The sequence below is a fragment of the Pelecanus crispus genome, chromosome 5, assembly GCF_030463565.1.
Source record: "Pelecanus crispus isolate bPelCri1 chromosome 5, bPelCri1.pri, whole genome shotgun sequence".
NCBI classification, from domain to species: Eukaryota; Metazoa; Chordata; class Aves; order Pelecaniformes; family Pelecanidae; genus Pelecanus; species Pelecanus crispus.
In genome coordinates this window covers 76,855,699-76,997,154 of record NC_134647.1, presented here as the reverse complement: position 1 = coordinate 76,997,154, position 141,456 = coordinate 76,855,699, and the positions used below count along the sequence as shown (strand labels likewise).

At 43.1% G+C, this 141,456-nt stretch overlaps 5 protein-coding genes across 11 annotated transcripts in view; 4 read left to right on the top strand and 1 right to left on the bottom strand.

The window, feature by feature from the left end:
* Window positions 1-1,081, top strand: part of C5H1orf52 (chromosome 5 C1orf52 homolog) — a 2,749-nt gene extending 1,668 nt beyond the window's left edge. Inside the window, exon 3 of the mRNA XM_075711176.1 lies at window positions 520-1,081. Coding sequence (XP_075567291.1) covers window positions 520-602 — 83 coding nt within the window. The 3' untranslated portion in view covers window positions 603-1,081. The remainder of the gene's footprint in view (window positions 1-519) is intronic.
* Window positions 1,082-23,096: 22,015 nt separating this feature from the next.
* On the top strand, window positions 23,097-52,651 carry SYDE2 (synapse defective Rho GTPase homolog 2). Its single transcript, XM_075711325.1, has 7 exons — window positions 23,097-23,205; window positions 27,569-28,306; window positions 37,855-38,951; window positions 41,487-41,613; window positions 46,092-46,273; window positions 47,161-47,392; window positions 52,149-52,651. The coding sequence occupies exons 1-7, from the start codon at window positions 23,097-23,099 to the stop codon at window positions 52,649-52,651; spliced, it is 2,988 nt and encodes a 995-aa protein (XP_075567440.1).
* Window positions 52,652-58,719: 6,068 nt separating this feature from the next.
* DNAI3 (dynein axonemal intermediate chain 3) lies at window positions 58,720-86,729 on the bottom strand. Of its 6 annotated transcripts, XM_075711397.1 has the most exons (23): window positions 85,729-86,729; window positions 81,243-81,374; window positions 79,853-79,891; window positions 77,082-77,263; window positions 76,414-76,518; window positions 75,392-75,553; window positions 73,699-73,898; window positions 73,298-73,414; window positions 72,437-72,627; window positions 71,390-71,514; window positions 71,201-71,290; window positions 70,671-70,760; window positions 69,845-69,973; window positions 67,769-67,842; window positions 66,230-66,377; window positions 65,380-65,467; window positions 64,241-64,371; window positions 63,414-63,477; window positions 62,862-62,992; window positions 61,988-62,192; window positions 60,893-60,984; window positions 59,343-59,476; window positions 58,720-58,758 (listed from the first exon to the last, which is right to left on the bottom strand). In XM_075711397.1, exons 2-23 carry the CDS (start codon window positions 81,358-81,360, stop codon window positions 58,752-58,754), a joined length of 2,622 nt encoding a protein of 873 aa, XP_075567512.1. In that variant the 5' UTR covers window positions 81,361-81,374; window positions 85,729-86,729; the 3' UTR covers window positions 58,720-58,751. The 6 variants fall into 6 exon arrangements, with proteins under 6 accessions (XP_075567512.1, XP_075567514.1, XP_075567516.1 ...); XM_075711399.1 differs by lacking the exon at window positions 65,380-65,467 and having other exon boundaries at window positions 64,241-64,366; XM_075711401.1 differs by lacking the exon at window positions 69,845-69,973.
* A 4,147-nt stretch (window positions 86,730-90,876) lies between these two features.
* Window positions 90,877-105,727, top strand: MCOLN3 (mucolipin TRP cation channel 3). Its single transcript, XM_009477633.2, has 14 exons — window positions 90,877-90,896; window positions 91,932-92,161; window positions 95,487-95,654; window positions 96,184-96,337; window positions 96,820-96,904; window positions 96,985-97,081; window positions 97,696-97,795; window positions 99,818-99,930; window positions 100,012-100,161; window positions 102,121-102,222; window positions 102,334-102,456; window positions 103,024-103,230; window positions 103,600-103,729; window positions 105,408-105,727. The coding sequence occupies exons 2-14, from the start codon at window positions 91,934-91,936 to the stop codon at window positions 105,425-105,427; spliced, it is 1,677 nt and encodes a 558-aa protein (XP_009475908.2). The 5' UTR covers window positions 90,877-90,896; window positions 91,932-91,933; the 3' UTR covers window positions 105,428-105,727.
* A 5,619-nt stretch (window positions 105,728-111,346) lies between these two features.
* Window positions 111,347-133,504, top strand: MCOLN2 (mucolipin TRP cation channel 2). 2 transcript variants are annotated; one of them, XM_075711718.1, is made up of 13 exons: window positions 111,347-111,469; window positions 113,383-113,542; window positions 118,003-118,176; window positions 121,753-121,897; window positions 122,441-122,528; window positions 122,686-122,782; window positions 123,246-123,345; window positions 123,943-124,058; window positions 125,473-125,622; window positions 127,037-127,138; window positions 127,251-127,373; window positions 129,968-130,174; window positions 131,141-131,276. In XM_075711718.1, the coding sequence occupies exons 2-13, from the start codon at window positions 113,387-113,389 to the stop codon at window positions 131,165-131,167; spliced, it is 1,485 nt and encodes a 494-aa protein (XP_075567833.1). In that variant the 5' UTR covers window positions 111,347-111,469; window positions 113,383-113,386; the 3' UTR covers window positions 131,168-131,276. The 2 variants fall into 2 exon arrangements, with proteins under 2 accessions (XP_075567833.1, XP_009490823.1); XM_009492548.2 differs by lacking the exons at window positions 111,347-111,469; window positions 131,141-131,276 and adding exons at window positions 131,553-131,668; window positions 132,991-133,504.
* Window positions 133,505-141,456: the final 7,952 nt, after the last annotated feature.

Sequence of the window (141,456 nt, the reverse complement as noted above, 5' to 3'; positions counted from 1 at the left end):
TAAACCTTCTCCAAACTCCAAAGGAAGTTTTTTTGCTCCTTTTTTTTGTTGTGGGTGTTCCTTCCCCAGTGGCAGTTTTTCTGGCTCTGTCTTGCTCCATTTGTTCTGTGTGTTTGCCCCTGCCCTTCACATTTCTCTTAGTCAACCTTCATCCAAAGGCTAAGATAAACTGTTAATTGACCTTGATGTTACTTCCTGCTTCTAAAATGTCTTTTTCTAGCTTTTTGTCTTATCTATTCAAATAATAAGTTTTTTTAGAATAGGTACTGTACAGTAGCATAAAAAGGCCTCTTCTTAGTTATCCTCAATGGTCTGTGGTAGTTATAACAAGTTATCATTCCTATTCTGTCCACATACTGTCCGCATTCCAAAAATGAGGATGTTGTCAGTTAATACTACTGTGTCTTTTTTCCAGGCACCTCAGATGTGGTTAAGTCAGTTGTTCTGAGACAAGGAGGGTGTTTTAAGACAAAAATACTGGCTTTGCTGACTTTGATTAACTCTGTCTTTTATTTAAAGATGGTGAAAAAGATGATGAACCAGCTTCTGCTAAGAAACGTAAACTAGACTCTGGGGAGCAGACAAAGAAGAAGAAGTTATAAGCAGGGCGTGCTGGATTTAGCCATAATGAGAATTTCAATGAACTTGGATTCCTCTGCTGGAATGGGAAACAAATACACGTTTACTGCATTTCTCTCTCCTATTGGGTAGGAAACTTTATTTCTGAGTATGCTTGCCTTTTGGAAAGCACAAAACGAAATGAACAGTGTCATGATAGAAACTCATCTACTGAACAAAATTTAAACCTGTTTATTTAAAAGAGGGACTTAGAAGAGGGATCCGTTGTGATGGATGCTTGTGCTCACGCAGGTTGCAGGACTTCATGGTATTTTGTTTATCAAGAAACCTGGTAACATGAGCTTTTCTGGACTGATGTTTCCATTGTGTCAAAACCTTTTATAAAGGAGTATATACTAAAGATTCTTTAAGTACTGTCCTGTGATATGTTTGCATAATGTTGTTTTGAAATGTATGTAAGGACTGCAAATAGGTCACTGGAATAAAACTACATTTGAAAACATATGCGGTATAAATATTGCATTGCATGCTTGGTGAATAGGAGGGATGAATTCTGTACTGTATGCGTTTCAGTGATGTATTTCTTATGACACCACAGATTCCTCAGGGTTTTGTTTATAATAAATATACAAATGCAAACTGAAAAAAACCATGGACCTAATAATGGAGTTGAATATTTGGTAATTAGTTTTGACGTTATGTGGTCTGCATCAGTGCAACATGAGACTAACTGATGCAGGAAGAATTGAAGCATTTAACATATTCTTCCTAAAACTGAAAATAGAATCTAGGTATTTATGTGGAAAAAATTATGACAAAGCTGTGATAGAGTTTTTGCTGCCAAATTGTATTTATTTCAGTACAAACAGTTGGTAATCTTCTCAAAGTGCTAGTCAGCATACGTTGCATTTGTGATGTGCTGCTGCATGGATTTTTGGGTCTGTATATGAAAAAGTACCAGCGAAACTGGGCTGGAGGGAGGATTGCTCTAGGTTTATTTTCAAATAAAGCTGCTGTGCCTTAAGAAATCTGCAATGAGATTAGGCCTACTAATAGAAGTTTATTTAATTAAACTATTAATGTAAAAATTTGTAATTTTTACTTTCCTTCTGTCTTGGACTAGCTTTAATTTGGCAGAACAGATTATCCATATATGCTAATATGATGTTAGTATTTTAAAAAGTGATTTTTAAAAAAATTCTTTTGAACCTCAATATATAGAAAAATGTATTCATTTTTAGTGAGTATATAAAGTTAGCAACAAGTTACGCAGTTCTAGCCTTAGCAGTGTGGTACTGCTTTTTCTGGATCCTTCTCTACCTGCAGACTCCGCAACTACTCCATGCCAATTTCGCAGGCTGTTGGGACAAATCCGTGATCTGTTCCACCCCTTCTGTGCTGCCAGTCTGGAAACCATCAAAAAAAAATGGTACTTGTATGCAGCTGAGGGTTCCCCGTGGCCCAGCTCTCCTAGCACAACCCCAAATATCCGACGCTGTCGTAGCAAGCTCCAAGGTGAGGGGCGGTGTCGTAGGCAAAGCTGATGTAGCGCCAGATGTGCGTACGGCTTCTCAAAATACTCCTGCATCTCGGGCTGCGACGGCTGGGCTAGAGCAGGGACTAGGCTAGCAGGGAGCAGAGCAGAGCTGGCCTCCGGCTCGCAAGGGGAAACCTCCCACGCCCTTCATGATGACCCTGCTGAGTTCCAGCTGGGGTGAAGACCCCTTCGCAGCAGTCGCATTTATCCCTTGCTGAAATGGGGCCTTCGCGAGGTGGACAGCCAGTGGAGCGTGACAGTCGAAGAGCTGTGGATATCTGCATTTTGTGGAGTTGAGAGACTATAAATGCCCACGTGTTGCTTTGTCTAGAATGCTAATGTAAATTCTCCCTCATTCTAGTAATGGCACGTGAAACTTCCGCTAACAATTGCCATGTAATGCAGACCGGTTCTCCTTCAGGAACAGCTGGCTCAGTGCAAGTATTGCAGCCTTGCATCACCCACTTCAGGATGTGGATTGTCACAAGCTACTTACGTAGCGGGTCTCTAGGTCCTGTTCATCTGGGATCAAACAGTTTCTGTGAGCTTCGCTTACGAAGAAATGAAGGGTGTTTTTCTTGAAGTGCTGAACGTGAAGTCTCTGAATGAAAAGGCTCACTCTAATCTTTTTTTTTTTTTTTTTTATCCCCCTCTAGCTGCTGTCCTAATATTGCTAGGTTGAAGGTGCTGATCTTCAGCGAATGTGGTAGAAAAAAAAGGCTGCTAATGCTCCTTTTTTAACAGGGACGTGTTTATACTATAGCTGGCATAGGGACCTGAGGGTAGGGGCTAGCAGCAAGCTCCTGTTCAGATATGCAGATTGGATGTTGGCTCAGTTTCCCAAAGGTTCAGTTTGTGTCCAGGCAGCGAGCTGCAGATCACGGTATGTCTAGCAAGACACTTTTTGAGAAATCTGCCTCCCCTATCCTGTATGTACAGAATTTATTCCAGGGTTATGTGGGATGAACGGTACCATTTCTCGAAATTTGAGGGATTTGCCATGAAGTACAGTGTTCGATGGACTGCCTAATTCTCAAGTCTTACAATAGTTCTGTTTGCTACTGAAGTGCTCCTTGAAGAGCGTTATAGCTGAAGGTTAATGTCACCAGCTCTGGAAATAGGATGCATTCCCACGACTGCCATGACCAAGGAGGCTTTTGTCCTTGTATTGTTTGCTCCGCTATTCTGCGGGGCAGCTCAGGAAGTTACCATGCTAATCACTCCTTTTGTTTTCAGATAATATGATATACGTGGTATCCAGTTGTCTTGAAGTTAACACCATCTGATACTCAGTTTCCAAGGAGAAAACCAGCGTGGCTAATCTGGGAGAAGAATGATTAATTGTATTATTTACAGGTTGAGGAAATCTTCATTGTAAGCAGTGGTCACCGTGGCAGCTTCCCTATTCAGGAGAAATGGCAAAAGCAGCTATGCTGCTTTTTCTTTAGTAAGACATCTGAAACAAGGCTGTGAGAAAGGCTGTCTGAAGCCGAGTTATCTGGGTGGACTGGTTCTGCCGCTGGAAGTTTTTTGGTAGAGATGCTTCAGTGCATCATCTTCAGGAGAAGATGATGAGAGAAGTGCTAGTGCTGCAGCTTCTGAAGCAAGTCAGGATTCTTAACATACAGGGCATACAAAAAAGCCCAGAGCAGGGAGGGGACTGGCCTTTCTGAGTTCAGAGATGACAGACAGCGTGTCCATTTTATTGTAAGTAAACGAGATTGCATAAAAGAAATGTTAATGCTTGCATCATCAGTCACTTGTAATGCAACCAACTACAGAACTCCCCATAGCAGAAAAAAAATTCTAGAGTCCTAACTGTGGTGAGAAAATGGCTGGAAAGGCACAAAATGTTTCCAGTGATAGGCTTTGATAGTATGATACTAAGCAGTACTTGCGTCTGTGGGGAAAAAACCACCGGTGTCTATAGGTGGTACAAAGAGGCTGTTAGGAAATGGCTGGATTGAGCTAGACAGAATGTAGCTACTAGCCAGGAGAGGAAGAAAAGGAGAGCAGTCCCGCTGATTTTGCTGAGGATCTGTAAGGTCTTGCTCAGATACCATAAAAAGCTCCTAAGAAAAATGGGCAATAGGCTAAATTATAAATGCTCCTCTGGAGTTGGGCTTCCAGATCAAGATTACTGATAATGCATCCATGGCATTCATAGCTCCGAAGCTGTAAAATTACCAGCCATGGTTCAAGTTCCTCAGTAAGTCACTAGACAGAGCACAACCGGGAAAGATGCGGTCACGATAAGCCTTGCAGTTACAGGAGTGCATCCGACAGTCCCCCAAAAGGGGATCCAAGTCTTCTCCGACCCCTTTTTGCATGATTAGAAGTGACACAGATTTACAAAACAAGAAAAATTAATAATGATACAGTGCTTAAAGGAAGCAGATCAGGTAAGTGTGAAGAAATGAGCAACAAGAAGATTTTTTCTCATTTGTTTTGAAAGTAGAAGAGGGAAAGATTCTGAAGAAGCTGAAGGACAAAGCTTGGTGGAACTAGAAACTTACTTGCAGGTTTGCTTCAGGTTTGGGCAGCTAATCAGGAAAAATTTGCTACTTTGTGCATCAGGATCAGTGAAATGCGTGAGTGAACACTTACTAAACTTAAACTGATAGCTCAGATGTTCAAAAAATCTCAAACTAGAGTACAGTTTATCCTGGATTGTCTTTCAAGAGGAGACAGTGACAGCGAACATACGCCCCCACTGCCAAATGAGGAAGACTGGCTCTGAAAATGAGCCCTCTATTGACTCATCGTTGCACTGTTTTTATGATGAATCAAATGTGATGATGATCATTATATATAATGGGAAAAAAGGCAGTAAAAATGCGTACAAGCTTGATCTGAGAAAATTCTCTCAAAAATTTGTCAAGATTAGGAAAACGGTGGCTGGAAGGCAATTAATTTGCAGTGAACACATTGTGTTGCCTCCGGATGCTGGCACAATAGCAGCTACGTTACTTGGATTTCCAAGAAAGTCAGGATGATCTGGAAAAGAAGGACTCACATCAGTACAGAAGTACAGCTGTTGAGGATAATGGCTTTCATGGCAGGCAGCGCTTCCTCCCAGAAATGCTAATGGAGAGGTTGTTGCAAGGCATCCCTCCGTTAGCCTGCTATTGCTATGCGGCAGCTCGGGGCATCCGAACGCTTTTGAAGAACTGATTCATTTACAAATGGCTTGTGATAAGCTTAAGGCTGCCAATTTGAAATTGAATCCGGGGACATGCAGTGTGTTCCACAAAGGGTAATTTATTGTGAACCTGTAATCAGGGCAGGAGGAGGATTTTTTTATCAACGGAGAGAAACAGAAGCTGTGCAGCGCTGGCTGGCTCGCTCTTCCTCTGGTGACAAGGAGCTCATTTGCCAGTTGTTAATCTTGCAAAATCATGGCAGAATTTGGATGAAAAGATGTAATGCTTTCACCTCCTAGCAAGATGTGATTTGGGTTTTCTTTTCAGGCTTGAAAGGCCCTTGTGCCTGTTTCTGTCTTAGCTTGCTGATTCTTTCCAAGCCCCTTTGACGGCTGGTCACAGATGTTTGTGCTTTTGCTTTGGGTGTGGGTTTGATATGAGAATGACGCGGGACCGTCTTAAAAGCGTGGAAGCTGATTACAGCGGACGTGTGCGTTCTTCCAGGATAAATGGCTGTACCAGTTGAAAGGGACCCCTGGCGATGGCTACAGCTGTGCAGCATTTCCATTTTGGGAGAAAATGTATAAGGACACCCACAATTACACGGTAGACAGGAAAATATGGGAAGGTTGGTTTCCAAACAGCTGGAAAACCCCCAGCACTGTCAGGCCTGGGCACAAGCATTGTTGTACCAGTGCCCTGCAGAGGTGAGCTTGTTGAGAGGCTAATTGCTGTGCAAGAGTGGAAGTGGCTGCCCAGGTGTGCTCAGGAGGAGATGCCAAGGAAATGCCGACTCCTCTCTCTCTAATTCAAAGGAGGGTGAACGTTACAGTGGAAGAAACTTCTCAAAAAGATGACCAGCACGGGATGTGTTTAGAAAACCCTTGAGCAAATGGAGGCACCTTGCTAAGAAATCGGATTCCATTACTGCCAAAGGCATTTTCTGGGTGTATTGACTACGGTGAAGTTTCTAGGAGGATGCAACAAGAGGGGGCAATTAGCGAGGCAGTCTGCGGCTGTCTCAAAATGTCAAGACTGAAACAAAAGCAGGATTTCTGTAGAGTAAAAGGTTGGCAAAATACAGAAAATTGCTGAAAGAGAGACAGTGTTTTCATTCCACAGGAGGCTTCCTGTGGGACGTAGGAATCTCAGGGAATGGTTCTGTTCCTGAGACAAACCTGTTGGTAGCAGTGGACTGCTTTCTAAAAGCTTGTAAGTCATATAATTGAGAACCAAAAAATAGTGGGACTAGCAGGGGGACAGAGATTCTTGTGAACTAGTTCTTCGTGTGGAGAGTATCAGACCGAAGGGAGCAACCTCCTATTCAGAGGAGTCCGCAGAATTTGTGTCCTCGATAGAAATGTGCAAAGATCAGTTGGACCTGGAAGGCGGAGTCGCACCAGAGATTGGAATGGGTTTGTGCTGCTGGTTCCTTTGAACTGTTTTCTTCAGGGCACTTCTGAAAAAAGCAGGAATTTTCAGGGAAGCCAGGACCTGTGGAGTTGGATTGACAGAAGAATGCAATGAATTCAATGAATGGAGATAAGCATTTTTGGTCCTTATCAAATAATTTTATCAGTGCTTTTCATTTAGAAGGTGAAGTGCTCTTCATCTTTAGAATGCTTTTGTCTTGGTAGCTTCAAAAGATAAATCACATCTTTGCTTCACTGTAGCTGTGAGCAATAATGCAAGTACTCTGTGTTTTGCTTCCTTCTAACGGGGTGAACCTATTCTTTGGAGCAAACATTGATTTCCCATCCCTTTGCTTAACTACTCCCACCATCTGTTTCTTGCTGTAGATGGACTGATATGAAAACAAATACAGAGTTAATACAGGGTAACCCCAGAAAAGTGTCACAGGGAGTTAAACCTAAACCACAGGGTTTAACAGGTGAGGATTAACATACTCTCCTCAAACCAACCAAGCAACACCCCCCCAGCAGCAGGCTCCCAGCAAAAGTAATTGGGGAGCCTTTCTGTTGGGAAGCAGAACACGGTCCAGTTTTGTTTAAATAAGTAACTTCTCTGACACAGGGTGGTAAGGGATGCCGTGAGGAACCAGAGCAGGTAATGCGAGAGACTAATTTCACTTCTTTCATAGGCAGGATCACAACTACTTACTGAAGACCTAAAGGAAGGTTTACAAAAAAAATCCCGTTTCTCTGTTAGGCTTCTGGTCTAGAAAAAGTGTCACTTTCTGCTGTAATTAGAAGATGCTTAAGAGAAATGCACAAATCCCTTCCTTAGGACTGATAAAATGGCATTTTGTGAGACTAAGAACTTGTATATTGTCTGAAATGTTTCAAAGAGTTGCATTTTTTAATGTAGTTATAAGACTGGCAATGGTAAAGGCTGGTTTGAAAACATACTGCTTTAATAGTTAGGAATACTGATTTTTATACAAGATCTAAGGTTTTGCTTGTTCAAAAAACGGGTAGATGTGGCACTTCGGGACATGGTTTAATCTAGTCTACCCTTGATTGGCTTAGAGTAGACTTGGTAGTGTAGGTTAATGGTTGGACTGGATGATCTTAAAGGTCTTTTCCAACCTAAACGATTCTATGATTCTATGATTCTACCATTAGTGACTTGTCAAACGACTTGTTCTCACAGGAACCTTTGTGCGTGCCTCTTGCATAGTTGTAAATAAGCTCTATCTCTCTGACAGTTTAAATAAGCCATGTCACCATGATCTTTGACATGGTAATGAAATACTGCTTACATCTTACAAACTTAAATTTTTCAAAGTATCTGTATAAAGCAGTACATAGACTTATATAAGACAACACAGAGTTATATGCTATAGAATTATATTATATTATATTATTATATTTTATATATATATAATATAATATTATATTATATTATTATAACATTAACAGATTCCTTGTATTATTTAGTGCTTCCAATGCTGATGAAACAGGGAGACTTACCTGACAGATCGTATGTATCTAAACTCAGGGCTCCTTGAATGGTCGAGAGCCAGTGGCAAATAAATTCTGGTCCCCACCCTCCTGCTGGGGATTTCCCTGCCTTTTCTCAGCCTTTTTGGGACAGCCGCAGCACACAGGAGCTGTTGAGTCAGTAAAGTATCGCACAGCTGGCAGCAACATGCGCTGCTCCATCAGCAAAGTTATCCAACAGACCACTGGACAAATGAAGCCCTGCAATAATTTAGCTCTTCTATTTTACATTTGCTGGCTTTTCAGCTGGGCTATTCCAGTAGAGGGTGCTTTTGGTAGCTGCTGGCATAACGCATGTTTGATTTTGTACTACTTTGAACTATAGACCCTGATTTTCTTTGATTCAGCCTAATACCTGATTAAGTGACTCTTGAAACAGTGCACATCTATTTTGGTTGCTATCTTGCTCTAGATTTTCTCAGTACTACAAACACTTTTTGAACTGTTTTTGCACTGTAAATTTCAAATAGTTTTTGAATGCTGTCTGGGGAGAGTTACCATAATCTTTTCTCTTTCAAAAGTAATTCTTACCTTCTGCAAAAGTCCCATAGATTTTAATAGCATTCTGCGGATATTAATCTGAAAAACTATCATATTTAGTAACAGCACTAATTCCTGGGAAACTCTATAGGATTTTCCATCAGTGCTGTGTTTATATCCCAGATTGTGGATATACACTTGAACGTTAAGAACCAAAGATAGGAGCTGTTGGGAAATTGGCTCTCTCGGTGCTTGGGAAATAATCCTCTTCAGAAGGTCAGTTCCATCTTGAACATTTGTTTGTTTTTCTCAGTCGTATTGTATATGGGTTTTATTCGTTAAATAAGTGCTCTTCTGTTTTTACTGCAGAATAAGCAGGTTTACTGACCCTCCTGGTTAATGCTATAGGGTTGTTGGGAAGCTGTATGAGATATAACCGCTCCAATTGTATTTCTCATCTCGTGCTAAAGGAGGCTTTTTAATCTGCGGCTACACTTACATTAGTAAGTCGTTTGGCACAAATAGGAGAGCGCCTGTAACGTGGAGCGGTCAGTGCTGTGGGCTAGCTCTGCTTTGCTCCCGTAGATTCAATGCCCAGCAGCAGTGCAAGTGCCCTAAATGCACTCCTGGAGTGCATCTCCTGGTCTGATTTTCATCTGAAAGGAATCCAGTTGGTGCACTCTGAAAAGCAAAGCAGAGTCTGCCAGGCTGATAGGGAGAGTCCCTTCAAAAGCAGCTTCCTGATCCAAACCGAAATACTTCTGCGGTCACACCCTGCCTGTGCAAGGAGCACTGTGCATGCAGAACCAGAGTGTCTCCGGGACACGCCTTTGCGCCCAAAAAACGCCTTGCTGGGAAAAACATGACTGTATGCAAATTGGATTCAAGGTCTGTGCTCTTGGTAGCATGCCAATATTGCCTTCTAAATGTAGCTTTTTCATCACCTTTTTTTTTTTTTCCTATTAATTGATTCACTGGTTCTTATATTAAGTACAAGGGGTGGTGGAGAATGACAGCGAGAGTAAATTGCAGCACTGATCATCGCTTATCCACTGTTCCCAGACCAGCGATATTTCTCCTTAGAGAGGCCGCGTTCATTCCTGCAAGAATCTGTATGTGCGTATGAAGCTCAGCTATGTATGAATCCCACTACAGGCAATGGAAAGTCTGTTGTATATCAAGCCAATCACACACGTGAATTTACACTGCCACGGGCCATAGCATTGAGCCTCTGATTCTTGCTAGGGGTTGAAGCCTTGTTGTGCACCTAGCAGTAAAATAAGGAAAGTGATTTGTGGGGTGGTTTTACTCCTAGAAAGAATGGATCCCTTTCCCCTCCCTACACTTTCTTCTAAGGAAAACTTAACGAGCATCTGAATTCATCAAGCTTACAAAACCATTTTTTTATTTCAATATAGTTGTCTTAAAAGATTAATTTCTCCCTGAGGACATTTGGGCAAGGTGGAGAGAGAGATCGATCATTTCCAGATACTCTTTGCTGACAGGCAAAGAAAAATTCTGCTTCAGCTTAACATTCGTGATTGTATTCAAAAAATATGTATTTTTGTACGCAAATCTGACAGGGAGAGCGCAAGCCAGTATGACAGGCATCTTAAAAGTGCCTGAGATGCATTGACTTGCATTGTCACAGCCGCATTAATAAGATGGGGCTCTCCTGAGCTGACTGGGCTAAAAGCCTTTGGAGCTTCCCTCTCTGCATCTCCTACGGACAAGCAGAGGAGATGGGTGTATTTTTCAGACAGAAATACAGAGGCCATGTTCAGTGTGCTTTGCAGTAGACAAACGACTCGGCAGTGCTTGCTGATTCAGACAGATAAAAAGAAATAATTCGCCTTTTATTTGATGCTTTGGGTACGTTTCCTGATGGGATTCCTAAATACTGCTTGCTAACTGCTGGCGAGACTTGGCACAGGGAATGACAAGTGGCTTGAGTTTGGGTTTCTGGAGAGTACCCCAAATTACAGAAGCAGGGAGAGCTGATGTCTTACATGTTACCTGAGAAGAGAGCTGGTCGGAAAGAGCAATTGCACGCTCGCATCCTGCTCGCCATGCACTCTGTCTGCCTTCCCCGCAGAGCACGAGCAGCACTCCAGTATCGGCAGCTGCAGTCACCGCTGCTCTTGCTTCTGCACAAGAAATCGATGCTTACTTTGATACTGGCTCTCTTGCCTGGCAGTAGTCTCTAATGACTACAACATGAGGACTTCTTAATGGTGAAAGCTGAGACTCAACCACTTCTGCAGGAGACCCTGATACCTGGGGAGAGCAGATTCTTCTTCAGTTGGTGCCGATCTCTAAGGCAACAACAGCCGCGGTGCTGAGCGCGGGGACTAACGGGGCTCACGCCTGTCAGCGGCAAAGGAAACGCCTCCTTGGGAAGCGGTCCTTCCTAACATCCATCTGCAACAACTGTTGTCCTTCTCAAATGATGTGTGGAACCAGAAACGCCACTGGATGCTTTTGTGAGTCACAAGCTGGTTTTCACGGGGTGGGCAGAGGAGGTGGGGGCGGTCAGTGGGGCAACCATGCGGGTTGCATGCTGGTGCACATTGAATCCTGGAGACACAGGTTTCTGTCAAAATGATCAGTAAACTGTCTCCGATCAGAGGTTGCTGAGTATTAAAACTGTTTTAACTGACTGTCAAAAGGGAAGTGTTTGTCCCCCTGTACTCGGCGCTGGTGAGGCTGCACCTGGAATACTGTGTCCAGTTTTGGGCCCCTCTACAAGAAGGACATTGAGGTGCTGGAGCGTGTCCAGAGAAGGGCAACGAAGCTGGTGAAGGGTCTGGAGCACAGGGCTGATGAGGAGCGGCTGAGGGAACTGGGGTTGTTTAGTCTGGAGAAGAGGAGGCTGAGGGGAGCCCTTATCGCTCTCTACAACTACCTGAAAGGAGGGTGTAGTGAGGTGGGGGTTGGTCTCTTCTCCCAGGTAGTTAGCGATAGGATGAGAGGAAATGGCCTCAAGCTGCATCAGAGGAGATTTAGATTGGATATTAGGAAAAATTTCTTCACAGAAAGAGTGGTCAAGCGTCGGATCAGACTGCCCAGAGAGGTGGTGGAGTCACCATCCCTGGAGGTGGACATGGTTGTGTTGGGTTGACGGTTGGATTGATGATCTTAGAGATCCTTTCCAACCTTAATGATTCCTAGTTTTACTTTCATTAAAAACTAATCCAGCCACCACGCCAGGAAACGTGAAATTATTTATTACTCTCCCCTTAATTGGTTTAGTGGTGGGCTTGGTAGTGTTAGGTTAATGGTTGGACTGGATGATCTTAAAGGTCTTTTCCAACTTAAACGATTCTATGATTCTAAAAAGACTGATAAACAGATTTTAGCTACCTAGAGAGGGCTCTGCTCCTCTGCATGGCAAAGCTCCGGGCCCTGCGAGCGTCACGGGCAAAGCCCTTCCAAGGCCAAAGAGAGAGGTGTGCGAGGGCTGCAGTGGATGTGAGGTCTGGAGATGGTAAAGTCCCACTTGAGGAAATGAATCTTTGATGGAGCTGTGCCATGGCACTTGCCCCAAAACCCTGCAGTAAGCTCAGCTGTGATGGACTAAGTGAGGGTAAGGAGGGGAAGAGAGGAGGTAAAACCAGGGCATCGTTCTCTGGGGTTGTTCAGGTAAGGCAGGTGAATACCTAAGGGTCTTCATTAAGCCCATTTGCTGTTTAGAAAAGAAGAAAATGCTGGGTTAGAGCATTAATTCATTTGTTGTGTTTCAGGAGTGGACAAAGTAGAGGGGGAAGATGACTCTGAGTCAAATTTTTGGAGCATTTTCTGTGAGAGCAGGACAGGGGAAGAAAATGAACACTACAGTTCTTGTCCTTGAAGGAAAACGTGCTGTGCAAAAGACGGCTCTGAATCCTAAGACAAAGTACTAATGATTTCTAGGTGTTAAAGCCCTCAGACTTGATAGTGTCAGTAACAAAGCACCAGCTTTACTGCATCGGTAGCGTTGCTGAAATGAACTGTCAGGTTTGGGTTTTTTTTATAGAGCAATGTAGGAGGTAGTCTTTGGTGTTTTCTTAGGGGTTTTTTTTTCCCCCTTCCAAATACTTAGTAGTGAACATGTATGAAGATCTGAAGAAACACATTCTCTGTGTGTGTGTCCCCCAGGTTTTCCTGTCACAGCCTGCAGACGTTGACCTGCCATGGGTTGCCCAGGCAGGGTCCTGTCTGTCACAGAAGTGTGCAACGCGTGAGCTCAGAAAGGCTGCAAAATTACAACAGGGCCTTCATGCATAATTTAGCCTGTGATACCTGATGAACTGTATGCCTAATTAGAATGTGCTATTTGGGGATACGACTTCCAAAGGGATGCTAAAATTGGCAGCTTTACAATTTGACCTGGTTTTTCTTTGTTCTTGGTCATAAAGATAGAAGCCACTACGTGGTTGAAATCTGTTGTGATGTGCTTCGTTGGTTGAGTTTTATTTAGAGATGGATAATTTTAGTTCTTCCGAACTAAAAATTATATCAAGATCCTGGCAACTGTTCAAGATAAATGAGCAATGTTGCAATAAAGGGGTTTCTGTCACCTTGGAAACACAGTTTCAAAAAGCCAGTTGGAGTAATTTTAGTTTCAGACTTCCCTCTGCCCTTGTCCCTCCCATGAAAATTCTGTTTTTGCACTCGGTATATCCTGTTTAGCTGTGTTTCTTTTCTATGTAAACAACAGGGGAATTTGCCAGACAAAAGTGGATGAACACTGAAAATGACCTTGTGCATGATGTTTTAGAGCAGAAACTGGTGTTTGGAAACACACAAACCCATCCAAAAATAGATTTAAAAAAAAAAAAAAAATCAGTCATTTTAGATCTTACAGCTCAATGTAAAAACACCAGAAGTTGAACTTTAAACACTTGTTTTTTACATGCTGTTGAGTCTTTTTATTCTGGAGAAGAATATGGCATTCAGGAAACAAGTTTTAGGAAGGTTGGCGGGGGTTAAACAAGGAAAAATCTACTTTGAAAAATGGATATAATCTAGCAGATATACATAGTCTTTCAGAATCCCCACCATTGTGATATCCGTCCGAAACGTGTTGTATTAAAGCGCTGTGGGCTGTTGTTGTGGGCATTACGCAGATTACGCCGTGGCATGGCTGGAAATTCAAGTAATTAGAGAAGAGATTAGGCTGAAGTAGTGCTTCTATCCGCTAAAGAACGTAAATATTTTGAATGTTTTCAATAGCTCACACTTCTCAATAACAGATCTCACCTGAAGAGCGCCCTTACTGTGAGGGCCCGCTAGAGAAAACACAGAAGCCTTTGTAGCCTTTCCTGTCTACTTGAAATCAGCTGAGATACACGGGCTTTCCACTCCCACTCAGAAAATATTTCGAAGTGAAAAGCAAATCGATTTTCAATTATTTGAAGGATTTAATTGCATTTAAATATATATTTTATTGTCCAGGTAATATTACTGGAAATTCAGAGGAACCCGTGCAGGGCTGGCTGACAGCCCCTGTGCCGGCGTCCGGTGTCACCGCTGCCTGCCGGTGCGACCGGCTGTGCGGGAAGAGATGCCGCCTAGGACCACGTGCCATAGTCTGAGCAGCCACGGAAGACCAGCAGGACAGTGCACGAACAGGTCACATGAGATGTGGCTAGATAGAATAGCTGACTAACATTTGGGTTAAATATTTGGAAATGCTTCCTAACCGCATGACCAGTTAGGCTGTTGGGATAATAGTAGGACCATATAACTTGAGATATTTACACCGAGATTGGTCTGAATAGGAGCGAAGGAGGAGATGTGTGATTAAGGGAGCGCAAATGAGATTATAAATCTATTTTTTCACTTCCGTTTTCTCAGATTCTGTTGTGTCTCCTAGGGGTGACTGAATATTATGATGGACATTAATAATTAAAAGAAGCTTGACCATGCCACCTTCCCATCAGCTGCTGCGCTTTTGTCATTCCTTGTTCTCACAGGAGTGAGTGAGTGTTGGGAGCAAGCTGGCAGCAGATGGTAGGCAGCAACCCTGGCGAGCTTGCAAATGAGGGACTTTCCCTGCCAGAGCCAGCAGGATCAAGTACTAGTCTTCTCCTTGCCGCGTTGTTCATTACAAGTCAAGAAAACTCATCAGGTCAAAACATGTGCTCCATAGTGCCTGGCCTAAACAGGAAAACGTCTTTCTCTGCTGTGAAACACAGTTTTATTCTGTTCTACTTGATAGGTGCACTCCAGGAGATGGAAAAGAAACTCCGGGGTTCATCTCTGTAGCTATACAAAAATGCTCTTCTATTTTTCAGTCACAGTGCTGAAGCGGTGTTGTTCAGACTCTGCAAACAAGCTAAGTATGAGCACGCTAATGCATGCACAGACTTCATTGCCATAGTTTCTTACTATTAACTTCTCTGATCACTCCCTTTGACGCACACACAACGGAGAGAAAGAGGAGAATATTTCATATATGAAATTCCACAGCGCTCTCAGCAGCCTGAGGTGATATGCCGGGTTTCTCTAGGTTTTTTGGTTTTTTTTTTTTTTTTTCATTTTTTTGGCTTTATAACATACAGGATGACTATAACGAAATTATCATATATGCACATGTATAAAGTTGTTTGAGTAATAAAATTATTTAGCTTACATAAAAGAGAAAAACAGACTAGATCCTTTCAACATGTGAAAGTCATCGGCAGATTTTTGCCTACAGAAACAACATCTGTTGCTCAAAAATTTAAGATTATAAGAATACATCTTTAAGGCATCCTTGTGATTACCTTAAGTACTTTGAGCACAGCAGACTGTATACAATTCTTAAAAAGGATCAGTCTTCCAATTTAAGGACATTTCACTTCTCTTTTTTAAATATTGTCCTTCCTTTTACAGCATTTATAAGTCCTCTATAGTTTGCTCTGATTTGAAACTCAGAGTTTTGAGACTGATGATTAAAAAATAATTTGCTATTTCTAACGATAGAAGTGGAAGAAATGAACTTGAAGAAAGTGGATTCCCCTAAGAACATGTTCATTAAGTGTGTTCCCCCATTCTGGCATTTTGTCGACTGTTAATAGGCAATCAGAAGCCATTCAAGATATTCTTCTTACAGTGTTTAAGTTTTGCAGGATTTTTAATAAAGAAATTTTGCATTTGCAGCAGGTTTTAGGACCCTGTGCATAATGGGATGTATGGTGGATGTACCTTGCAACATCTCCCGGACTGTTGTGTGGAGAGGCAGACCCTTGGCTCCGCTAAGGCTCTGTCAGTGGGCACAGCATTAACAGGGACTGCTACAGGACACAGCCCAAAAATCTGACAGCTCTGGCTAGTTAGGGGATGAGATTCACAAATGTTGCATTTAATCAAAGTTTGGATTAATAGCCCAGCACTGTGGGAGACTGAATGACGGCAGAGACTTTGTGAAGGCACGAAGCCGAGGAGAAAGCCGGACCGCAGGCAGAAACGGGTGAGAGCTCTGCTTCTTCCCTGCCTTCCTGGGGCAGAAACGGCAGGACCACAGATGTGGTCCTGGCCTAAAGAGATAGGATGAACTAGACAGCAAAATGCTTATTTAGTGATTTCAGTTCCTTCATAGACGATCTCCTAATGTTCTGAGCATAAACTTGAATCTGTTTTTCCTTTGCTTGTACTTATTACACTTCATAGAATCATAGAATCATAGAATGCTTTGGGTTGGAAGGGACCTTGAGAGATCATCGAGCCCAACCCCCCCTGCAGTAAGCAGGGATTGAACCTGTGAACTTGGCGTTATTAGCACCGTGTTCAAACCAACTTCGTTGGTGTTTACTTTCACTTCAACCAAGGTGGAGTGTCACCAATCTGCTGGTTTTGTCTCCATGTTAGGAGAAGGTAATGGTGATGATAGTCATGATACCAACTATTTTTACTGTATGGGTAATGCTTTGGCTTCTTCGTATCCAAAATACTTTGGTATTTTTAGCATATCTTCAGTGAGACTGGCGTCCTACCACAGCACTGGCATGCTCTAAGATTGCAGTCAGAGGTGGTAATGACAGCCCTGAACTTCAATGACATGTTTTGAAAAGCTCATAGGGATGTTAGCTTGCATTCTCTAAAAAGACAAATACCAACTTAAAAAAATAAGTGCAAGATAGATACTAAAAAGAGCATGAATTACTGTCTTATTTCTGTTTAAACAAAGCACAGGCAGAGCCGTGAAAGCTCCTGCTGCTTAACTTAGCTGATAGCTATGAACAGAAGTATTTCCATCGCACTGGTCATTTGAATCTAGGTTAACCATACATGGTTCTTAAAATCCTCTCCTGTTTAATTTTAATTACAGCTTAACAGGACAAGTGGACCATGCCACTGGGAGCAATGGGCTCAGCACTTCGCAGCCAGCCAGGGTAGCAACCATCAACTTGTGCTACAAGTCGTATCGCCAGAGCCCAGCAGGCCCATGCCACAGGAGTCCGAGAGGAACCCGTGGTGGCAGTGGCTTCTCAGAGGTGCGTTACCTCTTTGTGAGAAGGCACCAAGTTCGGTTGGCCATGGCCAAGCAACAGCAATGCAGGTGTGGTGCACTGGGTATAAGATTTCGACAGCGGTGCCTCTTAAAGGAGTTTTGGATTAAGGGGGTTTCTGGCAAGGATGCGCTCTAGAAGGCAGTCGGTGGTCTCAGCCAAACACTTGACTGCTCTTGGAGTTTCTACAATTTGCTTTTAAAAAGTGCAGCCCCAACTGCAAATGGTTCTGGAGACCAGGGAACAGATGGTGGAGCCGTTTGGGTAATGAACACCTTCAGCTTTGTCCTGCCTGTTGTCTGGCTACCTCCTCAGGTTTAGAATACAAATGGTTTATTCTCCCCTTGGTTTGTCCTCCTAAGAAGATAACCAGCTGTATCCTGGACACTCTGGGCCTCTGGGGTGCCTCGGCTGGCCAGTTCAAAATAGGGTCTGGGGGTAACAAAGGTATGGATGACTGTAGTGGTGTCTGCATCTGAGAGAGATCAGGCGTTTGGCAGGCTGGGGATAATGCACACGGCTATTAGCTGCCTGATAGAGTTTCACGGGACTCTTATTTCAGTCCATTTCGATGTCAGGAAGGCAGACGCTTTCAATAAAAAGACTGCTCATAGATTTTATTGGGGCATTCAAATGCTTCCAGTTCCCAGCTGTCATCAGCTCCGCTTTACTCACATAGTTGTCACTTTATCCCCCTGTCTACGACACGTCTTGAGAGAAGAAAGATACCGATTTGGTAAGCTTTAATGAAAAGGAGACTCACTCACGTTTCCAGACACTTTTAGTTTTACTCACATGAATGAAACCCACTGAAGAAAAATAAAGTATATCTTTACACAGTTACATCCTAAATTAATACATAACTTTTATTTCAGGCACAGGAGCGGGTCTTAGATGCTATGAGGGATGGAATTTTCCAAAATCAGACCAGAGCAGTTCAAAACCAGTTGCTGAGTTTGTACAGAAACAAAAGCCTGTGCACTTAGGAAAGCACAGCTTCCTCACGGTATCTGCTGAGGCAGAGCTGACCTCTGAAACTGTCAGCAAGGCTGTAAAGGTTATTTGTCAGTCTTTTATTAGGAACTATTTCTCTGCGTAATTTCGTCATTCAGCTTTAACGGTGCCCAAACATTGCTACCTATGCCTCAGCTTCTTCAGCAGGCATATCCGTCTCATCAATGCTTTTTTTTTTCCAACTTAAGTTTGACTTTTTTGTTTGTGCCGTCATTTACAGTTCTCATGTCATCAACTCAGAAAAGATTAAGTCATTGGTGAAATCTCAGTCTGTTAATGAAAAAACTTTTTAAAACATTTCTCTTTGTACCTTCAGAAGAATATTGTTTTCTATTTGTTTAAAGTCACACTGTTTAACTGGTCCTAAATATTTGCCGGTCGCCTAATAAGCAGCCTCTTCAAGTTGACGCAAGCTCTAGTCCCATCCTCTTGAAGTAGCTTTTACTTTTTGTAGAAGGCAGAGCAAAAGGACTCAGGCTCTGCACTGCGTGCTTTGCAGCTCCTGAACAAAACAGGCTGAGCTGAAAACAAAAGCTCAGCTTTGACTCTTACTCCACTGGCTCAAGTTAGTTCCAGCCAGATCCTTAATGTTATTTTATCTGCAGGTTTTTGGGGTTTGGGTTTTTTTTTGTGATCAATGCCAACTCTGTTGGGCAAATACAGGATGCATAGGGATTTAAAAAAAATCCAGCTGCCAACAAGAGAAAGTGCTTTGTAGCCGCAGTTTGGAATGGAAACAATTTTCTTAGATACAGATCAAACTGTGTTTATAGACTCGACTATTGGCAGCTTTTCACCGAGCTATTTCCTGCGTGCCTATTGCATAGAGGAATAATCTAAATGCTTAAACTAACATTTAAAACCATACAGAACAGGAAGAAAATACTGTGCGAAGCAGCACAGAACACACAATGATGTTGAATTTTCTTTTGTTTCCATAGCCAATACTCATGGGAGCAGGCAGTGCTGCACACCAAATGTCAGCCCTCCAGTTCTGCGCAGGATTTGGTCCTTACTCTGGCTAGTACCTACTTTCCACTGACATTGTTTTAATTGCTGAAAGAACATATCCAAGTAACAAAATTGCCAAAAACGCCACCTAAATAAAAGGAACTTGCTAAAAAAGAGGAACTTGCTAAAAATTGCATGCAGTTACTTTAAGTGCAGTAAGTTGTTATTCACTAGGGAGCTAAAGCAGACAATCTAAGGCATGGGTAGGCAGGAGGAATCTGATTTCCCATTAGAACAGGTAGGAAATCTGCAGGTGTGACGATGACAGTCAAGGTAGGAGTAGACTTCCTTTGTTTGCTCAGTTTGAAATGGTTGCAACAACTTTTTCTTGCAGAAAAGGCCTGGAGTTCATCTGGCTGTCCTGAATCTTTTCAGTGCTTTTTAACAGGGCACATCCCCTCTTCCAGACTTCAAACATATGCCCTTTGCTTTAGGCACGCATTTGCTGGTGGCACAGCTGACCTCCTGACAGCATCAGTAAGGGCAGTGCCGTCGAGCTGTGGTGCCCATGCAGAATTTTACCGCTGGTAAATTTTATCGCTGGTGTTCTGCTCGGCTGGAGTTCATTCCTTCTATCCACGCCATGTCTCAGCTAGGGAGGACGGCAGCTCTGATACGAGGAAAGGTTTCGAGTCAGGAGAGTAATTTAGGCTGGACAGGACCTCTGGAGGTCCTCTGCTCAGCCCCAAGGCAGAGCAGGAGCCACGTAGCTGAGCCTGCCCTAAGCCAGCCGAGTTTTCAGTGTCCCCAAGGTGGAAGTTTCCACAGATTTTCTGGGCAACCTGTTTCAACACCCAACTATGAGATGAACAAAAAAAGTGCCATCAAATATGTTTATAACCTTCCTTCTTTGACCGTATCCTTGCAGATCAGGATCACAGTTCTGGAAGGTGTCGTAAAAGGCTTAGCTTTACATGCTGATTCCAGCCTGAAAATCAATGTTTTTGTTGGGGATGAAAGCTTAACCACTCATACAAAGTAAGATTGGTTTAGAGGAGGTGGCACCAGGCTTTTCCTTTACTTGGTGGGCCCATAGGTAACGCAGATAATGCACTGTCAGAGAAGTACTGATAGTTTTGTTTTTATGTGGTTCTTGCATGCTACTTTGCCCGAGACGCTGGTCCTCGCCCAGCCCGCGGGTGCTGCGACGCGGCTGTCTGAGGGGCAGGATCTGATGCCGGCAGGGACAGAGGCCGGGCAGACCCCTCGGCACTCGCAGCTCCTCACCTGCGCAGCAGCGAGCATCGGATCGTCCCAGCCGCTGCTGTCCGCTCTGCCGTTTTTCCCAACCAAAAGCATCCTGGAATGGTTTTACATCTTGCTCTGAAATTCGTATGCAGACATTTCCCAATATGTGTATTTAAAGGAATGCAAATGGTTTCAAAAGACAGGATGGCAAAATGGCATTCCAAGTTGTTGCAATGTGACATGTGACAACTATCATGAACTTTATTTTAGGTTAAGAGAAACCATAACCACTGGTGGTTTTTTTTTTTTAGATTACAGCTATTACTGTGTTACTACCATTGGTGCTTCACATATAAAGATTCAAAAACTTAATCTAATTTTGTGCTTCAAAAATCTTTAGTTTCGAATGATGAAATACTTAAATCCCCGTCAAAATTTGATGAAAGAGGGAATCTGTGAACACGTGCTATGTTTACGAGCTGCAGTTGTTTTCTGCAGAACCGAAGGAGCGCTTGCTGCAGCCCGGTATTTGGGGGTTCGGCAGGCACCGAGGCAGCGCAGCGCTTGGCATGTGGAACGTGGGGAATGCCTGCCTGCTCCCGGCTGCCTTCGGCGGGGAGGTGACATCCAAGCCACCCCCGAACACGATGGCTCCTTTGCTCTCGCCCACCACAGGATAGGTGCACCGCAGGTCGTTCGTAAGATGTGTCATATAGAAAGCTGCAAAATAGATTCCTGAAGTTGTTGGTAAGGAAATACAGACCCATGTAGATGTTAACGAATGAACGTCACCTCGGTATTTTGTCTTGGTAAAAAAAAAATCAATGTCATACCACTTCCCAGGGTCGGTTTTGAAGGGCTGGGTGCTTGCTAATGGAACTAATGCGCGACGTAGCTGAGCAATGCATACACCGAAATCAAGTTTTTGCACACTTCAGCAGCCTCAGTACATTACTTGCTCTGCCCTAAGGCCATTTGTCTTTTACCTACGTGGTATTTTTGCCTGGAATAGTAAAGGCTACTAACAGCAAGGCCAAGTTCATCCCTGCTTCGCTGGCGTTACTCCGCTGAGGAGCGTGCAAAGGCTTTTCGAGGGAGCGAGTCGCCGTTCCCTGTGCTGCCGGGAAACTGTCTAAAAACCTGTCGGGAAGCAAGAACTGCCACATGCACAGACCAAGCCCAGGGGGGAGAAGTAACTTTGCAGCCTATAGATGTGTTTTTAAAAAAAGAAAAAAAACAACAAAAAACAAACGAAAGGAATAACTTTAAGGGAAAAGAAGTGGATGGAGTCCCCATGCCTGAGGAGTTCAAAAAAGGGGTAGATGTGGCACTTTGGGACATGGTTTAGTGGGCATGGGGGTGTCGGGTTGATGGTTGGACTGATGATCTTAGAGGTCCTTTCCAATTTTAATGACTCCTAGTTTTTAGTTTCATTATTAATGTTCCAGCCACCAAGCCAGGAAACATGAAATTGCTGCTCTCCCCTGTCGTGGTTTAGCCCCAGCCAGCAACTAAGCACCACGCAGCTGCTCGCTCAATCCCCCTGCCCCGATGGGATGGGGGAGAGAATCGGAGGAGTAAGAGTGAGAAACACTCCTGGGTTGAGATAAGAACGGTTTAATAATTGAAATAAAGTAAAATAGTAATGCTAATAGTAACAGTATAATAATGATAATAATAATAATGATACACGAAGCAAGTGATGCACAATGCAATTGCTCACCACCCGCCGACCGATACCCAGACAGTTCCCGAGCAGCAGTCGCTGCTCCCCGGCCACCCCCCCCCAGTTTCTATACTGAGCACGACGCCGTATGGTATGGAATAGCCCTTTGGGCAGTTTGGATCAGCTATTCTGGCTGTGCCCCCTCCCAGTTTCTTGTGCGCCTGGCAGAGCATGGGAAGCTGAAAAAGTCCTTGACTAGCATAAGCAGTACTCAGCAACAACTAAAAACATCAGCATGTTATCAACATTCTTCTCCTACTAAATCCAAAACACAGCACTATGCCTGCTGCTAGGAAGAAAATTAACTCTATCCCAGCCGAAACCAGGACATCCCCTTAACTGGTTTAGTGGTGGACTGGGTAGTGTAGGTTAATGGTTGGACTGGATGATCTTAAAGGTCCTTTCCAGCCTAAAGGATTGTAGCAAGTGTTTAAAATACGCCGCCAATGACTTGGTCTTTGGCAGGAGACGCTCGCAGGGCTGACGGGGCGGGCGGCGGGCCGAGCTGCAGGGGGAAGCCTCGGGGCGCAGCCGAGGGCGCGGACGGGCCGCCTGTGCCCAGCGCCCCGGAGCCCGGGAGGCGGGCTGGGCCCCGCCCGCCACAGCCCCCGAGCCCGGGCCGGCGGCGGCGGGCACAGGCGGTCGGTCCCGCTCGCCCCGCACCGCGGGGCCGGGGCCGGGGCCGGGGCCGGGCCGGCGGCGGCCCCGGTGGGGAGCGGCGGGCGCGGCCCCTCGGGCGGGGCGCCGTGCGCGCATGCGCAGCGCGGGGCGGCCTCTCACCCCGCTCAGCTATGCCAAGTATGTGCGCGGCGGAGCCGGGGCCGGGCCCGCGGAGCCAGGCCGCCATGGGGCAGCGCGGCCCAGGGCTGCCGCCGCCGCCGCCACCGCCGCCGCGCAGGGGGGCCGCCGCCGGCTCCCGCGGGCCGGGCCGCAGCGGCCGCTGAAGGCGGCGGGCAGGCAGGCAGGCAGCAGCAGGCAGGCATGGCCGAGCCGCTCCGCAGGACGCTCTCCAAGCTGCGGGGCAGGAGGTCCCAGCGAGGGGCGGCGGCGGGCGCCGGGCACCGCCACAGCGGGGTCTGCGCCCCGCAGGGTGAGTCGGTGCCTGCCGGCGGGGAGGGCCGGGCCGGGGCTGGGCCGCCGGGCCCCCGCCTGCCCGCGGCCGCCCCTTCCACCTGCCGGGCGCGGCGGCGGGAGGCGGGCTCCCCGCGGGGCGAGGGCTCCCGTGGGCGCCGGGGCCGCGCCGCGCCCGCTCCGCCGGGGGAGCCGCGGGTGGGGGCCGGGGGTGGGCGCCGGGGCCGGGGCCGGGGCTGAGCTTTCCCCGTCGGAGCGGCTTTGGCGTGCCCCGGCAGCGGCTCCGCTCCCCGAGGATAACTTCTTATTCCCCGTAGAGGTGGGAGAGAAAGCTCCGCGAGTCAGCGGAACGGCGCTTTGGGGGGGGGGGAGGGGGGAAAAAATTGTTACCGTAAAAGCCGGTTGCAAAAACTCTCTTAAGACTCATTTTTGGAGTTCTAGAAAGCAGGCATTCTTTATTACGGCGCCCGGCGTCCGAGTTTGGCCATGTTGTTCCACGGGAGGGGGATCATTCGCTTTTCTCAAGCTCGGTATCAAAATAAGTGATCGTTTTTCCACGTTTCTGAAGGATCCGCGTTCTCTCTCGCAGCTCGCGCTTCATGTTTTCACGTAGCCGAATAAACCGGGATGGAGCAGAGTTGGTGAGCTGGAGCGAAGAGCGGCTGTCGCGGGAGCGCGGGCGGCATCGCGGCTCCGCCAGCGCCAGGCAGCTGCAGGGAGAAGGGCTCGGTGCTGGCTTATTCCTTATGGAGTGTTACAAGCCCGTCATCCATGTTTAAAAGCTAATGTTATTTTCATTGGTCGGTGCCAGCTTATATAAACTGTAAGTAAACGAAAACAGAGCCCTAAAACCGACCGGGCTTCAGATGGAGCTGCCGGTATGCCGTGAAACTAAATAAGTTATTTACTCGCGTTTGGAAAAGTTTCTGTATTTTTTCCAGATCTAGCGTAACCTTCAAATTCGTTGTGAGCAGAGATCAGGCGCTTCAGCAAATCTAAATTTAGGTCTTGAATCAATCCTCAACAGCAGCATCCTTGCATCTGTAATTGCTCTTCTTCTTGGGAATAATAATTCCTCGTTAAAACAAGAGGTTCTTGAGTTTAGACCACTACTTTATGTGAATCCCCGCGTGTTTTCTTATCATATGACTGTCAGTCTTTGGCTTTTGTTTGCTGCTTGTTTGGGTTTTGGTTTGGTTTGTTTTTTTAAAGGTGCTCTTGAAGGCTTACAAATCAATTTTTAGTCTTGCTGTTGTTCCATTTAAATACAGAATTATTATATTTTATAGTTTAACTAGGAAACTTACTGAAAGAAAATGTGTTCAAATAGCTGCTGTTAAAACCAGAAGAACTATGACTTGTTGTGATCCATATATGGAGAGGCTGGAGAAAGCTGTTCCTCTCTTCATTACAATCTGAAAAGCAGAGCGCAGGATCACGTTGAAATATTTTCTATGCCAACATAATAGGCAGAATATAAATTTTGACCTCAGTTGAGCTGAAACATTGAGGCTCTGGTTCTGAGAATACACGTGTTGTTGCCATAATATTTTAACTTTAAATAGGGATTTATTTAATTTTTTGTCAATGGAGTGGAAGGTGAAGGGAGCACCTGACTTTTTTTTTTTTTTAATGCAACACCATATTGAAGCCTTTTGGGAAGGAACCATTGTCTTGTTCTGTGTTTGTGTGGAGGCCTAATGAGTGAAGGTTTAATATATATTTTAATATATTAAATATATGAGAGTACTAATAGAGAGTAGGCAGTGTTCTTCTGAGTGAACCTTTGCTCTGGGACAAAAAGTATGTGCCTGACCTGTAGATCTCTGAAAGCTTTGTATTTACTTAAATTTGGCTTGTTACTATAACAGCTAACGACATTTAAAACTTGCCATGTTGCATTGAACCAGTGGCTGTGCAGATACTTGCATCTGAAACAGTTTGTTACTAAAATAAACACAGGCACCAGGGCTTTCAGGATCGGGGCCAAATGCGAATAAAGGGGAAGCAGCGCTTGCAAATACTGCTATCAATTACAAAAACTGCAGCTGGAAGATGTAAGCGTATCGTTCGGATGAGATTCGGCAAACATTTACAGTCATGGCAGCGTGTCGGCTAACTCGGAGACGGCGAAGGGGCAGGCGGCGTGTGTCCGCAAGCTGCAGGGTTGTGGGAGTGCGCTGGAGGTGCTCGATTATTAACGTTTCTGCAGTAAGCTTTTGCAGAAGGTTTGCTGTTGGGATACCCGGATGGATGTCGAAAAGAACGTTGAGTTTGCTCCGTGCGTTTGCTGCTGCTGGGAGCGAAGGGCAGCTGACGCCAGATGTGACACCGGGTGTATATTTAGGCGCGCTGTACTTAGGAGCCCGCTGTTTTGGGAATTGTAGGCTGTCTTAACCAGTGCGGGAGGGCCTGCGTTTCTACAGTGAAGCAGGAAGGAGCAGATATTTTTGTTGGTGGAAATACAGCTCTCGGATGCTCCGTCTATTTATGCCGCTGGAGCAGGGACCGCTCCTTGGCTGTCCGTGCAGAAGTGGAGGGCTTTGAGGTCGTCATCACGGCCGGAGGACGCCCGCCCAAGAAGTCCCCGAAGCGAAACGACCTTCTTGGAAACGTAGGCGTAGCCCCGTGCCCGCTGCAGATTAGTTCCCCATCCATTTAGTTAGTTCTTACTTGAAATAGTAGTGAAATTGTGTAAAGGGGAACCTTTACAATGGCGGGCTTACATTTCCAGGCTACAGGTGGGGGAAGGAATACGGGCGCTGCCAAATCACTGAAACTTTGCCAGAGATCTGCGTCCTCAGCCCTGGTTTCACATTTTCCTCACATTCTCTTAATTGACCGACTTAGGCCCCAGTGTAGCAAAGCACTTCAATGGAGGTGCACACAGGCTTCAAAATGAGCATGGTTAATTTTGTTAATTCTTCAAATTACAAACAGTATTCATAGCTAAAAAACTATACCTCACTTTTTAAAAAAAAAAAAATCACCAAATGATGAATCTTTCATCAAACAAAATGGTGGTGTTTCAGATCTTGTCAAGGATCTCTTCTGTCATTAATGTACAAACCTAAAGAGAGGGTTGAAGGGAAGGTGTTCAAGTGGCAGGTTTTTGTCCTGTCTCCCTGTCTGCAGTGAACTTAGCTGGATTTACAGAGCTGCTCCTTGAGTCCTCCAGAGAGGTGTCTGTATTTTAGCATCCGTTACTGGTGTGTAAATAATTTTTTTTTGCTGAGAATAATGTTCAAGCAGTATCAAGTAGCTGCACCCATCAGGAATTTCCAATTGCAGAGGGCTCCGCATGAAAACAAGTTGTCTGGTTTATGAGAACCCAGTGATCCCCACGCAGCTGTAGTGGCTGAGCAAACCCTGTCCGGGTTGTCCTCCTCCGCAGAGGAGCGTGAGGGTTATCTGCCCTCCGTTCCCTGTTTTTAATTTGGATGTATTTGCAGCTTTTCTTACAGCCCTAGCGAAGGGGCGGGTGCTTGCTCGGGGGTGAGGGGCTCGCTCCTTTCGTGGTCCCACGTCTCCGGAGGGGATGCGTTGCTGCGGTGCCCTGCAGCGTGCCGGGGGTCCGGCACTGCTGCCGACTGGGCTGCTTGGACACGCGCTGACGAGGGGCTCAAGTGCAGGTGGCTTTTTTGATGCATAATTGAACGCTTGGCCATTGCTTTAGAGGAATTGTGTCAAGGTTTTGGAGCAGTCAGTGGAATTTGTTTAGGTGTTGCATGAAATTTTTGTTGTGTAACAGGGTATTTAAAAAACTTTTCTACATTTCTTCTTCCTCCTTCCTTCCTTTTGTGATGGTGTGTTTCGGTTTATTCCCCACAAATCAGGGGATGCTTCTGTCTTAATTGTAGGATGAAGCTGGTAAGTATGGTCCTTTCTGGAAGTTTTTTGTGCAAGACATATCCTCACCTTTATTTTCTATCTAAATCTAGAAGTGAATCTGTGGGTTTTTTGTAGCCATTTAAGTTATACATTACAGTAAAACCAGGGGCTATTTCTTCATTGGCATAAGTAAACTGTGGAAATACTACATAGCAACTTTCCAAACCAATTGTATGTGAACTTAGCCGAATGAAAAGCAGCCATTTCTGTCTAACTATGCGTGACCTTTCAGCAGGGCTATCTCACTGCCATTTCTGTAAATTACATGGTGTTAAAAGTACAGCCAAAAAAGCCTGACTCTTTATTATGTGCACATTCTGCTTTGACAGGCTGAAATCTGATTTTATGATCACATCAACTTACCTTTTGTTCTTTCGGATGAAGTCTAATGCAAATGTCATACGATGGCATATGTGCTCATCTGTCAAAAGGAAAACAATGTTCTAAACATTTGTCTTTCCTTCTCTTTTTGCCTTTCTTCCTGGGAACAGATTTCATAGAAAATGTTTACATAGCTTCGAGAAGCAGGAAGGAGCCCAAGTTCCCCCAGGCCAGCGAGGTCCCCGAGCACAGGCCGCAGGCGAACAGCATTACTGTTTCTAAGAAACGCAGCTGGCTGCAGCAGAGCACGCACCGACCTCCTCCTCCTCCTCTTCTGGAAGAAGAATACACCTGTAAGGAAACGCAGGGGGCTGTTATCCCGGTACCCAAATCTCCCATCCTGCTGCCTGAACCTGCTGTGCCGCGGGCTCCTTCCACGTCACCGGTGGGGCGGGAGCGCCCCGTGCGAAGCTGTGCTCCTGCGGGTGCCCTGCCAAGCACCACCAGCCCTGCCGCGCCGAGGACCGCTGCTTTGGACTTCGGTGAGGATAACGATGCAGATGATGAAGGAGAAATATGGTACAACCCGATCCCTGAAGATGATGAGCCCGACTTGCCGAGGGTCCGCCCTTCTGCTGTGAATAGCCCTGTTGCTGTGGTCTCCCCCGCGGTTCGGTACAAACCCCTCCCTGGGGGTGACTTGGGGATGGCCATGGGTCCACATGAGGGTCTCCCACGCTCCATGGAGAGCGCAGGGGACAGCGGGATGGCTCAGCCCAGCGAAACGAGTCAGGCCGATGCCGTGCATCCTGGGGAGCACGTGCAGCAGCACCGGCAGAGGTTTGTCTGCAAGGCTCCCAGTATGCCAGCAGTAGAAGACAATCCCGCCTTTAAGTACCCGTCAACAGGTAAGAGGGGTCAGGAACATAGAATCATAGAATCGTTTGGGTTGGAAAAGACCTTTAAGATCATCAAGTCCAACCATTGACCTAGTACCGCCAAGCCCACCACTAAACCATGTCCCTAAGCACCACAGCTACGCGTCTTTTAAATACCTCCAGGGATGGGGACTCAACCGCTTCCCTGGGCAGCCTGTTCCAATGCTTGACAACCCTTTTGGTGAAGAAATTTTTCCTAATATCCAACCTAAACCTCCCCTGGCACAACTTGAGGCCATTTCCTCTCGTCCTATCACTTGTTACTTGGGAGAAGAGACCCACCCCTGCCTCGCTACACCCTCCTGTCAGGTAGTTGTAGGGAGCGATAAGGTCTCCCCTCAGCCTCCTTTTCTGCAGGCTAAACAACCCCAGTCCCCTCAGCTGTTCCTCAAAGGACATAACATAAAAGTGTTATGTCCTCGATTTTCTTTTAGTGGAACAATAAACCCTTCTTATATGTCTCCCTTCTCTTTCTCCTCCTCTTATCTTTCTCAAGCAAATTTCTGGTGGAAATGCGTGTCAAGTTCATGAAAAATGACTCAGATTGTGAGACTGATGTCTACTAAACATAGAGCTGCACGGTGGTTTCTCAGTCAGTTTGTTCATGGCATGTCCAGGTGCGGTTGTCCTCTGTGCTCTTCGGCCCCCACCTCGCTGAAGACAAAGGTTTGACAGAGCGAGCTCGCTGAAGCCTGGTAATGCTGGGTTTCCTTTGTTAGCCGGTGTCTAACCCTGGCCTTGGATTCCAGCCTCAAAGCTACTTAATGTCTGCAGAGGTTTCTTTAACTTGCTGTCTGGGACTTTTTTAATAAAGACTTTTTGGAAGACCATATAAATGCTATTCATCACGTTGCTTTCTGTAATTGCTGTCTTGTTGACTGTCTCAGGCTAATCTAATAGACTGGAGAGGAGTGGTTTTTACTTTCAGAAGCCAGCCTCTTTGTTCCTTGTTATCTTTGGCTGAGTGTTTGATAGACTCATTTCCATAATTCCATTAGTGTGTGAATTCAGCATCTTATTAAAGGTTTTTCCCAGTCTATTAAAAAAAAAACAAACAAAACCCAAACAAAAATAAAACCACACCAAACAAAAGTAGGCAGAAACCCTCCCTGCCCCAGCCCTTTCCAAAAAGTATTATTTTTAATTGCTGATGTGTCTTACATTATCTTGACCTTAACTCTAGTATCCTGTTGAGAGTTAGAAACTTAGCGTAAAGTTCAGGAGACAGAGAATTCCAGGTTCCCCTCTTTGGAGAAAGTTCACGCTTTCTTTGCACTGACATTTAAGAGCCTGTATTTCTGCCCAGCTCAGCAGAGAGGACCTGAAACACCGGCATCGGAGCCCAGGTGTGCGTTGCCCTCCGGAGGAGACCCCAATCCGGGTTGCCCCTGCCCAGCCTTGCCATCCCGGCAGGCTTCTGTCCCTTGGTGCCCGGAGCCGCTGTGCCTGGATTCCCAGTGCGGAGATTGCTTCTGGGAACGGGGCTTGTTTTCAAAGGCACCAAAGCAACAGCTGTAAACAGCGGAACTAAAAACAGCCGGTCTTCTGGGAGCGCACATTTTGTTCTTTTTTGTGGAAATGCTGCAGATACAAGCGTATTTTTAGTTGCAAAGTGTGTTAAAGTTATCGGGCATTTATTTAGCAATAGCTCACTTTATAGCTGCTTTAAATACTTAGACCAGTTATATTTGCTTGCAAGATAGATGAAATATCACATTTCTTAGGTAGATTTTTGTCATTGTTGGAGCTCTAGGTGCTTTGGAGAGGTCAGTAAGCATGGTTATTTAGGAAAGCCGTGTGTGCATCCTGCAAACTGTTTGACCCACATTTAGGCGGTTAATCTCTCAATATTTAGGTGACTATTTCTTTTTTAAAAAAATAAATCCCTTTATGTAAGAAGAAAAAAGTCAAAATTGTTTTCATACTGAAGAAACATTTATTTCTGCAAGCAGATTTGCCCAGTTGAAGTGTCTCGTGAAACCAGGATAGAAGTGTTATAAATTTCCCCTGATTGGTTTGTTATGCATTGAGTTAATTAAGGTTCTTTTAAATGCATCTCTCCTTTTGCATGTATTGAATAGTGATCACATTGACTAGATTATTTGATGATGAAGTGGATCCCTGCTGCTCAGTAATTGGCTTTATTATGGAGAAGTGGCTTAGTTCTTCTTTTTAATCCAGTTAAGGTATCTACAGTTATTTTCAGTCAAATTTAAAATGACAGCTCATCCATACAAAATTACTGCATGAAGGGCAACACGGCCAATTTAACTTTATTTGTGTTAGGACCTTATTTGAATTACACGACTGCTATGAAATAGATGTCTGTATTCGTAGAGAGCTGGGTACATTAAGCAGTAACTCCTGACAAATAAGCAATTACTGCTTTGGAGAAAAGTCTGCTTACCTTTCTTATTGATATGATTTTATATATGTCAGTATTGGTTAGCACTAGAGTCTAAAGTATTAGATTTTGAGAAGTATAGACAGAATAAAGTGGGGCACTATAAAAGCTGACAAAATATATAGTTGTTCATTTTGCCATTTGCTGTTTTCTTCTTTGGATAATGGAATCAATTTTACCTTTAAAACTTTAAACATTGCTGCTTTATTTGGATTTTCAACTCTGTGGAGACAAAATGGTCATGGATTTTTTTTCTTTTTGTTATTTTTTTGGGACAGTCTCCATTAGACAGATTAAGGAAAAGTAAATGATAGAATTCAGTTATCGGAAGTCTTTCCAAACACAGCAGCAAATAGGTATTTCCTGTAAGTTATCAATAAAATGGATTGTAGTTGTGGAGGTGCTAATTTGTTCCATAGTCTTAATTTACACCGTTAGTTCCTGGTGTTGATCTGGTTACTTTCTACAGTAAATGCCATTTACGTTAATAGGATTTGTCAGGTAATTCCTTAGTGAATAATTCCAGCCACGCTGGCTTTTAAAAAGCAACTGATTATAAATAAGGCACCCCTGTAGCAGAGCTCGGGAAAATAATTCATGTATTTTGTTTATAACAAGTACACAAAAGGTAAGAATAACAAGATAACTGGCTTCCAAGTTAGTAATGTAGAAACATAGCGCCAGCTTGCGCTCTTAGGTCTGTGGGAGAAGAGTTTAAGTTGAAAGGACCCTGGATATTGTTTTTAATTTGATGTCTCCTTGTGCAGGCAAAATGGTTATGATTGGAAAATAGGAATATTTTTTGTTATAAATGCAATATGAAAAATTATATATATAGGTTTTTGCATATATAAATGTTAAAGTAAATTTTCTTTGCAACTGTTTAGGATTGAACTCTATAACTGCATGTTTTTGTAGATGTGTTTGTCACCTGCAAAATGTTGAAGAAAACTGCCCCTTTATAATGTTGGCTCCTGCAATAGATTTACATTGTGGAGCTCTGAATAGTGCCTTCTGAAGAATTTGTAATATTTTTGCTTTTGGGGAGGATTACTGTTGGGGTTAGTGTCCACCCAGGCAGTGGAGTCATCTCTCATGTGTCTGCATCTCAGAGACATCCTGGTAGGGCTTGCGCATTGTAGGGTGCCAGGATCCGGACTCTGCTTTTGCTACTGAAAATGTACGTGTGTTAGCTGTCTGGATGGAAAATCCTGGTAGGAATCGCTGTAAACAGATTTCTTTTCAATGTTGCAGGAAGTGAAGGTTGATACCGTATTCCCACTTAACCCCCATACACGCTAGCTGGAGCTTGGCTTAAATCACCTTAAAAGTACAGTGCTCTTTCTCCTCTTAGACAGTGTGACCACTACCCTGGTTTCCAAACACATCTTTTGGGGCCAATGCAGGCAAATATTTTGCATGCTTAGACATTGCAAATAAGCTTCCAGCAGTATACATCAAGTATATTGGGCAGCAAATCCTATCTACCGATTTCCTTCCACATGTTGCAAATACTATTTGCTTAATTGTTCTTTTTTTTTTTTTTTTTCCCAGATGGAAGATGCTTTGTGATTTAGATGTTTTCCGAGTACAAGGAGCTTTGGTTTCATGAAGCAGAAAAGCATTCATGTGAAATACTTGTGTAATGTTTGAGATACCAAAATGGTTTGGTACGTGGTAGAAAGGGCCTTCTGCTCCTTCGTTCTCCTGCAGAGCTGAAGCCAATTTGTTGGTGGGCTTTTGGGGAGTTTGTGCGCACGCTTTTGAAGGTCGAGGGCTTATTCGTGCATGTGTCTTTGATCCGTGGGATGACGATCCCATAAAGACCTGCTGGCAAAAGAGGCAAAAGGACGTAGCGGCTGTGGAGCGGAAGCAGTTCGTTTAAAATAGCTATTGCCTTTTTCAGCTTCTGATTCGCACCGAGTAAGTGTTTAAATCCTCTGACTGGGGAAACGGGGGCAAAGCTGCCTTCCATGCCGTGAAAGACGGAGTGAGGGGAGGAAATCTCGGTGAGAGCAGCCCAAAGGGACAGGGCTTGGCGTCGGCCGCGGTGCTGCCGCTCGCGTCTTGGTGCGACGCCAGCGTCTGAATAGAGCCGGCGGTGGTTTACGTGCATCGCAGGGTCATCAATGTTTAAAATATCTGCAACGAACTCGTGCTTGTTTGTAGATACTGAACTCTTTGAGTCTGGTCAGAGATCTGAAGTGCCGTTGCATGTGCCTTTTCCTCTCTCTAATGCGGTACGGCTGTCGAGGATGCTCTGAGGATTGCCGCGGTGATGAAGAGCAGGCAGTGGTCGGCCCCTTCACCCCTCGGTGTACGTGCAGCCTCGGGAGGTTACTCCGTGATCGCTTCCCATTTTAATTAATGGGCTAAAGCAATTAATTTTACATCTTGTGCTCCCATAAAGGTGATGCCTGGGTTGATATGTTTGTCACAGGTTAATTAATGTCAGCGTGCATAGTATTTGAAGAAAACAAACTACTGTTACAGAGTTCTTAAGAGATTTTTTTGGTGGTGGTTTTTTTTTTTTTAACCCTGTTACCAATTTCTCCATTCCTTGACTCTGAACCATTATGTGGAATGGAAGTCAGAGGCTACATTGGTAAAAACAGTAATTTTTATAGGGGTAAAAAAAGACTTTTTTTTTTTTTTTAGAGGTTAAGAGGAGATTTTTCCATTTATTTAGGTAATTAAGATGTTACATAGAAGTAATTCCATTCTATCCCAATTTTTAAAAGGTCTTTTTAGGTTTTTTTAAGGATTTTTTTTTTTTCCCCCCAGTTGCTGATGTGGATAGAGGTGATGCTTTCCTTATATTTTAATTGAAGTTGTTTGAATTTCTATAGCATGAGTTCTTCTCTTAATGGCACTTGCAGTTCTACTCTGAAGTTTTCTATCGGACCAGGTCTGGAACTGTCTGAGGATGAAAAAGCGTAATGGGCCTGCGCCTGAGTAAGTTCACAGCCTCTGAGATCAGCAGAGCTGTCCCGTTTCTGTCAGCTGAGGATCCAGATCAGTATTTCTTGTGGCATCTAGCACAGAGCAACAATAGCCCTTTTTCACTCGCCCATCATTTGCTACAAGAACAATTTTGTGATATTTTGGCTTTTCTGTTTTGACTTGCTGTTTTTTCATTTTTAATGTATTTTCCCAATAAGTCATTGGGTTGATTTAAAAATAATAAAAGGAAAAGAATGAAAAATCTAGGCAGAAGGGAGACTTTGGTTTTGAAAGTTATCACCCCTCAGTGTAAGCTGTATTTTTTTTTTTCCTCTTTAAAATGAAATGGCTTAGAGTTTCAACAGTACTGTCATTATTCTAGAGATATGCTTTCAGTGTTAGATGTAGTGTACTTATTAAGTATGTCGGAAGAATGGTAGGAAAAATTAAATTACCTATCAGCTTTAATTTGGTCAGAACTCAGCATTGCCATTAGCTATGAGAGTGGCCATTTGATACTTCAATAGCTTGCTGTAATAAGGAACTGGTAGTTTTCTGACTTATTCACCTCAACTTGTCGTCCCAAAAATAAATTACAGGTTTTCTGATGAACGTCAAAATAACTCAGAAACCCTACCTTAAGCGATGAGGAATGTTACGTATAGAATAAGGTAATCAAATAAGCCTGTAAAACAGCATGCGCTGCTGGCAGTCGGTATGACTGATATATGTGCCCAAGCACATGTAAACAGTGTTAAGCAGGGTCAGACAAGCATTTTTACGATGCTAAATCATTGCCTATGTCTGGCAGGGGCTGCGTTGTAAGTGCTTAAGATAGTTTTGAGTCCTCTCTTGCCTTGGGGCAGCGTTGCGTAGGCGTGCGGTCTGTCCGCAGCCCCTTGCTCGACCGAGGGGACGGTGGCGATCGCCCCGTGGACAGCTGGCCGGGTGGGGTGGGAGAGGGGGGTCTGGGTTTGTGGAGCACTGTATTCCCGTGGGCTGTTCGCGTCTCTCCAGTTGCATCTTTTTGGTCATGAAAAGGCTTTATCCTTTCAGGCAGCTGTATCGCTGAGCAATAAAAGGCGGCTTTACTAGTCAAGCTGAACAAATAGCTGATGGAAGCAGCCACTTAGGATGTCAAGTCACTTTGACTTGGATTGTGTTGTCCTTCAGAAGCTTTTTTTTTTTTTTTTTCCTTTTTTGTCTTACTCATACTGCTAAAGCTTCTGGCAAGCATAAGTATATCATAGAACAGCCCAGGTTGGAAAGAACCTCGAAAGATCATCTGGTCCACCCTTTGGTGGGAAAGGGAGCCTGGATGAGGCTACCTAGCACCCTGTCCAGTTCCATCTTGAAAACCTCCAGTGATGGGGACTCTACCATGTCCCTGGGGAGGTTGTTCCAGTCATTGATTGTTCTCACTGTAAAAAAGAAATAAATGTTTTATATATATACACATATATGGTCAGCTGCATCACATCAAACTGATCATCCCCTTGCTGCCTTGGTAGTCGTTTATGCAACAGGTGCCTCTTATGTTTCATCTCCTCCTCCCATCCTTCTGTAAGGGTATTTTTAAAGTTTAACCTGTCAGATGGGATGTGTGGTGGCAGAGTGAGTGGGGACAGGGGCAGTCAGGAGCCTGTGTGCAGCCCAGCCGTGTAACTTGGTAAAAGGAGCGAGGTGCAGCTCAGTTCCTCTGGCGCCCTCGAGAGAAAGCTCTATCAGGTGGGTAGGCTGGGAAGTGAAGTGTTACCGGACTGCGCTACAACTCCCTTTGCAGCTTGTTCAGAGCTGTGTCATGTACGCTCTTTAAAATTGCATGCATACCTCAGCATATTGCTGACTTTAGTGGAACAACATGTGGCTCGATGCTGATGGGAATACCATCCTGCATAATACTCCACTGTTAACGTTTCTTCCAGCCACATACTTCATTTTAACTGTTTGGTGCTGAATGCAGCAGAAGTTGGACACATAAAAGTCAGAGTGTTAGATTGACTCTTCAGTTTTAATGAGCTGGGGGGAGGTTTAATTTGCTGGCCTGCTTTTCCAAGCCTGTGCCAGAGACTTTTGACAGAAAGGGAAGATTAATGTTAGCGGGCTGAAGTATGGCACTGATTGCTATAGAGCGCTCCAGGCCAGCCCACCAGTGGGACCGTGCTGTGATTTGCAGTACAAGGGAAGGCTTTGTCCGCTTTTATCAAACACCACATTTCTAACTAGCTGCTTGCCAGAAAAGCACAGCAGGAGTGCTAGAAATAGCCCTTCCCCTGCGAGGGAACTACTTCCATGAGACGCAGGGCTAAATGAATTTTCCTCTGTTGCTCTGGAAAACAGATTCTATGCGTTATTCTTCATAACTGAGGCTTCTTTTATAAAGATACTCTTTTAAGCAACTATCTGCAAAAATTATTGAAGTCAAACTTCTGTTGGGACTAGAACTAGTCTTTGTAGGGTTTTTTTGGGGGGGGAAACCCAAAACCACAACAAATCACTTCGGTCAAAGACCAGATTGCCTAATTTAGCTGTTTAAGCTAAGTGAAGTATAAAAAGTAAGTTATACTTAAATGGTGAAAATTAATTTGGATGAACGGGGGACTTGTAAAAATCACTAGCTGTATGGTAATCTGGACTTGAAGTGATTAGTTTAGAATTAAAGCAGTAAGCCTTTGAGAAATCTGTAAGAGAAACCTTTGTAAAGTATGATTTGCTGAGTATCTCGTGAAAACAACGCTTCTTTCTTTCTTTTTATATGCTGTAAATAGACTGACCCTTTCCCTGGTTAGCAAGGGGGGATGACAGATGGATATAGGTGTTCGGGTCTCTGTGAGCTGCTTGGGCTAATTGCGCCTCACAGGGTCAGCATGGTGAGGGGCTCCGTAGTACCCCAGCCTGCACAGGCAAGGCTGTTGGGAGCTGCTAAAATTTGCAAAGTGATGGGTGAATGGGGTGGTTATTGCTAGCACGAACCACTGTTGGTTTCTCAAGAAATAGAAAAGTGACTCTAACTGAAAGTACTTATGTAATTTTATTATTATCTATCATTCTGTCCTCTTGCATGCTTCATTAATTCGCTTAAGTTCATTGCCTTTCCTACAGTCATTACTGCCTCATGCTGGTGAAAGTGTGAAGAGCTTGAGCTATAACTTGGTATTTGGATTTCCTCGAGCATTGGAGCATGAGGTGAACCGCAGATTCCTGACTGCAGTACTGCTTATATCTGATCATGTTCCTTAATTAGTTGTCTTTTACTGCTAAATTGAGGGAGTGTTGGGTTTTTATTTTTCCCCCCTCTTTAGCATCAGTGCCTGCTGTTACGATTTTTTATTTATTTATTTATTTATTTATTTTCCTTGAAAGGTGGGTGATTTCCCACGAGGATGTCACTTTGGAACCGCATAACTTTAAGCCCTGTCATGGGATGGTTGTGCCAGGAAAGATGGAAAGTTGCTGGCAGGAATGAGGCGGTGCAGGATGCAGCTTTTGGAAGGAATAAATCCCTGTTGTGTTCCTCCTCCTCCATCCTGCGGCGGAAAGGAGGAGCTGAGAGAAATGGAAGAAAAGATCTGAGAAACTGCCTGCGACTGCACAGGAGGGGTTTAGGGCTCTTTGGGGTAATGGAGGGACATGCACAAGAGTGTAGCCATATTCTTCATAGAGACAAGTGTCTTTCCTCTAGACCTAAGAGGAGTGGGCAACGCTGATGTGTTGGCTACGTAGCTAACTGCTCTGTAGGCAAGGGTGCCTTTGCCATATTCCAGTGTTCTCCTGTTTAAGACTGGTTTCATTGCACCTGTGCCCTAGGAATGCAGCCGTGTCTGCTTGCATGGGGGATCCAGCACAAATGGATCGAGCTGAATGCAGCGGGTGAGATAGCTCGTTTGTTTATATGGAGTTTCTGGCCCTTTCATCTCCATAAAGCAGAACAAATCTGGCTTTTGACTATGAACTGCCAGATTTGGCTGAACAAGTCGGCAGAGCACAGCTTTCTGAATGCTCACGAACATCTGACTGATGAATGAATGATGGTTGTCTGAATGAATTGCATTTATCAAGTTATGACAAATCAACATGTTTTCCCCTAGTTCAAGATTTATTTTTTCATTGCTGCGAACTGCAGTTACTGAGTGGTTTGAAAATGATTATTCCTTCTTTTTTTCTTCTAAAGGGTCTGGAGTTGTACTTGCACACAAGGCTGATGTACCCTCAACAGAGGTTTCTCCTCCAAGTCCCAGTCCTCTGAAAAAAAGCGGATCAATCAACTGGCCTTTCCCTGATAGAATTAAATCTCCCAGGACTGTGAGGAAGCTTTCCATGAAAATGAAAAAGCTGCCAGAGCTGAGCAGGAAACTGAGCGTCAAGGGAACTTCAAGCCATACTAGTTCAGATAATCCTTCCCTGCTGAAAGGTAGCTGCCGGGATACAAGCCATACAGTGTCTTTGCCGTCTTCTGGAAACTCAACCACAGCTGCCAGCAGGAATGTGATAAGCCGTTACCATCTTGACAGCAGCGTGTCGTCGCAACACACCTACAAAAAGAAAAGCTCGAGAAGCTCCAAGTCCTTCAACAAAGGTGGTTACCTCAGTGATGGCGACTCTCCCGAACTTATAACAAAATCAGGTAAACATGGGCATGAAACCAAGTGTGGGAAAGGAAAGGAGAGCCTTCCAAGTAACAGTGGTAAAACTGAGATAGATATTGATGCTTTCAGACACTATAACTTTTCTGATCAACCCAAGTGCTCTCAGTACATCTCTGGACTCATGAGCATTCACTTTTATGGTGCTGAAGACTTAAAACCACCAAGAATAGACTCAAAAGATGTCTTTTGTGCAATACAGGTTGACTCGGTAAACAAAGCAAGAACAGCCCTGCTTACATGTAGAACGACATTTCTAGATATGGACCACACGTTCAACATAGAAATTGAAAACGCTCAGCACTTAAAGCTGGTGGTGTTCAGCTGGGAACCCACTCCGCGGAAAAATCGGGTGTGTTGTCATGGTACCGTGGCTCTTCCCACTCTCTTCCGAGTGACAAAGACACATCAGCTGGCTGTCAAACTGGAACCGAGGGGGCTTATTTACGTCAAGCTGTCGCTCATGGAGCAGTGGGAGAACTCTCTTGATGGTCTCGATGCAGATCGGGAGCCTGTGATGTTCGGGGTAGATGCTCGAAAAGTTGTAGAGAAGGAAAATGCAGGCTTGATGGTGCCACTTTTGATGCAGAAATGCATTCTGGAGATTGAAAAGAGAGGCTGTCAGGTACCGTGCATATTTTAATCTGTTTTGTTGGTATTTCTGTGTTGGGATAGCTGTTGTTGCAGAGTGTGAGCAGTGAGTGGGAAAGGGGAAATTAAAAAAACCTTTACATGTCACTTTTTTTGCTTTGCTGCTCCTGTTGTTGGGTGAACACTAGTCATTGTAATGTGGGAAGAATAACAGGACTGTGCGAAATCAACGCTTCCAACTTGGCCTTTGTAGAGGAGATGCTTGCTCGCAGGAGATGCTCACGGTAGTGCTTCAGGACTGGGGGTGGTTAAATGAACCTGCAGCCCCCAGCATGTAGTCACACTCAAAAAGCAGAGCTGAGATGAGAACTTGAAAATGCCCGGTTCCTGAGACGCAGATCACTCCCTAAGGACATACTGTATTTAAATGCAAAAATGAGAATAATGTCCCCTCCTGCCTGAAACCGAGGCATTGTGTGCAGTGAAACAAAGGCGATGAGTACAGGTCTTTTGACAAAACTTTACTTACATGTGTGCAGTCTCAAGCCAACATGCCAAAGGCTCGTCTCTGCCATCACTTTGTGCACGGCATTAAGATGAGGAGGGGACCCTGAGGGGCTGAATTAGTTGTTTCCCCATGCTACTGCTCCTTGCCTTTCTTCAGGTTGTTTTCAAAATTAGGATGGGAGATGAATGCTGTAAGGCAGCAGTGCCCAGTGTCTTCTCTTCATCCTGATACAGTTTATCGGTTGATGGAACCTAATGGGCAAAAATATGTATGAGAAACGAGGTATAGAAATGAATCCCCAGTTATGGATGCTAGACAAGAAGACTGTTAGGAAGGAAGATGCAGAGTCCTAAGGACAGGTGTCCCCCTTGGCAATTAATTTGAAACTGGTGGGAGGACTCTTGTGTGCTGTTCCACAGCATGTGGGAGCCCTCAGTTTCTTTTATACCTGTTCTTGCTCAGGTGAAATTGAGAAGTAATCACACCTACCACTGTTACTGTTTTAAATTGCTGACAGGTTGGATGTAGTTCCAGGTGTTATGAGGTTATTCTGCTATTTATAACCTAGGTCATAAAATATAGACAGAAATGGTATTTCTATTTAATTACTCTGCTGGAAGTCAGCTGCTTAACAACTGTGTGATTCTTGCTGTGAATGCTTCTCCTAATATTACGCAAATCAGTGGAAAAGAGAAGTTTTATTCTTTCCAATGTATGTGTCCCATGGTTTCAGCATTTTATTTTGGGCTTATTAGCACCTAGTCATGCAAATGATATTGGGTAATCAAGGCAATGCTGGTAATGAAGCGATTGGGATCTGAATTGTCTGAATGCACCTTGTGCTTTTGAGCATGAAATCTGATTTGTATATTTGCACAGGGAGGACCAAAAATGCAAAATATATACTGTTAACTTCTTGTTTTAACCACGTGCTTGTCTGACATTTTTGACTTTCCTATAGACTGCAGACTGCTGTCAGAGTGTGTCACCCCCACCTGAGTTTCAGACGTGGTATTAGACAACTTTAGAGTTTAAAAGACATTGTCTTGGGCAAATATTAGATCATACTCAGTCTTGGGAAAGAGGGAGTACAAATTCCACTGGGTAACTTTCCATTTATTTAAACAGGTATTAATATATGGCCAGGCAAATACTCTTCTTTGCAAACCTGGATTTGCATGTTCTAAGTCAGTACAGTCTAAGGGGGGTCTTGGGGGTTTTTTGTCTTTTGAGTCCATGGTAATTTTGGACTAGGTATTTACTGCTCAGTGTACCTGCCTATAAAGTTCATTAAAATAAAGTAAAATTAATATATTTAAGATTTAGTTCCTTAATATCATAGGAGTGCTTTGTGTAAATGAAAACTAAATAATGATAAAATGCAAAATTTGAGTGCATGAAAGCACATGACTGAATTAGTAGCTTGGTCCAAGGGTGGTGTGGGTTTCATTTCTATCATCTTGAGCATGTTAGATAACCCCTGCTTTGCATAGAACTTTTAATATAATTTGAAACATGTGCAAGCTGGCATCTTGTCATCTTTAAAGCAGCATCTTATAGATAGGATAATGAAGCATCCATAACTCTTTTGAATCCCTGGTATCAAATGTAATTTAAATTTTCTTTACTATCTAGCTGATTCTGTATTTCGTTGTTTCCTAAGTTTGCATTAAAGCGAAGCACTAAATGATTCCAATTTACAAGTCATGTTCTGTCAATAAAACGCTGCTCAGCGTGTTCAGCGTTATGGAAAATGTTAGTGGTGTTAGCTCACCGCGTAACAGTCGCAACTCTCTCTCTTGCGTAGTGTTTGATAACACGGACATTATCGTTTGATAACACGGACATTATCGTTTGATAACACGGACATTATCGTTTGATAACACGGACATTATCATTTGGTGTTAACAGCTTGTGCTGTTTGAGTTTCCTTCAAGTTTGTTTCCAAACAGTTGCCTGAAGGTGTTTGCCGCGCTTTCCGGATGAAACAAAGCACGATGTCATTTATTAGTCCCCTCTGCAGGAACATAACTGATGCGAGGACGTTGTTTTTGCTCCTAGGTGGTCGGCCTGTATCGGTTGTGTGGCTCAGCAGCGGTTAAGAAGGAGCTTCGAGAGGCGTTTGAGAGGGACAGCAAGGCTGTTACCCTCTGTGAAAGCCAGTACCCAGATATTAATGTCATAACAGGTAATACATTCGCTTGCTTTTCTTTTAATATAGAGTTGTGCCATGTTCCTAACATCCCTTCTACAAGGTGAAGTTGTGCTCTGAACTAGTTTGCTGTCGTCTAACAAGCTGTTAACTGCTGCTTTGTATTGCCAAAGGTTGGGTGGGGAGGAGTGCGGTGGCCTTGGGGATGTGTAAATCATAGAATCGTTTAGGTTGGAAAAGACCTTGAAGATCATTCAGTCCAACCATTAACCTACACTACCAAGTCTACTCCAAGCCAATCAAGGGTAGACTAGACTAAACCATGTCCCCAAGTGCCACATCTACCCGTTTTTTGAACACTTCCAGGGATGGGGACTCCACCACCTCTCTGGGCAGCCAAGCAGCAGTGATTTGGAGGGAGGAGGACGTGGAAAGAGCCGCTTTCAGTAGCTGCTTTACCACTTCCAGGGGGAGGTGGAAGTCTGAAGGGAGCCGAGGTCCCCAGAGCAGCTACCTCTGCTGTTGGTTTGTATTGGAGCGGATCTGGAAAGACTGGGTTGCGATCCGACACGTGCACTGTGCTGGGTGCACTTCCAGCCATGATCCAAGGGCCATCTCGGATCGACCCATTGTCCTCCCTTTGTGTTGGAGATCGCGGGATTTTTGGAAACAGATTTCCCATCCTCTTGTGCAGGCTAGTTAGAGCTGCAGGAAAGCGCCTTCCTTTGATCATATGCTTCTTTTAAGATGTAACTAAATAGCAGCTTTCTCCTGCTCGCCGGAGTGGCCCTTGCTTGCTGTCAGGCAGCAAGCTCCTGGCAAAGGTGGGAAGGGCTGGGAGTACAGGAGCAGGAGGTCGTAGGAAGCCTCTCTGCATCCGCGTCGGATCTTTGCGTGAGTGCGTACGCAGGAGTTGCGCTGCACTACTGAAGCAAGTTTTTGATTTTTTTTTTTTGTTTGCTTAAAAGTGGAATGGTTTTATAACTATTGATACTTGTTATGTAAACCAAAGTTGATCTAATTTCAGGCATCACCGAGTAAACCGATTGCTCTAGGAAATTAGGCAGGATGGGATGTGCCCTTTATAAAGAGGGGGAGTAGGGTAAAAGTAAATAGTATAAAAGATCTTTGAAACTGGATAATTTTCTTCTCTTTACAAATAAATTAATGAGAACAAGTGGTGGTAATTTCTAAGAGCAGATTGTTCCATAAAATTATTGAAGACCTGTTTTCTTCCCAGTTTTGTGAATCAGCTCAGAAAAGGGGGGAAAAAAACCCCTCTGTTGCCTTCTGCCAAACAGCAGAAACTGCCTGATACTGACTTGTAAGCAGACAAATGGAAAACTGCTATTTGGTGAATGTAAACTTTTGGCTAATGGAAAACTTTGGTTGGTTGGTTGTTTTTTTGGTTGTTTTTTTTTTTTTTACTTTTGCAATAATAAAAATGGCATTGCACTCCCATGCTACAAGTAATCGTTACAATAAAAGAATATTTGCAGAAACAGTTCAGGGGCATCATGGGAAAGGGTGTAGGAACTTAAGTCTCATCCATATACAAAAGAACCTGCAACATTTCATAAGCATTTTGATTTTCCCGAGTACACTGTACACTCAGAACCAACCAGAACTGGCTGAAGCCAAAGTCTGAGCTGCGGGAGAACTTGCTACTGATGCAAAGCCCTGGAAGGGCAGCGGCACAGTCTGACTGATCTTTCCATCACGAGTTTATGGTGCGGTGGTTAAATAGAAAAGTGTACTTCAATTTTTTGATATGTGTTACTGCAAACCTCATTGGTGATGGTGAATTTTTGGTGCCTGTGTGGGTCCTGCTGGACTCTTGGTCCTTTTTTGGTTTGTACTACTGAAGGATAAGTTTTTGCATCCAGAATTTGTATTCTAAGAATGAAAAGACTACATCCTTGGGGTCCGTCTTATGGAAAGACTGCTGGGTATGCTCTTGTGTGTGTTATATTGCAAGAGCTGACTTACATGCTGCTTTCCTTACAAGGAAAAAATAGTTTTAAGAAATTACATTTTAAAAAAAAAAAATTTCTTTCCCCTGGTTCCCTGCAGAGTTGTGTTGAAAGGACTGAACTGAGTGCAGGGGTCCTGTGTGAGTCGGGGGGAGCGGGGAGGGAAGGGGAGTTTGCACCCATAGCAGCCGCTGGCTAAACTGCAGCCCGCGCTCTAATTAATTGTAAACAGCGTGGTCTGGGCTGAAATGGGAACCTGCCATTTTTGCTGACAGACCCGAGGCACCCACCGTGCTTAGTGCTAGGAATAAAAGAGCCCACAAAACCTCTCTCGCATATGCGTAGGGAGCTGGGTTCAGGAGGAATGTTTCCCCTGATGTCTTACTGCTGGATTTGCAGCGCTGAGGCTGATGCACATGATTCATACTTTTATAAGCCAAAACATGTGTTCCATAAAATATGAATCCTCAGCATAAATCCTGGCTCATTTGGAGAGAAGTGCTGCCTTGTGTCCTTTTTGAAATTTGAGTAGCGCTGCTTTTCCAAAAGATTAAAAAGACATTTTTTTTGACAGCTCTCCAAAGACTAAAGAATGAACATTTAATGATACTAGGTGAGAAATGCGCTTGGGCTTGGCACAGGCTTACACACAACTAAGTGTGCTTGTGGCCCAAACCGAAGGGTGCAGCTGTTTTTTGGGACTGACCAGCAGTCGTGTTGCTGCCCCATGTCTGCCCGCGTCCACGTGAATTCGTATCTGCATAAAGCATGCAATACTGTTAACAGTTCACTGGGTCAGAAAAATGAGGAATTATTGAAGTGGATGGCAATTTCTGCTCGCTGTCTAAATTTGTTGTGTGTGGTTGTGTCAAGGGGAATGTGCTAGTGGGCTGGCAGCAGCAGAAAGCATAAATTCATGGAAAAAAAATAACAGCAGCCTCTTAACAGGGCTAATTTAGCTGAGTGAATAGCAAAAGGGTTTAGACAGGTCAAGGGGCATTCATGGCTCCCAAACTATCCTGTTATTCAGGGTTAAACAGGAGAAAGTCCTTTGGCAGGTGGTAGTCCTATGACTCTGGATGCTATTACAGGATTTCCTACTAAATGATTATTAATAGACGGTTGTGAGTGTTTCAGCAGCATAAGCTCATTTGATTATGATATACCACTTCCTACTGTAAGCTGATTATGATTTCAGCCTCCCCCTCAAAAAAAAAAAGCACAGCTGAAACAAAGATCCTGATAAAAGCATCTCTTGCTAGTGTTTTGCTTTCAGAAAAAGGAAAACATCCCAAACCATGATGTACAGCACCAGCTTCTGCCACATTCATCTTAGAAATATTGTAAGCAGCTAATCCACGCATGGAATGTGGGCCTCTCAAATGTGGGGAAGAAGAGAAATTTTCTGGGGAGGGGGGAAATATGAGTAAGTTATTCAACAAAAACTAGCCACTTAAGTGGTGCAGTAAAAAAAAAAGCGGCATATTCTTTGTAAAACAGACAAACAAGAAACCCCAAACCGCTGGAGGGAATATGTTTTCAGGAAAATATGTGGATGGTTGTTTGCTTTTTTTTTTTTTTTAAATATTCCTGATGGGAGGTTCCCATCTGAAGCAGAGGGCGAGCTGTTAGGTGCTGTGGGGTGGTCTGCAGAGACTGAAGCTTTGCCTGGCTGCCCCATGCTGACGCTGCGGAGGGAGATGCTCTGGCAGCTCCAGGGGGTGATGCTGCTTCAGTTAGCGCTGCTCGTGCAACATGCCTTGAAGAGCTGCTAGGTGCAGTATTCTTCTTAAAATAAAAATATTTATGTGGGTAGAAGCCAACTTTTACTTGCATTCTGCATGTGAACGTGGCTATGAAGAGGAAAATGTTACCTTTCGTTCCCTGTGTTTTTTTAGAAATGACCTCATAACAAAGCCCGCTGCTATACAGTTTGCAGCTGGGTTATAAAGATTGAGTTTATAAAAACTGTTGCTTTGTTAAATAGCATGGTGTGGTGCTATTAGCTGATGGGCCTGGCCTTGGCCAGTGGTGGATCCGTCTTGGAGCCGGCTGGCATCGGCTCTGTTGGACATAGGGAAGCTTCCAGCAGCTTCTCACAGAAGCCACCCCTGTAGCACCCCCCGCTACCAAAACCTGAACCACGCGAACCCAGTACAACACTGAACAGAAAAATTAATTGCCAGTCGTATATAAAGGAGGAGGTGTCATCAGGCTGTGAGGACTTTGGTGTTCGCAGTAGCTCCTGTCCTTGGACAGGAGGTGGACTGCGAAGAGCCCTTTCCTTGGCTCTCCCTCACCCTAATCAGGAGAACCCCAGGCAGAGCTGCTCCTGGGGTGCCTGCATGCACCCCTCTTCTCTGGATGTGGTGCACCTTCCTCCCCTGGTTTCAGTCCTTAGTTGGCCACAAGCCACCTTGCATGGGCTTGGAGAAGCTGTCAGAACTGCGAGGACAGGGGTGCTGGTGCTCCTGACCTCCCAAAAACTCGGGAAAGTGAATCTGCTTATGAAAGGCAGCTGTTCTTGTGTCTCTTGTGAAGGTGTCCTAAAGGATTACCTGCGAGAGCTGCCCTCTCCCCTGATAACCAAGCAGCTCTACGAAGCAGTGTTGGATGCCATGGTGAAAAATCCTTTGAAAATGACGGCAAGCGGTTGCGAAAATGACCCGAGTGACTCTGAGCACACAGCAGCCCTCCTGGATTGCCTGCCAGATGTTGAGAAGGTGAGCCGTGTTAGCAGGTTCAAGTAAATTACATGCTTCAGAAAATAAAGGAACATTTTCACACTGGATATAAAATGTGTCAAAATATGTACACCTGTTTCCTGACTTAATGGTCCACTTGGATTTTTGATGCTCTGCGTCTTTGAAAATACTTCCACGCTGTGATTAATTGGAGGGTCTGCGTTGCTGGATTTATTCTACTTTGCATTTTATATTGTCTCTATAAAACTGAATGAAAAGCTGTGATCGCTACTTTTACATTGTTAGATGGGAGGTTATTCCTGTGTGGTGTCCTGCTCCGTTTCTGTGGAGTTCTTTGGTCTGTATGGCGTAATTATGTGGGCAAATGCTTTTCTCTTTCCTAAGCATATGCAATTAAGCTTTAGCTTCCCATACTGCGCGGTGTAATAGTGCTGTGCACTGTTACCTGCCAAATTCACCTCTGTAGAAAACCACAGTTAGCCTGTGGGAGAGAGTGAGCGAGTAGCCTGCACAGGACCTGCAAGTTACCTGGAAGCTTGTTCCGATGCTGAGGTTGTGCTGAGGGTTTCTTTATTTTCTAATGTACCTGGATCATCTGTACTGCTTCTGCAGCTCCTCTCTCCTCCCTGATGCATCTTTTCCACTGTGAGAAAACCCAGCCATGTAAAACTGAGATCAGGTGAGAAACAAGCTGAATTTTACCAGAAAGTCTGTCTTGACTAGTCTGCTCTGTGCTGGTCTAACACAGCTTTTCTAATTCAGCCCTTAGGTGTTCCATTGATGGACGTTGGTAGAAAAACCATAGCTATCAACCTTGATCTTGTCCCTCTAGAGCGGCGGCGTTAGGATGTCAGCACCACCTTCGTCTAGCCTTTCGGTTCCTGAGCAGTATTTTGTTCTTTTAGGCTACCCTGAAGATGCTGTTGGATCACCTGAAACTGGTGGCCTCTTACCACGAAGTAAACAAGATGACGTGCCAGAATTTAGCTGTGTGTTTTGGGCCCGTGTTACTGAGCCAGAGACAGGAGACCACCAACCATAACAACAGAGTATTCACAGACTCGGAAGAGCTTGCTAGTGCCCTGGACTTCAAAAAACACATAGAGGTTCTTCACTATTTACTCCAGCTGTGGCCAGGTACTGTTTCACGAATCCGATCAAGGGAAAATGTCAAACCGTTGCTATATGTTTTTACTGTGTGAGAGTGAACGTTAATTCACAGGATGACTGAGCAGCATCAGAATTCTTAAAACACGAGGTACTATGGCATCACCTATTAATCTAAAGAAATCATGACAATTTTATAATCTACTCTTTATATTTGGTCACTTTGTTTAATGGGAAGTTTGTTGTTTTAATTGCTTTCTTACCAGATGGCAGAGTTTGAGTATAATGTAAGAAGCGGTGAAGAATGCTTTATGTGAGTAAAGACACTAGAAAAAACAAACCCATTGACAGTAAGGTTTCCAGATCGGAATTAGGGGGTTTTGGGGGTGTTTTGGGTTTGGTTTGGGGTTTTTTTTGTTGTTGTTGTTTTTTTCCTTCTTCTTTCCTGCTTTGACCATTCAGGATTATCTGTGTATGGAATTCATTAGTTGTTCAGTCTCTGAGATACCCGGAGGGTTACTTTATTTCTGCCCTTGTAATTTGGCAGAGTTGGGAACATCCTTACAGTAAGAGCTGTGCAACTTCTAGTTGTTTTTGCAGAGCTTTGCATAAGCAGGAATGTTTTTAAAACAAAACACAACAAAAACCCCAAACCAAACAAACAACAAAACCGAAACCAAAACACCCTAAGTACCTTTCAGCTCCCACTTCCAAACTTAAGAGGTCATATGCTTTCGCACAATTCGGGGTCAATTCTCAGTAAGAAGGGAGGTGAAATTCTGATCTTCCTAATAAACTACCAAAGTAGACGTGAAGGTCGCTATTTCTGCTAAGATCTGCCTTTCAAATGGGAAATGATTACACAGTGTTCGCGTTTCCCCTGGTATTCAGAGAGGCACAAGCCAGTGGAAATAGTCAGGATGACATCTGGAGCCCTGGGCTTCAGCCTGCGGTGAATTCCTGTGCCTTGCTGCTGAACCCGCAGCCTTCCCTTGCGCAAGCACTGCCTGAAGTCAGGAGCGGACAAAGGTGAAGCTTTTCAGTTAAACAGGGAGAGTTTGAGGGTAATACTGTGAAACAACTTAACTTTGGATCTGACGGATTTAGGTTTGTTTTCAGATGGTCTTTGGCCAAGCGGTTGCTGAAAGCTACCTAACTGTGCAGAAGATGGGTCCGTTGTGCTGCGCTGTAGTATCTCCCTTTTTCACAGTGGTTTGGCTAACGGTGTGGAGAACTGTTCTGTTTGGTAACCTGCATAATTTAATATCCACTTCTCATATTTGAGCAGTGTAAACCCTTTAATTCTCAAGGTGAAGAGAAGATTCAGCTCATCTAAACAGCTTCTTAATTGTTCCCTTTTAGAACACAAGAATTGCTCTTGGGAAACTGCTGAATTTCTGCACCTGTTGAAACATGCAATGGAATTACAGTTAATCCAAATGAATAATATGTCTGGGTTTGTTTTTAAATTTATTTTATTTTTACTTGAAGAGGAGGAGGTCTGCTTTTTATGGGAGACTTGGGGTCACCTGGGAAATGTGGAGGGTCACGAAGGGCCTGACTTGGCAATACTGAATTACAGATGCTGTGGCTGCATTTGAGCCAGCCAGGTGGACTCTGCTGCTCTGTCTTCAGGATACAAAATGTTCCCCAATACAAAGAGTGTTTGGGAAAAGGCTTCCCGCCCTGGCCCGTCATCTCCGCCCATTGCAAACATTATAAAGAGAAATTGCCATTCCTAGCTCGGTGGTTCTTGAAGCATTTTATTTTGGAGGGCCCAGGAAGGGCTCCTGACATGTAAGCATGGGTTGGCAAAGACCTATATCTGGCAGATTCTATACAATAATTGAAAAAAAAAAAGTGTCTGGATTTGTTGTCTATTCCTAGACATGAGGTATAAATGAATGTGTGGTAGCAGAAAAAGTGCAGGATAGGCACGTGAACGTGTAGTCTTTGTCATAGTAGTTCATAATCAAACTATGTAAGAGATATGATCTTGCTGTTAATTAAAGGGATTTTATGATTACAAAAAAAGTATAGGAATCTACACTGTATTGTTATTATGCAGGTCATCTTAAACGGTCTGTGTCCTACTTAGCCAGTAATACTTGTTAAGTTTTTATCTAGAGATTTATTTTAAATTTTTAAGGTGGGGTTTTTTTTTGGGGGGGGGGGGTGTCTCTTTTGTTTTTTATTTTAATTATGGGAGAAAGAATTTTCAGGGAAGGTTTAATCCTTTCTTGGGTAGAACATGAAGTATCAGCACAAGAGAAGCAAATGCAAGAGAAGAGAGGTGGCTGTAAGCTCACTTCACCAGCGCAGCGTAATTGCCAGGTTTGTGGATGGCCCGCTCAGGTCTTTCAAGTGCTCGAACGTTTCTTGTAGTGTATCAGGTACTGATTAGTATAAAGAATATTCGGGGTCAGACAGTGATTTCTGCCATCGTGGGCTACTTCTTCATTCCTCTCACAACAGTTGCCACCCGGGGAGTATCGCTGAGCTCCTTCCTTCTGCCACAAACCTTGTTGGCGAGAGCCGCTGTGAATCGGGGCGTGCTGCTGCTGTGCGGGCTGCAGCGGTCAGCGAGCCCCTGCGCCTGCCTTTATCTCTTAGCAATGGGAAAGATGAGTTTGGGGAAAAAGTCAGTGTAGACAACTAATGTACTGGAGGGGAAAAAACCCGAACAAGTATAGTCTCAGTCCCCCTGTAAGTCTGATTTATAATAGTCTGCTTGCATTAGACATTGCTGGCCGCTCTGCTCCGATTTTCAGCTGAGCGGGTGAGTTGCTTTCCAGCCGCTCAGGCGCTGAAAGGATGTCACTGGCTGGGCAGCTTGAAGAGCTGCTTGTGGACGTTGTAAATGGCTTTTTGCGTTTTTTCCATACTCTGCTGACCTGATAGCGGCCGTGCCCTGGAGTCCCCTCCGGCGACAGCTGACCCTGCGGCTGTAACAAGCACACGCTGACCACGCTCTGGGTCAGCGCCGCCGCAAAGCTGCCGGCTGTTGGCTCTGCTCACTGCAGCCTCGCAGAAACCTTCTCTGCCTGAAAATAAGAGCAAGAGGAGAGGTGGTTTGACATACGGTGCAGCTTGAGGTGATTGAGGACACTTCTGCTCCCTTGTTAGCTGCAGCTGGGCAGCCCCAAGGCTGCTGGCCACCAGAAATGAAAAGAAGCTTTCAGTCAGGTTAGTGAGCCAGCACAGGAGAGATGGGAAATGTGGGTGGAGGAAGAGGGAGATGACCAAGACAGGACCAAGAGCTGTTTGGGCAGCAAATACTGTGCAGGAGCTCATCATGAAACCCTGGGGATAGCTTACAGCATGGCTGCTGTGGGAAACAAAAGCAGGTAGGTATAGCGCTGCCCGTAGGAGTGTGCATTGCTGTAAGGGGGGCAGGAGGAGGGCAAGTAGTAGAGTTTTCCTTCACCTTGAAGAGAACGCTGAACGCTATCCCTCGGCTTGCAAGAAGTGTGCAGGATGTTGTGCTAAAAGGGAGGTAAAACACAAATGCAGAGACGTGAGCAGGCAAACATACAGTGTAAACAGAACAGTTGGACCTGACGGAAGGATCGCAGTCTGGTCCCTTACATTTAATCTTCTGTGGATTGAGCCAGCTTGATAATCAACATGTTGTGCAATACTTCAATTTCCGTATTTTTCCAACCGAAAACAAACAGTCCTTGTTCGGTTAGACCATGTAATACTGGCAAGTTATTGTTAACCCATGGCCCTTCATCTTAATGGAGCGTAGTCGAAACAGAAGGGCTTTTGTTACAGTAAGGGGCGAGGGGGGAAAGCAATGATAGTTATTGCATGTTGCCGTGCAAGACGTAAAGTAAGACTAAAATCCCTTGGAGAGACCTGTAATGCGGACCCAGAAGGAGAAGCGTTGGGCGCATCTCAGGACTGAGCCTTTGTGCTTGCGTGTGAGGAGTCTGACGAGGGGTGCGTGAGATCGTGGTGCCCACGAACCCGCGCAGTTCACGTTTTCAGCGGCGAATGGGAACAGAAAGTTTCTGCTTCCAATTACAAGAGGTAATGGTCTGTTTAAAACAAAAAGTAAGTTTTGCAGCTCAGACATTTAATAGGCCCAGGTCAGTAAAAATATTTGTGCTGTTTACCATAGGAAGCCGGTAGCAGTGGAGGAGACTGTTAGTAACTTATGCTGTATAATCATGAGCTCAGGTAACATGACCATCAAACCTGTTTGAGTGTACGTCTGACATGGGGTTGTGGCTGCTTAGAAAAATAATGCATAACGCAAATGAGCTTCTTTTAATAGCGCAGAACCCTAGGGCAAAAGAGAAACACAAGAGTTCAACTCTTGGTGCGTCTTGAGCTTCTCTAGGTGTTTCTCGTGGTGGTATTTTTGTTGTGTTTTAACCTCTTTTGCTGTGCCTGCTTTCTGTTACTCTTTTAGCCTGGACGAAGCGTGTGAGCTGAGCTGTTTGCTTTTCTTTGTCCCAGAGCCAGCTGGTGATTAACTCACGCAGTGAATTTAATCGGTGCTCTGGGAGTTTTTACTTTTAGATAGGCTTTTCTCCATTGCAGTTTGAATCTGGCATGAATCTTCAAAACGGAGCTTTTACAGTAGTTTTTCTAATTATTTTATATCAAACAGCAGCAGAAAACATAGTAGTGGAATGTCTTGGCTGTAAGCTTGCATGTATTCATGCATGCTGTTAGCGTGCGATGTCGAAGGAGGAGAGTGGGCATCTGTCGTGGACTTTTCTTGTTGCAGTACGGATTCAGCCCTGACTCTGGTTTAACTTCTCTTCTCTTCTAGTACATCACTCGCCTGCCAAAGAACCAGCACATCTGAATGCATTTCCTGAGCACCCATCCTCCCTGAATTACCTGAGACCCAAGAGGCAGAGACCTCAGATGCTCAATCTGAGCGGTACCGAGATGTCTGGGGTACTCAGACCAAGGCCCGCAGGTCTAGACAGCCCGTCGAGCAACCGCTACGCTGGAGACTGGAGTAGCTGCGGGGAGAACTACTTCCTAAGCCCAAAAGACTGCCTGAGTGAAGCAGACTACGATGACGTCCCTTCGGAAGACACAGAGAGCGGGGATGACGGCAGCAAAGCCGAGGAGTCGGATGCCCCGGTCGGACACCCGCAGCCCATCCCCAGGGAGCACACCTTTCAGAGCTATTTGACGATGCAAGCGATGGACTCCGCGGTGGATCACAGAGCAAACCTCAAAGACCTGCAGGAAAGTATTGATACTCTGATAGGAAACCTGGAAAGGGAACTCAACAAAAACAAGTTAAATATGAGTTATTAAATCCTGTCCTGCCTGACGCCTCCTCCTAGTGCCTCCGTGCCCTTCACCGGGCTTCCCACAGCCGTGTGAGAAGCGATGGTGCCCTTGAATGCTTTGAGTAAGGCCACGGCCCACCTTGCGTTGACAGACTTCAAGCCATTCCGTTACGTTTCTGCCTTTTTGTTAGAAGGTGTCGGCCTGATTCTGGTGTTGGAGATGACCTTAGAGACCGCGAGGTGACACCACATAGTGGCGTTTCTCCCTAAAAATACTATGCGCTTAGGCGGTCTGGGCAATACCTGGCAGAAGATAAAGCAACATCTCTGCTGTCGGCAGCAGCAGAACTCCTTGTTCCTGAAACCCTCGCTCCGGTACAGATGTTCCTCTCGGAAGAGGATGAATGCTGCTTGGCCTGAGTCTTGCAGCATGGACTTCCGATAGACTCATTTTACTATATATGCAATGGCTGCTATGAAAAATGCTTTATATATATATAATATTTATATATAAAGTTTTAATTGTACAAATATTAATGTATTCCTGTATTAACGCTTTTCAGTAATTATTTAAACGAGCAAAAATTAAATATTTTTCTAACCTTGTTTGTATATATCTATGTACAAATGTGCATGTGTCTGTAGCCACCTTTGGAAAGGAGAGGTCTCTCGGAATTATGGCACGTCCCCGTTTCTAGGAAGACGTGTTCGGTGGTGCCAGGATGAAGTTACCCCTTGGGTAACACAGCATTTGGTTTATGCACAGAACCATGGCCAGAGACAAGGCAGGGTGAATGATTAATATAAGTGACCTTGTGTGGTGCAGGTGCATCGGTTTGCAGGTGTTGAGTATTAACACTCTCTCACACCCCCCACCCTTTCTCTATTTTTTTTTTTCCCCCTTCTTTGTTTGTTTGTTTTTTCCTCCATGTTGTTTTCATATATAAAGGAGGTCTGGAAGGTACTTACTTTTCAAAAAACACTTCTGGTTTGTCCTTGTAACCTGTTGCTTATTCTTGACGTTTCAATACTTTTTTTTTTCTTTTAAACTCTCCAGAGTCTCATGTGTTTTTGTTGAGGTACCTTTGTCTGGCTGCTGGTAGTTAGGATGTGTTTGAGCCCTCTCTGAAGGGCTGTGGCTCTGGAGATGCAAGACTCAAATTCTGCACAAAAGCAGTTACTTTTTTCTCTGCGTAGTCTTTTTTTTTTTTCCCTCGTCTCTTTTTTTTTTTTCCCCCTCGTCTCTTTTTTTTTTTTTTCCCCTCATCTCTTTTTCTTAAATTAATCTCCCGAAAATGGAAACCTGAGTTGTTACATGAGGTTGAGTGATGTTACTCCTGGGGACTTTGGCTGGGATTGCAGTTCACTGTGACCTTACTAGATTCAGCTATCGCCATCTTCTCAGACCATCTTTTATCTTTAGTCATTTATGGTGAGCAATTAAACATTTCATGTTAAGGAAACACGTTCTTGGTTTAATTAAAAATAGTTACCAAGTCGCATAGAGATGTTTTGGTAGTCCCTCTAACCAAGAGGTGATGCAGAGTCATTCCTTGTCCTTCCCCGGTCACCCCCCGCGATTTGGGCAGGTGGGGGTGAGAGGGTTATGTGTTTTGCGAGGTCAAACGCTGAGGTGCTGTCAGCTGGCAGGGTAGAACTTATTTCTCTTCGTCTTTTTGGTACAATGTTGGCATCCTGCCACGGCTTTCCATTCACCCTGTGGGCAAGTGCTTTTCTGCTAACCCGTACTTCCTTATATTGCTTAATTGAAGAGTTATTTATTTACAGTAGCAAGGAATTAGGAATTGCTATGGCAAACTCTTTTCTAAGGAATTATTTTAGCATGGTTTCAAATGGTTTATTCAATCTCATTAATTTATTTTTTATAACTGTTAAAAGATGCAAAACAATTATTGCAATATAATGATAATGTATGAAAATGTAAATTTAACCTGAAGCATTTATCGATAAATCGATGTATTTTTTTAAACTTTTATACCTACAGAATGTGCATACTTTTTAAACTATAAATTTAAATGCTGAATAAAATTTGAATTAAGAACAAAATTTGACTAAGCCTAATTAGTGATTATTTAAACCTGTCTAAGCTGATGCCATCCGTTTGCACTGGCTGCACATGTGAGTTAATTCCATAAAGACATTTAGCTTTTCAGAAGATGTGTCTTCCTGTTGTCATTTCTAGATTGACCCAACATTTCAGTTACATAATTAAAGGAAACCAAACCACTCCTCAATTTAAATCCAAAAGGAATAATATTCTAAGGAAGTTGTCAAGCCAGCGTTGTGGCAGCATTTCTTCTTCTATCAGGGTGCTGATGCTTTTGAACATAGCCTGGCTTCTGCACTGGGTGTGTAGATATATTGGTACTAGTTGAAAGATGTTTGCATTTAAAGTTATTTGATAAATGATAATACTAAGTTTTCATTGTCTGTAACTATCCAGATGATGTGAGTGAGCACCTTTTGGGTAAGTGTAAGCTTTTTCTACGGGAGAGTTCTGTAACTCAGTGCAGCAGTGCATTGCTCTGTCAACTTTTAACCTTGCAACAGGTTGATAAACTTGATAAACTATTAATGTTAATCTAATTAGTTAATTAAAACATTGTGAAGTATTGGTATTATTCAAATGAAATGTTTGCTATTAATCTAGTTATAACAACTTGTGGAAGACGTTCTGTATCTTAGAAATCCTCTTTTAATGAGACATTTCCCGAGTGGTATTTTTGTTATATGTTGTCCCTTATATGTATTCTGATAGATATTATTGTATTTTGTATAATTATTTATATAATCTGGTCAAGCTGCATCCTTATGATTGTTACAGATTCTTAAGGAACAGGATTAGTGTGGGAATTACCCTAATCTAGAAAAACTAAATTGGGAGATTAAAACCACTTGGTTCTACCAAAGTAGTAATGAACTTTTTTTTTTTTTTTTTTTTTTTTTTTTTGTACAAAAGAGCAGCCTCGGGCTGTGCGGGCTTGGCAGGGTAGAGCTCCTGTCGAACCCCGTGGGCATGGCCAGGAACTTCTCTTGCTGTACTACCCTTCATTGTTGTCTGCTTGGTGTAACTCGGTTTGACTTCAGGAGCAGCTCCCGTTCTGCCGGGGTGCTCGCCACTGCTAGAAGAAGTTAAAAGCCGAGGGCAGAGCCTGCGGCTGAGTTCAGAGAGCGGTTGTCCTTGCAGTGTATGGACTTCCTTCAGGTGTGACCTCTGCTTCCCAGGTAAAGAAAATGGGTGCAGATGCTCTTAGAGAAACAGTTTAAAGACTGGCACCAAAATCGCATACAAATTGTTGTACCCAAGAGTAACAATGGGCTGGGGAGCCACCAAGAATTGTAGTTTGTCATCCCCAGGGAAATGCAGAAATGCATCTCTTGGTCTGTGCAACCCTTTGCTGCCAAGCGTTAAGGATATGATACACGTAGGTGAGGTCAGGAATGGACTAGGCCCATTCGTAGAGTTTTAATCCATTGCTGTTTGTTTAAACAGGGTTGTCCAACTGCTGCTTGGGCTGTGTAGCTGATCCAGCTGACGCGGAATTGCTTCTGCCCCCTTTTTCAGCTTCCCAATGGTGCTTATTACAGGAGCGTGCAAGAGATGGGCAGGGGCGGTGTGGGATGTGGAGTAGAGGGGGTGGCCGCATGCCCTCGGGCTGGCTTAAGCCGCTGGGGACCTACATCCTCAGCAACTTCAGGTCTTTATTTCTGTCTTTCCCAAATGTGTAACGTATGTGTATGCTTATTAATGCACCACAGAAGAAATGTAGCTGCAGCTGTTCAGACCTGTTCTAAAAATAGAGGGAAACATACCCAACAGAAGTAGATATTCGGGGGTTTTACAGAATAAATCTATAAATCCGATAAGCCAGAGACACATCTGGTATTTCTGCTGCCAGAGCTTAACCCCTTCACCTTCCTCCCCATCCCAAGGTGTAGGGTTTTCTTAGCAGTAAAAATGTGTTTTGATGATGGAGTCTTCATCTCAAATTCTGGAGCTAGCAACAGTTGAAAGATGGTTATTTGGGGTGGGGGGAGGACTGCTGTTACACTTTAGGGTAACGATGATGCATTTGTTTTAAAATGTCATCCTACACAATGAATTAACTGTTTTCATTCTGTTTGACTTTTTTTAGAGTCATACAGGAAACCCTATAATCTGTCTTAACGAACTTTGCTAGGCAAAATTAACCTGTGCAACAGTCTGCCATGAGGTAGCGCAAAGCTGACACTACAGGTATTTGAACGTCTAGGATTGCATTAGGATAAAAGATCGTGATGGGATGTATGATCTCATGTCTGGTGTTATTTGGGAACAGGGGTGAGGAGGAAAGTAGCTCTCAGGAAGGCTGCTCCCTTTCCACTGGGGGATTCCTGCAGCTCCCCAGGCTACTTTGCTGTGGGGCGGGAGGGGGGCCGACCAGCAAAGCCCTGATCTGCTGCCTCCTTGTCCTCACTGTTAGGAAAACCCAGCTGAAATCCGGCTGTCTTCTGGAATATTTCCTTAATCAAAACTCTCAAGAGTGCCTCTGTGGTGGGGAACAAGGCTCGCGTTGAGGCTGCCGCCTCTTCTGGGTTGTAGGGACAGAGCTGCAGTGGATGGGCGATGGTTGGGCTTTCCAGGTAAGCCGTGACCGTATGGTTGACTTCAACGTATATGTAGTTTGCAGCCCTGTTAATCAGAAATGTGTGGAAGGTGATCTGAGGTGAAATCCAGATAACAGAGAGCTGAGCTTTTTAATTAGTTGGCTGTGGGATATTTGCATACCTGAATGGAGCAGGCTGTTAGTTAAATATTGATTTAGCAGAGGAGCTGTGTTCTCTTCCTGTTTGACTGCCAACACCCTGCTGCAGGTGGTAGGGACGTGCTTGTTGAGTTTTCCTTGGTTTTAATTTAGAGGTAGTTTAATATGAGGGGCAAGGAATATTACTATAATATTTAAGCTTCAAACAAAAGACTGCTTTTCAAACAGAGTCCTACCTAGCGGCACCAAACCTCTCTGAAACCTGACCAAAGTTCAAAGCGGTCAAAATATGTGATGGGGAGGTCCTGGCTGTGGAAAATTGCAGGGGCGTGTTTTTAACACTGCCTAAACCCAATTTGCAATGTTTATTTCAGGACACAGGAGGCTCGCACTGCCTGTTCTGTATTTGGCTATGCTTTACTCTGACGAAACAGAGCAGCGGGGCTGGCTCTCGCTTGTCAGCCCAAGATCCTCTCTGCAAATCCCCTGTGTGTCAGCCATCTTTTGTGCTTTAGCATCTACTGTGACCATATGGACATTTGTTTGACAGGAGTCTGTGACCCTCAAACAGTTTGGTGAGTCATGGAAAGAGTGAACTCACCCGTATAGAGTTTAATCTGTCCTCCTCTGATAGATTTGATTTCCGCTTGACAGGCTCTGCTCAGTTACATGGTGTCTGACCTGGCTATTGAAATGAGCAACCAGCAGAACACTGCTTGCAGAAGAGTCATCTCTGTGGATGGAGGATGAACATTAATATTCATGAGCTGTTACTCATTTACGCTGGTAAATATTAAAACTTCTGTATAACACCGTTCGATCTCTCTCAATAATTGTCTTTTGACAGAAATGCACACGCTCAACAGCCACAGTGTGCTTGGTAAGAGCTGTTTGTTCTAAATAATACTGATTTCTTCGAGGGAACGTTTGGTTTTCTGTTTGTAAGCATTTGCCAGGCTTAAGTAACAATCAGTTTTCTAATCCGATGATGGCAAGTAAAAGTGGTTCAGCCTGTGAAGTTCAAAGGGTTTATGAACTGTGCGGTCAGATCCGGGCTTTTGATGCAGCAGCCCCTGAAATTTGTTTAGTAGTTTATATGGTCGTCCCTTAGTGTATGAACATACGGATTCAGCAGAGGTGCGAGGGGCTCCCCTATTATTTAAGTGTAGTAAGTAATAAATAGAAGACTTTATAGCATGGTGAATATTTATTGTGTCTGCATTTAAGGGAACAGAACTAGGTTGCTGTTGTTGAGGGAGCATTGACGCTTCTACAGTATCTGCTTCTACAGATTGAGAAACACAGTGTAGTCTGCATTTTCTTACTCCTCCATCTCTTCTTTTGTTTTCTGTAGAGTAGTCATACTCTGAAGGAAAAACACACACGAGGCAATAATGCACTGTTAAGCTTTAAAACCTGCATGTGACCCCATTGCTTTCCAGTGGATAGTATCAGTGCTATCACAAATTAATGAAAAAAGGCATCACCTAGGGCTACATTAACTGCATTGTCATTTCCTTGGTTGATTAGTTGGTATTATTAAACCATTTACCAAAGAACGGGTAGGCAAAATCCTTATGTGAATAAAGAATGGAAGGCGGGAGTCTCTCCTTGCTTGAAGGAGCAATGTTTATAGGGAAGTTGCCAAAATGTAACTTTTTGAAAGAGCAACTGATGTAAAAACAAAAGCAAATTCATAGTTGTTAAATGTCCATAGGCTCTAATGCTCTTGCAGGAGTTTCCCTTGACCAAGAGCTGAACTCACGTGAACTAGGACCATCTATTCCACTCCTAAGAACCGTAAATACAAAATAAGGAGCTGCTAAGCTATTCTGATTACATCTATCCTCATTTTTGAAAATACTATGGGAAGTCCTGCCTAGCAAAACCGGTGCATTTTAAAGACCCAGAGAAACAAAGAAAGTTTTCTTAATTCCAAGTATAACGTACTGTTTTCTCCCTCTGTGCCTCCAGCTCCATTTCAATTCTGTTTTGGCTTGAAGCTCTTGATACTCTTGAAACTCTTGTTCACAGTACTTCAGGTATTTGACTTCTCTTTCAAAATAATCAAGTACGTTGGCATCCTGTTAACGTGATGACGAACAAGGGTCAATACGTGCCCAAAGACACTGAATTATTGCTGATGATCTGAACAGTATTATTAGTTTATCTATATTGGGAATATAGATATCTCCATTTATCCAAATAATTTGCAGCAAAACAGTATAAAGATGTGGATTGAAACCAATTGATTTGGGATACAAATATGCATGGGGTTAAATAATTTTTATTACACTGACTCTGAGTAGCACATCCTTCAAGAACCTGCACTGAAATAACTAAACCAGTTTCAGGTTAGTGATTTCACTGAATCAGTCCAAATCTTCACTGACCCGACTTCAGGCACAAAGAAACCATAAAATACCATACTTCGGTATTACACTGTGCATTTATCTGGGATTCTGTGATTTAGTTTTCATTAGTCTCTTCAACAACCTAGTATTTTTTGGTGAATACTTGAGTTAGAATGAACGTAATCTAAATATTAGTGACTGCTCCTGGGTTAATTAATTCTGTGCCCTAAGTAGTGTAGTTCCAAAACACATGTAATTGGGCAGAAGCAATGTGTTTCCTCATGTTCTAGCACTTAGCTCCTGCCTTGCTTTGGAGAAGTTACTTTTACTAAAATGAGGCTCCTGACCTGGTGTTACATTGCTACGTACTGTAGCTCTGCACACAGCAAACCTTTATGGGATGTTTAGAAACTGTTTAAGTGCACACGTAAACTTAACTTAAAACTGGGGTAGGGTGGGAAGAAGATTTTGTGATGTAAAAATAACAGACTAGGTAGCAAGCAAGACTGCTAGACTGGATGAGATGAAAACACTAGCTTGATCTTTGGCTGGGAGGTGGGGGAAAAGAACAACTGAAGGTGATGTGGAAATAACAAGAAATTAAAACTGTTTCCATTATTCCCATGGCCCTTTGGTACAGACAGTCCTTATTTTAAAAGAGAATGAATGAGTGGTAATGTTAGTAACAGTTTGCAAAATGTGCTTTAACCAAGCTGTAACAAGGTACTAAGATGTGCAAATCGAAGTATCAAATTTACAGGAAAAAAATTGCTGCAAATGTGAACAGGAAGGTGTAAAGAAAGAGAAACTCGGTATATTTACATTACTCTGCACTATATAACATTGTTTTAATGCATGAAACCAGGTGTCATTTTATACATGTGGTAAAAAATGCTGAACTCTTTACTGTGTTTTCATGTAGCCAGGTTGGAGCAGTGGAATTCTTCCAGCTGTCACGCAAGTTTCCTTTAGGTGCCTCCTATCTGAGCTGTGTAGCTTTGCTACAGGTGATCTTTGGAGAATATGGCCATACTGATCTCAAATTAATTGCCATCCATTTGAAGGCAAGTTTTTCCAGGCAGGCCTGTTTCTGTGTTGGAGTTTTAGGATAAAGTGTCACAGAGATAAATAACAATTCTTACTAACCTCATTGCTCGAAGGGTGACTTAGTGGCTGACAGATTTCCCAAACATGCAGTACTCCAAGATCATCAGAAACAGCTAAAAAATGCTGGTTTGCTGAAAGATATTTGACAAAAACCATATAAACAACCTAAATTCCAACAGTAACACATACCTCCACCCAAACACAAGCTACAGAGGGTTCATTTTTGTTGTGGTCTTTTTGGTTTATTGTTCACTGCAGCAAGTGTTCACTTGGAGCACAAGTCTTAAGAGGAGCGGCTGAGGGAACTGGGATTGTTTAGCCTAGAGAAGAGGAGGCTGAGGGGAGACCTTATCGCTCTCTACAACTGCCTGAAAGGAGGGTGTAGTGAGGTGGGTGTTGGTCTCTTCGCCCAAGTAGTTAGTGATAGGACGAGAGGAAATGGGCTCAAGCTGCGCCAGGGGAGGTTTAGATTGGATATTAGGAAAAATTCCTTCACGGAAAGGGTAGTCAAGCATTGGAACAGGCTGCCCAGAGAGGGGTGGAGTCACCATCCCTGGAAGTGTTCAAAAAATGGGTAGACGTGGCACTTTGGGACATGGTTTAGTGGGCATGGTGGTGTTGGGTTGATGATTGGATTGGTGATCTTAGAGAACCTTTCCAATCTTAATGATTCCTAGTTTTTACTTTCATTATAAATAATCCAGCCACCAAGCCAGTAAACATGAAATTGCTACTCTCCCCTTAATTGGTTTAGTGGTGGACTTGGTAATGTTAGGTTAATGGTTGGACTGGATGACCTTAAAGGTCTTTTCCAACCTAAATGATTCTATAATTCTATGACTCTATGAAAAAGGCAGCCTTATTGCTCTCTTATTTTCTTAACAAGTGAAATTCCCTTTAAAGTTTATACTTTTTCAAAAGTTTTTTTTTTTTTAATTGTTTTTAGTTGCTTTATGCTGTGGTAGTACCCTTAGAACTGGTGTATGCATGTCTGTATATACAGTGCAGTGTTAAATTAGTGAAAGTATGTAGTTCTCTATTAGAAATCGTCTGTAACAAGATTCGTGTGCCTTGGAGTCACGGGCCGTTTTGCACACAGGGCGGCACAGTAAAGTGCAATCACCATCAACATACGTGAGGCAGTCCAGGGGCTGATGAAAGTGATTGTTGATTTGGAGATGTTCTGGAGGTGAGATGGCTCATGAGTTTTCTTCAGTATGTCCCAGATATCTATATTTCCATCATCTCTGCCAATGAAGAAAACTCCTGGTCTTGTTAAGGACCATTGTCCCGCAGTGTATCTTCCTGCAGAGCAGCTTGACTGAAGGATCGGTCCATTCTTAATTTTTTTTGAAAATAAATAAAAGATAGACCCAACAATCAAACAGTACTATCCATTCACTACTTCAAATCTCCTATCATTTGAGAATATTCACAGTTTAAATGATCCTATTACCAATTCTACCACTGATACAATTTTTGTATCACCTTCAGCAAATAAAGAGGAGAATTGTGGGGAAGTAAAAACCTGATATCTCACTTCCAGTCTATTAAGGTAATCTGTCTATCTGCTGTTAAAATCTGTGGTCTTGAGATTTTGCCAGGTACAGCTAACCTGGATTCCTACAGGAGAGGAACTGTAAAAAACCCCATGTTTCTTTGTCTCCAGATGATGAAAAGACTGTGTCCTAAATATGAGTTCTTCAGACCTGTTTAGTGCACACTGCCTTTATTTTTCGGTTCCCCTAGCAGCAGAAATAATTTGTTGAGAAGCTACAGTTTAAAGAAGATCACTTCATTTTTTCTGTAAAAGGCAAGTTTACAAAGCTATTTCTAAAATAGTTTTCTGATGTGAAGAAAAAGGAAAAGCTTTTTTAATACCAAATTTATTTCTAAACTATGAAGTTTTGTGATTTACAAACATTTCTGAAAATACAGTCTCTGAGGCTATTATAGTTCCGTCTTGTGTATCTGTCAGTTATGTTACATCTGTGTTAAAATAACTTACTGTAACCCCTTCTCTCCAAATGGCAAAATTCCGGCCTCCAACGCTTAGAATGATGTCTTTAAAAAATGGAGATCTCTGGAGAGTGTTGATAGTTTCAGTGTGGATGATGTATTTCTGAGCGTGCTTCTGACCTAATGGAATGAAAAAGGCAGTTGCTTGTAACTAGTGCTTTAGTGATCGTCTTCACAACGGGAGTTACGCGGGGGGGAAGCAAGAGCGCAGGTTCCAGCACAGGCTTCAGAGAGACTAGCCTCATTTTTTCCCTCACAAGGTATAGGAATTGGAATTGCCTCAAGTGTAGTTACTTCCATGATTTGTGCCAGTAGGTACATAGCGATGCACCTGCGATACTGGAGAGGGGTTTTGCTATCCTGTCATGACAGCTCAACTATTTGCACTTTTGAGGGTGTACTGCTAAATCCTGGTGTCATCAGTGAGATAGACTATTATAGCAGATGAACAAGAACCTTAAAAAGACAGAGTATAGGTGCAAATATTTTAAAGTTAGTGATATATTAAGGCTTAAACAGATATTGAGAAACTTGAACTTACTAACTGGTTTTGCCGAGTCACTATGAATTTCCATTTCCCAGTCGGAATAAACAATTTCTCCATCCTGTGATGCCAGAAAAACCAAGTAAATGCATTTAATATTAAATATGTAAATTAAAATGAAAGTTGGCAGCCAATGACTGAAAAAACACTAGAATTTTGTATCACCATTTTTCAGTTATGTATTGCCAAACCACCTTTACTTACCATGATGTGTGTAGGCAGTCCTTCCTGCAGAATTAGGTGCTTGATTTTTACAGTTCATGCTTTGCTCCAGTATTTGGGGAAAAGGTGACCGGAAGCAAAAAAGTAGCTAGCTATAAGCCAAATTTTCATTTCCACATGAACTCAAAACTGGGAAGGATTTTGGAGTTTTAGATACGTAGGGTAGGTAGAGGGCTATGAATAGCTGGGACTTCCTAAAGTAGAAATAAGTTGGGGGGGAAATTGTAGTATAAATATTTTCACCTGACATTTGGGGGAAAAAAAAATTACTATTCTTACGGGTTTTGGAATAAGGAAATACTGTTTGGTTCCTCGTGGCAGGTAGTTAAGTTCAACATATTTTGGAAATGTCTTCTAATTCTGCCCTTCAAGTAAGGGTTTCATAGTCTACCAAATATTTGGGCTTTATTATTATTTTAAGCATGTAGCTTAAATGCATTAAAATGAGAATAAAAGGTGGCATGTCCAGAAAGATCTTTTTAGTTAGCACCTGAAGAAAACATGCAAGTCCATACGTTTCTGTAAACTTTATTAGTTAATTGTTCAGTCTTTTGGATATCTTGGATTAACATTTTCATTAGAAATCTGTTACTTTCACTTACTTCAGTTCCAACGAAAAAGTCAGTGGAGATATTCTCTAGTACTTTCAGATTTTTGCTTGAAGGAATACTCATCTCTGTATATGGGCTCTCTTTGGCAGGTACTTCTAGTGCGTTCAGAGATTGCACCTTCTCTGGGAAACAGTACCGATACATCTATTTATTATACACTGCAATTTATCAGACCAAGCAAATCCTTTGTCTTATAAAGGTAGTTGATGGATATCGAATGGGGAGTTTCAAGAGGAGAGATGAAGAAAGATTGCCAAGTAAAGCAGCAGTTTTGCAGGGTAACTGTTCCCTGGTGGAATCTCCCCATTGCTGCAGCTGCTCTGGGGTCAGTGCTTCCCGCACCCAGACAGCTACTTAGGGTAACACCGTTCTGTTCTTCATCGGTTTTACACAGCATCCGTGTCTCTGTGGGCACTGCCCTTGCGCATCCTCCTCAGCTGCTGCAACCAGGAGCTAACGTTTCTGCTGCAGGGAATGGCACGACCTGCCTGCTGCAGTCTGTGGCGTGACAGCGTGCACCGGAGCAGCCATGCCACAGCAGCTCAGCTGCCAGAAGGGCATTTTCTGGTATGGTTTGCAGTCACTCTCTCAGATACTCCAACTCTTGGGCTACCTGTGGGTCAGCTTGCCAGCTTTACAGAGGGATTAGTAGTGTAGCCCTGCCACAAAGTACTGTAATAAGAAGTGATATGCTACGGAACTTGCAGTGCTAACTTCACCTTCTGTAGTGAAAAGTGACACCTCTATCCAAAGCACTACAGAAACAGAATCGTAGAATCTATATACTGTCACTCCAGGATTATTTTTTCTAAAAACAGTACTCTATAAGGGCTGAAAAGGACATACTGTTTCAGGAATAAAGAGGCTGGGTGGGGACTTGCATGGGCTATTAAGTGAAACCTGGCAGAGTTACTGTGGATACGGAACTGCTCTTTTTGTATTCAATACATGTACATATCTTTGTAGTCAATACATGTATGTTGCATTTTAAATACCAGTATATTTACGAAACCTTTTTTCCTGGATGCATTTTGCTATACAACGTTTTGCTGCTCGGCTTTCATTATGTTTCTCTGAAAGATAAACTTATTAAAAACATTTTCCCCAATAAGGTGTAATAAAAATATTACCTGAGGGTTTGGAATGATAATGCAGTTCCTTTAAACTAATTCTGATGGGACCGTACTCTATGTTGGTATCACTTTCGCGCAGGTTTATCTGTTCAGAAAAAATGCATTTGCTAACTCAATTTGTCAGATCTTTGAGGTACAAGACTACATGACTTTCTGCCGTAATGGAACAGGTCTTTGCAGTTTGCAGTGTGTTTGTAATACTCCACGAACAGTATTTGCTGCCTCACGCGCAAGCACAGAGAATGCAAACCCGTGGTTTCTCTTGTGTTATCCTTTCCCTGTAAGGACTTCGCCATGTTCCTAGCAAAGAAAACAGCCCCAGTGGTCATGCTTGTTCAAGAACTGTACCAGCTGCAGCTATTCTGAGCGGCACAGATCAGCAGATCCAAAATTACTATTTTCTTTTTTTACCTAACAATTATTTTCAGCCTTGCTTTTTTCACAAACTGCTATGACCATTTTCATCGGACTGACTGTCAGGTTGCCAGTAATTATGGTTCTGTTGACCATGGCCATGTTTCAGTTTGGGACCCACTGAGATAGACAGCACAGCGGTTGAAAAGGCTGACAGGAACTTACGCTATTAGTACAACTACTTTTGCACCTACTGCAGTTTTTAAGAGGCAGTCATGCTGTTTCTTGTGAGTTAGCTTTTCAAAATGCATTTTATTGACGTTTCAGAGGAACGTTGAAGTCTTTCACTTCATAATCAGAAGGAAATTCACAAGGAAGTCACAATTTGCTGGAAAAATTAAAGAGTTGGGAAGCAAAAGAATATATTTCTGTGGAATTCTGGCCATATCTACAGTTTGGCTTGATCCTTCTGTTCTATATTTGTGTACAGTACCTTTATGAGGGGTTTCCAGCAGACATCTGGATGCTTAGAAGTATCTGGAACATCAGGGGGCACATAAAAAGTTTCCTCCTCTTTTACTTTCTCAGATGAAGGTTGTTCAGGAAGTTTGGTGGCTGGAATATCCCAAAATAATACTGAGCTGCAAAATGATTGTATAATGTTATTCCCTGTTTTTGTTTCAAAGTCAGATGCAGTTCTCCACACATTTTAACGTTGCTTTTTTTTAGCCTTTCATCTTCAAACTTTACATAGCAATAGAGACTCTGAAAAGCAGACAAATGCTGGGTACTTAATTGCTTCTTTTGTAAATGATGGCATATATTCCTTTATTCACCATTTCATCAGTTATTAACTATACCAAAGCAGCTAGATAGCATTCATACAGTTTGCTTATGGAAAGTAACTGGGTGAAGTTACTACCTGGCACTACTGCCGGGTGAAGGCACTACCTGGGTGAAATTCCTGGAGGCTGAGAGAACTGGACAGAGCCCTGTAGCAGGTAACCTAGTAGTGCAAATCGAACCTTGTTCCCGATTCTTGTGTGTATCAATTTATTTGCTGACATTCAAGGCACTCTGATTGCTCCTGTTGCTCTGCTCCGGACATTCATTCACAGCTTTGATAGAGACAACGATAATTTTCCTTATTGCTGACATCTCTTTCCCTTTTCTAACAGGAGTTGCTCAGGGACTCGTGTTCCTCAAGGATGAGATTACAGTGACTTCCCTGCTCTTACTTTAGGTGAATACTTTTAATTTGGAGCCCTGGTGTGTGAGCAGTTTAAATTATTTCTTCCACATGCATTACTTGCATTACACTGCAAACTTATTAGCAATTGTATTTGCAATCATTCTTCTGACTTAATTCTTTGAAGTCTTCTCTGTATTTGATTAGGGAAAATAATTTTGTGTCATTACCAAATTTTGTTCTCTCTGACCCTCCTTTTCATAGCAAATATATGATTGAGCCCAGCCACGCAGCCTTGAAGCCTTAAGCCTTTTGCCATCATGAAAGCTAAACATTTATTTCCACTTTTTGCATTCTGCCCCCTTGCCAGTCTTTCACACAGGACAATATTTGGTCATAACTATCATGACTATTTAGTCCACAAAAGGGGAGATTCATACTGAATAATTTTGCCAGCTAAGTCTCCAAGTTTAAATATAGCTCACAGTATTTCTGTGGCCTCAAAATCTTTAACAGCTTTTTGTGCAAGTCACATAATCAACGTAAACGTGGGGGTGTGGTTCTCCAGGCCAATGCATGTGTGATCAACACTCTTCTTAAGGTATACACAGAATATAAACCTATACATGTGAGGTTTTTCAGTTAATGAACACTTAATGCCATTACTGTAAAGGGCTTAACTGGCCAAGAACTTGATGTGCTTGTCTTCTGCATACAGAATTTCAGCTATTCAGGATAGGCTGATAGGAATCCAGAAGTGTGCTAGTTAAAGCATGGAGTGTGCCCCATAAAGCTTTCCAAAGGAAACTGGAAGTCATCTTGTAGAGTATGTATTGTACATACCCATCAGGGGAGCAGGTCACAAGCTGCACGCAAGTTTCAGCTCTGTTTTCAAAAGTAGCACCCATTCGGTTGTCCTAAAAATAACAGTAGTAATAATTACAGGGGGAGGAGATAATGAGGGACAAAAATTACACTCTACTAAGTAAGTACTTCAACCCATAAAATGGGCTTCTAGAAATTAAGTCACTGTTTCTGCTTGGGTAAGGTTTGAAAATCAGGACTTATTAACTTGTAGTTATAAAGTCAAGCTATTTTACAAATGTACTTTAAGTGAACTGGTACCAGCTTTACCTGCTAAACACCTAACACTCTCAATTAAGTCAGTAGGATAAATAAATACTTGCAGGCACCACTGCAAGTCAGGCCCTCCCGTAGGTTGCCATGTTTGTAACTTTTTTTTATCCAGCTTAACCAAAGAGCAAATCGTTGAGAAATTTATCTCAAACAGTTAAGTGTAGTGGGAGTGATATCTCTTTGCCAAGTTTATGCCATGGGTCATCTCTCTTAAATTGTCACTCAGCTAGACCACACTGCAGGATGGTAGTGGTGCCCTCAAATGTTAATTATTAATAGTTTAGTTTGTGTATGTGGGGCTCTGTAGGTTTTATAGTACTTATTTACGAAGTAGTCATTGTTTTATGCCAAATTTATTTTAATTTATTCAGAAACATAAAGGAGAGGTGTTGGGGGGAAACGAGTGATTATAGGCTATGCCCTGATCAAATACAATTTCCAGTATATGCAAACCGTATATATTTTGGCTAAACCCGTACTTCTCAACCATGCGGCAAAGTTTCAGCTACACTTTTTTTTTCAGGCCAAATCCTACTCTTACTTTCATTCATGAGTTGCCTACCTGGAGTCAAAATGGTAGTCTCACAATCACGTAAAGCTGAAGTAGGTTCTGGATAGAACTTTGAATACTTTTTCATTGATATATAATAATAAACTGCTGATTTTAGGAACTGTGCTATAAAAACTGCAATGCTGTGCAAAGGCTGACACACATTCCATGTTTATGTAACAAAAAGTATGTCTCAGTACATGTTGCTAAATATTGACAAAGTGATTCCTTTGTCAGTGTAATTTATTAAGCACGAGTTTCCTGTATCTGTTATCCCAGATGAACATGAAAACAGCTTTGTGAGCCTAAACCTTGGCAAAAAAACCCCCAGCGAAGTAACACAAACCACAACAGCACTCTGCTATCCGATTCTTTTCTTCATGTTTTACATCTGGTACCAATTAGTATCCATGGGTATTACTGTAGCATAACTTACTAATGAACAGTTGTATCAGCTTTCTTTTTATGATATATGTGCATCCTTTTCCTCGCTTTTCTTGCAATGTTGCTAAGGACTGCAGTATCTATGAAGTCTTAAAAATCTGTTTTCAAAAATTACCGATATATTAATTTGCATAAACCTTTCAAAGATCTCAGTTTTCTTCCTCTTGACCTGCTTTTCCACTGTCATTCTTTTGCATTTGACTACATTTGCATTTCAGATTAATTTGGGCAATCATTTGCATTACTTTGATAGTAAATGAGCATCCAATGCTCCTGTAATAGTGTAGGACCCTTTAACTACGTAGAACTTAGGTACTATGGAGCTTTAAAAACATCACAGAAAATGTAAGTTTTGAGTACACAGGCAGCACCTAGATGAATTAACGTAACTACAATAACACCATTCTTGGGTGCTCAGATATTTAGGTAATTGAAATTATTTCTCTGAACTCTTGGTGGCAGGCTAGATTGCTTATAGTAGTAATTCAATATATTTTAGATATGGAAGGCTTATTACAATTTTGAATTACAATTTTCAGTAAAGCTACATACATTTTTTCCAGTATGAGCAGTTTCATACCAGATTGAGAACGCAGCACAGTTGTAAAGCACAATGAACAGGACAAGTGGCACCAGATTATTTAATATTTAGAAATTGCAGTGAGAAATAATGAAGTCTATTACAAATAATTGAATCTTTAATATTTTGTCTTGAGTTTGCACTATGATTTCTGAGGTAGTAGATTAGGAAAACAATAAAAAGAAGAAAAGTGAATTTTTAAACTCACCTCAAAATAATCTGGCAGCCAATGTATATCTGTTACTGGTTTTTCATGACTATACTGTATGGAAGAGACAGCACAGTATCTCACTAGAGGTGGCTCTGTGCTACTCTGCTGGACTTGCATAAGTGATGGCTAGAAATGTTTTAAAAAGAGATATCTTAGTGTATTTCCAAAATACAATAGTAGACCTGTCAAAGAAAAAAAGTTACTTTACATGCTGTTAATGCTTTTTCCCATATTTCAGATCAGTTTATAGAACTTTCTAGGGGTCTAATACCTTCCCTTTGGAGAAAAAATGGAAAGCATCAAAACAGGCCTTTGGATATGAAGCTCTAGAAAGAATTCCAACATGCCTCCACAGGCACACGCACGTCCACCTATGTTACTAGCTCCTCCTCTGCTCTTAGGTCTCTCTTATGCTTATCCCCTTTATAGCCTCCTTCCACTGAAATCTTCTTCTTCCAAGCTACCTTTTTTTCTGTCCATAAACTTCCAGAATTGTTTTCAGTATTACATTCAGCAACAAATGCTATATGTACTTGATAGGCTTCATAAGGCAAGAGTTGAGTATGTGTTGGTGCCCATTAAAGAACAGTCTTACTGAAGCCTAAGTCTGCACAAAATGCAGTAAAGCTATTAAGCTGGACTAATCAGGTAGAAATTAAGTTGTGATAACGGGTTTATTTCATGAACTTATCAGGTTTCTTATCCTTTCTAGTCTCTCATTGCAAAGTTTATCTACTCCTCTGTTTTGAGTCAAGATACCTTCACCCATTTTTCCCCACAGCGTGTAGATGTACTCCAACATATTTAGAATGGAAGCATTCACCATATTAACAGCTGTTATCTCAATTCCATCAGCAACAGTTTTTGCATTTTGCAGCTTTTCTTCATGTTGAGAAATATCCCACAGTATAACCTGCAATGAGAAATTAGTATGTTAGGAATTATTTCATCATTATTAATACACATTTTTTTCAAAAACAATTAGTGGAGGTTTGGGGAAAAATAAGAAATTTGTTCTCTGCACTAGAACTTATGAAGTCTTTAAAGTATTGCCTCTTCAGTCTGATGCAATCAGTTGAAAGGCTACACTTCTCTCAACAAAAAAAAAAATGGAAAGTCTTTACAGCTTGATCTATTTATCAGTACCTCAAAGAAGCATCGTACAGTAATGGCTCAGCTATGGAATAACCAGGCATAAGTTCAGTACAGGATCAGAGAATTTCTGAGACTTTGTGACATCTGTCTTGTGACACTGTGTAATTATGGATGTTGAGTACATCTCTTCACCCTTATTTTTACACTGTAAGAAAATACAGAAATATGCAATTTCATTGTTAAACAGAGAATTAACACCTGTCCATTGATGCAGCCACCAGCAATGATATTTGGATCACTTGGACTGAACTGAAAGCAGTAAATGTCTTCAGGACACTCCAACATTAACTAGAAAGAAGAAACAAAATAGTTGAGAAATAGTCACTCTGATTGTTTGTTCCATTGTTATGTAAACACTTGGCATATTTAAAAGTCCTGATTAAATACCTGAGGGTGGATAGGGTCAAAAAAACTCCAAAAAAGTATTACTGACTGCTGCAGCAATGATTTGTCAGAAAGGTTAACTTGCTCTTCATAAGAAAGCCGCTCTCCTGCTGACACTGCTATAATCCCTGATTGAGAGAAAAAATGAATTTTCTCAGAAGAGACAATTCCAAGTTTCAACATGCTGTTAATTATTCTAAGTGACTTATGTTTATACCTTCTGAATACAGTACAAAAAAGGCAAAAAAAAACCCCAACCCAACCATGTATTTATATTTTTCTTTTTGCAGATCAACTTTGAGGAAATTATTTTTGTTGCTTAAAATGAAGTTATTTAACAATGAGTCGTAGAACCTAAGCATCAGGATAAAATTCAACTTTTTTGCTACTACGGCTTAATGGTGTAATACTGCACCTGAAATGATGTGGCAGGCATATAGTCCTGGCCACCCATCATGAAATCAGATCTTTTGTAGCTGAATTAATTTCCTACACAGGCTGCAGCGTTGGCTGTGAGTATGCCGTGCAGCTAGGACATTTATATAGAACTTAATTGTGCCTTTAAGCCTGGCTGTGTAGAGCCATAATCCGCGGCAGGGAGCAGGAGAAGACATTTAGTATGCCTCGTGATGCTCCCTGGCACTCAGCAGAGCCACGTCCCATTGTGGCTGTAATTCCTCACAAGAGTTAGGCATGCTACAAGAACCAGCCGTGGGGAGAACACCACCACTATGCAGAGCCACCAGAAGGACCTGGCACAGTTGCAGCCCCACTTCAATGAGCCTCATAAGGGAGAAATTCCCCTTTCCTATGATCTCCACTTTTACATTAGCGTGAGGGGCTTTGTGTGGCCTCTTTGAACTCTACCAAGAATTTGTCTGTCTCATTTTTCACTTCAGCTCACAGCAGCAATTCAGACAGACATAGTAAATCAGTTCTGATTTGTTTTTAAATTTAAAAGCTGATAATTTTATGAAAGATATGCATATTTTAGAGCTGTCATATAATACATGTCATTCAAATCTCAAACCAGTATTTTAACTGCATTACCATAAATGGTTGGGTGCCAGCAAACCCAGCTTATAGTTCTGTCCTTGAGATGGCGCAGATCTGTAAATGACTGGTATGCTTTAAGATAAACATCTGGCTTGCCACCAGAACTGCTTTCATCTTCTGCTAGGGCCTTCCAGTCATCAAAAAAAGCATTCATAATTTCATTTTGCTGCAATGCAATTTCCATTCTGTTTTGCGAAAAGAACAGTAAACACTTTCAATAATCCAGATGTGACTACCCAGTAGTAGAATCACAAGTATTTCTGTGAAGAGACAGCTTTTGTTTTACACAAAAGTATGGCCACAGGAGTCAAAAAAAAAAAGTATTCATTCCTCAGTGATGCATCACTGTAAGGAAACCCTCTTCTATTTATATGCAAATAACTAATTGTACCAAGAATTTAACTCCAGTTCTGTGTGGATCAAGTACATTGAAATTGTCCAATTCTTGTGCAAAAAGTGTCAGTAAGTGGGACTTGTCCCATGACTCAGGGCTGTAGGACAGCGCCTTTGCTCTTCTGCGTAAGCCTCTGTTGGAGTGAGCAGTGTTTGAAAGATCAGCTTTGCAGCTTGTTCAAAAAGATGTATCACTATCAACTCTAATGGTTCTAATATCTATTTAAACCAACATTCACATTTATATGGCACAGACTGCATGTTAATTTTCATAGAAACAAATATTAATATTTGTTAATATTAAAATAATAAGCAAGAGAAACAAAACAAAAAAGTACATAGAAACAACAACAAAAAAAATCAGTATTTGACCAGACTAATGGTCCACTCAGACAAGAGTTCTTGCTTGTATTCTATATTATTTCAGGTGGCCTTTAATGTGTATTGCTGCAGCAATTTTACCTTAAATGTACTGATGTAAGAAATTCTTTCAGCTTCTCAGATGACAGACTCTCTTCTTTCTCTTCACTTGACAACTGTCTAGGAAAATACTGCGTGGCTGCATTTTTTGGATAGGTCCTAACCAATTGGAATACATTTGAATGTGAGTAAGTGTAGAAACAATTTCAAAGACAGAAACCCATGTAATGTGTAAAATTAAAAGCTAAGTATATTCTGTTTTTCTAGAAACTCTTTAGAAAAGAGTGAAAGAAGAAAGATGCAAACAGAGCATCCAATTCTGTTCTCTTAATCAGTTTGTAACTGAGGAACTTAAGAGTTGAGTTAATTTACATGACTTTAGTTGAGACCTGAAACAGTGTGTAGCTTAGTAAATAAACTGGTAAATATTTTCTCACACTTACCATTTTGTCTGAGTACTAGCTTCTCTTAATTTTGGAACCATTTGTATGCCCACATTTTTTTCAAGCATTTTAATACTGTAAGTTTTGTCTTGATAGGACGTGCATTCAACATAACTGTCTTTTACATGTGAAGCATTCTTATCAGTAAATGTAATTGGTGCACCAAACTTCCTGCGTACTCGAGAAATCATATACTTAATCTGGAAAAGAGATATTTCTGTAGTTAGCAGAGGAGAAAGTTTTTAGAAAATTCATTCTGTAAAATAAATAAAATAGCAGCGTTCATATAATTGTAGAATTAGTTCTATTGATGTTTCTGGGCTGACTTTACTTATATTTCTGCGTTTTGAAATTCTGAAGTGCTCATATAAATAACCTACATATCTAATAGAAGACAGGTTTGTATTTCTAAAGCAAGAAGTTGCCTTTAGGTTAACGTTTTGGATTACTGCTAGTAGGATAGGAGAATTACATTTTCTAATTCATGCAATATCAAAACTGCACCTTTAATTAAAGGATTGATTTGCTGGAGGTCTTATATAATACTAAATTGGATTTCCAAGACCTAACTTTTCAACCCTTCCCTCTTAGTGCAATTCTCAACTTTGGGTGAGGTATTCCAGCTTCCCTTGCAGTGCCTAGGGAGAGAAAAGTACCCCAAAGAGGATCCACAAAAATTTGAATGAGGAGTTTCCTTATAGTGAGAACTAGGAAGTAAGAAGGGATGTGCCTTGACTTCTACCCACAAAGAGAGGTAGGCACTTGATTTGAGGCAGTAGAGAGATACTGCTTTGTCTTGGATTCATAGCCAGACACTTTTTCCCAGCACCTCCCACAGAGTTGGAAAGGAATGTAGGCTGAGAATACTTCTGAGAGGACCTTGCCAGCAAGGTAGAATACAGAATACTTGGACTGTGAACGTGCATTAAATTTAGTGACTGTGAATTAGCTTTAGAACAATCAGACATGTTTTTAAGCATAAGCAAGATGTCCAGTTGCTAAGAACTATCAAAACTTCGCCAGTCTTCCCTGAACAGGGATATAGATATTGAGGAAAAATCACTGATGGACTGTTAAATGGTTGGAGATGCCCCACACAGCCCAAGTTAGGTGACAGCTGTGAGTGGATCTACTTTTTGGACATATAATTTTCTCAGTATAATCTGTAGGTGTAGTTAATCAAATACGTACTTCTGTAAAGCCAGCTTGTAATACCTGTGGTTGGTAACATTTATTCTGAGGTAGAGAGCCCTTAAAAGTGTTGCATGCTACTTAAATGCCATCCATATAATGAAACAGAGTTCACTGGGCTCCATGGAAAGAGAACTAGGTCCTTAGAATATAAATACGACTCAACTTGTAGTCTGGCCAGATAGTAAATTGAGCAAAAAGTGGCAGAGATGCTAATGACCAAAGATGATCAGGACTTTTGAACTTACAGCTTGAAAAGTAGGTATGTGCAAAGCAGTCTCACAAGCTTTATTTGCAGGATTAAAGAGAACAGAGTTGTTTGGGGGGAAAAAAAAAAGTTTCTGCAGCAGTTTCAGTTTTTTGTAAAAGTTGAGCTATTTCTCTTCTTTTTTTGTTTTCTTGAAAGACCTTAAGCAAAACTAGGATTGCAACTTACAGTTTCCTGACTTGTTTTTTGGGGTTTTTATATTTATTTGATTGACTAACATCTGTTGATTCTGACCTTTGTAATAGTGTCTTTAACAGATTCTTCTTCAACTTCCTTTTCGCTGCCAAGAGAAACCCAGGGTTTGTGGACAGGAGGCTTATAAGGATGGACTTCCAGAGTTTCCTCTCTATTTTCCTCTTCTTTTTCTTCTTCTTTTTCTTCTGCAGTTTCTGGAGGCTGTAACATCAAACAGTGAGAAATGATACTTTTTCAAAAAGTTGTTACTGAAATGTAAGCATGAACTAGAAACCCAGTTTCCAGTCTTTATTCACACATTCTTTACTTTTGTCTCAGTGCAGTAAGTCTGGCTATCCTGTGCCCCTGGGTACGATTGTGTTAGGTCCCATTCATTCATTTGTGCATTAGAATTTTCCAATAAACATTACGTATTTAATATTTAACTACTAAAGAGAGACTGTTGTCTTGAAAGCGAATCACTGTTATATAAAAAGAATTTATAGTTATTTTCTACATTAGGCCCTCCTACCTGGAACTGCAGTTTGTTTTTCTATTAATTGTTACTTCTCCTGATGCTGGGTGACAAACTCTCGTTGAAAAATTATATAATCTACCCATAAACCTTCTCCTATGATGGGGGGAAATCTTCTATGTATCTAGGGTTATTTAGAACTCAAGAACATTTTGAAGTATGATTTGAAGAATACATACATATATATTGTGAAAAATAAGTATAATATTTCTTTGAAGATGCCCAATATATTATAGTATTTTATTTTTATGTCTTAGAAACCTGAGTCTTGTCAGAGGAAATTAATGCTTGTCGTAAAAATGGGGGTTATACAGGCCCTCTGAAGTATAAAATTAAAACAATTAATTCAGTCTTTCTCAGTATAAAAGATATTTTTAGTGATACATGTTTTTTTCCATGATCAGATTAACCTTTAGAGAAACATTCTGGCATGCCAAGCACATCAGATGTTTATGAATACAATACCATTCCTGAAGTATATGTTTGAGACAAGATTCTGAAATATCCATAGATAGAACAATGCTGTGGTATACTTGGATTTTCTTACCTTCAGAAGGTTTTCCTTGGCTTCCTCAGAAGCAACAAAGTAGAAGTTCTGTCCATACTGGAACTTTGCATCAAAAACTACCAAAAGTTCTTCCCCTGGATACTCCTATTTTAATTAAAACAGTGGAAAACTGAAAGCAAATAACCTACAAAACAGACATGAGCCTGTGACTGGCAAAGCTACCACTAGTGTAAATACAGTATCTTTGGTTAATCTTGTGGTCTTAACAGAGAATTTCATGTGCTAATTGAAAAGAACAGATGGATTTTATTTTGTAATAAAAATAAGTCTGGGACAAAACCCTAATACTTTCATACAGAGAATTAAACAGAAAAGAAACTGGTTTAATGATTCTCAATAAATAGGCCATGAATTAGGGGAAGCCAAAATATGTGAAGCTCTGCCAGTTCACAGAATCAAACCTCATAATATTTACATTACTTTTAGCATATTTTCAACCTAAAGTTTGTATTAAAAAAAAAAGAAAAAAGTAGTGCATGGTGAGCCATGAGAATCTTCGAGTTGACAGCGGTCCATGACCTATAGCCTTTGGATATTGCAGCATTAGTGTATTTATGCGGAGTCAAACCAGGACAGACCTTATCATTAAAAGCATATATACTCTGAGAGCATGAAGCCTTAAAGTGAGAACGAAATAAGCTACATACTAGGACAACTTTTTTGATAGGGTGGAAATCAGAAATTGTAGCTCTTGTTTTCAGGTCCTGAATGATGTCCTCTTTTTTAATAAGTTTGAAACAATTTTCTTCTGTGACGTCTTCATCAACTCGGCAGTTAAAAATTTCTTGGGTCTTTGTAGTGAAAACTAAAGGAAATATTTCTGGGTGGCCTATGAAAGAAAGCAAAATCACTTGATTAACAAATTCACAATGTTGTTTAAACATAAACATATACTTTAATAACTGTGGGCCTTTACTGTTTCCTAGCAGAATGCCTTTGAATCTCTCAGCTTAGTTTTTGGTATTTGGAAGGCATGGAATACAAATTATACTATATTTTGTTAATCTTGGAAAAGACTCTACCTAACATTTCCTATGATTGAATACAATATTCCTAGTGTGGGGGTTTTTTTTCCTCTCGATCAACAGGTGATTAGGAGCTTTAGTGAAGAGTCATTAATGGACTGGGTTTAATACATTAAGGACACAACTTCATGGCTCTGATTTAAGAGAGCCCTTGAATAAATATACCCTAGTCCTTCCCTGTAGAGCGGTGCCATGTTAAGCCGATGTTTAATCTAGATGAGGCTTCAATACCCTCCCAAATAAGGATGCTTTTCTGATTTTGGACTTTTCCTCTCATTGAGTTCAGAGTGCATTGAGTCTATTTCTCACTAAGCAAGTGAGACTAAAGCAAGGTCGCTAGGATTCAAGCCAGATATTTTTCAGCTTTGCTGGAGAATATATAGCTGTTGTTTTCTACACATTTTTCATTCCGTTTTATTAATTTTCTGTTTTCATTCATATTAGTTCAGAACAAGCTATTTCTTATGCTAGCTCCAGCACTGTCACTTTCATTGGGTTTTAGTGAGGCTGGGTGCAGTTACGTGACCCATCAACTGCGCTTTGCAAACACTCAATCTGAAGATAACGTGCAGCGCTTCTTGCTAAGCGTGTCGGCTGTATGTACGTAACGCTGGTCCTTCCCACATTGCGTGTTCTGCCTTCCAGCTTACGTAAGAGCTGTAAGTGATTAAGATCACTGTAGGCCCAGCTAGTTGAATCCTGCTGCCTAAGAGACTCTTTTCTTCCTTTTCGGTACTGCCATGCTAGCAGACTTGTGCTCTATGTCTCAGCTGCCGTAGTGTATGCCTTAAATTGAAGTTGATGTATCTAAAATGAGGATATTGACCAGCTGGCGCAGCACATTTAGAGAAGCCATCTCTAACCTAAGCCAACAAGGACTGACAAAACAATAAATCCTCCTTAATTTCTATCATTCAGGAAGCTAAATCTCTGCATAAGCCTATCACATAATACATAATGTTTGATGAATCTGACATTTATCCTTTAAAATCTTTCAGTGCTGCTCCTCCACTGCATCCGCTCTGCTATAGTCATCCACTAAAATTAATGACATGCATGATGCTTTGCACTATACCAGGTATGGTTGGTAACAGTCAACAGCTCTTAGTGCTATGCAAACTTCACAAAGGACTAAGAAGCTCTAAGAGAAGTAAAGAACACTTGCAGGTCTTACGCTAAGGAGATAGCATGCATACAGTTTAAATCCTGCACAGACAGCATCTGCATAGAGTAGTAGTATTTTCCTGCTTTTAGCAACAGGTTTCTAGCAGTAGTTTAGATACTACGGTTCTTACCTTATTTGCCACTGGGTGGAGGTAAAATTCTGTCTTACTGACAAAACCTAAGTATCTCCAGGATCACTGAAAATACCGTTTTTTAATCAAGTAACACTTTCACCATCTGAGGGATCACTTATTGCCCATTTTCATTAATTGCATCTTAGCGATTTCGGTGATGCTAATCAGAGTGCAATTTTCACTTCCACCCGTGTGCTCATAGGATTATGTAGGAAGACAAGTGATTTATGATTTCTTCAAAAATTACCTAGTTTGTATATTCCTAGTTTGCCACATTGTTTTAGCTTTTAGCAATAAAAGCTGTCTTGCTAAAAGCCAGTTAGGAAGATAACCCTTTGGGCTGTTCCTGTAAACGGTAGATAAATTTTACATTGACATCAATTTAAGTTACATCTGAGGAAGAATTGCACAAATCACGTCAGAAGAAAAATCCAACCAGAAATGTGAAAAAACATTTTAAAACCTATTTGGTATTTAAGAAAAGAGAATATATTTCAATTCAAATAATTCCATATTTTAGCTCTTAACTATGGCTGCACTTAAAACTGCACTTTTCTTGCACATAAGCCAAAAGAAATGCTTGATATCTTGTGACTTTAAATGGTAGATTTTTTTCCCCTACAAAGGAGATGTTAATCAACATCTATTGGTGTCTGTGATTAAAAAGAACAAGTGATATGCTAAAATCATCTTCTCACCAGATTTATTAATGATTTGACAAAGATCAAAGATTAAAAAATTATAAAAATATTTCAAGTTTAATTGCTTAACTATTACTAAATGCAAATATTTTGCACCCCATAATTCCATTGTGAGGCTTTTTATTTCCCCTGACCCCCAGCTCCTCTCAACCCAAGATAATAACATCTTCTACAAACCCATACCTGTTTCAGCATTCCTTGCTGCACCGCCTGCTACTCAGAGAGTGGTACTGTTCTCACTACTGTAATAGCTGCGTTTCTTTATAGTTTCTAATTTTTCTCATTCATAAAAAAATCTTTCCTTTTCATTCCTGGCATTAGTAACATTGAAGCTTCAAAATGCTTAAAGTATTCAGAAACTATTACTTTAAAGCCCAGTCATCATAGCACTTACCTATACTAGCCATAGAAAGATCAATTTTATCTTTTTTACCTGAAATATAATGACATGATGTTATCAGTGATTTTTCTGCCTAACAAAGTAACTAGAAATACACAGTCCTTTCCTTGTTGGGGCAGTATTTAAAATCTCTCTATATATATTTAAAACTAAACCGTGAAGAGGAAACAAAAAAAAATTTCTATTCAGTTCAGATTTTACAGAAGAAGTGAGTGAAGCCTTTTAAAATAGGTCTGTATCTTAAGGACATGTTAGCATATTTTGAAACTACGGAGATTTAAAACTCGTTTTTATTTTGAGCAGGTGGTCCGCATAAGAGAGAAGCCGGAAGAAATCTGTCATCTTGGGGTGCGCGCTGCAGTTTCCATGGTTGAAAACTGCACTGAGTGCTACCTGATAGCACCTGCTTGGGCGTCACCGTGCAATCTGTGTCACGTGAAGAGGAGGTATGGGCAAGGCTCGCTAACATCAGGCAGTAGCAGAACTGGCAGGTACGTAGGTAGGAGCAGACATTAGTCCCCTCTGGCAGTGGCACTGGGTGGCCCGGTGCTGCAGGAGCCGGGCTTTCTTCAGCTCCTGAGAGAGGGTCTGCAAACCTCCCAGCCAGGCAGGACAGGACGAGATCAGTGCTGATGCGCAGAATGTTCTCTGCAGCACAACAGCTATTAATCAGCTGGGAGGGAAAAGGTGATTAAAAGGCGAAAGCAACTTCAGGAAGGTGGCTGGCATGGCAGAAAAAAAAAGTCCATGAAACAAAACAAATAAAACCCAAGCAAGAGTACATTCCCACCTTTTCTGAGAATGTGCATGGATCACTGGAAAAAATTCTCTGTAGCAAAGGCTCGTTAGCCTTACACTTCATTAACCATACACTTCGTAAATGACACAAGTGAGCTAGTATCTCGGCACATCTCAGAAAAAACGCAATAAAATGCACCGCAAAATTAAATTGTGAGACTTTGGTATGTTTTCGAGTTCTATTATTGTACCTTTACAGTGTGATCCTGAGCACCTGAACTCCTGCTTCTGGGGGCACCTCTCTCTGCCTGATGCTCTCTCCTTGGGCTGTTAGATTTCATGAATCTCCCCACTTAATATATATTAAGCCTCCCAATTTCCCATTCAGTACTGTTATTATGACACCACAAACTATTAAATCTAAACTACCAAGACAAAGTGTAAATATTGCAATGTAGCTTTGTTATGTTCCATATACTGGTTACAAAACCATCATCAGTAATTGTAGCGCTCTCAGTTATTTATATAAAATAGCATATTCTAATTTATCTCACGTTTACTTAAATGCATGGGCCCAAAACAATTAAGGTAGCTGTCACGTGAGACCAGATTACTGCTTGTTTCATTGTTGCTGTTCCTTACATACCAAGCTGTGTTCGTTTTCCTTTTGAGGATTCCTTAGCTTTGTTTTCACCTTTCTGTTTCTTTGCTGAGGTTTTTGGACCTTTCAAGGAGGTCTTGCCGGATACGAGATTTTCTGACATTTTTTCAGGTTTATCTAGAGAAAGATAAATATCATCCATAAACTTTAAACAGATAATGGAATGCACCATGTATGAGTGAAAATTTTGTCCATGACTTTATGTAGTTTATCATTATAGTAATATTTTCATACGCAGCCAAAGGCATGTTCCATAGTTATAAATCATAAACTGTATTTTGATATGATAGATAATAGATGGAAATACTTCTGTCCAGGGTGATTAAGTATGGAAACCGATTATCCAAAACAGTGAAAGGTTAAATTGGGATAGGGTTTTCCCTTACAGCATGCTAAGGACCTGAGCTACAAGTGAGAAGAGCATAGGTGAAAATTCTCCAGTTGTAAATATTTGTCCCAATGTCCTTGACTGTAACCCATTACTCAGCTGCACAAAGCACTTCTGTGCTTTTCTATTTCCAGCTCATTTTTCAGTGCAGCTCTGTGGAGGACAAACTTGGAAAGAAGTTGTGTGGATAATTACAGGTAGGAACCACATAGTTGGAGATGACACTGTATAGAAGACTACTCTTGTTGCATTTACTCTCCTTCTTCCCAATATCTAAAATGAGGATGAGAACAGCTGCGCAGTAAAGGCTCGCTTCCATTGCAAAGAAGGAAATGCAATACAGTACAGCCCACTGCACACACCGGACAGCGCACCACCACAAAATACGCTGCCAGCACCATCACGTGGAAGGTACACACATAGCAGCCGATAGAACAACTAAATTGGGATGGTCCAAATTCTGTTAGAAGTATTGCAAATTGTTTGATGTTATTATTGAACAGCTAGAGGCATTCAGCTGGGATAAGGACAATGAGACCCTCTGTTCATGCCCTCCCTCTTCCATACTACTGCTTTTTTTTAAGACTGTAAACTGACTGGGGAACCATTTTTTAAACGTCTACAAAGTACCTACAATATTTGGATGCTATTATAATTTTAACACTAATAGGAGGAAAGCACTTAGAGGACAGAAAGAGATGGCATCTTCAAGAACTGTGTCATGACATAACTATTTCTGATGAACTCTTACAGGAGCTACAGCCTGTCTGCCCGCACATGTGAACAGCCCATTTACTGTCAAGATGCTTAAGGTGAAAAGGTGAGTTTATAAAATAAATGTTTTATCTTGAGACTTTCCCGATGAAAGGCCTAAAATAGCGTGAGCATTAAAACAAACACGCCGTGGCCTGTACATTTGTAATTTCAGCGGTCATCTTGGCTTTGGGATCGTCTTTCATTCCCAGACTGAGAAACAGTGTGTTTCTGTTTTGTAACACAGTTTTTCAAATACTCCAGCAGCAAGCAATATAATTTTAGCTTCCAATCTGAATTTTAGTTTAGAGATGGCCACTGATGGCAAGATATAGTTCATGGATTATAGCCTGGGTTTGGGATCTACATTAACTTCCCATGAATTCAAGGTAAATTTTGCTGTTGGCTTTAATGGGAGCAGAGTCTGACACTCTTATTACATTTATGCATTTTTCTTTTTCACTCCAATCAAATAGAAAAAAATATACTCTATAAATGCTCAGGCTCTTCTTCTATCATACTGGATCTTGCAGATCACAGGTGACAAGCTGCATCCATGGGATGTCAGTGCATTTCTCTGTTGTTTGATCATTATGGCAATACAGCCCCCTTCATTAATCCATCTGAAGAACTGTAGCAATTTAATCTTCTGCTTTTTTCAAAAAGCAACGATAATACCAATGCAAAACAGATTAATGTTTCACAATTCTGAAACTTGTGCCCTGCAAGGGATGATGTTTTTGGAAGATTAAAAAAACCACAAGTCACGTATAATGAATGTAAGGAGAAAGTTAAAAGTTTTTTCTGCTCTCATTCTCTTAGTCTTTTCCTCAAATACAGGACTACAAACACTAACAATATATTTATGTCTAACATTCAATATATTTTCCCAGTTATAATCTTTCAAAGGAGCCTCTACACTGAACAATATGCTTAATTTATAGTTCTGAAACACTTAGGGCTACGTAACTTACAGTGCATGTCAATTCAGATGGTTAAAAGAGGCTATTTTCCCCTTATTTTAAAAAAAAAAAGCACAAAGCTATTTCTCATCCTTCTCCTTGTATATTTTACGCAAAAAAAATTGTGACCCGTTTTATAAATGGATTCTGCAACTACTCTAATTTGAAACCAGCCTTGATGCCTCTGGATAAAGCAGACAGCCCCCCAGGATAGGAGGAGAGGCCAGCTGGTTTAGACATTAGTTGAAGGACAATATGAACCATCTCATATATGTTACAGTCACATTGTCTTACTTCACCATTTCCTAATTATACACTGAAACAAAGCCAATTTGGAAATTTTGAGTCCTTTCTTCCAAGTAACCTAAAGCCTAAGAAGTCACATGAATAGAGGAAATGCTGAGAGGGCTGAGATAAGTCACATGCCTATGTTCAGCACAATAACTTGCAAGTAAAAACATCCCTTTTTCTTTGACCGACTTCAAGTATATTATGCCTATAAAAACAGTTAAAACTTTTGGAAATTGCCTCCCAGTAATGCAGTTCCTCCTCCTTTACTGAAAGAATGAGGTGTAGAGGTACACACAGCCCTGCAGGGATAAGGGCAGTGCTGATGAAGGCAGTGTCGATGACCGAGTATATGCGTATGCATATGTTAATACAAAAAGTACCCCTGTTTAAGGGTTGCAGATGAATACAGCGATGAGTAGGACTGTTCATGGTTCCATCTGTGATGCACAGAACCTCACCAACTGGAAAGCAGATAGAAAAGTACAAAGTAATTATCTCCTTTTACAATATCCCTAATACCGTATCACCTCTGCCCATTTGTCATCCTGTGGGCATATGATTGTCAGTGGTTAGGAAACACGTAAGGCCTCCAAGAAAGCACAGGCAGAACTTCTAAAACCGTCTCTGGAAGCATAATCAAGCCCATAGCCATTTACAAACTACGTACGCAAAGTTGGGTTTTCTACACAGGATTATACTACTAATCCCCAGGTGCTCCCTACAGGAAACCAGCAGGCACTGAGAACTTTAAAATAGGTACTGAAGAGCAATCTTTCGCACCCTTCCTCCGCCAAAAAAGAAATAAAGGAACAAAAATCCTAATGGTTCTAATGTGTAAGATAAAAGCTAGTATTTTCAGAAGTTACCTCTTACTTCAGGGGGCTGGGTTGTTTCACTCCCTAAGTTTTTACACAAAGTACCAAATCCTATCAAGAAAACCATGAAAAAAATGGTGTCTGTATTAGAGGACTGTCTGAAAATATGACAAAAAAGATAATCCCTTTAATCTGTGGTTAGTTCCTATCTTCTTAGGGATATTTCTATATTGCTTATTTAGTAAGGACTCTAATATGCGTATTTGTCCAGAAATATACAAATGTATTATGCCTTTCCGTTAATGCTTATATAAATTCATGATTCTATGACTGAGAAGAAGAGAGGTTGGAAACAACATTTACATTAACATAATTTAAAAGATTTAAGAGTGCAAAACCTACAAAAAAGAACAGCTCTTGAAAATCAATTGTCATAAACATTGCCATATATTTTATTTTTAAAAAGTAGGTAATGTATTATGTTAAAACTTCATTAAATATGTTCAGTCCAATTTTTCAGTGGAACACAGTTTTACATTATTTGATTGGTAAAGCCCAAGCAAATATTTGATAACTTTGTTTGACATTTTGTGTTTATGTATAGATGGCTGTAATATTTTGAACGTTAGGCTCAAGAGAAAAATTAACATCAGACCGTTCTCCTAATCATTTAATGTACTGAAACATTTACAGTTATAAAACAAGTCCGTGAAGTTGCTAGGTACTGCAAAAGGGGAAAGTTAATTAGCTATCAGTACTACAAAAGATGCTGTCTGAACTGAGGACACAGAATGATTCATTAGTTGCCTAATTGAATGCTTTAAGGTCAAGCCTGTGTGCATTACTAATTTAGCACTGTAATTTACTACAATTTGGAACGACAGAAGAATTGAGTGCACTTCCATTTAACAAAAGCACAAAAAGGAAATTATCAAAACCATGTGCTACTGGCTTTTTTGTTGTTGTGTGACTATCAAGCTAAAAATCACATTTCTGGCTGCAACCATTTAGGAACTTGTTAAAAATGCCATCCTGAGAATGACCTAATCTCCAGAAATTCATATACAATATTCCCTTTAATTAAATTTATTCTACTTTGTGCTGCACAAAGAGCAAATAATACAAACACCCACAGTTTGTATTATTGATAATGCTTGTGCATATTTGGACACAACTTCATTGTATAAGTTGTAGGGAGTAAAGCTGAAGTTTTGGCAACTGCCAAATCACTTCAGCATATGAATCGTTCAGTTTGAACGTACCTGATTTCACACATACAACTTTTCATTGTTAGGCCTACTTGAATCAGGTGTAGATTTTGTTATTTGATAGCAACCAGTAGAGGTAGTTACAGGCTCTGGGATGATAAGTACGATACCTGTAAAATTAGGTTAAGAATTAATAAGAAAGGTGTAGAGATGGAAAACTTCATTAAAACATTGGATAATACTGTGTTCTGTTTCTCTCCTTTCTTCCATTCAAAGAGAAAAGGGTAGAATTGACAAAGGTATAACATGGATGACTGAAGATAGGGAACATGTTTTGTATGAGGAGTAAACTAGGAGTCTTTTTAGCCTGGACTGAAGAGCGTATGACAGAAGTCAATAAAATCATGAGAGGCATGGAGAAAGTGACCAGTCATGATTAGTCATGGTCTTTCGTAATACAAAATCCAGCTGGCATCACATGAGCTTGCCAAGGGACAGACTGAAAACAAACAAAAGGAGTACAGAAGTATTGCATTGCACAATAGGCAGTTGAATTACAGAGCATGCTGCTTGCAGACAGGGCAGCCGCCAGAAGCGCACAATTTCAAAGAGTAACGGGGCGAATTGACAGACAAAAACTTGAGGACTACTAAAAATAATGATAATACCTCTGGCTATAGAAATGAAGCCATAAATCCAAGAAAAAAGGGTGCGAAAAGTGGAAGTATGGCTTTACTATAATCTTGCCCAGGCCCTTACTGGCCCAGGCAGAACTTCTGGTGTGAGCCAGCACAGCTGGTCTACGTTCCTAACATTTATTAACAATTTGGTTGGTACTTCAGTAGTTAATGAGTATATTTAAGTTGTCATAACATGATCCTGTTGGGAAGCAAACAGTAGCCTGCGTTGCCTTGTTAGGACTTTTGAACCAGAAATGTTATATTGTAAAGATTTACACTAGATAAGACTTTAGCAATTGTTTGGGAGTTTTTTTAAGCAAAGGTAAGAAAAAAAAATCGCCTCATCTTTGAAATGCGAGAGCTAGGTTGCTGGAACAAAATAATGTACTGAGACGGGGGGGGGGGGGGGTGGGGTGGGGTGTGTGTGTGAATTTGCAGGTCCCTTGCCGGGAAGGCTTCGCCCCACCTCGGGGGAGCGCCTGCAGCCGCCCGGCTCTGCTCGCTAGCACCCCTCCAGCCTTTGGGCCTTCCCCTCACGGGCCAGGGGCAGAGGAAGGCGCCGAGCCCGCGGGCGGGCTGCGCGGTGGAAAGGGCGGCGGGGCCGGCGTCTGTCGCACGGAGCAGGCCGCGGGCTCCGCGCCGCAGCCTCGGCCCGGCCCGACGGATGTTTCTCGCCGGCCGCTGCCCGTGCTCTCAAGCCTGCCGTTTTTCACCCGTTTCCTCTGGCGCAGCGGGGCCGCTTCCCGCCCGGCCGCCCTCCGCCGCTCCCCGCCCGGCCGCCCCTACCTGCGCGGCACCCCGGCCCCGCCGCGTCCCCGGCGCCGCGCCGTTGTCAGGGCAACGGGGCGGGCCAGGATTGACGTTTCCGACAAGCAATCAGCGCTCTGCTTTTCAAACCCGCCCCCGCGAGGGGAAGCTGCTATTGGCCGTTCAGATAAAAACTACAGGTCCCAGCATGCTGTGCGCGGGAGGCTTGCCACCGCCTGGGGTAAGTGTGCCGCAGAGCATGATGGGGCCTGTAGGCGGCAGCGGGTGGCAGCTACCTGTGCGGGCAAGCCACGCACGGCCCCCCGCCCCAGCATCTCCTCGCCATTAGCTGCCAGGCAGTGCTGGGGGCATCTCCAGCTGGGAAGGAGGTTTAGGTGATTCGATGCGATTTGGTAATACACAGGCTTGTATTCCACATCTTTCATATTTTTGATGCGTAAAAATCATCTAGTTTGCTTCGCTGCAATGTAAAACACAGGAGCCCCGGAGCATCTTTCCTTCTGTGTTTGTGGAGCACCCAGTGCTGGTCCTTGGTGGCACTCCAAGGACCATCCACCCTCCTCATGGTAGGCAGGAGGGATCCTTGCTCTCCTCCATTTCTCTCTCTACAGCCAGGAAGTTCCCTCTCTTAAAATGCCTGCTACTCTCCTTGGTTTTGCCTTGTCCTTATTTTACCATCTCCTTTCATACCAATGCTCACATGGGTACTTGCAGCACGAATTAGGCAGCTGGTGACTGGACGCAGTTAGCATAACCCGGGCTTTATCCCAGGCACTGCCTCCCGTCAGGCAGCACCACCACAGTGATCATTTCTGCAGTGCGGTGAAACTGGCCAAGACCCAGGACAGGAGACCGTTTCTTTGAAGTCCAGTTAATAACTTTAATAGCTTAATTGCATGTAAGTGGAATGACTTACGCACATCAGTCATTCCACTTAGTTCACTGTACCGCTGGCTGCCCTTCGTAACTACAATTCTGTGACAAGAAAGGCGGGTTTTTTATTACAGATGGGACACAGCAAATGATAACATTAAGCCTTACCTTTTTCTCTCCTGATGCGGAAGCCTAAGTTAATAAATCTGGAGATGGCATTACCATCCTATAGGAAGTACATATAGCGTAGAGAGCCATCAGTCACATGCGGCAGGAGGGAGATGTGAAGCAGAAGGTGACAGATGCTGCATGTCCCTGTGTGCACAGCCCAGCCCAGCCCAGCACATCCCAGCCCAATCCAGCACAGCCCCATCCAGCACAGCCCAATCCAGCCCAGCACAGCACATCTCAGCCCGGCATATCCCAGCACAGACCAGCACATCCCATCCCAGCTCAGCACATCCCAGCCCAATCCAGCCCAGCCCAGCCCAATCCAGCCCAGCACAGCGCATCCCAGCACAGCCCAATCCAGCCTAGCACATCCCAGCCCAGCATATCCCAGCCCAGCACAGCCCGGCACATCCCATCCCAGCACATCCCATCCCAGCACATCCCATCCCAGCACATCCCAGCCCAGCATATTCCAGCCCAGCACAGCCCAGCATAGCCCAGCCCAGCCCAGCCCAGCCGAGCACACCCCAAGCACGGTCCAGCACATCCCAGCCCAGCACATCCCAGCCCAATCCATCCCATCCCATCCCAATCCAGCCCAGCCCAGCACATCCCAGCCCAATCCATCCCATCCCATCCCAATCCATCCCATCGCATCCCATCGCATCCCATCCCATCCCAATCAATCCCAATCCATCCCATCCCATCCCATCCCATCGCATCCCAATCCAGCCCAGCCCAGCCCATCCCAGCTCAGCACATCCCACCCCAATCCATCCCATCCCATCCCATCCCATCCCAATCCATCCCATCCCAATCCATCCCATCGCATCCCATCGCATCCCATCCCATCCCAATCAATCCCATCCCATCCCAATCAATCCCAATCCAGCCCAGCCCAGCCCATCCCAGCTCAGCACATCCCACCCCAATCCATCCCATCCCATCCCATCCCATCCCATCCCATCCCAATCCATCCCATCCCAATCCATCCCATCGCATCCCATCGCATCCCATCCCATCCCAATCAATCCCATCCCATCCCAATCAATCCCAATCCAGCCCAGCCCAGCCCATCCCAGCTCAGCACATCCCACCCCAATCCATCCCATCCCATCCCATCCCATCCCATCCCATCCCAATCCATCCCATCGCATCCCATCGCATCCCATCCCATCCCATCGCATCCCATCCCATCCCAATCAATCCCATCCCATCCCAATCAATCCCATCCCATCCCAATCAATCCCAATCCAGCCCAGCCCAGCCCATCCCAGCTCAGCACATCCCACCCCAATCCATCCCATCCCATCCCATCCCATCCCATCCCATCCCATCCCATCCCAATCCATCCCATCCCAATCCATCCCATCGCATCCCATCGCATCCCATCCCATCCCAATCAATCCCATCCCATCCCAATCAATCCCAATCCAGCCCAGCCCAGCCCATCCCAGCTCAGCACATCCCACCCCAATCCAGCCCAGCCCATCCCATCCCAGCCCATCCCAGCCCGGCCCCCGCGGCTGGGGCGGGCTGGCGGAGGCGGGCCAGGCGTTCCCGCTGCGAGCCGGGGCCGGGGAGCGGGCGGCGGGCGGCAGGGACGCGCCCGGCGGGCAGGTAGGGCAGGCTGGAGCCCTCTCCGTAAAAGCACGAAGCCGTGCCGGGGGCGGGGGGCCCCCAGGCCTCCCGTTTCGGCTGTGGCTGCCACGGTGAATCAGCGCCCAGCCGGGCCCGGCCAGCCCGGGAGGGGCAGGGGGCTGCCGCGCTGCGCCGGGGCCGGGCGTGCGGGGCGAGGGCTGGTGCCCTGCGGAGGGGGGGAGCGGCCCGCCCCCCGGGCGAGCTGCAAGGCTGCCGTGCGAGCCCTCCGCGGCCACAGCCCTGTTTGTCCGCAGCCCGAGGCGGCTCGGCAGGGCGGCTGCAGCGGGCAGGGGCCGTGCAGGGGGCAGGGGCTGCAGCGGGCGGGGGCCGTGCAGCGGGCAGGGGCCGTGCTGCGGGCAGGGGCTGCAGCGGGCAGGGGCCGTGCAGGGGCAGGGGCTGCAGCGGGCGGGGGCCGTGCAGCGGGCAGGGGCCGTGCTGCGGGCAGGGGCTGCAGCGGGCAGGGGCCGTGCAGGGAGCAGGGGCTGCAGGGGTCAGGGGCTGCAGCGGGCAGGGGCCGTGCTGCGGGCAGGGGCTGCCCGGGGTGGGCGCTGCCAGCTTTGACGCCCCCCGCTGCGGAGCCGTGCGGGGGGCCGCGCTGTCCCTGCGCAGGTAACTGAGAAAATGCCTCCTGTGGGCTGCCTTTGTCTGGAACGGCTCCTCAAGCCGATACCGTGAGGTCAAGAAGTATATATATATATATATATATATATGTATAATTTATTTATTTATTTTAAAATCAGCACATACATTGACAGCAATACTGCGGTATCAGCGTAGCGCTTAACTTAGACATGGTTGACTGGCTGTAAAAACGATGAATAGAAACTGTGGCATACTGTATCCCGCAGGCCAATGGAGACCTGATAAAACAGGCGCTGAATTTTTTTATTTTTTTTTTTTTTTTAAAGCATATTTATGGGCCTATTCTTAGTGTTAAAGTGCTGATTCAAAACTTTTCTTGCCTTCTCTGACAGCTGGGGGAAATCGAAGGTCTTGAATCGTATCTGAAAACAGACTTGCGTTCTGGTGTGTGCAGTGGCTGTTCGAGGAGAGTGGATGAGATCCATGCATTTTAAAAAATTAATCCTGGTGATGATTTTTTTTTCTTTGAGTTATATAAGAAACTTTTCTTATGCAAATTAAAAATAATTTGTCTAATATGGCACATTTTTAAATTTATTCACAACCTAGGCTGTCTCCTCTGTTCTTAATATCAACAGTCTTTTATCTGAAATAAATATTCCTGGCTACTTCTGAAGTACTTTATAAAGCATTTATAAAATGTTTGGGAGTCAGTGAAGTTAGTAACAGACTACCATCTAAACATGTTGAATACTGTAGAGAGTAACGTCTCAAACTGCGTTTATAGGGTTCCCTTTTAATCTTTCCCCTCATACTCATCTAGAACATGAGGCTCTTCGGCTAATCACGATGCTTGAATACAATTACCTTTTGGTCTCTTTGTCTGGTTCATGATCACCGTTGGTTTGCATTCAGTCTTTTACGGCTGAAGAAACAGATATAATCTTGCTAAATGACAACTCAGTGCGCTCAGGTAATTTATCTGAATTGCAATTTGGCATGCTGGGTCTCCATTTCCAAGAGCAAACAATGCTAATACTAACGTCTAAGAAAAATGCCGTCTGTCTTGGAAATTCCATTTCTTTCAAGGACTGGACAGCAGGCTGACAGCAGGGGAAAATACTAGCTACAGAAGTAGGTAAGTTTTCCAGAAGAGTGAACGCTCATGAGAGGCTTTTGGTACTCTTCTGGACACAGGAGGAAATGAGTCAGGATGTCTTGCAAATATGATGTTGCTGGCAAGTGAGAGAGGAAGATGTTTTCAGCAAGTGACTCCATAATTCCAAAGGGACAGAAATTCCATTATTAAATACGTGTCCTGACAGCGTATCTGCAAATTTAAGAGCTTCCTCAAACTTTTCTTTGGGTTCTGCAGAACATGTGCAATATTATGAGGAAGGTCTTAAATCCAGTGTACTGTGCAAGTGCCTTTCACAGAAGACGAACATCTTTGGAGTCCAGGTTGTCAGTGCAGACTGATCTGACGCTGCTGTATCCAGGCTTGCGTGTTTTCCAGCTGACGTGGACTTCTTTTCATTTCAGAAATGGAAAACCCTGAAGTGGCTGTGAGCAGCTGCAGTGCTCACGATGATGAAAACCTTTGCAGCTACAAACAACACCTGTCAGTATCACAGGAGGGGCTTTTGGAAGACCAGCTTAGAAGGAAGTTAAAATTCTTCTTCATGAACCCGTGTGAGAAATTCTGGGCCCGGGGCAGGAAGCCTTGGAAACTTGGGATTCAGCTACTCAAAATAGCAATGGTTACTATTCAGGTGAGTAACTAGGGAAGCAGGGACTCTTCTTAGCTCATGGGAATTCAAATAAGGAGTGCAGGTGACAAATGCTATTCTTGGTATGGTGCAGAGACCAGGAGAGGATAGACTGCAAAACTGTCTTAGTTGCATATATGTGGTTTAGATCTCAGATGGCATAATGTTTTCCTAAAACTATTGACTGAAAGATAGCTTTCCTAAGAGGGAGATGAAAGGAACCATGTTTAAGGGCTCTACTTTACTTTTTACTTTTTTTTTTTCCCCTTTCCCTTTCCCCCCCACCCCAAAGGATGGCATCCTTACACATCTGTTCCCCCCAATACCTTCTTCACTCTGAGTGTGTTTGTGTTTGAGGGCAGGAACAGTCACTTATGTTTCAATATCACAGTGATAAGAACAGAAATTGGTAGCTTTTTCATGATGTTTGCTTATGCCTTGCGTATGATGTACAAACTCTTGTATTGAAAAAACCAGGAATTTTGCCCTGCTCTTCCTCTCACCCATCCTTGCACCATAAATTTCATAGGACACATTTATCTTCTGCCTAAACTGCAACTGTTTGTCTCAAAGTTCTGTGGTTAAGGAGGAAGGTCTTTCATAAAATCTAACACCTCAGATGATGATCCTTCAGAGTTGCCCACATATGATTTACATTTATAGTGGTGTCAGTGCTATGACAATACAAGTATGGAGAAGAATGTTTACAAGTATGGAGAAGAATGCACCCACAAGTGCTGAAAGAGCTGGCAGATGTTATTGCTAAGCCACTCTCCATCATCTTTGAAAGGTCATGGAGAACAGGAGACGTGCCTGAGGACTGGAGGAAAGCTAGTGTCACTCCAATCTTCAAAAAGGGCAAGAAGGAGGATCCAGGAAACTACAGGCCAGTCAGCCTCACCTCCATCCCTGGAAAGGTGATGGAACAGCTCATTCTGGATGTCATCTATAAGCATGTGGAGGAAAAGAAGGTTATCAGGAGTAGTCAACATGGATTCACCAAGGGGAAATCATGCTTGACCAATCTGATAGCCCTCTATGATGGCATGACTGGCTGGGTAGATGAGGGGAGTGCAGTGGATGTTGTCTACCTTGACTTCAGCAAGGCTTCTGACGCTGTCTCCCACAACATCCTCACGCTAAGCTCAGGAACTGTGGGTTAGACGAGTGGACAGTGAGATGGATTGAGAGCTGGTGGAATGGCTGAGCTCAGAGGCTTGTGATGAGCGGCGCAGAGTCCAGCTGGAGGCCAGTAGCCAGCGGTGTTCCCCAGGGGTCAGTACTGGGTCCAGTCTTGTTCACCTTATTCATCAGTGACCTGGATGAAGGGACAGTGTGTACCCTCAGCAAGTTTGCTGATGATACAGAACTGGGAGGAGTGGCTGATACACCAGAAGGCTGTGGTGCCGTTCAGCAAGACCTGGACAGGCTAGAGAGTTGGGCAGGGAGGAACCTAATGAAGGTTAGCAACGGCAAGTGTAGGGTCCTGCACCTAGGGAGGAATAGCCCCATGCACCAGTACAGGTTAGGGGTTGACCTGCTGGAAGGCAGCTCTGCAGAGAAGGACCTGGGCGTCCTGGTGGACAAGAAGTTAACCATGAGCCAGTGATGTGCCCTTCAGCCAAGAAGGCCAGTGGTATCCTGGGATGTGTTTGGAAGTGTGTGGCCAGCAGGTTGAGGGAGGTTATCCTCCCCCTCTACTCCACCCTGGTGAGGCGACATCTGGAGTACTGCGTCCCGTTCTGGGCTCCCCAGCTCAAGAAAGACAAGGAACTACCGGAGAGAGTCCAGTGGAGGGCTACAAAGATGATGAGGGGACTGGAGCATCTCTCTTATGAGGAAAGGCTGAGTGCTGGGTCTGTTGAGCCTGGAGGTGACTGAGAGGGGATCTTATCAACGCTTACAAATATCTTAAGGGCAGGCGTCAGGAGGATGGGGCCAGACTCTTTCCAGTCATGCCCAGTGACAGGATAAGGGGCAATGGGCACAAACTGAAACACAGGAAATTCCAGCTGAATATGAGGAAAAACTTCATTACTTTGAGGGTGGCAGGGCACTGGAACAGGCTGCCCAGAGAGGCCGTAGAGTCTCCTTCTCTGGGGATATTCAAAACCCACCTGGACACAATGCGGTGCAACCTGCTCCAGGTGAAGCTGCTTTAGCAGGGGGTTGGACCAGCCGATCTCCAGAGGTCCCTTCCAACCCCAACCATTCTCTGATTCTGTTTTCCATGGTTGCATGAATGATGGGACAAACTGCAGGAATAATAATTCTTTTGCTGCACATCTGGCAGTATGTTTGTATCCCTTACTTACCGCTTTAGTTTGAAATGTATCATCATCCTCTGATTGTCATCTGTCCCATTCTGCAGTTAAAAACAAAATTTGATGGTGGAATAACCTAAATAAGAAAGAAACTAATGCTCATTTAGCCTTTTCGGAGAAAATCTGCTAGTAGGTAATTCAATCTTAGCACTGCTGATTGCTGGTGTATTCCTGTGTGCCTAGCACACCGAGCTTGCCTACAGAGCATTTTAGTATCTCTGTAACTGACTTACCCTTATCAAAACCTACATATCCAGTTTGCATCGTGGCAATAAAACTAATCTGTAGACTACTGATTCAGACTTATCTCTGATGAGTTTCTTCACAATAGTCCTGACACTAGATTTGAAACAATAGTCACTAAAGAGAATTGCAAGCTCCCACAAGCAATACATCACAGTCTTCTAGAAACCTTTTCCAGGCTGGATAGTAGCTAGCAGGGTTTTATGCTCACTTTTCATGAACAACTGCAATATATTTTTTAATAGCTTCAGAGGTTATCCTGTTACAAGCACAGTTTTGATGAGTTATTCTCAAAGCGCCTTTCACCCAAACCTGAGGGAAGGTTGTTTATTTTTCTGAGTTGTCCTCAATTTGCCTTTCCTGCACTGCAGTAAGGACTTCAAAGTGGGGTCTGGTTAAGTCCTGTCCTGCCTTTTTGGCTGAGGCACACTGATATTCCCCAAGGCAAGTCATATTAATGTCAGGCTGAACTAACAAAGCATGTGTAACAGCGTATGGGTAGCTTGAATTTGAGACGGTATCCTTTTCTTTGTAAAAACGCAAGTCCGTGGCCAAGACGCTGGTAAACATGTTAAAGGAACATTCTTGAAACCCATTGTTTCCTAAAGTCAAACTTTCTTTTGACCAGCTGTGAAATGGAGTGGCCTGCATCTAAGTGCCGTGTCTACTTGTTGACAAGAGGCTGTTTGCAGGACAGGATTTGCATGTTAATGCAAATGCCAACTTTGTCTTTGAACAGGAAATATCAATGTCTTTTTCAGCTGGTGGTTTTTGGATTGAGCAATCAAATGGTGGTTGCCTTCAAAGAAGAGAACACTGTTGCATTCAAACATCTCTTCTTGAAAGGATACATGGACAGAATGGATGATACGTATGCTGTATACACACAAACAGATGTCTATGACCAGATATTCTTTGCAATAAACCAGGTAAGGATTGTCGCTGCAATGTGTGCAATACATATGCTCTTTACCTGGGTACTTTTTCTTCTTCCACCTTCCCTGATGGTGTCTGAAATTGAACTTCTGTGCCAGTTGCTTAAGACTAGAATGTCGACTTGTTCAGGTTTTCTGTCGTTGCTAGAGCATTATACTTGTGGCGACATCCTTAAACCTAATCAATATACTAATTCTGCACTAAATGCAGGCCTTGGATTTGAGCCAGAGTGCTTCGCCAATAAAAATTAGGCTTTCTAGTAAGGATTGTAAAGAGAAAAAAATAAGCAAAAAGGTATTTAGATCCAAATCCTGCACTTACTGGTTTTGTTGAATACCTTAAAGTATTTGAGGACTCAGCTGTAGTGTGGTGTAGGTTTCCGAGTTCTTTAGGTGACCATTTAAATAAAAAAGATGGGTTATGGCACAGATCCAGACACTTCTGGGTTGGGTTTGTTTTTTTTCAGAGACTAACAGTTTTGGTGCCATCTAAGTTGGTTTGTCTGTCTGTTCTGAACTTCAGTACTTACAGCTGCCCAACATCTCTGTTGGAAACCATGCTTATGAGAAGAGGGGAACAGAAGAGACAACTCTGGCTGTGTGTCAGCAGTTCTACAAGCGAGGAACCATCTGTCCTGGAAATGATACCTTTGATATAGACCCAGAGATTGTGACTGGTAATGAACCTAATCTATTGTATCAGTTCTTTGGGAGGAGGGACCCTACGTTTATGATGAATTCTTATAAACATCCAGTATTGTATGGTCCTATCAAACGATTTATATTGAACTTACTAGCAGCCAAAACTGGCAAGAAAACTACTGTGTAACTAACCTCTAGCCCTCACCTCCAAGATAACAGTCCTTTACGTCTACTGCCACAAAACAACTGATGAGCCGTTAGCACTGATGACCATCTAATACAAGGATTTGGGGCTAATTTCAGGAGCCTTCCCTATGAATTCATGATGAATAACTTGGCTGGTTCAGGGAAGCCAATATATTTGTCAGCTAACTTCCCAAATGACTCCTCGCTTAAGCGTGCTATCTTGCCTGGTGTAGTCAACAGCTCTTTCCAGCCTCGGGAGTGGGAAAGGCAGATTACAGTTAAAGAGCGTGATAACCCATGAGATATTGTTGTGAGTACTTATCCATTGCAGACTGCTTGTACATTGAGCCAATGACGCTGTTAGACAACACAACAGTGGGAAAGCACAATTTGAATTTCACTCTGGATTTCCACAGGTGAGGAGGAATCGGCACCTCCTGTATTGGGGTATTCGTGCATTTTCCCTGTGAAAAGCTAATATAAAGCTCTATTGCAGACTGGTGATGGTGCAGCTCATGTTCAATCTGAAGGCAATCAACCTCCAGACTGTTCGTCACCACGAGCTCCCCGACTGTTACGATTTCACTCTGACGGTACGTGGAAGCCTGCCGCTTGTCTTTCTGTTCAAAACAAGCAATCGTTCTTGCTGGGTTTACCATGCACAGTCAATGCAGATGTTTTCTGAAGAGTGTTGGGCACCACTGGCTGGTCCCCAGCGGTTCTGGGTTACTCTGTCATGGCTTAGTGTACCCTGTAAATATCCACCGGTTGTGACTGTGGGAGGGTAAGCTTTGAGTGCTCGTGATGTGGTCCTGAAGCACTTGCTTGGCTTACAGCCTTTTGTGCTCTAATCCATCTGAAGTATAATGAAAGCATAAACCTATTCTCTTTAGAGAGATGCTTCTCAGAAAGGTGGTTTTCAGATCATAGAGGAACGAGGCTGTGGTTTAAAAGAATTTCACCTAGTATCTAGTTGATCAAGCAGTTTGTGGCAAATACATGGTTCACCAGATTTGTCTTTCACTTTGACAGCATTTATTTGAATAAACTGGAATTACCTTAAGGTTAGACTAGTTTCATAACTTCTCGCCTAAGAGAATTATTCTGAATCATTATGCAAGCTTAGCAATACAGTATGCTATGTACGTAATGGTTTAACTTTAGAAAGACATGCACTTTTTGTTTTGTTTTGTTTTTGTTAATACAGATACTGTTTGATAATAAAGCACATAGTGGAAGAATTAAAATAAGTCTAGACAACGACATAGCGATCAGGGAATGTAAAGACTGGCATGTTTCTGGATCAAGTAAGTGACATAAATGTGTTCAAATTTTCATGTTAAACTTTTGCCACACCTGCACAATGTTTGTTAACCTTTTTCTTTACTAAAAGATGAGGTGCTATTGACATACATTCTCTAGTGGGTGCGCTCTAAATCCCGATTTTCTAAGGAATTGTTGTTCTTCAACCTCTGATCTGAAATCCCGGGAACCCAGCCCCACACTTAGCAGTTCTCAACCCTTGCACCACTGATGCTGTCAAACCAAAATTTTTCCACACCTCACTGCGCATCCTTCTAGTTTTGGCTACTGAACTTACACTGCTCGTTGCTTAAGGTAGGGCTGTGAACCATTCTTCTAGCACCAGGCAACAGAAGGACACATGATAGTGGTGGAAAGCTGAAACTGATTCACTCTTATTTCAGGCCGTAGCACCAGGAAAGATAAGGAAGCACTGTTGCTAAGGCTTGCTAGAGTGGAATGGCTAAAACCACTTCTTACTGCTGCTTAAATGTTTGGCCTGAATTTGGGTGTAACTGTATGCACATAACTGCACAGTATGGTTAAATTATCTTAAATAGTTACTCACAAGAGCACCCTTTGTTGGCAGCTATTGGGTCTGGTCAAAACATTGTCTGAGATCTTTTTTGATTAGCAAAAATAATCTCTTTGAAAGTCAGCAGCTTTCCAGGATTCTAAATTCTCCTTATTTTTAAAATTTTTTCCTGAAGTAAGCAATAGGATGAATCAGGTCCATTTTTCTACTTTGCCACTTTCCCCTTTGCTATGCCTATGTTAGGAAATGAAGAGCTGGTAATGAAAAAAGATGAGTTTTTTTTTTTTTAAAGATCCAGATTGGAATTAATTTGGGGAAATTTAATGAGATGCATCACAGACTACAAAACATCACTTATGCAAACACATATTCCACAAAACACTGTATATGAACTAGCTTTTCTGGCTGCCATCTTATGAATGCACACCAGATGGCATGCTACCTCTCACAGATTGCTCATGCAGCAGTACAATAAGGTTTTGATACCAGGCTTCTGTAATAATCCACATTTGGTATCTATATAGATTGCCTCTATAACAGTTTTCAAAATCATCTCCTGGAGTACCCTGTATTATTTTCTGAAAGCCAAGAAAAAATACAAAGGTAATGATTGCAACTGGACAACAGCAAGTTGTTGCTGGTCTGGACTACACTGCAAAACCAACTTAAATGGCAACAGTACATGTGTTAGTGACTTTGGTATAAGCAAGAAGTAGGTGGGCTTTTTCTGAGTAGTGCAGTTTGTGAGGTCAAGTAGAACTTCGGTATCCTGTTTTGGAGAATTGCTGCATCTTCTTGCAGATTTTTAGCATTAATTTGTTTCAATTTTTTTCTCAAACAATCAGTCTTTTAGCATTAAAAATCTAATCCTTTACGGTCTCATCTAGTTTCAGCTGTATGATAGGTGTAAAAACCAAAAAGAGGTCTAGTGGTAGATTTGGTGCAAAATTTGACCTTAGTTGATCAAGAATGTGAATTTTAGTAACATAAGAGGAACGCATGTCTAGCTCAATGTTGGTCTTGGCTAGCTGAGCAGCAGTGCAAATTATCTGCACCGCTCTAGGACAGAAAACCTATCTGACAGTCAAATACTGGTCTGGAAGAGAAGATACATACTGTAAAGTTCCTAGTTTTTGGGGTTTTTTTTTTTTTGACAAGTTCTGTCACTCCAAAGGCCGTTCTAGTGCTTGTAAAATGGACAACACCCACCTCTAATTCTGCAGGCCTGTAAGAAGCACTTGTGCTCTGGTATATTTTTGATGTGGTGTCAACCTTCCTAAATTAACTGAAGTGGTATCTGTAGTGCAGATGCACTTGTGTCTCTCATGAAAATATGTCAGATAAACTTTTTTGGGGAAAAATGCTAAGAATTTTCTTAATTCAGTTGTATAGACATAGTTAACATCAAAACTTGATTCTTAATTCAATACTCAAGATGGTCAACAAGATGAAATGCAGCTGATTATAAACATGTACATTTTTGTTCTTGCAGTACAGAAGAACACTCATTACATGATGATCTTCGATGCTTTTGTTATATTGACTTGTCTGGCCTCATTGATCCTTTGCACACGATCAGTGGTTAAAGGAATTCGGCTCCAAAGGGTGGGTATAACTCTTTCCTTGGAAAGTCTTCATGTCTTGTGTAAGTCTGATTAGCTTTTTTTCTTTCCTCCTTTTCCCTAGGAATTTGTAAGCTTTTTCCTATATTATTATAAGAAAGAAGTATCTTTCAGTGATCAAATGGAGTTTGTCAACGGGTGGTACATCCTGATTATGGTTAGTGATGTCTTAACTATTGTTGGATCAACTCTAAAGATGGAGATACAAGCCAAGGTAAGCTTTTTACACTGTCAGGTGGAAGCAAAACTGTTTCTGTCCCACCTAGATTTAAATGTCTCGGAAGACTTTAGTCTGGTCACACTTGATTCTGAGTGGCATGAAATTTTAAAACTCTATCCTCTCCTCTGGAATTGTAACTGAGATGTGTTGTTTCCAACTGCGGGATTTAAAAACTCCAAATATCACTAGATATTATAGTTCTAATTATCTGTGCTCCTTTGTGACCCCAAGGAGTAAAATGAACTTCATCTCTGAAAGTTTAAGACTGTTGACTTCCTCTCTTCCCCATTTAGGACCAGTTATATTTGCTTATTTGATGGGTGTTTTTAAATTTAGCATTTAACTTTCTGTTGCCCGTTTAACAAGTGTTTAACTAGCACAGAGACTCTCTCCTTAAACATCACCTTGCTGCTTTCCCAGTTTCTGGTTTCCAGCATGTACATAACAGTAAGCCACAGCCAGGTTCCAGGCCTTCAATTTCTAAAATAAACTTGATCTAGGAAAAAAAAGTCTTTTAAAAACATATTACATGCAGCCAGAATTAGGAAGAAAAATTATTACAGCATGCTATCCTGAAGCACTCTAATATTCAGATAATGTTGTTGTTCACCAAATCTGTAGCAGACTTTGAAGTGTGACATTGCAACACAACAGACTTTGGACAGTAATGACGAAAGGATACGTCTGAAATCCAGCTGGTGACAGCTTGACTATCATAAACGCCCTGTACAAATTGCCCTATCTTACCTTAGGAACTATAAACTCAGTTCTTAGGAGTAGAAAGAAGCTATGAGGAAGTTGGCTAAGATAAGAGATAACTCCATCCTGCTTTGGGAGAAGTGAAGATGAGAACAAGATTGGAGTAAGAGCTTGCATTTGGGATTCTGGTATCTTATATATATAAATACATCTATTTATATAAACTTCTCTTCTAAGAGAGTATTTTACTAAAGCTCTTCTCTACAGGTACATTTAACTTTGTTTTACAAGCCTTGTGGACCGTAATAACAAGGTCTTGTTCCATGTTACTGTGTGAAAGTTAATGGCTGAGTAACAAGGTCACATTAAAGTGGCCTAAATTTGTTTTTCTCAAGCTGTAAATGAGGTTATGCCAATATAAAAGATTAGCCAACTCTTAGAGGAATAAAACCAGAAAATAGTGAAAACTTATTCAAGTAAGCTGTCATGATGCATTTCAGAGTAGAGCTGCAGTTCAGGGAACAGGGTATATGCTACCTTGGATGAAAACAGCCCAGTATGTATGGGTGGAAAAAAAACAGTGAAGTGCCAATGAAATATAAATGAAGTTCTGGTTAGAATTAATTAGAAGCTGATTAGTCGTCTCCTTGATAACTTTCTACACCTCACAGTTCCTGGCTAGCTAACAAGATCCTCCTTGGCATTTATCTAAGCTCTGCTGACAAGTCATGCTATTTTTTAAAAATTGCTTTGCCTACGTACTGGCAGAACCTTCTTCGCTCTGCGGTTCTAAAGTCTGTCTGTTGGGGTGCAGTGGAGAGATTCCCAAGTTGTTCTGGGGAATCTGTCGAGGCAGATTCCAGAAGCAGTTGCCGCAGGTCTGGATGCAGCATAAAAATGTTTGCAGTGCCACTGCAGGTCTTGGTGAGCCAGGTTCAGAGAGGGTGTCTCTGCACCTGCACTGCAGCTGCGCTCCTGGCCTTGCACACGAAGCTTGTCTTGTCAGAATCTATTTTCCAAACAGCCATATGTAAAGACATGTGAAATGATTTACACTCGAAAGTGCCCTTGCTCTTTGGTAGGACTTCTGCTCTCTAATGCATATTGCCGCCAAACTAATTTTTAATGGGAGACATTGCCAAGGAAAACAATGTTTCTTAACAGATCTTTGTAGTAATGAGAGTTGCAATTTAGAACCTGTCAGTTGTTATAATACTTGATATTTTTTGTTTCTTTTTTTCTTCCTTTTTTTAGAGTCTGTCAAGTTATGATGTCTGTAGCATACTCCTAGGAACATCCACTATGCTTGTGTGGCTTGGAGTCATTCGCTACCTAGGTTTCTTTCAGAAGTATAATGTAAGGATCTCCTGGGATCTCCGTGCTGTTGGTATTTATTCTGTTTGTTGCTATAAGAGGACTGGAAGAAATGCCTGGTTGAATTCTAACTGTTTGCATTGCTTTGTGCAGCTTCTTATCCTAACACTGCGAGCAGCATTACCCAATGTAATGAGGTTCTGCTGTTGTGCTGCTATGATCTACCTGGGCTATTGTTTCTGTGGATGGATTGTGCTGGGACCATACCACGTGAAGGTAACATACTTAACATGAAAAAAGACAACTTGCATAACAGAATGGATTCCAAACAAATGAGAGATTACTACTGTTGTCTTCTAAGTTTCCATGTCAAGGCTTCCCTTAATATAAAAATAGTGCATCTTCAACATGATGCTGCTCTCTTTGAGGAGTCTGACTTCCATGACTCAATCAGACTTTCCTCAAGTTATGAAAGCTCTGAGTCAGAAGTGGAAGCTGCTGTGACTCCCAATCACATGCTGGTATTTTGAGAAATAATTTTCATCTTGCAGAACACCAGTGTTAGACTAAAGCTTCGGAGACTTTATCCTTATCCCTTTTAAAAGTTAAATTGGCTTACCTGCAGGAGTTTACAGGTAAATGAATTGGATGTGTGTGTGTACAGAAGGTGGCAAACTTTGCTCATTCCTCAAACGTTTTACTGTTTGCACCTTGCACACCCTGGGCGTACAAAGAGATCCAAGGCAGCCAGTCAACAGCTGTGTATCTTCTTCATGTTATGTACAGTCTTTGGATCCAAATAAAGCGGCGACGGATGTCCCTGTCTTCTTCCCTCCTCTCTAGTTTCGCTCTCTGAATATGGTTTCCGAATGTCTTTTTTCATTGATCAATGGAGATGACATGTTTGCCACCTTTGCAAAAATGCAGCAGAAAAGTTACTTGGTTTGGTTATTCAGTAGGATCTACCTCTACTCCTTCATCAGTCTGTTCATCTATATGGTTCTGAGTCTCTTCATTGCACTCATTACAGATACGTATGAAACTGTCAAGGTAAGCATGAACTCTTACTCTTTGTTTGGAATAAAAATGCAAGATTGGTGCCATCAAGACTTTCATCTCCCTCAATATTTTGACTTGCAGTGCATGCCAATTTAAACAATAAATGTAATGGCTACTTTTGAGGGTACAAAGTGATGACAAGAGGTTTTTAGTCCTTCCCTACTTCAGTTTTCTTCCAAGCCTATCTGATTTCCTGCCCCAATGGAAGATAAATATCTACTAAAAAGCAGTAATTTCATATTCAGGTCTCTGAATCTTCTAAATTCAGGCTTAAGCAATGCCTGAAAAGTGGTCTGGGGACGATTTGGGTTACCGTGTGGTTTTGCTCTGCTAAAGGTTTAACTAAATATCATTTTTTAGCACTACCAGCAAGATGGCTTTCCAGAGACAGAACTTCAGAGATTTGTATCACAGTGCAAAGACTTACCAAACTCTGGCAGGTACAGGTTAGAGGATGAGAGTTCTGTATCTCCCTTCTGTTGTTGTAATGGTATGTACCTACGTTGAAATTATACATTAATGTATATGCAAAAGCAACACACCACAAAACGTCCCTGGTATAATGTTTATGAAGAGTACTTAAATTTGGGGAAGTGGAGGGGGAAAAAAACCCACAAAAATCTCAAACTATTTCTAATGCTCTAGAATGGAGTGCTTCAGTGAAATGTCTGCAGCCAACAAACTCCTTAGGAGACATGAGGGAACTTTTAAATTAAGAATTACTTAACATATGAAAAATAGTACAGAAAGTTAGATAATATATACAGTAATTGAGGAACCCGTATGTATAATGCGCAAGCATTAACACTTCCTGTACTTACTGCAGTAGTCAGGACTTAGTGAACTCATTCAGTGTCGTCTTTTTAATGATACCTGCTGCAGTAAGGTGTCTTAAATGGTAGCAGGCCCAAAACTTCGGGAGAAGATCAGCTTGCCAAGGTTGTAAGATAGCATGCAGTTTAAGATATAATCACAGCACTTGGAAAAGGATTGCCTAACTTCCACTATAGAGAGCTTAATGCTTCAGTTATTTGAAGTTTTGTTTCTTCAGGAATACTGATTGCAGGTTACGTGGTTTATGTTTAACCTGGCTGGCAGCAACTCTGAGTCTTGCTTGCTGAAGGGTCCCTTGGTGGGGGAGCCTTAAAATATTTGCAGCTTGATTTAAAAGATCAAAGGCATTTGCAGCTCCTTGGTATTGGCCTTTGCTGGTGTGCTATATTGTTATACGCCAGACAGAATATATTTCTGAGGGGGAGGAGAAGGGGGCGTGTTTTGGAGGAGGCAGAGAACAGAGCCTGCAGTCAGATGGTCCAGAGCGGAGAGCCGCTGTTCTGACTGAATGCCTTTCTTGAAAGGGAAGTGTGGGATGAAGCAGAGCAGGGCATCTTACTCCTGGGTAAAGGGCACTGAAATGTTAATATTTCCTTTTCTGCACACACCTCTCAGTTGAACCAGGCAAGAAACCCAATGCAAGGTGGGACAGGGTGGGGATGTAATACTTCTCCCACTGACTTGGAGGTGGGGACCAGGACTCCAGAAGAGCACTGGAAAAGGAAAACTTGGTCACTCTCAAGCAGCTTGTTCTTCAGGAGCATTGGGCAGCCAGCGGTGCCCTGGACACAAACAGAGCTGTAGGCATTTAAGTGCCTGGTTTCAGAGCCTTGTTTCCTGAACTGATTACCTACTCTTTAATGATTTCACCCTGGTCCAAGATGTCTTGATCCACACGCGTGCCTCATGCTGTGCATGCTAGTGTTACAAACTGGAAATAGCGTGTTTCTTTCCCTAGAAGCTAGACCCGGGGCTGACTTTGCAGTTGCCTGCAAATACTGGACATTGCTCCTTTAGCTCAGTACTGTGGCCTTCGGTTTTACTTTGAAACAAATGATCTGTAGGAATAAATAAGTATCTCAAATGGGATATTGAGTTACCAGTTCCATAGCTTCTGCTCTTTAAACAGTCATACGGTCCTACAGCACACACAAGGCTTCTCTTAATTCTTTCACATGTTCAAAATATTTCATGGTGGTTCATAGCAGCTTGTTATCAGAGTATGTCAAATTAGTAATTACATAGTTCAGATGCATTTTTAAGGCCCCCTGTACAATGAAAGTATTATTCTGACGCATGCACCTGACAACTTTTTTCCCCCCTCTCCTGTACAGGTACTAGTGAACATATTTAATGGATTCTGGGAGTGTATCATGGAGGCTTTAAAGCAACACACATTGCAAGAACTGGACAGTGGAGCTGGTGGAAAACCTTATACCTAAAGCCTGAATTTGCTTTTCTCAAAACCCAGTGTAAGCCTGTGGCAGAAGCTTGTGATAAACTTACAGTCTTTCTGATTAGGCACTCTCACTGCTAGTTCGGGGGTTTGTTTTTTTATTAGACTCGTTCTATTTGTTTCCTCAGTTAAATTGTGCTAGAATGCAAAGGGCATTAAAAAGCTGTCTCTGTTCAGAGACTTGGCTAGATTATTTGAGTAGACTAGAAATGCAGTAACTTTCAACTGTAAGTAGAAACAGTGCCGGACAACTGCAACTTTGAACACCACCCCAGCGCTCAGTACTGCAGCCGTTATCTAGCTGTGGCTGACCCAGCACTGAATGAATGAAAGCTCACGCTAGAGCCCGTAGCATTTTTTGTTCATCTACATTCATAGTAAAAATAAACTAAAACTATGAAATTTGGTGTAACTTGTTCTGGAGACATTACAGTGTATTGAAGCACAAGCCATACAAATATGGCTGAGAGCATAAACTAAATAGTTCTATAAACATAAATGCCACTTAATGTAAGTGGCAGTCTCTTCTCAGAGGGGCCAGGGATATGCCAGGCCCAAACTGAAGTTTGAGGGGTGAGCTGAGTGGAGAAATGTAGATGTTCTCCTATATCCAGCACTGGGTAGGACCAGTTACAGCCTTCAGCTTCGCAGTGTGGCTGGCCTTATGTTTTTAAAGGTCAGACAAAAGCACTTTCAAAATATCTATTTTTTTATTTGAAATCTTCCTCTGGTACACAAGTCTGTAAACCCGAAGTCTAAACTAAGTTAAATACATATGTATTGAATAGATAAGTCTCTCAGAGCCATATCTCTCCACGCTTTAGAAACTGGACGTTTCCTACCAACCGAATAACGTGGTACTGTCAGCAGCTGTCTGAAACATTAGATCTTTTAAAAGTTCAGTTCTGACAACTTAGTTTATCTACTTTGTTGATTGTGGTACCATTTAACGGATGCCTTATTTTCTATAGTCTATTCACTCTGGGAGCGGAATAGAAAACCAAAGGGAAGCATATTTTAGATAACTTGCATTTGTGAGCAACAATCCTGTAGGTATGTGTGACAATGTATGATGCTGTGCACAAAGGTGGAGGACACTAAACATGTTCTGTCTGAATGTTTACACATTGTAAATGTGCTACAATAAACACTTCCAGCTGCAGTAAGTATTGGGTGTGTCGGTATTCATCTTGAGAATAAGTATGTTGCCCTCCATAAGTATGGAGCTCTTTTTAGTATGGAGCTCTTTTTTTTTTTTTTTTTTTTTTTTTTAATAGCAATATGCAATTTCTGGCATGAAACAGTGTGTCGAGTGCGTGAACTTGCATTTCCTGTAGTCAGGATAGTTCCTGTGGACTCTGGTGAGGACCTGTTCCCAGTCTGATCCTGTTTAACAGCTTTTCAGAGTTTGCCATAGAAACAAATAAGCAAGTGTTAAACCTTACACTGAAAACGCTCTTGTACATTACATGGAATTCAAATTCAGCAAAGGCAAACCAAATGCAAGGTGTAGGCAGAACAGATTATTCACAGTATCTGAAAGTTGCCTGTATTGAGGTCCTTGTCTTCCAACAGTCATGTAAGATTGAAAACTTTCAAAGCTTTTCAAGGAGATTCAAGGCAATCTTGCCTCAAAAAGCAAATATTAAGTGACCATGTTTTCTGTTGACACATTAAACTCTTAATGGATCTTTGACAACACGCAATATATAATGTGCACATCACTACTGTATAACATAGTTTGTGCAAGGAATTCTGACAAGGATGGCAAGCACTTCAAGATCACTGAAATGCAGGGGCTGACTTCTTAGCAAGGCTTTTTCATACAGAGTTAAGAGAAAGCTAAGATTAATAACTTGCCTAAAATGCAGGTGCATTTTGTAAACAGTTATGGAATACTTTGTTTGCCAATACAGTTATAAGGCAAGTAGTAGTCTCATTTCATTTAGAAATGGGGCAGAGCACATGCTTCATCACTGTAAATATGAAATTGGCAACAAATTTCAAGAAAATTTGACAGAGCTCTAAAATATCAAATTCTTACAAAGTTTTATAGAAGCAGGGAGAAATCACGTTAGTAGAATCCTGCAGTACGAGCATAAGGCAAGGAAAGCTACAATGGGTGACCCCAGAGCAGGAAAAGATACCGTGCATAGATTCTTTGAATTCCTAATAGGAGAAATCTTCCACTGAAGACTGGTTTCTGTTGCCTGAAGAGCAAACTTCACTGTGAAGTTTGTTTTGCAGTGAAATCCCTGTTAGAGTCTTTAAGTAACGACCCGTGCTTGCGCTACAGCTAAAAAGTCCATCAACTGAGACGCAGAAATTCATTAGAAAACCACGCTCTGTTACTTCTGCTGGACTACACAGCTTTTAATTCAGCATTGCTGGCAGCTGTGGGGGCTTGGGGAGGAAAGAGTTGATGAAAGGCAACTTGCCTTCAGACAGTAACGGGCAGGGTCACAGTGGGAAGCCAGAGGGGAAGGGCTACCTTAAATTAGGAGAAGGATGCGTAAAGCAAAGGATAGGATGGGAAGGGAGGAAAAGAAGGGACAACTGTGTGTAAAATTTTCAGAAATGCGTATTTCTGGCCATGGGTGCAGGCTGTTATATGGGGGAAAGACGAACAGTACCCTGACAAGGTACAGGCTTACACCTGCTCAAAATGTCCAGTTCTGCCTGGAAAAATAAACACTGCTTGTATTACACATCTGATATCTACCTACATTTTGTTTTTTAAGAAACCCATGTATTGTTCTCCTTGGTAGTGCTGCTGGCAATCTAAGTGCTTGCTGTCCAGGTGTCTGACCTGCTTGATCCTTGGTGTTCAGGGTCTTCATCTGCCCAAGTATTACTTGGCTCACCTGAGCAGCAGCCAGTCCGTGCTGTGTTCTCCAGCCTCTGAGATGCATCTGAGATGCAGCGCAGCGCTGCCAGGAGATCTGTGGCCGCTGCTGTTGTGTTGTATGCGCGGTGGGGCTTTTTAATCTTATTTTGTGTCAATATATGATGTGCTGGTTATGGCCTTGCGGAGCCAAGAAGTGTGACAGCGATCTTGTTCTAAAAAAAAAAAAAAACCAAAACCCTCCCAACTTCAGCAGTATCAGTGATCTCAACATTAGCAATGCTAGTAACACATCTGAAGTGCATCCTGGAGACATAGGTATCTTTATGCTGATACAATCAAGGTGGCACAGATAGAACAGTAAAATGCAGGTAGGGAGAGCAAAGCAGCAGATAAAGCATCAGATAAACTCATTATGCTGAAAAATGCCATCCTAAGGAAAACAGGGCTTTCAGTGCTGTCCAGGAGGGTGTGGAGGGCTAAGAGAGTTCTGATTCTCACTGCGGTCTGGAAAGAGTTGCCTGAAAAATACCGATAGTCAGTATTTCCTCATGAAAACAAGTCGCAGGGTGCTAAACTCGGGTAACAGCTGTTTTCATACCAAGGCTCATTTCAATGCCGATGTTTTGCATAAGCCCAGGTAGTGAGAACTTCTTGTTTTCAGCAGGGCTCAGATCTCTTAACAGAATGAAGTTACGCCGAGGGGAAGAGAGAGGTGGGGGCCATGCTCTTTTTGAAGTACCAATTTCCATGTTGGATGGAAGCGTATTCTCAAGTAAACAGTGTGCCTGCAAAAGAAGAAGTCAAATCCAGACGCCGCTCGTACCTTTCTGATAAAAACATGTGTAAAGGCATAATTTCTCTCTGGCAAGTGGGGGGGGGGGGGAACCAGATGCTGCTGTAAAAGACCAAACCTGTGATTGCATCTGTCGGGGGCACCTTGCTGCCTGAGGCAGTAGCCAGCACCAGGTGCTTCAGAGGACGCCTTAAGAAAACTTTCACGCCTGAGCTGACATAATGCTCCTGCAGCTGATTTTGAGTAACCGCGCACAGATGTTTGCCTGGGCTTTTGCTCCTTCTTCTCCCTTAAACAGCGCGACCGTAAGCAAACACAGCAGCATCCGAGAGGGTGAAGCAAGAGCCCGGCGCTGCCCATCCCCGCCGTGCGGGCAGGTAGAAGGCGCCCGGCTGCTGCAAGGAAGCCTCTCGAAGCCTTCATTCTGCTCTGAGCACCCTAATTTGGAGCCACCACCTTCAACCACATCCTCTGAGGAGCCGAGTACCCTTGCAGCTTTGCAAAACGAGCGGCTCCCTCGCAGCCACTCCGAACCCCCCGCCTTCCCTGCGCCTTGTCTGCTTGCCGACACCAGCAACTACCGAGCTCGCTTCACCGGGCCGGGGGGGGGCTGGGAGGGGGCCGGGGGGGCCCGGCCCGCCCGGGCGGGCGCAGGGCACGTGGCCGGCGGGGCGGCCTCCTCCCCCCGGGCCCCATAAAGGCGGCGCGGCCGGCGGGGCGGGACGGGACGGGGCTCGCTGGCGGGGCAGGACGGGGCGCCGGCTCCCCCTCCCCACCCAGCCACCGAGGGCTGCCGGAGCCCCGCGGCCCCATGGAGATCTCCCTCAAGTACCTGCCCGGCGGGCGGGCCGCCGCCAGCGGGTGAGCGGGGCGGGGGCGGGCGCTGCCCGCTCGGGTCGCGGCGGGGTGCGGGGGGGTGCGGGCGCTCCCTCGCCGAGCGCAGCGGGGCGGGCCCGGGGCGCGGCGATAGCGGCGGGGAGGAGCGCTCCCGCTATCGCGACCTGCGGCGGCCGCTCAAGAGGCGGAGGGGCTGCCCCGGCCCCGCGCTGGGGGCTCGGTGGGTCCGCCCGCCCGGCTCGGGGGCTGCGGGGCGCTCCGTGGGCCCCCTGCCCTGGCCGCGCTTTTGGGAGCCCCGCCGCTCCTCCCGCTGCCGCTCAGCGCCTCGGAAAGGCTGGCGGCCCTGTCGGAGGAGGGGGCTGCCCTCGGCTTTCCCCAGCGGCGCCGGGCGCTGCCCTCCGCCGGGCGGGTGGTGAATTTAGTGCAGGATCAGGACGGCGAAGCTGCGTTTGCCCAGTCTGATACGTCGAACCCAAACCGGTGATTTTTTTCTTCCCCCCCCCCCCCCCCCCCAATCTCGTTAATACCTCTTCAAGATGTAGAGCTCAAGTAGGTGAATATTCCTGATACGACTCTCTGATGGACAGTGTTAGTGTTGCTCCTATAGTGAATTATTCCCCCCCCCATATATATATATATTTTTTTTTTTTTTTTTTTTAAAGGTGCATCTGTGCCCTATAGCTTTCTAGGCACTTGATTCAATGGCGCTTTCTCGCTCGCTGAAGCGCTACGGTTAAATGCTTATTTCCGAAGTAGGTGGCTTTAAGCGCTGCTCATTGCTGTGGAAGCCTCTTTCTTGACTGGAACACTGAGCTTTAAAAGTGCCTCACGACAAAACATGATCCAAACAACAGATTGTCCCGCCAGCTACAGCGTTGCGATGGCGGCTATCCTAATGAAGCTTTTAGAATTGCATTAGTAATAATTATTATTTCTGACACGCCACGCTTAATGACACTTGGATATGCATTTAAACATGCACAGTAGGGTTAGTCTTCATTCGCAAAACTTGCTTGTATCAGTGCTTCGCAAAACATACCATGGAAACCTATTGAGCGGTGTTAACGACGCTACTGTGTCTGAATTGAATTGTTCTGTTACTCTGTCTTGAGCTAGGTGCTTTGTCTGGATTATTTTTAAATTATTAGGCTAATAAACATTTGGTAGAACTAGATGGTTCGTTTTAAATAAGGTAAGTCGCTGTTAATTGCTCGGAGCTTTTTAACTTTTTTTAATGCTTTGGTTAAAGGTTCTAGTTCTGCAGATTTAATGCAGTTTCTTTGGATGTTATTTTGAATCTATTCTAGAAACAAATGGATTAGAAAACAATTGCTGTATTTCACCTACTGCCGAATGAATTATTTCTTGACTATTACACCAGAGAACGCCTCTTCTTTATTGGAAGACAAAGTCCAACAGTGATATAGGCTTAAATCTCCTCTCTTCCTCTTACGCTGAAAAAGTATGTTGCTTTCCTTGGCTGAATTTCCTGCTTACAGTTTCTACAGCTAATTCATAAATGAAGCTAAAGGCGTCAGTGGAAATAGTCCCTAGCTGGTGGAGTGAAGTGAGGGTTGTGTAAAAGCAAAATTATTGTTATTAGTCAGCATCAAGTTTTTAGAATAGCTGTAGGGGCTCGAAAGACCACTTGGGGAAAAAACCACCATGACTTCCATGGTGTGTATTTGAGTATCAAAGGAAGTAGTGTTTCTTGCAAGGTTTGCTCTTTGATTTTTAAGATCTGTCACTTCAGAGATGCTTTTACTGGAAGTTCAGGGGAAGATTTTGCTGAAGTCTTGGAGTGGTTCTTACACCATACCTTTGTGCTTTAAGTCTTGACCAGATCCAGCTTAAACCAGCTCTGTTTCCTCTTTCTTTCCCACCTCCTCCTGTGACTTCCACTCTGCGTTTGGTCTCGTTCATGGTGTACCCACGCAAATGCTGCTGCCCCTTCAAGAGAAGATGGTACAGGAGTAGCGATGTCTTTAGGTGTCGGTGGAGGATTGAAGTACGCGTGTACCTGTTTCCTTAGGCAATCAATACTCACAGCTGTAACTACCATACGCTTTTCTGCCAGATGCGTTTAAATTTTTCAAAGCTTTTATATCATAAACATTATTAAAACTAGTCCAGTATGTTTTTATTATAAATTTAAATGGGGATGTACTCCACAGTTTCTCTTTCTTAAAAACCTGCCTGTGTTTTCCCTGTCTCAAACCCAAAATCAGCTTACTTCCCATCATCTTCATGAATGGTTGATTTAAGGCTGTGTAATAAAGATAACCTTTGAGCTTCTAATGTTAAAAAATATTTTTTGGGGTGTTTTCACTTCCTCTTATGAGGAAACACCACAGTGTTGACTTTACTGTGTTTTTTAACTCTCATTTCTCTTCTCACGAGATAGCTGGTTCTAGCAAATCAAATGTGCTTTGTGGTCTATAGTTTGGGCTTAAATACCGAAACACTTCAGACAGGTGAGGACAAAAGAAGTAAGAGTGCATCTGAAAACTTGGAAGTGATGCTTTTGGTTTTGACCTTGAGAGAAAATGTTATCCTTCATAAAATTTGGAACATGGGGAGTTATCCTTTATAAAATTCAGACCATGGGGAGTAATTTTCTGGATAGTAAAGGGGACTGATAATCGGCTTATGTAGCCAGTGATATTCAGATATGATTGCTCTACCCTAACACATGGAGGAGGAAGGAAAAAAATTACAAGTTTAGTTCTGATCTTTGTGCAAAGTAGGAAAGTTCTGACAATTATGGTACTGGAAAACAGGTTTAAGATTAGGAGAAGGGGAAAGTTTTCAATGTCCCGTTCAGCTGAGAGGGAGAAACTTGGAGTGATTTAAGACACCTACAACAATAGTCCTCTGTGCTTGTTCCTCTAATTTTTACATGCCCAGATATTTAAATAAATAACTGCCTGTGAGTTTAGCCCTTAAAGCTGCATGTTCGTAACAGAAGCGTGCTGTGAAGCCTGCTCTGGCTGTTTAGTCTTTAAAACACCTTTTTCTGGAGGTAGAATGTGGCTTATTCAGAGAAATGTGTTAACAGTGGCCTCTGTTTAGTTCAAATATTTAGTTTTAAGAAAGAGATAAATGTAGACTTGCTATTACAGATCCTCTTATTTTATGTCTATTTCCTGAGAAATAGTTGTGTAAATGTTGTGTTTTGATGCTCTGATGTGATTGAACGATTTTTAATGATGTGATCATAGGGAAATACTTCTTGCATTTTGCTGTAAAACAAACAGAAAACTCTTGCAGGTCTGTTATGTCATGTGGTGATCTGAGGTGAAACTGCATATGAGGAAATTGTCTGCCAAAGTGTTCTGTTGGTTTCTAATTAATGTATTATATTGTTTATGGCAGAAATATGATGGCTCAGTCAGATTTAGATGGAAAAGAGATGGCTCTGAAAGAGGATTTGAAGTTTTACTTCATGAACCCATGTGAAAAATACAGAGCAAGACGCCAAATACCATGGAAACTGGCTTTGCAGATCTTGAAGATACTTATGGTTACTACACAGGTAATCCTTCCTCTGTTTTTACTCTTAGGAAGCGTAGCAATGATGTGCAGGAGAAGCAGGTATGTGGTTCTGGGTCTTTGCCATCCCTGGATATTTGTTACTGACTTGAACTTCCTGCTTCAGTCCAGAAAGGAAGGAAAAAAAACAACAACAACAACAAAAAACCACCCAAAAAACAAAACCAAAAAACACTATGAAAGGTGTGTCGAGGGGTAAGAACAACATAAACTAAATTACAGAAGCCTCCTGGAGATTTTGGGGCAGTATTTGACCAGGTATTTTGCTGTTTTTAAAATAATGCTTTAAAGCAAATTACTCTTCCCACTAAATCCAACACTGTCTTCAGGCTTGCTGTCGTAGTACAACTTTATGTTCTGCTTCCTGTTACATTCATAGATTGTAGTTTTAGTGGGCTGTTTCAGAAGTGATATTTCTTGAAATCTAGTCAGTAACTTGAAAAGTACATGTTCAGTGTGAAAAACGCTACAGTCTCTGGTGATGATGGGGAAGACTGGGCTACAGGAATCGGACATGCCCCTTGCTTCTGTCGCCAAATGATGCATTTCAAACAGTCGGGTACCTAGGTAGGTAGAGGCAAAGAAGAGGGCGGATTTTAAACTGCACCGGTATCACAGTGTAGTTGGTTAACTTACAGTCCACTAGGAAACAGTGACTGGGGGTCGAGGGAAACAAAACGGGACACATGCATAAGTAGAAATTATTTTTCTGGACCTTTGAAATGCAGGACTCTGACATCTGACACTTTGCTAGATATACAACTCCTAAAAACGTGCTGAGTTGCAGGATTCCAGGCTGCTGTTTGACTTGCCCGCTAGAACGAAGCGTAACCCCGGCTTTAGTGTCCCTGTGTTTTATTGACCGCTCCCACTCTTCATCTCCCCGCTGGAGAGACGTGGCAGGCTCCCTGGCCCCGCTGGCATGGGGTCTGGCCTCTGCTGCTGCCGTGCTGCGCTGGCGTCGTGCCGGCGCTCTCTTCACAGGTGGGAGCGGGATGCAGTGCTCGGTCTGTCTAGGCAAAGCTAGCTGAAACAGGCTGCTTACACTAGTGCTGGCACAATTGCTACCCGTAGGGTCAGAGCTGCTGAGAACAGGGAGCGTGTTAAGGTGTTGCGGGGGAGGAGGGGATGGGCAGCGCGAGCACAGTGTAAGCGAAGAGGACAGGTTGCCCCATCTTACTTTACTGGCAGCCGCACCTCAGCTGCGGGTTATTACATTCTCCTCAAACACCAGGCAGTAACCTTTGTGTGTGAGTAATGAGACAAAATACAACTTCACATGGCTCTGAAGAGTTTCAGTGCTTTCAATCTCTCCTAACTTATTGACTTAAATTCTTGGGAGAGTCACTGAACGTGTCATTTTTCTGTCTGCTGTCCTAGTCTCCCACTACCCTTGGTGAGCAGAAGGGGTGCTCTGCTGCTTGGCTTTCAAAGGCCACAGGATTTTCTAGGTTGCTGCTTAAGTTTTTTTCTCGTCGGCCCTGGGTCTCGCTCAGATGCCAGGCAGGGAGTCAACAAGGAAGGGAAAACAGTTTCTGAAGGAAAATGTGTTGCCGCTCTGCAGGGAGGTCTCAAATGTGAGCTAATGGTAAATGGACGGGTTCAACAAGCATCTCTGTATTTCCGAGTGAGGGCAAGACCCTTGAAGGACAACCTAGGAATAAGTTAAGCCTCCTGCTAGCTGCTTCTGCCTGACGCCAGCCTGTTAGTCATGACACTTGTGGTTTCTTCAGCGTGGTGCGGCAGCTGGGCTATCTGTGCCTGACTGAAAAGCAGAAGAGGCTTCTGTTCCAGTACGGGGAGTAAGTTTTACTCCAACGCTGTGCTGAAATCCCCTAGGGATTCCCCCGAGGAAACCCTGCAGAATATGTTTTTTCTCTGTGTGTTGCAGCTGGAAGATCCCCGATTTCTTTAGACATATTAACTAGGATGCTGCAGATTTATCTGTAGCACTCAGTGATTTTTTTGCAGTCAACTGAAGATATAAATAGTTGATTTAAAACTTGGCTAAAAGTATGAAGATTCAGTTCTTAATCTGAAGACTGTATATACCTGGCAGAGCCGACATCCCCATTTCTCTGTCTTGGTTGTGACTTTACTGTACAACCAAACAGCCTTGCACTAAATAGTCCTGTTGCGTATATTCTTTTAGCCTGGCCCAGATCTAAGCAATTACTGTCTAGGACAAAAGATGACATATTCCAGTGAAGGGGGAAAAAAACAGGTGTGCTTTCCAGTTCCCGTTATTTTGAATGAAGGCATTTGGGTGTTAGTGGAGTCTGCCTGTTTGCTTTGGGGGATTTCTAAGTTCACAGTTCTTTTGCTTGCAGTTTCTCACTCTTACTTCTTCCCTACTTCTGGCAGTTTCTTGTGGGGCTTAGAAACTCCATGCAGCGATGAGACAGTTTCACATTTGCTGTTAGTTTAAACCTAGCATGAGGAGTTAGCTCTCTGGGGCTTGGGATATCCTCCTGCTACTATACGTGTGAAGAAACTCATGTCTATTGGGTTTGCATGGCAAGGTTTTGGTAGCAGGGGGGCTACAGGGATGGCTTCTGTGAGAAGATGCTAGAAGGTTGCCCTGTGTCCGATAGAGCCAATGCCAACTGGCTCCAAGACAGACTGGCTGCTGGCCAAGGCTGAGCCCATCAGTGACAGTGGTAGCACCTCTGGGATAATGTATTTAAGAAGGGGGGCAGGGGGGAACCAAAGGAACACAGACTGCAGCTGGCGTGAGAATACGTGAGAGGAGCTACTCTGCAGACCCCAAGGTCAGTGCAGAAGGAGGGCAGGAGGTGCTCCAGGCACCAAAGCAGAGATTCCCCGGCACCCCTGGTGCAGCCCATGGTGAGGCAGCTGTGCCCTGCACCCATGGAGGCCCCTGGGGGAGCAGAGATCCACCTGCAGCCGGGGAGGAGCCCATGCCGGAGCAGGGGGATGTGCCCCAAGGAGGCTGTGACCCTGTGGGAAGCCTGTGCTGGAGCAGGCTCCTGGCAGGACCTGCAGACCCGTGGAGAGAGGAGCCCAGGCTGGAGCAGGTTTGCTGGCAGGGCTGGGGACCCCACGGGGGACCCACGCTGGAGCAGGCTGCTCCTGAAGGGCTGCACCCGTGGGAGGGACCCACGCTGGGGCAGTTTGTGAAGAGATATAGCCCATGGAAAGGACCCACGCTGGAGCAGTCTGCTCCTGAAGGGCTGCACCCCGTGGGAGGGACCCATGCTGGAGCTGTTAGTGAAGAACTGCAGCCCAGGGGAAGGAGCCACGCTGGAGCAGTTCCTGGAGGACTGTCTGCTGCGGGAGGGACCCCACGCTGGAGCAGGGGAGGAGTGTGAGGAGTCCTCCCATGGGGAGGAAGAAGCAGCGGAGACAACGCGTGATGAACTGACTGCAACCCCCATTCCCCATCCCCCTGCACTGCTCTGGGGGAGGAGGTAGAGAAAATTGGGAGTGAAGTTGAGCCTGGGAAGAAGGGAGGGGTGGGGGGAAGGTGTTTTGAGGTTTAATATTTATTTCTCATTATCCTACTCTGATTTGACTGGTAATAAATTAAACTGATTTTCCCCAAGTCAAGCCTGTTCTGCCCATGACAGTAAGTGCTGAGTGATCTCCCTGTCCTTGTCTCGACCCTTGGGCTTTTTTTTGTTATATTTTCTCTCCCCTGTCCGGTTGAGAAGAGGAGTGATGGGAGCGGCTTTGGTGTGCACTTGGCATGCAGCCAGGGTTAAACTGCCATGCGAGTGAAGAAACTCTTGTTGCTTGATTTCCCCCCCCACCCCTCCCAGCTTCTAGGCTCCCTTTGTATGTTTTCCTTGGTGGTGGTAGAATTGGGAGCATCTGTATGGTTGGGCAACACAAATCCTGAGTAGTAACTCTGCTGTCTACTGCTGCTTCTTATTATAGCCTCCTTAACCAGCACCTGGGTCAGGCAGGTGATGCTTTTTGTTGCTGTGAGGTCCCATGTAGATTTGCTCTAATCCGGTGCCATGCCAGAGGTAGGAAGAAGGTGCAGGAATTTGTCCCATAGCAAAGCAGGGCATTTATGGGGTAGCAGGCTGCGCTTGTAGGTTGGTGGTTCTGCCACTTGCATCCTCAACAAAAGTTTTGGCAAATTCCAGTTAGAGTTGTTGGTCCGGGCTGCGTGAAAGGTGGCAGTGATCTAGCTGTCTGTTTAGTTGCTGCACTGTAAGTTTTGGAATCAGTGGGAGACTTTGATTTCTGTTTCTCTTACCCTGCATGGGGTAACCTTGACTTTAGGAGTCTTATGGCATTAGTTAACAGATTCTTTGCTCCTATTCTAGCAGGGTTACAGCAACAGGCACTCTTCTGTTTTGTATTTATTCATTCATTGTATTTATGTATTCAAAGCTGTTTCCAAAATGTTGCTACTTGACCAGTATTCAAAATCTGAATTTGTTGTGGTTTGTTTTTTTTTTCTCTTGTCAGCTTATTTTTTTTGGTTTGAGTAACCAGTTGGTGGTCTCATTCAAAGAGGAAAACACTATTGCTTTTAAACACCTATTCCTGAAAGGCTATTCTGGAGTTGATGAAGATGACTACAGCTGCAGTATATATACACAGCAGGATGCTTATGATAGCATTTTTTATGTTATTAATCAGGTAAGTGTGTGTGTTTATAATGAACAGTGTCAAAGCCGAAGCTACAGCTATAATCTTCTGCTAAGATTCTGGTTTTCTGTTGCCATTCTTGGATTTCAGTTTTGATATTTCAGTGAATCAATGTAGGTGGGTTATCTTGAATTTTGTGTGTAGATGTCTGCATTTTTGTCTCTTGGAGATGAATCGAAACCAAAATTTTACTCAGTGCGTAGTACTGAAATCCAGAAAGTTTGAAAACCAGTCATCTTGCATGAACTGGAACCTTTGTTTAGGTGTAACTTTGAAGAGCTATGGGCCTTAATATACCTATGCATGGTATTCAAAAAATTTGTGCTTACAGCTATGCTGAATTGCAGCTTTGTAGTAAGTGCCAGAGGCCTCAAAATGGGGAATATGGTACTTCCAGGAATGTAGGGGCGCTCGCCCTGATTAGGGATGGTATTTTAAAGAACAGTCCCTTTACAATCATGGGAGGAAAGTGAATAAAGCTAGGATGAAAATTCAGTAAAGACTTTTGCATTTAATATTGATACATTTAGAAGCCATGAGATGAAAGGCTCTGTGTGTGGAAAATGAAGTGTCTCTTGTGTTTGGGGATGACGATAAGCCCAGAAACCATTCACATGGGATGAATGGAAAGTGGCTTTAAACCACCTTTCATTTGCCCTGACCTTGGAGCACCAGCTCTGATGCTTGGTTTAAAGCAGTTTTCCCACCGCCGGTTATGCCCAGCAGTCACAGTGGTGCGAAGGCTGTACCTCCTTTTTAAACATGCACCTACGTGGGGGCTTGCTGCTCCTCGGCCACCTCCTCTAAGCTGCAGCAGAGCCATCAACAGATCAAACACGCTGTCTCTCTTGTGCTGCTCAAGGCCAAGGCTCTCGCTCCTGGTATGTTAAATGAGTGTTGAAGTAGTTTTCTCAATCTTCCTTTGAACTCTCAATATTGCCACTATTTCTGCTATAAACTGTGCTTTTTTTTTTTTTTCCTTCCTTGCTTGCTTGCTTTGTCTCACTTTCCTTCTTTTGTAGGCACTAAGGCTGAGATGAAGTCCAGATAGAAGACAGTAGAGAAATAATAGCTTTATATCCTCAAGAATGAGCCAATGTGTGATACAGGCATCAGAAAAAGGTCACTTCATAAAATGTCTATGTTGTATGAATGTAGACATATCCTTTAAGGAGATTTACACTTGTGTAATCTGGGTTCTTCAGTGTTCTGTGGTGTTCCTGAGGCTTTTTTTATCACATACAAGGCTTAAAAAAGTGTGCCTCCAGGTGAACATTATGACTGGTGTTGCTTTTTTGGGTTGTTTTGCTTTTTAAAAGGGTGCCTTCTAGAAAGATACAAGCTGGCTGGCTCCTAAGCTGAAAGGAATGTTTTTTTGTTTTGAGATGGGCAGCTAGAAGCCGTAGGTTTTGGTGTTCTGTTTTGAGTTTTATTTTGAAATGTGTGGTGGGTGGGGCAAACAGAAAGACATGATATTACAGAAGACGGTAATAGTGCACAGCAAAACTGGAGTTGTAAAAATGGAATTTTAGGCTTTGTATAGTGTGCCACTGCAATATTTTCACACTCTGAAAGAAAAAAATGAACATACTTGCCACTTGGAAGAGTAAGCAGCTTTTCCTTACTCCTCTCCTGGGTCCAGTTTGGAAGCTTCTCTTACAAAGAAGCCGTGCGGAGTTGTTATGCTTGTATCCTGCCTGCAGCAGAGTCTGGAGCACCAGGATGTTCTGCTGGCTGCTCTGTCTGAGGCCGCTTAGAAATGCGTAAACAGGGATTTTGCTTTTACTGTTTCGTAGTGTTGTTTGAAAGTGGCATGTGAGTAACCCAGAGCCACGTGTTGAGCTGTCAGGAGGGCAGAGCCTGACAGCACATGTGGACAGAGCAGCGGCTGGTAGGTGCAGTCATCTGGAGATGTCCTCAGAGGGATGTGGAGTTGTGACTAACTACTGTTTCCACTCACTTGACCTGCCTTAGTCAGACTTGGCTTCCTTAGTTTACTTTACGATAATGTTCTGACAGGGTACGGAGGTTATGCTCTTCCCCCAGGCTGTCTGAACCTGTTGCAGGGCCAGCTGTGAGGAGTCGAAACGGCGCTGCAAGGTGGAGTTTTGGATGAACATGTGGTTCCTGTTACAGTTCTTTTGGACACAGTGGTTGTTAATGACCACTGGGAGTTTGTACCCCACACGATGGGCTGGTGGCCATAATGCCCATAGGAAGGAGGAAAGAGGATGATGCTGAATGATGCATAATAACAAAATCCGTGTTTAAGGGGTAAAGGGTCTAATCTGTATCAAAGGCAGCTGAACGTTTTTTTTAAGGAATGGGAAGCCTTGTCTGGCTTCCCACCTTTGTTTACCCTGGCCTCCTGGGAGGTAAATGCTTCCTTCAGAGTGGACCAACGCTGTACGCTGCCCTGAGCTCTTTCACTAGATGAGGTGATGATAAAAACTAATGAATTGCTAGAAGTTTATGCCTTCTTCCTCAAAGGGCCAGGGGTCTATCTGGCTTCTCTTGGACAATGTGAGCTGGTGCTAAGCTGAGCTGGCGCTAAGCTGAGCTGGCAGACAGCTGCGTTCACAGTTGGTTGTTGATCTCCTTGGCTGTTGAGGACTCAAGAACCACAGGGAGGGATGTGCCCCGGGTTGCCTGGCTTGTGCAGGACTGGGAGGTGTGACTCCAAGGATCAGAGGATGCATTTTGCTTCCAGCAGACATCGAGGGCATGTGGAAGGCAAGTCAGGAGAGGCCTGGCCTTGTTCTTTGGTGGTGCTCAGGGCTGATCCATGCGTGGACAATGCTTGGCTTGGCATAGCTTTATTTGCTTCCGCTTCTAGTCCTTGGTTTCGAGCGTATCTTAACATATGAAGAAGGTGACTTGTGCTGTATTTAGAGTAAGTGAAAAAGAAAGTGCCTTCCTCGCAGGCATGTTTTCAGTTGCTTCTGTGCTTGTGTAAAGCAGGCAGGTTAAACTACTTCTGGAGGCTGCCCAAGCTCTGTGTATGTTCCTTGGTTGCTGGTTATATAGTGAACACGTGGCTTCCCTCTCCTATAGCCACACAGGGAGCAGCTTTGGTTTTACTTTTGGGATGGATTTGATAAGAACTGTGACTTGCATTGTATATAAAGCAATGAAGTTTCAAGTGGTGTGAAAACCAACACCTTCATGAGATAAATACATAAGGTATCCCTGGAGCGTGTGTGGTTAGTAGCAATGCTGCATTGAAGTCGCTGCCAGGCATCTAATTAAAAGCTGTCTGCTGGCTTGCTGTCTGGCACGTGGGTAATCATTTGCAGGCAGCCCAGTAGGTATGGGGCTCCCAGTCACTGTGTCACCATGATGCCAGTCACTACTAATTAGTGGCCAGCAGCCCTCTTAGCTTCCCATGAGATATCCACTCTCAATTTACAGACTTTATGTGAAAGTAAAGATTTTTTGGGTTTTTTTTTTTTTTTTAAATGTGAAGAGCTCTATTGATACACATAACTTTGAAATTGCAAGTTACTATCTAATGCAAAAAAGACAACTATCTCTGTAACTTCTGCTTCTGTTTTGTTTTTAAACTAGTACAAGGAATTAAAGAACATATCCCTGGGGACGCTTGGCTATGAACATGAAGGATCAGGTTTAAAAATCTGTAAGCACCAGTACAAGAAAGGCACGATGCTTCCTTCCAACGATACACTGAACATAGATGTTTCTACTGAAACAGGTATAGTATTGTTGTACTAAAAATGTCTTGCTATGGAATACTTATATTCTAATGCTAAATCAGTAAAGTTTAAAACCAGTAGCTTTTTGCGTGGCAGTCATAGGAACAGTAACATGCCTTTTCCCTGTTTTCCTCTTGGTTTTTAGTACCTGCCTAGAAATGGCAACTGTGTAGACTATAGGAAGCTCTTTTCAACTGCTGTCGTTAGTGGGTTGTGGGTGGGTTTGTGGGGTGTTTTTTTTTTTTTGTTCCCCCCTTCCATGCAGAAAGTTCAAATACAGAATTCTGGATGCTGGTCAGTCTGTACCTTCAGTGGGTGGGTGTCCTTACCACCTCTCGGAGCAGAGTCCTTGCTGTTAGCCTCTCAAGATTTACTACATGAACTTGCTTCTGATCCCACTAGCTGGGGCTCTCTGTGGATAGGTTTGCTCAAAATTAACATTTTGCCTAATTAGGACTTGCCATTCAACGTGATTATCTCAGTTTTATGCTGCTTTCTGTGTGAAGTTTTTAAGATTACAGCTTTTCCTCTTCTCCTCCCAGAATGTATCTTTTTTAAGCCACAGGAGCTAGCTGGTAAGAAGGCTGAACTGAAGTTGAACTCCTCTTTTTTCAATCTTGAATTTTACAGGTAAAGCAGTGGTGGGGACTTTTTTATTTTTAACTTGTCCTTTCGTATGAATATGGTAGATTCAGAGTTGTGCAGTTTCCTGGCTTTGTGTATGTGTGTATTTTTTTGTGTATTTATATATATATATACATATTTATACACTTTTTAAAAAATCCAGGCTTATACAGGTTGAAATCTCTTTCAAGCTGAAGGGCATTGCTCTACAGACGATCCATGCTCGTGAATTGCCTGACTGCTATGCGTTTCAAAATACTGTAAGTGAATATGGGGCATGGCACTTCCAACACCGTATATATAACAAGGGCTTAAGCTAAGGGGTAGTTAGCATCCTTATGACTGCAAGGGAAAAGCAGTTGAGCATGTCCGGACCGTTACCCCTCCTTCCCAAAGGTTGCTGAGAATGGTGTTGCCAAGGGACAATATTATTTTGTATCATATTCCAGCTGGTAACTTCCTAACTTGAGAAGGAGATAAGTAATTGTTATTCTTCTAAAGATTGAACTTGAAGTTTGGCTTCTTGGAGCACTGCTTTTTATACTATATGTGATGTTGTCAAATTAAGACTACACCAAGACTTGCGGTGGCAGCTTTCTTAAAGCTTACCTGACCAACAAATATAAATGCGTATTATGCCAAAGCACTTGCCAAGCTTTTTTTTTTTTTTTGAGGGAATGAAATTCTGTTAGTCTTGTTTCTGATATACTCTTGTGTTTCCAGATAACTTTCAATAACAGAGCCCACAGTGGAAAAATCAAAATCTATTTTGATAGTGACACTGATATTGAAGAATGTAAAGACTGGCACGTATTTGGCTCTGGTAAGTATGGTGCAAGTGTGTTTGCATGATAGCAGTGTTACACATCTCCTCCCTTCATTTGTGCTGCCCTAGAACAGTATTTCTAGCAAGACATTCCCCATCCTGTTTGTCAATTGATATGAGCAGACCAAGGAAAATAATACCTCATGTGGGTTCACATGATGGCTTATAAACCTGTGGATGAAAAGAATACAGCACAGAAAGTAGAACAAGTTTCTGATCGTAGGTCATGGAATGAGAAATGAGGTGGGATTTTTTGTTTGGTTTTTATTTAATAATGCTGGTATGGGCCACAGTCTGCATTTCTTTTAACCCTGTGTAGTTGTAACGCTGTTGGAGTACAAATGGACAGATGAACTTAGTGCAAAAAGGGGCACTTGTATTAATATACCCATTTTTGGTTTTATTTTGAAGAACTTGAACATGCTTTTCACTCTTGTGGCCCAATCTCCATAGCTGCAGAAAGAGTATTTCTCATAACATATATATTTATGGCATGAGAGTGTTTAAATGCAACACATGTGACACTTTGTAACAATTTGTGCTCAGAGAGATGTGAAAAGACTAACTTTACTTCCTTTCTTGGACTCTTTACAGTTCTCCAGAAAAACACTCAGTATATTCTAGTCTTTGATGGATTTGTCATTTTAAGTTGCTTTGCTTCTCTTGTCCTCTGCACACGATCCATTGTTCTTGCCCTGAGACTACAAAAAGTAAGGACAGTGGTCATAACCCATAATCCCAATGCTTATTTTGTCTTTGTCTTGTTTGCTGCTAGTCTTGTCAAATGATATGTTTTGAAACATTTGGTAGTGTATATGCTGCAGGACATTGCTCTCTTACTGTATCTCTATCTCTAGAAAGGATGGGTAGATGTCTGTGATGAACGGTTGCTAGCTGAATGGGTTTTTACTTCTGTTTGTGTAAGCGCTGTAATACGAAGTATTTTGTTGTATCTCTTGAGGGCAAAAGAAGGACTCTTTCCCCTCCCCGCCCCAACCTCAGTTTTGTCCAGGATTTTGCACAAAAAACTTATGAGTCTTTGTGCTGCTAACAGTCAAAACATCCTGCACCTTGAAAACACGAATTCTTCCTTCACTGGCTTCAGAATAGAATTTCCATAGAGGTCTTGTCATAAATCAATGCTTTAATGACTATCCCTCAAAGCCAGCTCTAACTGGAGAAAATGTAAAGCATAGCATATAGTCTAACTCTGGCTGGGTTTTTTGGTCTTTCTGGGGCTGGAACCACCCTTTTTCAGTTCTTATTTCCTCCTCTTCCCTCCATGATCCCTGATCACCCTCTGCTGTCACCTTCTTCCCTGCTCACCCTCCTTTGCAGGCTGAGACTAGCCCTGTCTGACTTCATCTCAAGTTGCTTGCAGAGTTTCATGTAAGCAGATGCAGTTCTTCTGGTCTAATGATGCAGAAACACAAGCTGGGCTGTGAGATGTTCCAGCTTATAACCATTAATCAATACAAACTTTGCAAGCATGTGGCTTGTGGGAGTTGGAAGAAGAGTTCAGGATAGGTAGGATATGAAAGCACAGATACTTGTTTATCTTGTTCAATATATCATTTTTGTAGCTTGTAAACAAGACAAGGGTGAAGAGGATGCAATTCAGCAAAGGCATTGTCAACCTGCTGTCAGGAATAGGGACATCAGCATTTATTCATGAGCAAAAAGAGCAAGTGAAAGCAGATAGGCAGTGTTGAATGTGGGGAGTGATATTCTCGGCTATATTGCAAATGAGAGCTCTTGCCTTATAGTTGTATTTGAGTTATTAATTCTCTTTTTAACTCCTTTAGTTGGGTGGTCTTGCTCTGTTGGAGGTGGATGGAAACTTGTGAAGGGGGCTAAAAAGGGGGTAACAAGCCATGGTTAGGCTGGTGGGGATTGGTTTGAAGTCAGCTGTTCTGTGGAAAGATGATTTTCACTGGTCTAAACCAATCTTAATTTTTTTCCTATTTCTGTTGATACTGAGAATGAGTTTTAAGCTATTACTCCAGCAAATGCAATAGGAAAAGGGGGTATGTGAAACTTGAACATTGCTATACTACTGGGGCATCTGTACATATTTGTCATGTAAGGTGACCTGTAACTAAACATCTAACTGCTTGTCAATAGAGATTTGTGAACTTCTTCCTGGAGAAATATAAGCGTCATGTCTGTCATGCTGATCGCCTGGAGTTCATAAATGGATGGTATGTCCTGGTAATTATCAGTGATGTGATGACAATCATTGGGTCAATCCTAAAAATGGAAATAAAAGCCAAGGTGAGAGTTTAATGCTTTAGATAAAATACTAGTCTTGTTACAACCATATGTAATGTGGTTTAACTTGGGGGCAGATGAAAGTGAGATATTGTAGTCACTAGTCATCTTGTTTACTTTTGCTAGTTCTTATTTCTTCATTTCCTAGTGCTAGTTTGAGTGATAACTGGTTTCAGTCCGCTTTCCCCAAAGTCTTCCAGTAAGACCACGTAAGCTATTTAAACATCTTATTTCCACACTGCTAAATCCCCTAATGCCTGGTATAGGACCTCTGGGTAGACAGTTCCTAACAAAAACAAACAAACAACAAACAAAAAAAACCACAACAAAAAAACCCCTACAACTTGGGTTGCGTTGTTTCTGTAAGAAGTAGTGGTACAATTGTACAGGGAAACCAAGAGTCTATTCCCTTGGATAAAACAGGGGTCTTGATGGCTTGTGGGACTGGAAACATAGCTGTTACAGCTTGCTTTCATGGCCTGTCCAAACTACAGGCACAGACAGTGTCACCTGCTAGTCCTTGACCTCCCAGTCTGGGCTTGCTGAAATCAATGCGTTTTTTCCAGCTGGCAGCTCTTCAGGGGTTTTTTGGGTGGGTTTTTCTTTTTTGGTTGGTTGGATTGTGTTTTCTTTTTTCTTTCAGCAGAGCTGTATGTCAACAATTCATGTGTTCACAAACCTTTGTATTCTGGGAAAAAGAGAGTAGGGTAGTGTGCTACTCCGGCTTCACATGTACTAAGGCTCAAAGGGCAGATGCCCGGAGTGGCCTTCGGAGGAAGCACTTGAGAACCTCCAGCTGTATGCTGAGGTGGGAGGATGAGGGTAGGAAATCTTGAGCTAGGAGGGTATCTCGTGCTTGTTGCAACCAGTTCTAGCCTTCTAAAGTAAAATGCAAGTAGAATTGGTTATAAACTTCACTGACAGTGTCAAAAAAAAAAAAAAAAAAGTTCAGGCTCTGAACAGCTGGCAACCTGTCCAGAGATATAAGTGCGTGTAGCGTGGAAAGGGCTGTAGTCCTGAGTCTCACTTTCCCTTTAAATATGCTCATGTCTTACTAAATAGCAAATGAGAGCCTGTTTGCCTAACAGTAGCATATATTCACTTTTTTTTAAACAAAAACTTGGAGCCATTCAATCTGATATTAAAACTGTGTCATAACCAAGGTAAAGGCTGTAGTTCTTCATGCAAAACGGCAAGAATATCTGTGTAGATGAGCTTTCATTTGCAGCGCTATTGCATTTGGGTGATCTCACTAAATAACTACAGTTCACTTTGGTCTGATTTTTGTGATGTAGCAACATCCTTTCAGTATTGGACTGCCCTGCTTTCTTTGTTTGAACTGCTGGAACTTGAGTAGCTGTCAAGCTGACATACCTACCGCTTTAACTTGACCACCTGCTCTCTTTGGATCCCTCAGACCCTCACAAGTTATGACGTCTGCAGCATTTTACTTGGAACGTCAACTTTGTTTGTCTGGGTTGGAGTCATCAGATACCTGGGATATTTTCAAACCTACAATGTAAGGCATGAATCAAATGTTCAACAATTAAAGCATGTATTTGTCACTCTTACTCAGGTTTCTCTAACCTGTGGCGTTTTCGCCTTCTCCTTTTTTCTGCCCCGACATGTAGGTGCTCATTTTAACTATGCAGGCGTCATTGCCCAAAGTGCTAAGGTTTTGTTGTTGTGCTGGGATGATTTATCTTGGCTATACTTTCTGTGGTTGGATTGTCCTGGGACCTTACCACGAAAAGGTATGTACTCCTTTTCTGGTCTAACGATGTGTGAATATCTCTGTGTGTACAGTATCTAGTTGTAACAACAGAAGTAGGTCTTAAATTCATGTTTTGTTTAAAAGCTGTAACATGAGGAACATGAGAGTGTTTCTCCTTCCATGTATGCCTGCTGCACTTAACAAAATAACTGTATTCTTGCTTTCACTGTGTGCTTGAACTCAGCGTAATCTCAAACACAAGGCTGTGCTTGATGGGTGGATGGTTTATCCAGGCAATGTCTGGCTGGGGACTAGAGGTAAATTGGTCTTATCTCTTTCGCCCTCTTCTGGCAATCCTGGTTCAGTTGGGTTAAAGAGGCACTAGTTCACCATTACCATTTCTGGGAATCTCCTTGACTCTGACTTTGTTTTTCTGAATCTTTCCTGTGCCATGTAACTTCAGCTCCTAGATCTTGACTCATAAAGGGGTGGATGAATGCTTGTCTTGTTTACTTTGCTTCCTGTCTGGGGCTTTGTTGTGGGGGTTTTTTGTTTGTTTTGTTGGGTTTGGTGGTTTTTTTTAAGGTTGATATCAAATTGTGTGCCTGGTATGTCTTCTTGTCTGAAACCTGGCTACAGCAGCAAGGCTTTGTATATTCCAAAACACAAGCAAAAAAAACCCCACAAAGCTTGTTTGTTTGTTTTGTCTTGGCAGATGCTCTATGTGACAGTTTGAAAAAAGGCAGATTCCTGTTGTGATAAATTCTAGATGTCCATTAGTCAGTAACAAATGTATGACTTCTCGTTCTCAATTTCTGGTTATACACAGTATATATTGTAAGAGACACATGCTGCAGTGCTTGCTTCAGCTTCTTGCACCCCCAGAGCTTGGATTACTGTAACATAATGTAATTCTCTCCTTTGAGAAATGTAGGCATTCAGTCTGCACATATGTTAAGTTGATGACAATACATTTCTCCACGGGATGCTGGATGCTGTGGGATCCTCAGTCATACTAGAGGCTCAATTGTTTATGACAAGCACAGCATAAATACTGTCGTAGCTTCCCTGCAGCAAGTGCATTAATTATCTGAGCAAAAGGAAGTGTAGTCAATAATATGCTTATCTATGAAAATGTTACCTCTTGACATTGATCTGCGATATTTAGCAAGGCAAGCCAGCGTGGTTGCATGGGGATTTCCCAATTCTGCCAGTTCCCCAGTACCCCACTGGAAGGCAGTGTGGCACTGCGCAGAGCCCAGGGCTGGCTTCGCCGGGCGCTCCGGCTGCATGAGCTGTCCCTGGTAAGAAATGGGAAGAGCCTTCCCTGCTCTGCAGGTACGCAGGACAGAGGTCCTTGGGCTCAAAAATTCTGAAGGCCTTAGCTCAGAGACATAGAAATACGTATGGGTTTTTTTCTTCTACTACAGCCAGAGAGAGAGAGGGAGTGGGAATCCTGCGTTTTGTGCTAATGTCAATCCAGGAGCTTGTAGGTGAACAATCCTTACAGGCTTCTCCCTGTACCCATGCATCAAAACTTGTGGGTTACTCAAGAATTACCCATGCCATGCACCCCTTCTCAGAAAATGTGCTGCTGGGTCTCATAATGGCTTTAAAAATAAACAAGCCATAGGTAAGACCAGACCTGCCGTTCCTGTGCAACAGTATGTTCTCCTTACAAACATACGCCTCTTGACATCTTGTTTTCAATATAGGACCACAATTCAAGTGGATATAGTCATGTTACTTCATTGATAATAGCTACATTAAGACGTTGTGCATTGATTCATATCGTCCTATAAAGTATAGTTAACAAAACTAGTTATTTGTGTTGCAGGGACAGAGCGGTGGTGGGAAGTGTGCTTACCTGGTTGCTGAATGGAATTTAGTCTCAGGGCATGGTCCAGCTTGGGGAAATGGAGTTAGGAATTTAAGAGGATGTCCTTGAAATGAAACCATGATTTTGTCTAGGGTGTCCTTACTAGCTTCACACTGCAGGTATAGCTTTTACCTACAGCTCGGGGGTTTCTGAATGACAGAGAGATGATGTTATCACAAGAGAAATGTTTAGACCATTCAACCTCTGAAGGCTGTATGCTGTCTCTAACTTCTCAATACAATATTGATTAATTACCCCTACTCCAGTAATGCTGCAGAGCTGGGAAACCAGAAGATGTGGATTCTGTTCCCACCATACTGCCACTGATTTACTGTATAGAATCTGTGAAATCACTTTATCTGTGTGCTTTGGCAAACAGAACGATATTTTCCTGCAGGTCTAAAACAACTTAAAATTCAGTAACTTAAACTTTCTGTGGTGGTCAATTACTGGTTGTTTTGCCTGTTGAGCATCACAAGTTTATTTCTTGATAATAAATCTTATTTCTGATGTCAGTGTGTAATGCTTAGCCAAGATTATATTTCTACATGGTTCTATTACTGACATGTATGTTTTGGGCAGAACATACAGGAAAGTATGGTAGCATTTGATTGACTGGGTTGTTTTTTTTCTTCTGCTACAAGTAAAACCCTTTAAAAAAAAAACTTTTGTTTTTATAATGCGTCTCACTTTCCCTTTAATGTGGATGATAGATCTTTATATTCTATTAATAATTTGTACTCATTATTTTCTAGTTTGAAGATCTGAACACGGTGGCTGAGTGTCTGTTTTCTTTGGTCAATGGTGATGATATGTTTGCAACATTTGCTCAAATCCAGCAGAAGAGCATGCTGGTGTGGGTGTTCAGTCGGTTATATCTGTACTCCTTCATTAGCCTGTTTATATACATGATCCTCAGCCTTTTTATTGCACTCATTACCGACTCCTATGACACCATAAAGGTAAATATTTTTTTTTTCCCCCCATTACACTTCTAATCAGTTTTGTATTCATTCTTGTTAATCACTCAGCACCATACTATCTAGCATTAGTTATAATGACTGGTAAGACTAATAAAATCTTTTAGCTTAGTCTGTGGTGAAACTGGGAGGATGACTGGGTAGTCATCCAAATGACTAAGCGATAATTGGTTTGGAAAATCATCCTTAGTGTGTGTCCCTGTTCTGTAGTTTCTGCTACTTCAGCTAGCTTCAAAAAGGTAACAGCTGATGGAAACGCAAGTGGAAGGATGAGTGGAAAGAGTCAATTTTTAAGTGTAGTTACACAGAGGTAGGTAAGTCTTGTTTGGAGTGAACACTTCTTCTCGTGGCGCCAGAAGCTGAGGTCAGGAAGGGTTTGCTGGCATCTCAGAGAATATCCCCTTGGCAGGAGTGTGGCAAGGGCCAAGCAGATAACTCTAAACTCACTTAGGTGTCCAGGCTTGCTTAATGTGCTGCTTGGAAATGCGTGGTTAAAAAGAAATGTCTTGTGAAAGACCCACCACTTCTCGTTCAAGTTAAAATTGCACCATCGATTTCCATTGCGAACTGTCTGAAAGTGAAATGAACTTTTTGGTAATTCGCTTTTGTTCTTGTCCTCTAGTGCTCTGTCTCCTTTATGCTCCTGGTAGCTGCAGTAACCAGTGGGAAGGAAATGTGGATCACGCTCTTTAGCTCTCGTCCCTTTCTTGTCTTAGCATCAGATAAACAGGCCAGCAGAATAAGACTAGTCTGACATGAAACACAACTTCCAGACTGAGCACGAGCTCTACTTTCTAAGCATCTCAAAATGCAACTTACCTGTCTGTGCTTCTGAGTTTATTGGATGGTCTGACCTGCACAACAGTGTTTTACTGTCATTCTTCTCTCTGAGCACTTCGTGTGGATCGATGGGGAGCCATTTCAGTGTGCTGAACTGGTGTTTTGCAGAGCATTTCTTCAGTACGGCAATGCTGAATATCCACATTAGGGCCCTTTGAATCCAGCATCGGGGTTCCTAGGGAAAATGAGCCCAGAGCACTCACAATGAGCACAGAGGCTGATGTGAACAAGGGAGAATCAATGCCAGTATGACTTGAGATCACTTGCTTGGTCTTACAGACAGCAAACAAAATGTAAGACAATCTGTGAACAATATGAATTTTATGTCACTTATGTAGCTGGTGGAACAAAGCAATCTATGTGGTATTTCTAGGACAGGATTGTATTTTCTTCTTTCTACAGCAATACTGAACAAATGAACCAAATAGTCTGGTTTTGGCTATCACACTCCAGAGGAAATTTGAGAACACTTTGTGCACAGTAACTTCTCGTGTCATAAATGAAATGCTTTCTCTTTCAGAAATACCAACAAGGTGGGTTTCCAGTAACAGATCTACATGAATTTCTGAAAGACCATGGCAGTGTTGGTTACAGAAAAGAACAGACTTCCATGCCGTTCATCTGCTGCTGTAGGAGGTCGGTAGGGTGTCTTTAATGAGTGTTTTTCTCAGAAGTGCACTAGTTAGCTTCTCACTGCGAAGTGCTGTTTCACAAATGCTAGAGCATTCAGAATTCAGCCTGCGGAATATTTGGACTCTGTTGTTCCTCTTGCACTTCACTTGGTGTTAGATCTTTAGTCTGCTGATGGTGCAGGGGCTGTAATTAAATGCACGTTTTAAGTGTTTTGCTCATATGAAAACTACCATGCAGAAACTGGTGGAAGCTGGTGGGAGGACTGCAGAGTATAACATGGAACTGCCAAGGAGTCAAGAGCAAACATGTCTCTGCTTCTTAGGGTTTTGCAAGTCTTCTGTTTCTAAAATGCTCTTCCACTAGGCTGGGAGTAGTAGCAGAAAGCAAGAGAATGTGATTCAGCCAGGGACCAGTACTTAATCCCAACGCTATGCCGTGTCTGTGGGCGAACTGGTTCAATACCATTTGTCAGAATACTGGAAACACGCTTCTAAATGTCTGGTTGCCACCAAACCCAAGCCTTTGGAGGTCTTAGCAGTGGTCCTTTTTTTTTAAGCTGATGTTGGTGAGAGATGAACATCTCACCTGGTGCTTGCTGGTCTGGAAGTCTGTTCTTTGAATTCTGTTTCTGAAGAAACCTAACACACCTCTGAATCCCTGATTGAGAGTGAAGGGATCTCGTCACTGTCCCTAGTTAGTCTGGGGGAATTCCTGCTTGTGCACAGAATGGTCATGGGCACTGCGCAAGGAAGCCAGGCTATGGGAGAAGGTGTAGAGCTGAATGTGAACACTTGTTCAATCCCAACTGGTGTAACAAATCCTATTTTAGCAGTAGGATACTTGTCTGCTTATATACAGAGGCTTTTGTGAAATGCAACTTTATACTTCTGATGTACTCTGGCAGAGGGAAACCTCATAGCCAAAAAGGAGCATGTGAGGTGATGATGGGCAGGTATCCTGGCAGTTGCTGTGGACACTTGAAAGCCAACTAGTTAATAGGAACTTAGGCCAGGTACAGCTTCAGGTTTCACATCCAAGTCATTGTGCAGGATAAGAGGTTTTTGTCTGCTCAAGCAGAATAAATATGCTTTACTGTAATACGCTGCAGAGTACTGAGGGCACAAGCCTGGTAGCTGGAGTGCAAATCTAGAGCCCTTGCTACTATAGCATTTCTGGCTGGTTGTCCCAGTGCAGGCGTTGGAGCTGTGTGCTGAAATGGGAGAGCACAGAATAGGAGGATCAAAACTGGGCTCGGTTTTGTACGGGTAAATGCTTCCTATTGCATTTCTTGCTGAATGAAAACTTGTGAATTTTTTCTTTTGCAGACAACAGAGTGATGACAACTTGATACTTATTAATTGATGATTACATATTGAAATTCACCACTAAAATATGCAAAGAAAGCATAGTTGTATGGAGAAGAATAACTCTCCAAATTGCCATGAAACCCACTATCTGGACCTGCCTCGTTCTGAACAGACTAATCTTACCTAATTAAGGTGTTGGGGGAAGAAGAGCTGCTAATGTGACCTCAGCTGGCTGACCAGGAGGAGAGCCCAGAAGCTGCACCTGGAGGAGAGCTATCAAGAACTTTGTATTCTTGCCCCAAGTTCTCTCACGTTAAAGAAGGCTGATCCTTGAGCAGTGTCCATGGGAGCTCTGTTTGCTAACCACCTCTAGGAGGAAGGAAAGCGGCCCTGAACCAACTGTTGCTGTTAAAAAGAAATACGTGAAAATAACTTTTAAAAATAATTCCATGCTAAAAAATATTAAATATAAAGTAGTCAAGGAGAAGGGAGGAGTTTTTCACCTAGTGATGCATTTGTCATTGAGACTGTAATTTCTACTTGGCACAACTCATTTCCTTGAAATAAATTTATGTAAAACTACAGAGCTGCACAAAAGTGCAAATTAATTGCTGTTCTCCCTCTTGTATATCATTTTAACACAAACCATTTATAGATCACAATCTTTTCTTTACCAGCTTTACTAAAACCAGAAGCAGTTTGTGGGGGTTTTTTAGGGGCTTTGAGTCTTTTCTATTATATTCACAATACTTGATGTGTACTGCGTCCAAATTAAACTTACTACTTTTTAGCTAAAATACTTCTTTTGCATGGTTGGAAACTTCCATAGCAAGCATCATGTGAAGGATGATGAACAGGTTATTGTTGCTTTTTTTTGCCTTTTAAAAAAAAAAAAAAAAAGTAGTATTGCACTGTTGTGTTGCCATAACCTGGAGCACAAATTCAGGCCAAAACAATGCCAGGGAGTTGACTTGCCTAACTACTTCTTTCAAGCACATCTGAAGTGGAAGAAAATATAACAACTGAGTCTGGCAGTTGGTTTGTTCAGTTATTGTCTAGGTGTCTTTACAGATGACCATCCTAAAGTACTGGGGTTTTTCCCTTTTGAACTTTATAATTTTTTTTTTTTTTTTAATGAGAACAGCACTTTTGGTAGCTTTAAAGCACTTCCACTATAGTACTGCAGGGGCTATCTGCTCCCTAAAAGCAAATTGTCTGTAGCAGATGATGTTCACTTCAGAGTGTGTTGGCTAGGACTTGGTCTTGATAGGTGTCATTAACTATTAATGATGGACTTGGTGCAGGTTCTGGCTTGCTATAGTGTTTCAAATTGCAAAGGCAATGTGAAATGCTGCCTTTGTATTAATAAGGTGGGTGTCAGCTTAGTTTGGGGGTAAGAAGGAAATGATGCTGGCAAAACTTGGACAAGATCCCAACTTATTGAAAGCTGTTCTTAGAGAAGATGCCTCAAAATACTGCATTTTCATCCCCTTGAAATCTGGTATGAAGAGTATGAGAGGGGAGCAGGAGTCTTTGATAACAGATAACCTTAATGTAGGAAGATGATGATCGGAAACTAACTAGAACTTGGGAAGTTCTCTGATGCTGCTGGGCAGTCAGGAGAACAAAAACTCAACTGTTAAGGGCTTGCTAACAGCGGTGTCCAAGGTGTGCGTTCTTGTTAATGGAACTACATGTTTACCTGCAGCCCTAGATAGAAAAGCCTGATTTGCTGTCCTTGAGCAAAGATATTAGAAGATCACAGTACAATCTCACCGAGACCTTCAGTAGTGCTCCCATGAAGCCTGCAGTGGGGAGATGTTAGAAGAATCCAGCATGGCCGTAGTGTTCTCGGCAGTAATCACCTCTGCTGTGAAGATGCAATGGTTGGTCGTAGTGTGGACTGGCCTGATCTTGATATGAAGGGCAAGAGAGAAAATAATTGATTCTTGAATTAAGTGGGAATAAATACTTTCCCAAAGGACAGCAGAAAAATAGACCAGATCCCCCTGTCCCCCTTCTGGGAAACTGGAGAGTGGATATATGGGCAAAGCCAGTGCTGGATTCACACCTTTTTTTGGTAGGTTGAAAAACTTTTTAATAGGTCTGTCTTCATTCTCTACCTCTCCTCTGGGATGTCTAAAGAAAGGTTAATAACTGCAGCTTCTCCAGCGGCGTTTCTGGCCATCAGTTAAGAGCAGTGGTGACTGAGGTCTAGAAAGATGTGCTGTTGTTCAAATCTTTTCCTCCCCTAGTATTTGCCTTCCTGACAATGAATACTTTTTTTTTTTTTTTTTTTGCTGGAAATGAATGCCATTTTGTTTTGCTTAGGCTGCAGGTAGATGTCTAAAGAAATGGTTTTCATGTCAGTATTTCCATGCATCTGGGCTCTGCAAATTTTAATGCTTCTCTTCTTGAAATGTCTTTAGGACAGTGAATCTTCTCATCAATCCCATCCCAGCCTGAGCCGTGCCTTGCTGTGGCCTCAGCTGTCACTACAGCTTATGGATAAAAATTAAATTGCTACCAATAACCAAGACTTCATGCTGCTAGCACAGATTTTCTGTAATTGTCTTTTCATCGAACAGATGCTAATTGTGTGGTCTAGAACAGAGGATTACTGTCTTCTACTTAGGACAGAAGAGTCAATTTTTCATGTATAGAACTTGTTGAGGTCAGTGTTAGTCTTTTAGCGTCTGCTTTGGGGCCCTGGATAATCCAAGTGCTCTTCTGCAGACTGCTGAAGTGACCAGCATTAACTGATTGCCAGCAGAGTTTCTTGGCCCATACCATGTGCAATCTTGACTCTGTTATGTGTAAGGTACTGGTGTTTTCCATATTTGCTGCTGTTTTACTGGTAGCCTTCTGGAATGTCTCTTCCTAAATCAAGCAGTTCCTTAGTAAACGGGACCAAAATTCAGTGTGTCTGAAAATTGAATAGTCTTTTCCTTGCTGACCTACCTTCTGCCAGTACTTATGGGAATCTTGGGTTAGGGACTTGAACCTAGAAAAAGCAGATAATTAATGCTATGTTAGTGGATAATTAGTCATATAACATGTTTTAGTATATGTTGCCCTGATGGGGCATACAAATACATTGGGCAGTACATGCTTCCAAGGGCTTTTGCTTGAGTGTGTGACTCTGTGTCTCTTGTGATTTTGAACCACCAACATCTGACTGAAGCAGGGCAAGTCCTTGGCCTTGGATTTTTTTTTTTTCCTTTTATCTCTCTAATTTTTTTGCAGTGCTGTCTGTGGAAGTACTTTCTTTTTTATGAATGGTGTGATAGGCTCATCACCTTCTGAGGTCTAGTGCCTCTCTTCCCTACAGCAGGTGAGGTACATCCCGTGCCCTTGGCACTGTGAGCCATGGTGCAGGAGCCCCTAAGCTCTGACTCAGACTGGTTCTTTCCAGTTTAGTAGGACACTGAGCATGACCTGTCAAAGCCATCGATCAGATGAATACTTGTTTGTGAGAGAATCTTCAGGGAACGAGGGAAAGTATTATCGGCCAAAGGAATGTAGAAAATACTTATAGTTCTTACTGATTTTGAGACTTAATTTCTATAATGGAATGATAAAGCTTTCTTGTCCAGTATTGATTGTTTTTAAATCATATGAGCTGCTTGCTAGCTAGACTACTGCTTCAGCCCTACCATATTAGAGCAGGTCACTAATGTATTGTAGAAACCAATTTGTGTCTTCACCATCTTTTTGGTGGTTTGGTTTTTTTTTTTTCTCTTGGAAAAAAGGTAAGAGCCAGTTGCTGGAGCTTCTCATTGGCTGTCTATTCCACAGAGGTTAAACTTAACAGGAAATCTGGCATACGTTGACTCTTAATTCTGTGCATTAATACAGATTTGAATACAGTTGCTGACTGATAGGTGGTCCCACTCCAACTGCTGAGGAGGTGATGCACAGTAATGGAAGCAGAACCGGAGCATAAGCTTTTGCGAAGTGTTCTGAAAAGAAGCTGTTAATTTTGGTTGTCTTGTTCCCTGGGAATAAGAAGCTTTTGCTAATTGCTTGTAGGACTTAACAAAAGGAGGAAAGAAATGGACGGAAAGGCAGTAAGAAGGCTGCATTAGAAAGAAACAGGCAGGAAGGAGGAAAAGAAAGCTTTCTGAACCATCTTCAAGGTGAGCATTCAAGTGAGGGGGACAGGGTGGATAAGAGTTTGCACTCTTATTTTGGGGCCTTCTATTGATGGATAAAACAGGAAAAAGCTGCTGGAGTGGAGGTTGTTTGGCATTTCGTGTATAATGTTCACATGCAGGGCTCCACCTCGTCTTTAACACACTGGCTAGGCTTCATGCTGTCGTCATTACCAGGAGTTCTGAGAAGTGGAGGAGAGACTTGCTGCTGCGGTTTTCTTCTGTGGGTTCTCCAGCTCTAAGCAGACCTGTGAGTAGCTCTGTACGCCTTGGATATATGCCTGGTCTCAGGAAATGATTTGGGTAGGTAGCAATGGGGCAGACCCACCTGATCATGATCCTCCGATAAATTTGATGTTGTACCACCGTCTATGTTTGAGTTTGGCTTGTCCTTCACGGCCAAGCTGTGTGCGCTCGGTCTGACGCGGGCCTCGAGGGTTCTGTGTCGCTGCGTTGGGCGTGACGTGGATCTTGTTTGCTTTTTACACTGTGCTTAAAAGAACAGCTGGGAGGATGCGGCACGTATACCTGTCTGTAGCGTCCTGATCTGCCCACGGAAGTTACCGCTGGGTTTTGGGGGTTTTGCGTTTGTTGCCCAAAACACGAGAGGTGACGGGCCTTCTTGGCCACGCGACCCGTTAGCCTTTGGCCGCTCCGGGTTGCCTGAAGCTCTCGCTCGGGTAGAGACGAGGCGCCCGCGTCTTGGAGGAGCAAGCGCTTCGCCCCTGGGTGGGAACAGGCGCCCCAAAACACGCGCTTCGCCGCCCCCCGGCAGGCCGCGGGAGCAGGGCCGGCGGCAGGTGCGGAGCGGCCGGGGCGGGGGCCGGGCGGCGCCGGACGGGTTAACGGGGCGGGGGCGGGGGCCGGGGCCGGGCCCGCTCGGCGCGGCGGGCGGCGGCGCGGAGCTCCGGGGGCTGCCGGTGAGTGGGGCCGCGGGGGGCCGGGGCAGAGCCCCCGGCACCGGCCGTGGGGGGCCGGGGCGGCGGGCGGGCGCGTCCCGGGGCCGGCGGCGGGGCTGAGGGGCCGGTGATGGGAACGCCTCTGCCGCCGGCTTAATGAACTCGGTGGCTTAGTGACGAGCTTCCCGGGCTCGGGCGGAACAAAAGTTTCGGCGATTTTATTAAAGTTTTCTGCCCTTCGCGCTGGAGTCCCCCGCGGTGACTGCAGCGGAGGCGCGGCCCCGGCTGGCGAAGGCGCTGCAGCTCTGCATCGCCCGCGGGTCTCCGTGTGCCGCCCGCGGGTCGTCTCCGTGTGCCGCCCGCGGGTCGTCTCCGTGTGCCGCCCGCGGGTCGTCTCCGTGTGCCGCCCGCGGGTCGTCTCCGTGTGCCGCCCGCGGGTCGTCTCCGTGTGCCGCCCGCGGGTCGTCTCCGTGTGCCGCCCGCGGGTCGTCTCCGTGTGCCGCCCGCGGGTCGTCTCCGTGTGCCGCCCGCGGGTCGTCTCCGTGTGCCGCCCGCGGGTCGTCTCCGTGTGCCGCCCGCGGGTCTCCGTGTGCCGCCCGCGTGTGACAGCGCAGGGGCTTCCTCCGTGCGACATGGGAGCTGCCGTGTCTTTGAGACTGGGTTTGCCCCGCTCGGGATTTGCGCGAGCATCGCGTCCTGCTGAGGCACCGGTAGTAAGTACGTACCCCACGGCGGGGCTGGCACAGACTCTTTTAGGAAGTCCTTTTATAAGGTGTCATCTTAATCTATGCAATACACTGAAAAATATAATGCAAAATAATATCATTGTATCTTTTGACTAGTTGTGGGTTTGGTGGTTTTTTTTTCCTTAAGGAAAAAAAAAAAGGCACTTTTGTACCTTTGTTCCCAGAGGTCATGTAGGTAGGTCTGTTCTCCCTTCTGTAATATGAATCTAGAAAAAGGCATTTCTTGTTACAGATTGGTGCGGTGATTGCTGTAGCTTTGTTCTCGAAGCTGGGCAGAGTATGTGGTTTCTTGCATGTTCTCATGGTCTTCTAAGAGGTGTAGCAGGGAGCGCAACTCATATCCAGTTATATGGTGAAAAATCTGACTTCACTAAGCTTATCTGTGTACTGAAAATGAAGTGAAATTAAAAAAAAAACCACCAAAAAAGTTGCACAATTGGTAAAGCAGCACTAGCTTTTCTCAGCAAGGAAAGCTGAAAGATATATTTGGCTTTTTACAGAATGCCAGACTATAGTTTCAAGCAAGTTGGACTGACTGTATCCTTATCCTCCTGTGCTGCTGTGACCATTAACTGTTTTGGAACAGCCTCCAGCATAGTCTTTATGCTATCAGATAATGAAATAAAATCTCTGAAGTATAAGGTTTGACATCGTAGAGAATATATTCCTCTTGGGTATTAGTCTTAAAGATTCACATACCTGGATTCTACTTTTAAGCCATTAGGTCCACTGCTACATCTCTAGCAAATATTTCTTGGAGCCCACCATTTCTACCAGCTCCATGGAAATGTTTGCTTGCAAACCAGGGCTCTGTGTCTGTTAACAGATCAGATACCGTCAGGTGGCTTGTTTTAATCGGCACCGGCGTGATTCAGGTCGTTATCAGCCACATGCTGAAAATAAACAGTAAAAGTTCACTTGGTTGTGGCTGTGCTGAAATAGTCTGTATTCACATTCTGTAGATTTTGTGAAAGCAAGCTGATTTGTTGAAATGGAGCTGATAGTGATCGATGAGCGGACCTGGAAGTTCTGCAGAAATGGAAAACTTAGTTTAGAAGCAGAACAGGTATTTTCTTCTAGGCATGTTTCACAATGTACAGGCTGTTTGAATGGCTTTTAAATACTTTAAATGCTGTGTCTGTTTCCGCATTATAGGATGACCTGCCAGCTCCTTCCAGAACCACACTTAAAGGAGACTAAATGAAAGCTTTGCAGTGAAGTTTTTAGTTTGAACTCCATATATAGATTTAGCAAACCATAATTTCAGAAAGTCTTAAATTACCAAAGTCTGAAGTCTAAACTTGTGGTAACTAGCGAGTTACTTCGTATCTGTCCCTAACAACTTTCTGCAGTGGATCAGAGCTTTAAAAAGCCATTTAGTGCAGCGGGGCAGCTTTGTACTAGAGGAGCTGGAGCCCGAGCTTTGTAGTACCTTGGTGTAGGTGCCCCTGTGTCACCGTGCATCGCAGTTCAGCTGCCCGTGCCAGTCTGCAGCGGCTTGCAGAGGAGTGGCACTGTCGCATGCATGCACAGGGTGACACTTCTGTGCCCTGACTGATTTTTAAGCCTCTTATCAGCCTGTGTGTACAGAGCACTGTGGCCTGTGGCTAGCAGCACCACTTCTTCTCTCTGCAATTTGCATATTTAGTCTTGAGGTTCTACGTGTTCGGTAGGTTTATTAAGACTCTGTTTGTACCGTATACCCTTGGTTTTTTACACAGGTTATATGATAAATAATAAAACCTTAATTAATTAATTAATTGATTTAGTCTAGTCTACCCTTGATTGGCTTAGAGTAGACTTGGTAGTGTAGGTTAATGGTTGGACTGGATGATCTTAAAGGTCTTTTCCAACCTAAACGATTCTATGATTCTTAAATGTTTCCACCACAGATATGTAAGGGTTGCCAAAGAATCATCTTGATTCCCTTCCCCCCATTCCTTTCCCTTTTCAGTCTAAAAGATAATGCCATTAAAATGAACTGTTACTGGAAATGACCCGAACCATGGTGGAAGTATGAGCACTGCTGTACTTCCCATCAAGTTGACGTTGCGTAGATGAAGCAGGCTTGGAGTGGAAATGGATGTGGCACTCAGCTCTCCTTATTCTAAAAGGCGTTGAAGACCAAGATAATGGGATAATGCCGCACCACTTGTGCGTGCTTGATTTGAGTTCAGCCGATTATCTGAAATTGGGGATACTTAAGCTACAAAGAAAAAAATATAGTGAAGTGCAACCAGAAGTAGATTCCCTTGCTAATAAGTAAGTTCTCTGGATTAAAAACTTACTCATTGAGCCTTATAATTGTTTAATAATAACTTTTTTCCAATTTGTAAATCTGAATTTAAAAACTGGCTTTTAAAAAGTATATTCTCAGTTCTTTAAAGTGGATCGTGTGGCATGCTGTTCTAAGTACAGGCAGTGCCCACAGAATTTCCCTAATAAAGAAAATGTAAAACGGTTACTTCTGAGATAATTTGTCTCTGTAAAACCTGTTAAAGGAATGCTGGCTTCTATGGCATCCTCTTATAGTACCAGATAAAAAAGCTTTAGTTTAGACTGAGATATTTGGGCATAACTTTGTGTTCATTATGTACTTCCTTTCAGTTTGTTTCTCTAAATTGATTTTTGTTATAATATCAATTAACTGTTAAAGACAATTAGAAGTGAACCAGCGTACTTACC

Coding starts and splice junctions, on each gene's coding strand:
- SYDE2 (XM_075711325.1), top strand. CDS start 23,097: ATGGCCGAGCCGCTCCGCAGGACGCTCTCCAAGCTGCGGGGCAGGAGG. Junction 28,307..37,854: donor CTTTAAGTACCCGTCAACAG/GTAAGAGGGGTC, acceptor TTTCTTCTAAAG/GGTCTGGAGTTGTACTTGCA. Junction 41,614..46,091: donor AGATATTAATGTCATAACAG/GTAATACATTCG, acceptor TCTCTTGTGAAG/GTGTCCTAAAGGATTACCTG.
- DNAI3 (XM_075711396.1), bottom strand. CDS start 81,360: ATGTCAGAAAATCTCGTATCCGGCAAGACCTCCTTGAAAGGTCCAAAA. Junction 75,554..76,413: donor CCAAGGAAAACCTTCTGAAG/GTAAGAAAATCC, acceptor TTGATGTTACAG/CCTCCAGAAACTGCAGAAGA. Junction 73,415..73,698: donor GCTAGTACTCAGACAAAATG/GTAAGTGTGAGA, acceptor CCAATTGGTTAG/GACCTATCCAAAAAATGCAG.
- MCOLN3 (XM_009477633.2), top strand. CDS start 91,934: ATGGAAAACCCTGAAGTGGCTGTGAGCAGCTGCAGTGCTCACGATGAT. Junction 97,082..97,695: donor GTTACGATTTCACTCTGACG/GTACGTGGAAGC, acceptor TTGTTAATACAG/ATACTGTTTGATAATAAAGC. Junction 97,796..99,817: donor CTGGCATGTTTCTGGATCAA/GTAAGTGACATA, acceptor TTGTTCTTGCAG/TACAGAAGAACACTCATTAC.
- MCOLN2 (XM_009492548.2), top strand. CDS start 113,387: ATGATGGCTCAGTCAGATTTAGATGGAAAAGAGATGGCTCTGAAAGAG. Junction 121,898..122,440: donor AGATGTTTCTACTGAAACAG/GTATAGTATTGT, acceptor TTCTCCTCCCAG/AATGTATCTTTTTTAAGCCA. Junction 122,529..122,685: donor TTCAATCTTGAATTTTACAG/GTAAAGCAGTGG, acceptor TAAAAAATCCAG/GCTTATACAGGTTGAAATCT.